The sequence below is a fragment of the Cryptomeria japonica genome, chromosome 9 (genome assembly GCF_030272615.1).
Source record: "Cryptomeria japonica chromosome 9, Sugi_1.0, whole genome shotgun sequence".
In the NCBI taxonomy this organism is placed as follows: Eukaryota; Viridiplantae; Streptophyta; class Pinopsida; order Cupressales; family Cupressaceae; genus Cryptomeria; species Cryptomeria japonica.
The window spans coordinates 358789759-358933937 of NC_081413.1; positions in this window are offsets into that span (position 1 = coordinate 358789759).

Sequence of the window (144179 nt, forward strand, 5' to 3'; positions counted from 1 at the left end):
TCATCAATCATCCTTTTTAACTCAAAATCAACTTTTTATGACTAATCCATCAATTCAGTCATCTCCTTAGTTTATTCGGTTCACTAATCAAACAAATAAGTTTACTAAGCCATCTATTCGATTCACTCTCCAATCAATCTAGTTGACTACTCAATCAAATGAGTTAACAAGCCAATCAGTCCTGTTAACAAATCAATCAACTCTATTTACTAATCAATCAATTTCAGTTGTCTCCCAATCAACACTTGAGTTGTATTTCTCACCCTCTTTGTGTTGAAAATCTATAAATTCAACATCATTTTCTCATTTCAAGTTAGAATCACAGTCTTCAAAACATTTGTATACAAAAAATTGGTGCAATACTTGAGAGCCATCTACCACGCAAATTGGAGAAGAACAATGGAAGCACAAGTGGAGAATAGGGAGTTTTAATAAGTTTAATCTTCTTATTTCTTTCATTTATTTCATTGAATTGTTTTTAGAATCGGTTTAATTAGTTAAGGATTCTTGTGATTCATCCTTTTAGTCTACTTAGCCTCATATTTTTGATGATTTCAAACATGAGTACATATGGTGAACCCGACGTGAAACATGCTAACCTTCATTTTTTGTTTTGAAATATTTTGCAGATCCATACGTGCACAAAAATCTTGGTTTCGCACTTGCATTCACATAAATTCGCAATTGCTCATAAAATTTCACAATTGCTATCAAATCATTTTGCAATTGCTTAGACAATGTATCACAATTGCTTAAACATCTCGTAGTTGCTTTAAAGGGTTGCAAAATTCAAAATTCTTTTGTCATTTCTTTATTATCTAATCTTGCGCACCTAACCCAAAAATTTCATTAAATTATGGAAAATTTCATTTGTGCATATAAGATGTATTTAATCCAATAGCAAGAAAGGTGTCTTTCAGAATTTCAGGTGCAAGAAAGGCAAAACAACATATGAGACAACAAAGGGTCTATCAAATAATCTTAAAGGTAGAAAGGGAGCTCTGTGAGATCGAAGAAAAAGAGGAGATTGCTCAATATCACAGGAACATCCACCATTTCTTAACCAAGTACAAGTTTTTCAATGAAATTGATATGATGGCTTGCGTGGTGTGGGACAATATCATTGTAGAATGTGTAATTAAGATGCACAGGAAAATTATCCATGTGACCATGGAAATATTATGGAGAACTAAACCTAGACCTATGTGCGTTCGTAAAACTAGGGTTTTTCTATTTGTAGAGGCAACACCCCGTTTGTATCATATTTTATTCGTGAAAGTGATTGTTGCATGAATGTTAAATTGAGTTTTGATTATTTGTGTAAATCCAACAAGAGACAAGATTTCATTTATAATTTTGTAAAAAGTATTTTCTTTGTGTCACTTGACACATGTTTTGATTTATGTTTGAGTTTTTAAATTTGTCTCTTGGAGGGGAGTTGTTTAACTATAGCTTTTTCAATTAATTTAATATGATTCCATAAATGCCTTGGGTAGAGAATCTTTGGGATGGTCAACTTAAGTTTGACCCGAAAATTAACTTCGGATGGGTTTAAAAAGGGTTAAATGGACACCTAGGGGTAGTTTAATAGGGTTTCCTAAAGCCCATAAGGTATACCTAAGGGTTAGGAGTAATTTTAGGCATGTACCAACTCTCATGTGATCTTTTAGACACCTTAAAAAGTGACTTTTCTAAGTTATGCGAAAATTGAAATTAGAAGGATCATCTAAGTTGTAAAGTTTCCTTTTGGATGTGAGATCCCTTTCCATTTTTCTCCTACCTTTCCATTTCAGTTTTAGAAACTTGTGAGAATTCTCACTAGGGTCTTCTTAAGCAAGAATGAGAGATTTTGTGGGTAATCACCCACTCTCCATTTTTGGAGACAAGGAATTTTTGAATGAAAAAAAAAGAGATTTTGAATTAAGGATTTGGCTAAGGGTAGAAAGGAAAGACTTGTGGAATTGGGCTGCTCATCCTCAACAAAACTAGCATACCTTTGGGCAGTGGAAGGTTGGTTCTACCTTTCTTGTAATGTTTTCATATTGCATGCTGTATTGAAAGAATTGCTTGTGTAAAAGGCTAGTTTTCTTGCATATTTCCCTTGGAAAAATATTTGGTGGTTATGTTTTACTTTTGTATGGCATTTTATGTGCTTTGGGAGTAATCAAGACCTCCTACTCTTGGGAGAGAGGATGGTCTTGTGGGTGGTAGAAGTGACAGCCCTCGAGTGAGAGACTCTCGTAATGAGAGTGATCACAAGGGATTTTATGTGACCCTTGCTGCATGGCTTGTTTATGCATTGGGGGTCATAAGGAGGGAAATAAGGCATGAATGCCTTGGGGGGCATAAGGAATGTGGGGTTGTTATACTTATGATATATTTGGTTTTCCATGAGGTGGTTATTAGTCTTACCATACTTATAGTCTCTTTAGGGTACTTGGTCCACTACCACCCTTGAAAAGACATCACAATGTGTGTTGCAGTGTAGCCCTGGGTTGTGAATGTGTTTGTGTTTGTTTTTCTCTTGTTTACCATGTTTGCATGTGTGTAATTCTATCTAGGGCTTGGTTCTCCAAGCTCGGGGGTGGCTGCTAGTTAGCCTAGGCTGGGAGGTGAGCACTCCATGGTCATATCTTGATTTAAAATGCAGGTTGTCGGAAGAAAAGAATAGGACAAGGGAAAGATTGTAGGAGTTAATTGTTGCAGAAAATTAATTGTAAATGTAATGAGTATTTGAAAAAAAGTCCTCATTTATTAATAATGAGAGATCTATTTGTAAAACGACAATAGTGTCTTTTAAATGAAATTTAAAGAAATGTAATATTTTAGATACTGCAGTAATGAAATGAATAATTCTGGATTTAGTTCCTAAAGTTTTGAAATTGATATTTGTTGAATTTATAATATATTGAAAAGCAAGAAACTTATTTCATCCCTTTATGCTTATGAAATACATTAGGAAAATAAAGAATTAGTTTAATGATTGCATGCATGTTACTTGAATATATACGTTTCAGTTTAATTCCTAATTGCATGGTTAAATTTAAAGGACTAGTTAAATAAAGTTGCCGTTGGAATTTATTTAAATCGGTCATTTGGTTTATTGCAGAAAATAAAAATAAAAATTTATTATAGTCATTTCTATAGTTTTATTTCCATAATTTCTAGATCTAAATAGTTGCTGTATAAAATTATTTAATTCTTTCATTTACTTCATCTAGAAATTAATATCTAAACTCAAATGACTACCATTATTTTTATGCTGATCGTATAGTTGTTGGAATAGTTTATTTAGTTCTTGCAATAAATTATTGCAGAATTTAAACCTATACTAATTAGTTTATCTCAACCCTAACTAAACAGTATGTAAAAAAAAATATACATAGGTTTAATTCAGAATCCTATAATCATTCTGTTTTATAAGTTAAAAAAAAAATACATTTGTATATGCAATATATTTTTATATAAATATATAATTATATATATACAAATATATATATATATATACACTTATATATATAATATATTTATAATAATTATATTTTATAAAAAAAAAAAGCTATTTAAAACTTTATTTAAAAATAAAAATAAAAATAAATAAATATAGGGGGTTAGGCTCGGGCCGAACCACTGTGCATTGCACATGGGGCGGCCTTGGTCGATGCCACTGTGGGTGTCCACAGTGGATGGCCCAAGGGCTGCCACTGTGGGCGACCACAGTGGATGGCCCAAGGGCCGCCACTGTGGGCGACCACAGTGGGCGCCGCCACTGCGAGCGTCCACAGTGGACGGCTCAAGGGCCTCCACTGTGGGCGACCGCAGTGGTCGCCAACCACTATGGAATCCCATAGTGAGTGGTGCCGCCCGATACCACCGCCCATAGCCTTCCCTTCTCCTCCTTGTGTCGAGTTTGGCCATGGCCACAACCCAATAGTGTTCGGCCCTGCACCAACAAAAAAAAATGAAATAAAACCCTAGCTAGTTAGGGCTAGGGTAATGTGGAAAATAAGATATGAAGAATAAAAAAAAGGGGGGTTATCTCTTTATTAATAAAAAAATAAAAATCCACTAATTTCTTTGACCAAGATGTCTCTTTCCAAGCAAGTTGGTGGTGCTGGGATTCATGACTTATCTAAAAGAAATAGGGCTTTTGGGGGCAAATTAGTTTGGTCTATGTATACTAAGCCCCAATCTTTGTGGTGCCAAATTATGCAGGTTAAGTATTTGGATTCCCAAAACCCTGCTAGGATCTTCACAATTTCTAATCCTCCACAGGGGTCTGCTATTTGGAACTTTATGATCTCATGTAGGGAAGTGGTCTCTAATTTTCTCTCCTGGCATGTCCATTCAGGGGAGAATATTCTTTTTTGGAAAGACTCCTGGAATGGCTTTCCCCCTCTTTCACAACATGATTCTCTTGCTTCTGTTTCAGTTGTTCTTTCTCAATCATGGGGAGTTAGATTGGTTGATTATGTAGATAGTGTTGGTCTGTTTTCTCACAAGGTCTCATGGAAGGATCCCTCTACTCTGCCATTGTCCTTGTAGGAAATTCAAAATTTTAAATCTGTTTTGCAAGACCAAGTGGCTTTCCTTTCTAACATCAAAGATCAACTTATTTGGTGCCCTTCTAAATCAGGAAACTACTCTGTTAAAGAAGGATATTTTGCTGTTCAACAAATGGCCAATCAAAATGCTCCTCATCGTGCCTTTTTATTCTGTTGGAATAACTCAATATTACCTAAAGCTGGTGTTTTTTCCTGGCTCGTGTTGCAAAATAGAATTTTGACTAGTGATCGTTTAGTGAAATTTAATATTGCAACCTCCTTTTCTTGTGTCTTATGTGGTAAAGCTCTTGAAGATGTCAATCATCTTTTTCTTCATTGTGAGTTTGCGAGTAGTTGTTGGCATTTTGTCCTACAAAAGTTATCTCTTTCATTCCCTTTACCTTTATCTTTATGGGACATGTTTCAGTCTTGGCCAGTTTTGTATTCATCTTCTCTATTTGCTTGTTTGTGGTTTATAATTCCCTCTTCAGTCATATGGGCCATTTGGTGGGAAAGAAACAAGCGCATTTTTAGATGTGACTCATCGGATTTATCGGTTGTTCTTGGGATTTTGGAAAGAAGTATTATTGAGCAATTTAATGCTCATGTCTAGAAATATTTTAACATGAATTCAAAGTTCTCTTCTTGGGACAATTTTATGATCTCTTCTTGGAAAAGTATCATTATTCCTATATCACCCGCCTTTCCAAGGATTCGGAAAACACCTGTAGATAGAAATTCCATAAAATGGCATCCTCCTAATGCCCCTTTTTGTAAATTGAATTTTGATGGATCCTCCCGTGGAAACCCTGGTGATTCAGGAATAGGGATAGTTTTTCATGATCATTTGGGTTCTTTATTAGTATTAAAAGCTATGCCAATTTCTCCTGGCACAAATAATATGGCTGAGGCTTGTGCTCTTTTAGAAGGTCTTGCTATGGCTAAGGATTTAAATTTCAAATACCTTCATATTGAAGGTGATTCAGCGATTGTCATTAATGCTTGCAAGGCAAGAAAAGCTGATAATTGGCATTTCCGGTATATTCTTGAACAAATATGGACTCTTCTTGACAAGTTTGAGCACCTCATCATCTCGCATGTTTATCGTGAAGGTAATGCATTGGTTGATTGCCTCACTAGTATGGGTTGTGACAAAATTGTTATTGATTCCATCTCGATTGGGGGGTGATTTGATGAGCTTCCCAAACCTATTAATTATAGCCCGTAGAGAGTTGAGGATTTAATCTTTCTTATTATATGATTGCTTGTTTATACGAGCTAATATTCTCTTCTCTTGGTGAGGTATTTCTTTTCATAATTCCATTTGGTTTTGATTTGAGGTACTTTGCTTTACTTGATCATCACTTGGCATTCATTAATGATGAGTTGGTTGTTATTGATGTTGTTCGTGTGTTTGGTACTCTATTTTGGTGTGAAATATGGAGATATTTATTTTCACATTGGGAATCCGTCCTTCATATGTCATTTAAAGTTTGACGTAGCGTTGTTTTCATGATTATCTCTGTACGCCATTTCTTTTGGTTTGTCAGTTTTGTATGATATATCTCCTCTTTCTTTTCATTTACGACATAAAAATTTTGGGCTTCATTTCTCTCTAGCATTTCTGCATTCACCTCTTCTCCTTTGGCATTTGTCTATAATGGCAGACTGCAAATCTCATGTCGTTGGTGTCAGTCATGTTTTGGAACCTTGTGTTTCTTGTAAATTCTCTGCGTTTTGTAGTATATATATTTTTTGGTTGCAGTTGTTTTTTGGTGCAGGGGCATATCAATTTTGATTGCAGGAGTTCTTTGTTGCAGGGCATTCAAGATATCTAAGGAACTTATTTGGTAAATAAGCTTGAATGCTCCTATTCTGTAAAACAAGCTTGCATGCTTCTATGTGTAAAAGAGCCTACATGCTCCTTTGTTGATCTCTATTTTGTAACTAGCTTTGGCTAGAGGATTGTTCACTACTTCTCTTCTATAATCATGTTGATGAGCAATGACCAGAGTTTTTCTTGCTGGTTCTTTTCTCTGGGAGCTCAGTTTGAACCAATTTTTAAATATATTGTAAAAATTATTTATTATTAATAAAATATATCAAGTGGCATTGCCACCTTGCCAAAAAAATATAAAAAAATAAAGAGATTTACGGTTTGCATGGGTATTGTATAATGGAAAAAAATATATAGCTACATTTAGTTATATAAATATATTTATAAATATAGAGAGATTTAAAATAATATGAGCGATTTGGGGAAATCGTATTAATATTTGTTTAAGGAAAAATATATATAATTTAATTATATATATTAAAGAATTTTTATAATTTATTATATATATTAATGTTTATTTTAATTTATATTTTTAATAATAATGTTGTTTAAGGGCAAATGGTAGATCAAATATTTAATTAGGTGTTCTACACTTTATATATGTTTTTATAAACATATGGGTTATTTTAAAACAATATGTTTAAAACTTAAAAATACTTGAAGTTAATCTTTTAGAAACTTAGCAATAAATAAGATAAGATTATTTTGGTTATGGGAATTATTTTCACTCTATAGGAAAATATATTTTAAATGAATTATTTGACCCTTTAGCCGAATTTGGTTAAAATACGCTTTTATTATTGTTAGTCATTTATAGACTATATGCTAGAATTAAATTAATTAGTTCCTCAAACAATTATTGGTTATGAGAGATTAATTTTATCTTCGTCAATTAATCGTTTTTATTTAGTTAATGACTAAAATCGGCGAATTCATAAATTAATACCTTTAGTATTCCGCATTTGTTTTAAATTATATTTGCTACTCGAGTTAGTGGTTAGAGTTAACTCACACTTAGTTAAGACAAACTTGATAGTACATTTCATAATGGCAATTTAATGTTATTAAGTTGGAATTAAAAAAAAAAAATTTATCCCGTTCTTGCCCTAAATTTTAGGCATGACATTTTGGTATCAGAGCAAGGTTTCCAACACTAGGAACCTTTCTCCATTACGTTTCACTTTAATTATTTAATTAATTGATTTTTTAGGATATTTAAATTTAATTAATTAAATATTTTTCCAAAGAAATTAGTTATTTTATTTATTTAATTTTATTTTTCTCTTAGGATGCCTCCGACTATGCGACAAGCTCACAAGCGCGGAAGGGGTCCTAGGCATGTACGCATAGCATGCAAAGAGGTAGATAGGGAGGAATCAGTTTCGGAAGTGAACCCAGAGGCTCCTCCCAAACAACCAGTTGACCCAAACCGAAACCTCTTAGAAGAAATCCAAAACCTAATTGGTATAGTCCAGGATAGGATTCCAACTGGGGATCATCATGTTGAAAATCAGAACTTAGGGAGTCATAGATTGGCTGATAGGGAATGGAGCAGGAGTCCACCTCCTATTCTTGTAGAGAGTCAGGGTGGGAATGAGCCAGAGTCTATGCACCTACCAGGACCACCTCCAGGGGCAGAGACAGTGTATTATGAGAGAGCTCGTCGGGAGCCAGGGGATCTTATCAAGGAGGTTATGCACCTATCTTTTGGGGGATCTACCGACGGGTTAGAAGCTGAGGCTTGGATTTTGAGCCTTGAGAGGTGCTTTGCATTGCGCTCTTATGAGAGAAATCTAAAGGCACGTGTAGTAGTCCATCTATTGAGAGGAACAACCTCCACATGGTGGAGATAGGAGGAATATAAGTGTGGTTTAGTCCCTGATACTCTCACATGGGAGATATTTACAGAGAGGTTCAGGGAGAGGTACTTGTCAGAACATTACAGACAGCGTTGGATAGACGAGTTCCATGACCTCTAGTAGAAGGGTCTCTCAGTGACCCAGTACGAGAGCAAATTCTTTGAGCTCTTGCCATATGTGGACTATCTAAAGGATGAGAAACTTCTTGTTAACCATTTCATCAGAGGGCTGAATTCGGCATAGTAGGACCAGTGAGGATGTCCACTCCAGGGAGCCTTCGGGTTGCCGTGGAGAAGGCACTGATAGCAAAGGAGATTCAGGTCAGACCATAGGATACTAGGGATCGGTTCCAGAACCAAAACCCTACACCCCAGACCTATGGATTTCAAAAACCACATTGGAAGGGAAATAACAGAAACTCACAGGGGTTCACCAAACCCTCTCCTCTGCAACAATCACAACAGAACTAGAGGCAGAATCCTCCACAGTATCAGCAGGGCGCAAAGCCCAAGCAGTGGTAGTCTTAGGGTTAGAGGCAAGATCAGAGAGCTCAAGTGCCTTACACACCTCCGGCGAGGACTCAGAAGTCCTCCAGGGGTGGGTACAGTGGATCTGGCAGGACATGAGGATAGGCTTTCTATAGGCCTCAGGGTGCCTAGTTTTAGGCACGTGGTGCTTGCTTTACATGTGGAGCCATGGGGCATATGGCGAGGGACTGCCCTTAGGGTCAGATGGCAGGAAATCAAAGGATGGTAGCTTCAGAGCCTACAATTGGTGATATGGGCAGGTCCCATAGAGTATTCGCAATGGTTGACAACCGCCAGGCTGAGCATCAGGCCATGATCATTGAGGCTGCAGGTATGATCAAAGGTAACAGTGTATCTATTTTATTTGATTCAGGAGCCACTGACTCTTTTATATCTCCATTGGTTGTGGAGCATTGCGGGCTAGTGGCAACTAGATAGGGTGTCAGTTGGGAAGTGGAGTTAGCTTTAGGGGCTAGAGTGTTAGTAGAATTAGAGGTTAGGGCATGTCAGCTGCAGATTGGCAAGACCACCACTTTAGTAGACCTTAGAGTGACACCACTTGGATCTTATGGTATCGTACTTGGCATGGATTGGCTTTATGCCCATAGAGAAAAGATGGATTTCCGCTTGAAAAAAATTGAGTGTGAGGATGATCATGGTTCGCCCCATAGTTATTGCAGGCATTCAGAGACCCGTGTCTCTTTGTATTATTTCCGCAATGCAGCTTAAGTGGAGCATGCAGAAGGGATATCAACTTTTTGCCATCACCATCAGTGATAGAGAGGGAGAGGATGAAAAAGAAACATCGATTGACGACCATCCTATCCTTAAGGGATTTTTAGATGTGTTTCCTTCAGAGTTACCTGGTATGCCGCCCCATAGAGAGATTGACTTTCATATAGACCTTGTACCAGGAGCTGAGCCAGTTTCCAGAGCACCTTATAGGATGACCACAAATGAGCTTAATGGGCTCAAGATGTAGCTTTAGGAACTCCTTGAGAAGGGGCACATTCATCCTAGCATGTCCCCATGGGGTGCACCAGTCATCTTCGTAAAGAAGAAGGATGGATCTCTCTGATTATGCATGGATTATCGTCAGTTAAACAAAGTAACTATCAAGAATCGATATGCATTACCTAGAATCGATGATTTATTTGACCAACTTCAAGGTGCCAAAGTATTTTCCAAAATTGATTTGAAGTCAGGATACCATCAGCTGAGAATAGTGGAGAGTGATATCCACAAGACCACATTTCGCACTAGATATGGCCACTATGAGTTCACCGTGGTACCATTCGGTCTTACGAATGCTCTCGCTATTTTCATGAGCTTCATGAATGGGGTATTCCACACATTCCTTGACCATTTTGTGATCGTGTTCCTCGATGATATTTTGATATATTCTCAGAATGAGAAGGAGCATGAGGAGCACCTGAGGCAGGTTTTGCAATGTTTGAGGGACAATCAGTTGTTTGGCAGTTTGTCAAAGTTTGCTTTCTTTCAATCAGAGGTCAAGTACCTTGGGCACGTTATTTCTGGTGATGGGATCTTCATAGACCCATCAAAGATCAGAGCCATTATGGATTGGCCAGTGCCAACTAGTGTGACAGAGTTCAGGAGCTTCATGGGATTAGCAGGTTATTACTGACGCTTTGTTGAGGGATTCTCCAGAGTTGCTCATCCTATTACTTCTCTTTAGCGTAACGGGAAGAAATTTGAGTGGATAGAGAAGTGCGAGAGGGCCTTTCAAGAACTCAAAAAGGCACTTACTAGCGCACCTATCCTTATAGTACCAGATCCCTTAGCTGACTTCATGGTTTGTACAGATGCTTCCCTAAAGGTTTTAGGAGCAATCCTTATGTAGGATGGTAGGGCTATAGTGTTTGAGTCTAGGAAACTAAAAACTCGTGAACTTAATTATCCTACTCATGACCTTGAGCTTGTAGCAGTAGTGCATGCACTTGTGAGGTGGAGACACTTCCTTTTGGGTCACCATTTTGAGCTTCATTCAAACCATTACAGTCTTCAGTACATTTTCACTCAGCCGAAACTTGATGCACGACAGAGGAGATGGATGGAGTTCTTGTGCAAATATGATTTTGACATTCACTACATCAAAGGGAAGGAAAATGTAGTTGCAGATGCTTTGAGTAGGAGACATCATGAGGTATACACCATATCTATGGGCACGGATTTGAGAGATCATATACTGCAGCATTATCCAGAGGATAGATGGTATTCAGAGGTTTGTCAGGTGATATGGTCTCAGGATACTCTAGAAGAGAAATATGTGGATTATTCTTTGGAGTCCGATGGACTATTATGCCATAGAGGGTGCATCTATGTACCTTCTTCTAGGGGATTGCAAGAGTTCATTGTCATGGAGGCTCATAGAGCTCCTTATGTAGCACATCTCGAAGTTAAGAAGATGCATGCTGACTTGAGACAGTTATATCATTGGCTAGGAATGCGGCAGCTCATTGCTGAGTTAGTAGCTCGATGCCTCGAGTGTCAGAGAGTCAAGGCGGAGCACTGCCATCCAAGTGGGTTGCTCTAGTCTCATGCTATACCAGAGTGGAAGTGGGATACTATATCCATGGATTTCATCATTGGTCTTCCTATGTCATCTCATCGCCATGATGCCATCTTGGTGATAGTTGACAAGCTGACCAAAGTGGCCCACTTTTCACCAGTACGGACTACCTTCATAGCACCAACAATAGCACAGGTGTTCTTGCGAGACATTGTCAGACTTCATGGTGTCCCATGCAAGATTATTTCTGACAGGGATTCCCTTTTCACATCTTCCTTTCAGAAGGCATTACAGGCAACTATGGGCACTAAACTCAACTTCAGTACAGCCTATCATCCGAAAATGGATGGTCAGATAGAGAGGGTTAATCAGGTGTTAGAGGATATGCTTCACATGTACGTCGTGGATCATCAGACTAGATGGGAAGAGTACCTTCCCTTAGTGGAGTTTGCCTATAACAATGGGCATCACACGTCTTTGGGGATGCCACCCTATCAGGCATTATACAGTAGGCCTTACAGGACACCGTTGAGTTGGGACCGCATAGAGGACAGAGTTGCTATTGGTCCAGAGATAGTTCGGGATATGGAACAGTAGGTGGATTTGATTAGGTAGCATCTTAGAGAGGATCACGATAGACAAAAGAAAGATGCAGATGCAAAGAGGATAGATCATAGCTACTTGGTTGGAGACAGTCTTTTTGAGAGTGTGACCGCATAAGAGTCTAATCTATTACAGAAAGGGTTCTAAGATTGCACCTCATTTTGTAGGACCATTTGAGATCCTTGAGAGGATAGGACCAATTGCCTACCATTTAGCATTGCCACCTAGCCTGTCATGCATCCACGATGTGTTTCATGTAACAGTTTTGAGGAAATATATCTATGATGAGTCTCGTATTTTAGATTGTGATGCCTTGCAGGTGGAGTCAGACGAGCAACTAGCTTTGGAGCCCATTCGCATTTTGGCACGCCGGATGCTGGCCCTTCGAGGGTGAGAGCTGGACCAGGTTAGGGTCCAGTGGGATTGCTATGATGAGGTTACGACTTCATGGGAGGACGCAACACGTATGAGATCAGAGTACCCCCATCTTTTTGATGAACTCCAGGAGGAAGTTCATGCCTAGAGGGGGAGGGTGTGAGGCCCTACCCCGACTTAGTCTAGCATTTCAGTGATTTTTATGTTGAGACTATTATGGATGCTTTATTTTTATACATTATGGATTTAGAACTTATATGATTCCATGATTTGGATAACATTTACTATATGTTGATGCTTCATTTATATGCTTTATGATATATAACTCTACATGATTTTTGAATAGGATGAATTTGCGATGTATATGTCATTATTGGATTTGTAGGACTTTACTATGATGATAGAAATAGGATGTATGTTTTATGTGTGGATCAAAATTATGAGAATTATGATAATTGCTTATGTGGATTTGTTGGATATAAAGTGTATTGATTTGATTAAGTGTATATTGGTTGTAGAGTGTTTGATGTGTATTCTTATTCATGTGTTTTGTATTATATGAGGTTATTTGAAATTACTAATGTGTAATTAAGATGCACAGGAAAATTATCCATGTGACCATGGAAATATTATGGAGAACTAAACCTAGACCTATGTGCGTTCGTAAAACTAGGGTTTTTCTATTTGTAGAGGCAACACCCCGTTTGTATCATATTTTATTCGTGAAAGTGATTGTTGCATGAATGTTAAATTGAGTTTTGATTATTTGTGTAAATCCAACAAGAGACAAGATTTCATTTATAATTTTGTAAAAAGTATTTTCTTTGTGTCACTTGACACATGTTTTGATTTATGTTTGAGTTTTTAAATTTGTCTCTTGGAGGGGAGTTGTTTAACTATAGCTTTTTCAATTAATTTAATATGATTCCATAAATGCCTTGGGTAGAGAATCTTTGGGATGGTCAACTTAAGTTTGACCCGAAAATTAACTTCGGATGGGTTTAAAAAGGGTTAAATGGACACCTAGGGGTAGTTTAATAGGGTTTCCTAAAGCCCATAAGGTATACCTAAGGGTTAGGAGTAATTTTAGGCATGTACCAACTCTCATGTGACCTTTTAGACACCATAAAAAGTGACTTTTCTAAGTTATGCGAAAATTGAAATTAGAAGGATCATCTAAGTTGTAAAGTTTCCTTTTGGATGTGAGATCCCTTTCCATTTTTCTCCTACCTTTCCGTTTCAGTTTTAGAAACTCGTGAGAACTCTCACTAGGGTCTTCTTAAGCAAGAATGAGAGATTTTGTGGGTAATCACCCACTCTCCATTTTTGGAGACAAGGAATTTTTGAATGAAAAAAAAAGAGATTTTGAATTAAGGATTTGGCTAAGGGTAGAAAGGAAAGACTTGTGGAATTGGGCTGCTCATCCTCAACAAAACTAGCATACCTTTGGGCAGTGGAAGGTTGGTTCTACCTTTCTTGTAATGTTTTCATATTGCATATTGTATTGAAAGATTTGCTTGTGTAAAAGGCTAGTTTTCTTGCATATTTCCCTTGGAAAAATATTTGGTGTTTATGTTTTACTTTTGTATGTCATTTTATGTGCTTTGGGAGTAATCAAGACCTCCTACTCTTGGGAGAGAGGATGGTCTTGTGGGTGGTAGAAGTGACAACCCTCGAGTGAGAGACTCTCGTAATGAGAGTGATCACAAGGGATTTTATCTGACCCTTGCTGCATGGCTTGTTTATGCATTGGGGGTCATAAGGAGGGAAATAAAGCATGAATTCCTTGGGGGGCATAAGGAATTTGGGGTTGTTATACTTATGATGTATTTGGTTTGCCATGAGGTGGCTATTAGTCTTACCATACTTGCAGTCTCCTCAGGGTACTTGGTCCACTACCACCCTTGAAAAGACATCACAATGTGTGGTGTAGTGTAGCCCTAGATTGGCAATGTGTTTGTGTTTGTTTTTCTCTTGTTTACTATGTTTGCATGTGTGTAATCCTATCTAGGGCTTGGGTCTCCAAGCTCGGGGGTGGCTACTAGTTAGCCTAGGCTGGGAGGTGAGCACTCCATGGTCATATCTTGATTTAAAATGTAGGTTGTCGGAAGAAAAGAATAGGACAAGGGAAAGATTGCAGGAGTTAATTATTGTAGAAAATTAATTGTAAATGTAATGAGTATTTGGGAAAAAGTCCTCATTTATTAATAATGAGAGACCTATTTGTAAAATGACAATAGTGTCTTTTAAATGAAATTTAAAGAAATGTAATATTTTAGATATTGCGGCAATGAAATGAATAATTCTGGATTTAATTCCTAAAGTTTTGAAATTGATATTTGTTGAATTTATAATATATTGAAAAGAAAGAAACTTATTTCATCCCTTTATGCTTATGAAATACATTAGGAAAATAAAGAATTAGTTTAATGATTGCATGCATGTTACTTGAATATATACGTTTCAGTTTAATTCCTAAGTGCATGGTTAAATATAAAGGATTCTAGTTAAATAAAGTTGCTGTTGGAATTTATTTAAATCGGTCATCTGGTTTATTGCAGAAAATAAAAATAAAAATTTATTATAGTCATTTCTATAGTTTTATTTCAATAATTTCTAGATTTAAATAGTTGTTGTATAAAATTATTTAATTCTGTCATTTACTTCATCCAGAAATTAATATCTAAAGTTAAATGACTACCTTTATTTTTATCCTGATCGTATAGTTGCTGGAATAGTTTATTTAATTCTCGCAATAAATTATTGCAGAATTTAGACCTATACTAATTAGTTTATCTCAACCCTAACTAAACAGTATGTAAAAAAAAATATACATGGGTTTAATTTAGAATCGTGTAATCATTCTGTTTTATAAGTTCAAAAAAAAAATACATTTGTATATGCAATATATTTTTATATAAAAATATATATAAATATATAATTATATATATACAAATATATATATATATATACATTTATATATATATATATAAATATATATATATATATATATATATATATATAAATATATATATATATATATATGTAATAATTATATTTTATAAAAAAAAAATTTATCCAAAAAAATGCTATTTAAAACTTTATTTAAAATAAATAAATATAGGGGGTTCGGCTTGGGCCGAACCACTGTGCATTGCACAGGGGGCGACCTTGGTCGACGCCACTGTGGGCATCCACAGTGGACGGCCCAAGGGCCGCCACTATGGGAGACCACAATGGGGGCCGCCACTGCGAGCGTCCACAGTGGACGGCCCGAGGGCCGCCACTATGGGTGACCGCAGTGGTCGCCGACCATTGTGGAATCCCACAGTGAGCGGCGCCGCCCGGTACCACCGCCCGTAGCCTTCCCTTCTCCTCCCTGCACCGAGTTTGGCCATGGCCGCAGCCCAGCAGTGTTTGACCCAGCACCAACAAAAAAAAAAATGAAATAAAATCCTAGCCGGTTAGGGCTAGGGTAATGTGGAAAATAAGATATGAAGAATAAAAAAAAGGGGGGTTATCTCTTTATTAATAAAGAGATTTAGGGTTTGCATGGGTATTGTATAATGGAAAAAAATATATATCTACATTTAGTTATATAAATATATTTATATATATAAATATATTTATAAATATAGAGAGATTTAAAATAATATGAGCGATTTGGGGAAATCGTATTAATATTTGTTTAAGGAAAAATATATATAATTTAATTATATATATTAAAGAATTTTTATAATTTATTATATATATTAATGTTTATTTTAATTTAGATTTTTAATAATAATGTTGTTTAAGGGCAAATGGTAGATCAAATATTTAATTAGGTGTTCTACACTTTATATATGTTTTTATAAACATATGGGTTATTTTAAAACAATATGTTTAAAATTTAAAAAATACTTGAAGTCAATCTTTTAGAAACTTAGCAATAAATAGGATAAGATTATTTTGGTTATGGGAATTATTTTCACTCTATAGGAAAATATATTTTAAATGAATTATTTGACCCTTTAGCCAAATTTGGTTAAAATACGCTTTTATTATTGTTAGTCATTTATAGACTATATGCTATAATTAAATTGATTAGTTCCTCAAACAATTATTGGTTATGGGAGATTAATTTTATCTTCATCAATTAATCATTTTTATTTAGTTAATGACTAAAATCAGTGAATTCATAAATTAATACCTTTAGTATTCCACATTTGTTTTAAATTATATTTGCTACTCGAGTTAGTGGTTAGAGTTAACTCACACTTAGTTAAGACAAACTTGATAGTACATTTCATAATGGCAATTTAATGTTATTAAGTTGGAATTAAATTTTTTTTTTTTATCCCATTCTTGCCCTAAATTTTGGGCATGACAATTACATCTAAGGGTGAGTTCATTTCAATTTTGAGTACTGCATTTGCATATTTCTTTACTGCATTGCATATCTCCATTTCAGAGTGCATCATAGTTGCTTGCATATCACCATTGGACAACATATAGTTGCATATCATTATTGCTTTCTCATATAGTTGCATCAATAAAACATGATGATTGTCCAAGTTATTCACCTGTCTGCACTGAAAGGAGCGAAGGTTGTCTCATTTCCTAGATACTTGATCATGAAGTCTTTAGGATGCCTTTAGTCATTCATCTTCAATGTCACATTGTGATTAAGCTTTATCCTTGGTTGGGTAGAGGTTTCACTATCAATTTTTGTTACCCAAAATCTATCAATTGTTATATCTCACACATTAATCAAAAGCTCTAAGTCATTATGGATACCTAGTTGGTCATGTGGCTAGTGAAAAATCCAATCTTCTGCTTCAGCGCCGATGTAATTGTCATACCCAAGTAGGTTTCATTACTTACAAATCAAGGCAAGAAAATAAAAGAAAAAAGTGTTATGTCAATCTCAAGGCAAAACAAAAAAAATGACTGAAATATCACGCATACAAGTGCGACAAAAAAAAAGCTTGACTATGTGAACATGCAAGTAACTCCATCAGGGATATGGACGCCTACTGGCAATGGAGAAATGTTTGAGAGATTATAGTGCATAACCTCGTTGGAGCCCTAAAAGCTTGCTGGTAGTGAGGCTCTATCCAAGTTGCTTTTGAAGTCAGAATAACTCATGTAGCTAGCCACATAGGATTCTAAGGGTCTTTGATGGTTACAAGAGTCAGAATAAACTCAATTGCACACACATGGGCAAAAGAAGATCATAGTTTCAAGAATTGATGGAGAAGTTTTCCGCACCTCCATTCATAAATATTGGTTATATTATGTGTTAGGTTGGATGGTCAAAGTCTTTTTGAGAATGGATTGAACTCCTATCTCTGAAATGTTTCTCACCTTTAATCCAATTAGTGCATTTCATAATGAAAGACACACACACTCATCCTTGTTCAAATAGAAACTAAATTCTGGTCATACATCCTGCAAAAATTCATATTGAAAATTCCTTGTCCCCACATACAATGTTGCTTATCATTTTCACAGGTCTGCACTTGGGGGCATAACTGAAAAATCTTTAAAAATCAGATAAGATCCTGAAAAAATCCTAAAAAATCAAATAACGATCCTAAAAAAATCCTAAAAAATCAAATAATGATCCTGAAAGAATCCTAAAAATCAGATAAGGATCTTGAAAAAAATCCAAAAAATCAGATAATGATCCTAAAAAAATCCAAAAAAATCCAAAAAAATTAGATAACAATCTTGAAAAAATCCTAAAAAATCAAATACGATCCTGAAAAAAATCCTAAACATCAGATAAATGTCCTGAAAAAATCCTAAAAATCAGATAAAGTCTTGAAAAAATCCCAAAAATCATATAGAGTCCTGAGAAAATACCCAAAACATCAAAAAATTCAAAATCAATCAAAAACATTCAAAAAGAGTCTTGAAAAAATTCAAAAACATTCAGAAAAAGTCCTGAAAAAACAAACCAAACACATTCAAATATCAATTTAAAACCTTGCAATAAATCGTCTCGCAAGAATCGAACACCCCAACAGATATCCAACAAGCACTTCATACAAAGTTAAACAAAGGATACAACTATCTTGTCAAAATGTCTACAATCAAACTGATCACCTGCCTAATCTATCGAATTATCAAACTATCAACGTGATCAACATCTTGTCTTAAGCAGAATCGGTACACTCAAAACCAGACAGACCGGTCTTATATGAGGTCCAAAACTTCTGAAACCAGGCATTATCAAAATCACATCAAACATATCAAAGCAAAGGCATAGTCAGTTTAACTACTGAGCATTATCTATTTTTGGTTAACTCTTTTTATCAAATTAGCGAAGATCATTGCTTTTAGCTACTCTAGAATGTCCAAAAGTGACTAGAGAAGCCGTGATGGGCATGATTCTTTTCTTTATTTGTTGTTTGTGGTTTGAACCAGTGAAGTTTTGGGGAAATTTATTGAGTGGGTGTCTGTGATAAGAGCATTCAGCTTGTGAATACCACACATACCTCGACCCCTAGGGTAATTCCCAGAATGGAGGGTTCATTCCTTGTCTGTTACGTGTTTGTTTGTTTGCAATGAGATATCTATACATCTTGGTTCCTTATCCCTAGTTTACAAAGCTTCATTGTTACACAATAAGGCTCAATGACGAAAATGTATTGCACTATGAATAAAGACAAGAAGACTATTCATCATCAATCATATCATTTTATTTTTCTAATCTCATCATGTTGATTGTCTCTTCATATCATTCTCTCATCAAGCATTTTTCTACTTGATCATTCTTTCCAATCATTCTTTCATCTAACATGATCTCTCTCATCACTTAATTTCAATCTTTTCATCTATAATTCTATCATTTTCTCATATCAACTATTCTATCTATCTTTCAATTATTCCTCACCTTCATCTATAATTGGCTTTTAGCTACTCAAGGATTTTTATCTATCTTCATCTTATACAGGATGTCTCCTTCCTAAAACCAAAATTTTTTGATCTATCATTTGTCTTATATAGGATGTATCCTTCCTAAAACCAGATAGATCAGTCTTATACAGGATGTATCCTTCCTGAAACTAGACGTTTTGATCATTTTTGTCTTATACAGGATGTGTCCTTCCCAAAACCAGACTTTATCTTTATCTTTATCAAATCAATCCTATCAATCTTATCTACAAATCATTCTAACCATTTCTTTTCTCCAATAAAACTCATTCATGTCATAAATTAATCATTCTTCATCGCCCATCTAACATTCTTCTTCTTTTGAGAGATCATTCATGCCTTCAATGCATAAACAATCTCTCGCGGGGGTATTATACCCCAGCGTTACTGGAGCATACTGGGGCAGAATTTTTTTTATTTTCTTTGAAACAACGCCGTTTCGACATTGTCTCAAAGAGGGGAAAATGTAGACACCTAAAAATGTTTCATTAATTCTACACTAATTATTCGTCTATTTAATTAAGTAATTCTTTAATTATTTGATTAAATTAACTATTTCTTCTAATCATCGCCCTTCAACACTTCTAATTATTCTATTTCTATTCTCAAATCATTTTAATCAGCTAACCATATCTCAAATATTAATTAAATATCAATTATTTAATTAATTATGATTTATTCCTTAGTTAAATAATCTTTATTTTTTAATTAATTCTATCTCCTAAGTTTAAATAATTTCATTTAAATTAATTAAATTCCTCCAATTCCCTAGATTATAATTCCATTTAATTCCATCTAATTCGAATTTGGGAGAAAATGAAATGAAATTAGATGGAATTAAATTCCTCTAATTCAAATTTGGGAGAAAATGAAATTAGATGGAATTAAATTCCTCTAATTCCTCTAATTTCATTTCATTTCATATCATCAAATTCACATTTTTCCCAAATTTGAATTTCAGTTAATTTCATGTGCATTTTAGCATTCGAATGACCAAATTCAAATCCAAATTGAAAATGAAAATCAAATTCAATTTCAAATCCTACAACACATGCTAAAATCAGAGTTGATTGATCAAATCAGTTGTCTAATCAGTTAACTCATCAATCATCCTTTTTAACTCAAAAGCAGCTTTTTATGACTAATCCATCAATTCAATCATCTCCCTAGTCTATTCAGTTCACTAATCAATCAAATGAGTTTACTAATCCATCTATTCATTTCACTCTCCAATCAATCTAGTTGACTACTCAATCAAATGAGTTAACAAGCCAATCAATCATGTTAACAAATCAATCAACTCTATTTACTGATCAATCAATTTCAGTTATCTCCCAATCAACACTTGAGTTCTATTTCTCACCCCCTTTGTGTTGAAAATCTATAAATTCAACATCATTTTCTCAATTCAAGTTAGTATCATAGTCTTCAAGACATTTGTATGCAAGAAATTGGTGCAATACTTGAGAGCCATCAACCACGCAAATTGGAGAAGAACAATGGAAGCACAAGTGGAGAATAGGGAGTTTTAATAAGCTTAATCTTCTTATTTCTTTCATTTATTTCATTGAATTGTGTTTAGAATCGGTTTAATAAGTTAAGGATTCTTGTGATTCGTCCTTTTAGTCTACTTATCCTCAGATTTCTGATGATTTCAAACATGAGTACAATATCTACCCATACTACAAGCTTAAAATTAAAATCTCATACCTATTATTTGAACCAAAAATTCTTTTAATAACTTTCATCAAATTTTAATTACTTGATTCAACCTATTCATTCCCTTATGAATATAGAGGTGGGATATTGTTATTCCATATTTAGAACAAAACTTAATAAAGTTGGTGACTTGAAACAGATCACACTATCTACAAAATCTTATTGTGAACACCAAATCTGGTCATAATATAATCTAATATAAATTAATCACCACCTTACTAGTAACTCTTCTAGTAAGGATAGTATCACTAACAATAGAATAACTTATTTCTACTAGAATTAATCTATATTTTGCATTAGATTTTGTATGATCTCTTCAATAAAATTTATTCTCAGTTTTGAAGTAGAGCTTCTACCATCATAGACCTTAAAGGTAATACACTTGACCTCTTTAGGTTTAAAAAATTGATGTAGATCATATTTTCTCACTAATTTGTGTACATTAGTAAATAGGGTTGGTCACCCATGTCCAACTCAAATAATTTCAAGAATTGTAGTCATTGCTATATAATTACCACCACATACACCAAATTGCATCTCTAGAAACACTCTATCAACTTCCTCTTCTTTCAGGCACCTCAAGAGTACTCCATTATTTTTCCACATCAAATATTTGTGAAATAATACATGCCTTAAAGAATGTAACTTTGACATCTTTTTTAGTCTTAATTCATTCAAATAAGATAATTCATATAAATCGAGTAATATATAATATCTTTATACCAAATAATTTTTTCTAGATCGCATCCTTTTTCACCAACCTTCCTCAATTTGATTTATTATTATTGCCTCGATGGTTGATTTTTCTATTAACTTAGCCAACCCCTTCCCTCTAACAAACTTTGTGATATTGCATTTCAATTTTCAATTTATTTATTCTTGCAACCTCCATAATTGATTCTTCCATCTACACTTTATGCATGTTACTGTTGAACCCAAGGTAGGACTAAGAGGGGGCGGGGGAGGGGGGGGTGGGGTGTGAATCAATCCAATCAACCAATTACAATAGAATATAAATAATTAATGAACAAAACATATCCAAGACATGAACACCAAGATTTATACATGGAAAAACCAAATAGGGAAAAACCACGGTGAGCACCTACTCATAAGAGTATATTCACTATGTACAAAATGATTACAAAGATAGAGATAACTGCTCTAGACTTGTACACCAAGGCTAATTGCTCATGGGACAAGTTACAAAGAGGACTTGCAAAACCTAAAGCTAGCTGCACTCAGGGCAAGATACAAAAAAATGATTAGAAAAAGAAGGATCTCCTGATCATGAAGCCGTTCTTCAACTCTACATCAACACACACAACTTTGATCTCACTTGTTAACACTCTGTCTCAACTCTTCATCATAGTCACAACACAACTTGCATATCATTAAAACAAAAATCTTCTTCACTGCTCACACTTCCTCTGATCGTCACACTTCACCACATCATCTACTCTCTCTCTCTCTCTCTCTCACACACACACACACACACATACACACACACACACATTCTGATTCTGTAACTCAAACATTTAAATGCCTTATGTACAAGATAGATCATCAAAGCTTAAAACAAGTCAAATTGAATCAAAATATACTTCCTGAACAAAAAACGCACACGCTAATCCACTCCAAGAGAAAGAGAGGACCAAAACATATCTTCCAATGATTAATTCATTGATTCGCAATCATCGGAACCTAACTAATAACATATCCACACACTACATAACCATATAAGCAATTAGCTATCAAAACATACTCTCCAAAGCAAATAACTCAATTCCGGATCTCCACACACTATGGTGAGACCCATAAACCATCAAATATGCTTCAACAAATCATATCTGAACCTAAGGATAGGTAAGATATAGAATCTCACAACCAGCAACAAACAAGACCACGACACCTAGAGAACACAAAGATGTTTTTGGACCTCAAAACCAACATAACCATGATACCAAAACTATATCCAATGAAGATAACAATAATATTGAACACCAATAACAGATTCTGGACCCAAGCACTTCTGGAACAACCAACACAACAACTGCACCAACACATAGCAAGATAACTTTGCACCATAGACATTCTTGACCAAACCAAAATAAGAAGTTTGACATCAATGATAACCATAACAACACATCAACTCATATTTTCAACAATCTCCCCCTTTTTCATTGATGGAAACACTTGATAAAACCTGTACTTCAACCAAAACTCAAAGAAGAATAATATTGCTCAATATCTCTCAAACTCTTCCAAAACTGACACAATCTCTCCCAAACTAACAACTTAATCTCTCTCAATCTCTCCCAATTTCTCCTCCTTTGCCATCAAGGACAAAGGTCACAACAACACTGCATACCACTACACACCACTACTCATCATTGCTCTTCTTGAGAGAAGCAACAACATCGATCTAGGAAAAGAAATAGGCATGAAAGCTCCCCCTAGAAAGATGCATCCCCATTATGCACCTAGCTAGAAGAAGGAGAGGCAATGACCCCAAGATTTTCCCAAAGAAACTCAAATGAATCCTTTACCAATGTCTTAGTGAAAATATCTGCAACCTATTCTTTGTAGAAATGTATTCCAACTGAACTTCCTTCTCAACATCTTTCTCCCTTAAATAATGTTATCTAATTGAAATATGCTTTATTCTTTAATGCATAATAGGATTCTTCAAAATGTTTATTGCACTTTTATTGTCACATAGAATAGGGGTTGCTTCATCATATGTTACCTTGATATCCTTAAGATTTTGTCTCATCCACATCACTTGAGTATATCAAGATACCTTTACAATATACTCTGCTTCAATAATAGATAAGGAAACTGAATCTCATTTCTTACTAAAGCGGGAAACCAATCCGCCTCCTAAAAAGAATGCACCACTACTAGTACTCTTCTGGTCATAAATACTTATGGACCAATCTGCATTAGTATAGGCTTTCAACATGAGAACTCCAACTTTCTTGTACCAAAGTCCAAAGTCCACTATTCCTTTCAAGTATCTGAAAATTATTTTCATTGCTTGCTCATTTGTCACCTTCGGATTTGCGTAAAATTCAGCTACCAAACAAACAACCTGCATGATATCTGGTATTAACGTAGTCAAATACAACAATCCTCCAATCATCGACCACATACTTTCTCTGAGAAATAAAGATTCTATTATCTGATTGACTAACTTGCAACCCAAGAAAGAAAGACAACTCACCAATCATTGACATTTCAAATTCATTTTGCATCTCCTTAGAAAGTTCTTTACATAGATCAATATTTCTTCCAAATATAATATCATCAACATAAACTATAACAATCAACAACTAATCTCCATCAATCTTGAAATAAACATTATTGTTCATTGTACCTTTCCTAAAATTTTGTTGAAGTAAATACTTGTCCAATCTTGTATATTAGGTTTTAGGTGTCTATTTAAGTCCATACAAATATTTCTTCAGTTTGCACACCATATCCAAATCCTCTATCAGTCTAAATCCATTTGGTTGCTCAATGTAAACTTCTTCTTCTATATCTCCATTCAAAAATGTTGATTTGACATCAATCTAATAAACCTTAAAGTTCTTGTCAGCAAAAAGTGCAAGAAACACGCGTTTAACTTCCATCCTTGCTATAGAAGCAGAAGCTTCCTCAAAGTCTATACCTTCTACTTGATAATATCCTTTACATATTGGTCTTGCTTTATTCCTTGTAACGTGTCCTTTCTCATTCAATTTATTTCTGAATACACACTTAGTTCCAATTACATTCTTGCCCATTGGTCTAGGTACCGACTCCCAAGTCACGTTCTTCTAAATCTGATTTAGTTATTCTTCCATTGCCTTTACCCAACTTTCATATTTGCTTGCTTCCTCATAAGTCTTTGGCTCAATTACTAATAAAAAATAGTAATTATCTTGATCTTGAGCTTCTATAATATTCCTTCTTGTTTGAACACCTTTTTCTTTATCTCCAATTATCTGATTGTTTGAATGATGTTTCTGAACATACTTAGCAAGAAATTTCACTGAATCTTCTTCTTCTTCTTCTTCTTTCCATTTAATTCCTTCTCTTTGTTTTCTTCTAGATCACTTTTCTTCTCTGGAACAACAGGAGCAGTCTCAATCTTCTGTGCTAGACAACATTTATTCTCCTCTTTATCCTTAATGTAGTAAACATTTCCACCTATTCTAACTCTTATTGCAACTCTTGTACCCTTATTCCCCTTTCTAATCACACGTTGAGTACTGCTAAATAAAATGTCATACCCTTTTCTACACATTTGACTAACACTTAATAAACCATGTCTTAATCCTTCAACATAATAAACATCATCAATCTTATGCTTATCATCTTTTCCCACAAACTTCATAGATCCTCCATCATATTTCTTCATATTAATAAACCTGTCTTTGTCATTGTCACAACCCGATCTAGGCTACTTTTACTTAATAGATAATGATATTGTTGATATTACTATGCTAATAAATGTGCGTAATGACATTATTTTAAATTTTGAAGTGATCAATGATGTTAGATGATATTTATGATATTTAATGTTATTAATGATGTTTTAGTTATTTAAATGTGATGATGAATATAATGAGCTTTTATCGTGATCTGACGTCCTTTTGTTGAGTGTAAGGTGATTGTACAATTGATTGTCAAAGGCAAACATATGACCGAGGAGGGGTCTTCTAGCTTGCCGATGGTGACTTATGGAATGGGACCCTGTGCAATTATAAATTAAATAGTAAATTAAAATAAACTTAGGGAATTAAAATAAATAAATAAAATGTAATAATTAATTTATTTGAAAGTTGGATTATTAAAAAAAAACAATCAATTTAAGGTAATAATTCATAAATTATAATACTTAAATTATAAAATTGGCAACGGATTTAGATATTAAAATAATAATAATAATAATAATAATAAATGATTAAAGGATAAAGTATTAAAATTTGTAATTAATGATATTGAAATATAAAACAACGTGCAAAGGTATAAATAATAATAGAATAAAATATAAAATTAAAATATAATCATGCAAAAAGACTAAAATTTAATTAAATTTCAAAAACTAAAAGCATTAATGCATAAGTCATGCATTCAAAAATAATTACTACAACCAGTTAAGTTCTCTATTATCTAAAATTTTAATTAGTAAATTCATTATTATCTAATTTTATACATTCATGCATCTTACATGCATTAAAGCAATCTTAGCCTTATCATTTATAAATATGGGGTCCACTATTCTATTTTACACATCCAATTCTCTTTGTTTCTTCATTCTTTTGTGATTGCTCTTGGCCTACAAGATAGCCTGAAGAGAATCATCTACAAGTCAAACTTGGGAGAGGCTTGCTTCTCTTCCTCACAACTAGGTCATCTTAAAATTCAATTTACTTCTTATTTATGTCAGGTCGAATTGATAGGATTAGAAAATTTTTATTGCTAATGTTTTTCTTCTTGAAGTTGTTGGGTTATCTCCGCAGAAAATTTGATCTTCTTTGGGAGATTTGGGTGCCTCCTCTCCTCTTGTTTTACAATGACATGCATGTAACTCTAGCAAGGTAATAATGATTCGGTTCTGCAAGAACTCTCCCTCCCCTTCTAATTGTTGCCTCTCCAGATCCAAATCGGTTGTATAAAGGAAGAAAGTCTATGATTTGCTAATGAATGGTGCCACCTAGCTCTTAAAATTTCCTTCCATACCAAATAGATTTGTTGGAAATAGTGTCGCTTCCTTATTTTTGTTTGGTTTCTACCAAATTCAATCTGTCAAACACCCTCCCCCAAGATGGAAATTGATTCCCTTTCGAATTGATGAGATTAATAACTTCAGCCCAGTCTTCTGTATCGATCACATTAGAGGAGTTAGGAGTTGGGTTGCATGGAATTACAAAAAACCACCCCCTCTCATATACCACGCCTTCTACCTTCTTCCACACCTTACTCCCTCAGCCTGCATAAAAGAATGGTTGAAAAAGGCGATAGGAGTTGGGTCTGGTAAGATCTTCTCCCTTATCTTATCTTCCATGTGTTCTTTAACCTACCACGCCTCCCTTGGGCTTTCCATAACTGAAATTTAACCAGGCAATAGGTAGTTCTTTTTTGGGGAATTTGGCTGACTTATATCTGCAAACAAAATTGCCTTCTTCCCCTTTCCCGTGTTAGTGATTTGGAATGATGATTGGTTGCATACTTGGCTGAGTTTTGTTGACAACGAGAACCAAAGACATTTAACTTTGTAGTTTAGCCAAATCATACAACCTGAGATTGAGGATAGGAGGTGTGAATTTAACAATGGTTGACATACAGTAAGTTGTTTGGTTTGTTATGAATTGCAAAGGTACGGTTACCGATTTTCCTTAATTTCAATTAAATCTACAATTAGATTTCTTAACCATGTCTTTGATTAACTTTAGGCTTTGATTACATTTATATATAATAAAAGAGAAATTGATTATTTACTGGAATATAGGATCGATTATGAAATAAGTAAATATGATAATAATTATTATAAATGATATTAATCAGGGAGGGGTTAATTAAATTTATTTGTCTGTGATGGATGACTAGAAAAGTGTGCTTGATTATGGGTTAACCATGGAAGGGTGATTTTTCTTCACCTACCCCAATAAGGTAATAATGACCATTAAATTATTAATATTTATCCTTGCCATAACACGTGTAGTTAGTTCAATAGATGGGTTGTTAGTTCTACATGCATGCATAGGTTCCATTCCAGCCAGTTGGTTTTGATTTGCTAGGAAACTCCATTGTGAGGGACGAAAGCTTATCATGAGCATTCGAGAAGCGTAAGCTTTGTTTGGTTGGGCGGATAAAACATTTGGGTCATATGTCTGTCGATGGAAGTTTGTCCAATGGCATTAGAGATGACACATCCAGAGACAGAGAATCAGAGAATTCAGATAAATTATATGTAATAATAATCAGATGTATATTGTATCTTTATTGTAAATTGACCAGTAGGGTCTCATATAAATCTATGTAAAAGACCTATGAGGTCCCATGATCTAATGCGACAGAAAGTTGCCATGCAATGTAACTAACAAAAAGAAGAGAAAACTCACTAACCTACTAACCCACTAACATGCGTCTTCCTTTGCATGATTTACTTTCATTTGATTAATTTTCTTCCATGAATGCATGTATGTTCGCATTTAATTTTCAGTTAGTTAACTTGATCGTCATGCAATAATTATGCATTTTGCATGTTAATTTAATTTTGTAATAATTCATGCAAACATTACTTCTGCTTTTCTTTCATGAATGCATGCACGCACTTTGTTCTGAATTGTTGATTTAATTACAACATAATAATTATAGATTATGCATGTTATGCTACCGTCATGCACTTTTTACATATACTTCACTTTTACCATGATACTTGTTAAGTTTTGCATGTTAGACATGATTCACATGAATGCTAAGTTCACTTATTTATTGTATGTTAGTTATTGTAAATATCACATGTATATTAATGGAAATTTTATTTACTTGTAATTTTGAATTATTATTATGGGGGCTAAATTAGGGTTAGGATAAGTGGGTCCTTACAGTCATCGGTCATATGATTTGAACATCCAAAGTCTATAATCCATGTATTTGGTTCTATCTTAGCATGAAATGAAGTCTTAATAGTCTTCTCATCTTCTAGTTTCCCCAAAGCACTCTTTGTATCCTCAATTGCTAAAAACAAAGTTTTTCATTTGAGTCATCATCAACTTCATCTTCAGATGTATGTTCTTCAATAGAGCACAATCCTTTCTTCTCCTTTCTGTTGAAATTGTATCTTCTAAACTTGTTCTTCTTCTCATCACTGTTGGCATTATGTGAACCAGTATGAGGACATAATGACATTGTGTGTTGTCATTGATGTCAATATGATGAAGAGAAGTGAACCGGTATAACACTATGAACCGAAATTTGTGCCAAAGTGAAGCGGTGTGTTTGTTCTAGGTGAATCAGCATATGGTTATGGGAACCGACACATGGAAGCGTTGTATGACTACCGGTTGGTAGTCTCAACTTCAGGGTTTCCGGTTGAAGTGCTTCAAGCCTATGTGGCTCAACCATTGACTTTATGTGATGAGTTAGCATGATAACGAAGAACAGATCATGTTGCCACGTAAGCCTTGTGTGCGTGAAGGACATTGCATGAAGGAGATTGTTCCTATCTACCTCGGGAATGTGCAAAGTCTGTAAATGGTGATAACGTGTGATGGGTTATCAACCACCATGAAATCGGTGGAAAATGAACGATGGAGAATGTCTTGAGATTGGATCAAGACTATCGCATTTAATGTAGTGTGCTCAACGGTCAAGATTGAACCATTTGAATTCCTTAACCTAACAGGTTTAGGGTTTAGGTTTTATGCTACCGACCTATCTGTTTTCCTATAAGGTCGATGTTGTGTCTCTTTCTGAGGTTGTTGGCAAAAGTTGTGTGTGTATCCAAGAGAAGAGAAGTGATACCTGCAGAGTGTAAGTGCAGAAGGTGAAGAGGAGTTTAAGCAGATCTGCATTGGCATTGAGTGCTATTACGAGATCATTGTAATACCTGTTGATCTCTAACCACCTCAACAGTTGGAAAATCCCTTAACAGGGTAGCTTTAACCGGCTTGCTATAAATCCTTTAACAGGGTGACTCAAAACCATTGAGTTCTTGAAATACTCTAACAAGGTAACCTTTAACAGGGTTTAACCCTTAACCGGGTGATCCCCAATAGGATTGGTTCCTAACAGAACCTATTGTATTAGTCTTTAACTGGACAGGACTCCTAATAGAGTGGACTTCTAAAGAGTTCAAAAACAAGCTTGTGGGTATTCATTCCCACCATGGTTTTTCCTAGTTGGGTTTCCATGTGAAAAATATGTGTTTCATGTGTGATGTCTTCTTCATATGATGCTATGTTATTTTCTGTCAAGCGGTGAATCATGTCGATCTACTTGTTTATATGTATATATTTGATGGTAGATTACTTGCTCATGCATTAGGGTGAAATAGAAATGAAGTGTTAGATTGTATGAGAAGATAAGTGTCAACTGGTTTATGCTTGTCTTAGTTATTCTGGGTTTTTCCAGTTGTACTCTGTTTAAGGACCGATGTTACTGTTTGTCTGTCAATGCACAGTGTCTATTGACAAACTAGTTTAAGTGTGTTTTTGTTTGTACTGATTCACCCCCTCCTCTCAGTACCGGTTTGGTACTATTCATTCATCATTGAGTTATCAATTGGTATCAAAGCGTCCTCCAGGTCCTCTGTGTTATAAGCTTAACCGCTTGAGGTAAAGATCCCAGTCTAATGATGAAGATGGAAGGTCCAAAGTTTAACAGAGAAAATTTTAGTATATGGAAAGACAGAATGAAGATATACATTAGAAGCATGGGTGCTCAAAACTGGAGCTATGTTGAGAATGCCTATGTTGCCCCTACCGGTACTCTCACCGATGACCAAAAGAGAGAAGTGTGGGAGAATGGGCAAGTCATGGAAGCCCTAATTAGTAGTTTATCTGACATTGAGTTTATTGATGTCCAAGATAGGGTAAATCCCAAAGAGGTATGGGATACTCTTGAAAATATCTATGGCAGTGATGAGCATGTAAAACAAGCTAAGGAAGAAAACCTTAGAGGGAAGTTTGAAGATATGAAGATGGTTGAAGGTGAGACCATTCAACAGTATGGAATAAGAATCAAAACTGTTGTCGGAGATATCAAGAGTGTAGGTGGTAAAATAAAAGACTCCACTGTGGTAAGCAAAGTCCTGAGATCCCTATTGCCGGTCTATGCAATAAGGGTTGCTGCTATTCAGGAGCTGAGATCAATAGAAAAGACTAAGGTATCCCTAGACTCCATCATTGCAAAGTTGACAACCTATGAGCTAAATAGTTTTGATGGCAGTATTCAAAAGATTGAATCAGCTTTTAAAGCTTCTGCTGTACCATCCAAAAAAGGAAAAGAAGCTAGCACTAGTGGTGAACCAAGACAGAGTAGAGAAATGGACGATGAGGAGATTCTGATGGCATTTGAAGCTCTTCTTGCCAGGAAACTCCCTAAAGGAACCGACAAATACAGAGGTAAGCTCCCTTTGAAATGCTTTTCTTGCAACCGGATAGGACATATTTCTATAAACTGTCCTAATGGTGACAACAAGGACAAACCGGAAAGGTTCAAGAAATTCAAAGGAGGAAACCGGAGAAACTGTTTTGTGGCAGTTGATGAAGGTGTCACAGATGAGGAATCAGAAGATGAAGAAAATGAAGATACTGTGTTTGTTGATGTCAAGGAAGAGGTGTCAGATAAGAAGGCTCTTGTCTCCCGGTTTGATAATTCCAATGAGTGGATCATTGACAGTGGTTGTTCTCACCATATGATTCGTGATCGGAGCAAGTTTCTATCCTTGGAAGAATATGATGGTGGTGTGGTTTGCTTTGGTAATGATGCACCATGTATGGTCAAAGGTAGAGGGTCCATCTCTCTAAATGAAAAAAGTAGTGCTGACAATGTGTATTGGGTTGATGGTCTCAGACACAACCTTCTGAGTGTTGCCCAGCTGAATGATAGTGGTCTCACTCTGGAATTCAAGAATGGAGTGTGCAGAATCAAAGGAAAGAATGGTGAATCGGTGGCCACCAGCATGTAGACCAAAGGTAACCTATTTCAGCTGAATGCAAATATAAGTACATGTCTTATGGCTAAATTTGATGATAGCTGGATATGGCATAGGAGACTCTACCATGTAAACTTTGATAACATTGTGAAGGCTAGTAAGATCAAGGCAGTTAAAGGGTTGCCGGTGCTAAGCAAACCGGATAATACCTTGTGCCGAGAGTGTCAATTGGGGAAAATGTCTACCTCAACCTTTAAAGGTAAATCTTTTACTATTGACAATTTGCTTGATCTTGTGCATATTGATTTGTGTGGTCCTATGAAAACTAGGAGTGTGCAGGGTGATAGGTACTTCATGATTCTCACTGATGACTACTCAAGAATGATGTGGGTCACATTCTTGAAAGATAAGTCTGAAGCTTTTGTAAAGTTCAAAGCTTTCAGAGTATTAGTGGAGAAGGAAAGCAGTAAAAGAATCAAGTTCCTTTGAACTGATCAAGGAGGGGAATTCACTTCCGGTGAATTCAACAAGTACTATGAAGAACATGGCATCAAGAGGCAACTGTCTGCCCCCTGGACTCCACAATAGAATGGCCTAGCAGAGAGGAATAACTGGACTGTGGTTGAAGCAGCCAGAACTATGTTGATTCAAGGAAAGGTAGCTCACACCTTTTGGAGAGAAGCAGTGAGCACTGCAGTCTACACAATGAATCAGGTACTCATCAAGAAAGGTAAGGATAAAACTCCTTATGAGTATTGTACTGGTAAGACACCTGTGGTTAGCTAATTTAGAGTGTTTGGTAGCAAATGTTACATCAAGAGGAACGAACACTAGAGCAAATTTGATGCGAAATGTGACGAGGGAATATTCCTAGGGTATTCCACCAAGAGAAAATCTCTCAAGTGTTTCAATAATAGGACTCAGAATTATGGAAAGCATCAATGTAAGAGTTGATGAAACCTCTGAGAAAACTAAGGAAACCGGTAGTGAGCTAGCGGTAAATGAACTGGTTGTAACCTTCTGGGAACCGGTTGTCAGTCAACCGAGTACCAGTAATAGTGTTCCTACACCGGTAGATGTAGATGCTGATACTGATGAAGATGAGGATGAAGAAGAAAAGAAAGAGGAATCTATCAAGACCATTCCTCGGTATGTCAAGCTGATTCATGATCCTAAGTAGATCATAGGAGATAAGGATACAAGAATCCTTACAAGAAGAAAGGTCAGAGAAAACTCATGTATGATCTCTGAATTTGAGCCTAAATCATTCAAAGAGGCACATAAAGATGAAGACTAGATCAAGGTAATGGAAGAGGAACTTGACTAGATAGAGAAAAATGGTACATTGTCTTTGGTACCCAAATCGGAGCATAAAAATGTCATTAGTACTAAATGAGTTTTCAAAAATAAGCTAAATGAGGATGGCACGATGAATAGAAATAAAGCCAGATTGGTGTGCAAAGGATATGCCCAAGAAGAAGGAGAAGACTATGGAGAAACCTTTGCTCCTGTAGCCAGATTGGAAGGAGTTCATATGCTTCTTGCATATGCAGCTTTTAAAGGTTTCAAAGTATATCAAATGGATGTAAAATCTGCATTCCTAAATGGTGTACTTGAAGAGGAGGTGTATATAGAGCAACCAGATGGGTTTGCCCTATCTGAAGATAGTGACATGGTATGTAGGATACATAAAGCCTTATATGGTCTAAAGCAGGCACCTAGAGCTTGGTATGAATGTCTGCATTCTCATCTTGTGAAGATTGGATTTGAGAGAACAAGTGAAGATAGAAATATCTACTTGAAGTCTGAAGGAGATCAGATCCTGATCTGTGAGGTATTTGTTGATGACATTATCTTCGGTGGAGATGACAAGATGAGTCATGAGTTTGCAGATGAGATGAAGAAAGAGATTGAGATGTCACTCATAGGGGAGATTAAGTTCTTCATTGGACTGCAGATCCAGCAGATGAAATATGGAATCTTTATCACTCAGTCCAAGTATGTCAAAGAGGTGTTGAAGACCTTTAGCATGGAAGATAGCAAACCAGTTGGTACACCAATGGTGACCAGTTGTAAACTATCCAAAGAGGATGACTCGGCATTGGTTGATGAGAAGGAATACCGATCAATGATTGGTAAGTTGCATTATGTAGTGCATAGCAGACCAAAAATTGCACATGTAGTTGGCATTACTGTAAGGTTCCAGAAAAGCCCAAGAGAATCCCACTTGGTTGCAGTCAAGCGGATTCTTAGGTATCTGAAGGGAATTGTTGATTATGGATTGTGGTATCCATATAGCAATGATTTCAACTTGAAAGTATACATAGATGCTGATTGGGTAGGTAATGTAGATGACCGGAAAATCACAACCGGTGGTTCATTCTTTCTCGGTGGTAGACTGGTCTCATGGATGAGTAAGAAGCAGAGTTGTATCTCTCAGTCTATAGTGGAAGCAGAGTATGTTGCAACTTTCATGAATTGCACTCAGACAATTTGGATGAAGCATGTGTTAAATGGCTTCAAAGTTCCTATTTCTGAACCGGTAAGTATATTTTGTGACAATACTAGTGCAATTAACATCTCCAAGAATCTAGTTTTACATTCTAGAACCAAGCACTTTGAGCTTAAGTATCATTTTTTGAGGGAAAAGGTTCAGAATAAAGAGATTGCACTGGAACATGTTTCCAGTAAGGAGCAGTTAGCAGACATATTCACCAAGCCTCTCCCAAAGGCTAAATTTATGTACTTAAGAGGTGAATTAGGGGCATTACCCCTTCACAAGGTAAACTAAAAGCATATGCTCCACATCAATTAGGTATTGCATAGTCAATTTTTTTTTGGATTGATGTGTTGAAGGATGCTACTCCTCAGGGAGAGAAACATAATGGAACAGGGAAGCTTGTGCCTCCACTTTGGTATTGTTGTCAAAGGGGGAGAAGATGTGAAGCGGAGAGATATCTTTGTATATTGCCATCAATGCCCAAGGGGGAGATTGTTGGCATTATGTGAACTGGTATGAGGACATAATGACATTGTGTGTTGTCATTGATGTCAATATGATGAAGAGAAGTGAACCGGTATAACACCATGAACAGGCATTTGTGCCAAAGTGAAGCGGTGTGTTTGTTCCAAGTGAACCGGCATATGGTTATGGGAACCGGCACATGGTTATGGGAACTGGCACATGGAAGCATTGTATGACTACCGGTTGGTAGTCTCAACTTTAGGGTTTCTGGTTGAAGTGCTTCAAGCCTGTGTGGCTCAACCGGTGACTTTGTGTGATGACTTAGCATGATAACGAAGAACAGATCATGTTGTCACGTAAGCCTTGTGTGTGTGAAGGATCTTGCATGAAGGAGATTGTTTCTATCTACCTCAAGATTGTGCGAAGTCTATAAACAGTGATAACATGTGATGGGTTATCAGCCACCATGAAATTGATGGAAAAAAAATGATGGAGAATGTCTTGAGATTGGATCAAGACTGTTGAATTTAATGCAGTGTGCTCAATGGTCAGGATTGAACCGTTTTGGTGCAGGAGCACCTGAATGCTCAAATCCTAGCAGGTATAACATTTTATTGAAAATTAGGCATGTGTGTTTATTGTATGCTTCTAGTAGGTTTAATAGGTTTCTTTTGTGGTGTAATAAGGTTTGGAACTCATTTTGTGAGTTTCCAAGATTTTTTTGGTTTTTTGCTCGGTAGGCTAAAAATTGTCAATTTTGGGTCCAAATGAGCATTTTTGAATTTTTGATGTTGTAAAGCCTTGAAAGGCATTGGAGCATGTTTATTTAGTGTTTCTAAATGATGTTGAGTCATTGGTTTGAGTGCCAAGTCACCGGAAGTCAAAATGCAATTTTTGAGCAACAAAAAGTTGTCAAAAGTTGTCAAAAAAGTGGTTTTTGGTGGTTTTGGTTAGTTCCAGCCTGTACCTGTCCATACAAGGGCTTCAATAAGTTGGCACATGTATAAAAACCATGTTCCAATCATTTTATGGGTTGTTCATTTTGGAAAATCAAGAAAAATACTTGTTTTGCTCTTGTTTTCTGTGAGTTTTTAACTAGTTTTCTGCACTTTTTAGAGTACAGTCTGTACCATGGCTCCATGAGTCCGTACTGAACCTATTTTTTATTGATGTGATCTCCTTTCATGTTTTATTAGCGATCTCTGATCTTTTCTTGGGGTTTGGAACAAGTTTTGTTTGAAGTGCTTTTGAGAAAGGCATTGTTTTGTGGTTCCAATGGAAGACCATTCATGATCCAACTAATTTCTTCAAAGACTCTTCATCCATGGCTTTGAGGGAATTTTTTGGATCTGTACATACTTTATCATACATCCATTTTCCTTTTCTAGCAATGCACAAGTGTTTGTAAGCCCATGGCAAGTGTGTGAAGTGAGCAACTTGGCTTGGGTATTCTCAAATTTGTTTGAATGGTACTTTGCTGTTCATAGCACTGTACCTTGAAATGTTGAAGAAGAATCAAGTTGGCAAGAGTCAAATTTGTACTTTACCATCCTTTTCTCTCTCATGACTTGGTTGGATGCAAGAGGCAAAGGTGAAAAACGGACTGCAAAACAGTGAGTCACTGTTTCATTGTTAGATCCTCATTGCCAACCTCTCTAAATAGATAGTATGGAATGATGTATTCCTCTTTCTTGCATCATGAAAATGTATTTGCAAGTGGTTTCAATGTTGAGATGACAAGTTACACAAGTTGATTGTAAAGGACCTAAATAAGGATCCTAAACAGTGTGCTCTTTGTCACAGTCATATAATGTTGTCATACTTTGTGGCACCCTTTTGAATGTTCAAACTTACAAGCCTTTGGAGAGGTTATGTGCATTATTATACCATGCCATTAACACCTGTTTGCAGGACAGAGACAGAGTGAAGGAGTAATAAAAACCAAGAAAGACAGTTGTATCAGTTTAATGCAGTCAAAGTGCAGTGTAGGCGGATGAAGGAATAACAGTCACAATAAAACTCTTTTCCTAATTGTATTGCAGGGTGTTACAACTTCTAACAAGGAATTTTTGCTTCTATATTTGTTAAACCTTCATTGTATTTGCTTAACCAATGTTTGAAATGCATGTAAAACTTGGAAAATCTGCTGTCCCAATCATCTAGATTGTTATTTCTGTGTAAGGGCAGCAGTATGACACTTGTTTGATATAATGACAGTAGTCTAAGATAAGTTTTGAATCTTTGGAAGAGTTTGGCATATGTTAAAGCAAGGTGTGAACATTTAACTTGGGTCTAACATCATGGAGGAAACCTTTAATTTGCAAACCCTCACCGAAACTCTTAAAAACCCTTGAAAAGTGCCTATTTTGTGGGACAGCACTCAAACAGTCCGTACAGTACTTGCCATAGCAAAAATCCTTGAGATTTCAACATCAAATGACCACATCTCCAAGGGTTTGTCATGAAGTTTAGCAGGTTGAGCAGGGTGAACAAATTTCATTAAAAATTAGGGCTAATTCTAGTAGCCTTTTTGGAGCAAATTTGACCAATTCATGAAATCGGTAAGGAAGGGGAAGCAATTGGTTGTTTCAAATCATCAAAATTGATGAGTAGAGACCTGAGACACCCTACTACAATATCCAAAGCATTGTATTGAGCCATTTGATCAAATTGACCTTTTGCACCTAGAAAGTTGCTTTGAGTAACCCTACGTTCTTTGCATCCAATTGAGAAATTTCCATTCTTGAGAAGTGAAGGACAGTCATCATACCTTGCAGACCTATCCATATGCTCAATCAGTAGATTAATATGATTGAAATCCTTAAAGGAGCAAATAAGATTAGGTAAACCATGGTTCTCCAACAGTTGCCCATTCCGGGAAGATAGGAGATTCAGCCAGTTGGACAACCAAACTTGTTCATTTTTGGTGACACTCAAGAGGACCTCATTTCAGACTTGAATGCCTTAGCATGGAAGGTAAGGAGGAGTGATGTCCAATACAATAGGGTGCAAGTAGTGTTGAATAGAGAGGAGGAGATAGGAGAAAGGTTTAGAAGAATCCCATTTGTGCCTAGGGATTGATTTGGGAAGAACATTGAGAACAAAAGCCCACCAACCTCAAAGAAGACTAACCTTCTATCATCCCTCCTCATCATAGTGGTATCAGAGCCAATTCAGATTTGGGTTGAGAGATTAGCATATGTCTAGTAGTGAGTCAGTGGGGGACAACATCGACAACATGGTGACCAATGCAGAGTTAGCAAAGAGGATGGAGGATCAGGGTGAAGAAAATAGGCTCCTTAGGGAAAGATTACAACAACTTGAAAGAAAGTTAAACCAAGTAGAAGTCTAGACCGAAGAAGTCAGTGAGAGAGTAGAAAGTGCTGAAGATAAGAAGGAAACCTTAGAGGAAGAAATCCCAGAACCAGATCCAATCTTGGATAAAGAACAAGAAACCTTTTTACAAGCTTTGAAAGCTTTGACTGTAAAGGCCCTAGATGGAGTGTCGCTTTTTAGTGGCAAGATGGAACCAGAAGCACTAATGGAGTGGATAGAGGGTTTAGAGAATCACTTTGAATGTGATGGCATTACTGAAGCACAGAAAGTGAAGGTAGCCAAATCCAGAATGAGAGGGGCAGCCTTAACTTGGTGGAAATTCATCCAAGAGGAAAGGGTGAAAGAGGGAAAGAAACCCATAACCACCTGGAAGACAATGGTAACTAAAATCAAAGACACCTACATGCCTGAAGATTATGAAATCCAGTTGCATAGGAAGAGACAAAACTTGAGACAGAAAGACCTAGATGTCAGTAGTTACACTGAAGAATTCCAAAAACTAAGCCTTAGATCTAAGGTACAAGAAGATGAAAATGTCAGAGTAGCTAGGTATCTCAATGGGTTAAGATGGAATATTCAGGAAGAGTTAAGCCTATGGTGTCCCAACACATTACAGAAGTGTTATCAATTAGCATTGAAGGTAGAAGCAAGAAACAAGAAGAAACAAGAACATAATGGTAGAGGCAAAGGCAAAGGAAACAAAGGCAGTCATAGAGGCAGTTTTGGGGGAAGATACACAGATCATAGGTCCCAGGGAGAGTCTAAGCTTATTGAGGAAAGCAAGGATTCTCAGAGCAGACCCAACTATAGGGGTAGGGGATCAGGCAACCTAGGAAGGGGTAGATCTAATGGACCTGGAAGAGGTTCATACTTCTCCACAATGAAGTGTTACAACTGTCAGAAACTAGGCCATCCGACATATAGATGCCCAGAAAAGCCAAGCTCATCTCAAGGAGGTGATAAGAGAGTCCATTTTGTGCAAGAGGAAACCACACCAAATCAAAGGTGTCTACCATCAGAAGAAGGGGAAAACCTCATGATCAGGAGGATCCTCATGAAAGAGCCATCTCAGAAAGATAGGTCTCAAAGGAAAGCTCTTTTCAGGATCAAATGTAAGATCCAAGGAAAGGTGTGAAAAGTTATCATTGACTCAGGATCAACTGATAACATCATATCAGAAGAAGCTGCTACAAAACTTCATCTACCTAGAATACAACACAATGAGCCCTACAAGGTCACATGGTTGGAAAAAGGGAAGCATGTATTGGTGAGTGAACAAACATGGGTAGAGTTTAACATAGGTGAGTACCAAGATAAGATTTTGTGCGATATACTACCTATGGATGCTTGTCATTTGCTTTTAGGAAGACCTTGGCAATTTGATAGGAAAGCACAATATGATGGAGAAAAGAACTCATACTCATTTTTCAAGAATGGTATCAACTATAAAATTCAGTCCCTTAATGAAGAGAGTGAGGGCAGCAAACCAAAAGTTCCCAACATTTTGTTAGTTGGTGAAAAGGAGTTCATTCATACCCTAAAAGAAGGTGATGGCATAGGTTTTGCATTAGTAACTAAACCAGTTGATGAAAAGAAAGAAAAGAAGATAGAAATCCCAAATGAGGTGCAGCAACTTCTAGATCAGTTTAAGTCAATTGTTAATGATGGTCAACCAACCTCTCTACCTCCTCAGAGAGCCATTAGCCACCAGATAGATTTCATCCCAGGTGCATCCTTACCAAACAAAGCTGCTTACAAAATGACACCTGAACAAAATCAGGAAGTGGCAAGACAAATCCAAGAGCTATTAGACCAAGGAATGATTAGAAAAAGTATTAGTCCATGTGCAGTACCCACAGTGTTAGCACCTAAGAAAGGTGGGGCTTGGAGACTTTGTACAGATTCAAGAGCAATAAACAGGATCACAATCAGGTATAGATTCCCCATCCCTAGGATAGAAGATCTTATGGATTGTTTAGGGGGAGCAAAATATTTTAGTAAGATAGACCTAAAAAGTGGTTATCATCAAATCCACATCAAAGAGGAAGATGAATGGAAAACAACTTTCAAGACAAATGAGGGGTTGTATGAATGGCTAGTCATGCCATTTGGGTTAACAAATGCACCCAGTACATTCATGAGATTGATGAATGAGGTGTTACATGACTTCATAGGCAGGTTTGTAGTTGTGTACCTTGATGACATCTTAATTTTAGTCAAACCAAGGAAGAACACCTCCAACATTTGTAGATTGTCTTACAAAGATTGAATGATGAACAACTTACTATCAACCTAGAAAAATGTGATTTCCTTAAGCAAGAGCTGGTCTATTTGGGTTTTTTTGTTTCAGGGGGTGATTTGAAGATGGATCCAGATAAGGTAGAAGCCATAGTTAATTGGCTAGCCCCTAAGAATGCTAGTGATGTCAGGAGTTTTCATGGACTTGCTCAATTTTATAGGAAATTCATTAGAGGTTTCAGTGAAATATGTGCACCTATGTTAGAAACCATTAAGGGTGGTGTGAAAGTGAAATTTCAGTGGACAGAAGCAGCCAACAGAGGATTTGAATTGTTGAAACTCAGAGTTGCTACCCAACCAGTGTTGATTCTACCTAGTTTTGACAAATTGTTTACCTTAGAGTGTGATGCAAGTAATATTGCTATTGGTGTTGTTTTGAGTCAGGATAATAGACCTGTTGCATTTTTCAGTGAAAAGCTTAATGATGCTAAGAAGAAATATTCTTCATATGATCTTGAAATGTATGCTTTGGTTCAGGCACTTAGGAAATGGAGGCATTACCTTCTTCCTAAAGAATTTGTGGTTTACACTGACAACCAGGCACTTAGTTTTCTCAATTCACAGGATAAGCTTAGTCACAGACATGTTAAATGGGTAGAGTCTTTGCAAGCATATACCTTTACCTTGAAGCATAAGAAAGGACAGTGCAATAAAGTAGCTGATGCATTGAGTAGAAGGTTACTTACTATTCAAGAAATTCAGATTAGAAGTATTGGTATAGAATGTTTTAAGGATTTATATCCACATGATTCTAATTTTGCTGATATTTACAAGGTGTGTCAAGATTTTCAGAATACTTTTCATAGTGAGTATGCTGACTATACTTTGCAGAATGGATTATTGTTCAGGGGTGGACAGTTGTGTGTGCCAAAAGGTTCAATGAGGGAGAATCTAATACAGGAAAAGCACAATGGTTGCTTGAGTGGTCACTTTGGTCTTAATAAGACTTTGGAATTGGTTCAGAGGCACTATTTTTGGCCTAAGATGTAGGCAGATGTTAGGAAATATGTTGAGCAATGCATGGTATGTCAGAAAGCCAAGGGTACTAGCACGAATGCTAGTTTGTATCAGCCTCTTCCCATACCTTCTAGGCCTTGGGAATGCATCAGTATGGATTTTGTGGTAGGTTTGCCCAAAACAAAAATAGGATGTGATAGTATTTTTGTGGTTGTTGACAGATTCAGTAAAATGGCACATTTCATACCTTGCAAAACTTCTAATGATGCTAGTCACATTGCTTTTCTTTTCTTTAAGGAAGTTGTAAGAATTCATGGTTTGCCATCCAGCATTGTATCTGATAGAGATGCTAAGTTTTTGGGTCATTTTTGGAAAACTTTATTGAAGAAATTGGGTACTAACTTGTCTTTTGGATCAGCTTACCATCCATAGACAGATGGCCAAACAGAAGTGGTGAACAGAACATTGGGTAATCTATTCAGATGTCTTACCAAAGAATATGGGCAAAGTTGGGATCAACTCATCCATCAGGCAGAGTTTGCATACAATGACAGTGTAAACAGATCCACTGGTAAGAGCCCATTTCAGATTGTTTATGGAATGCATCCTAGAGGTGTTTTTGAGTTAAATGATGTAACTAATTTGCATCAAGTGAGTGGTACAGCAGAAGATATGGCACAGTCTATGAAAGAAATTCATGAGCAGGTACAGAAGTCCTTATAGGAAACTACTCAAAAAGTTAAGGAGAGAGTTGATGCTTCCAAAAGAGATGTCCAGTTTTCAGTGGGTGATTATGTGATGGTCCATCTCAACAAGTCATGGTTACAGAAAGGAGTGCCTACTAAGTTGCAAATGAGAAGAGTAGGACCATGCAAAATCTTGGCTAAATATGGCCATAATGCTTACAAAGTTGATTTGCCTAATGAAGTTTCTATGTCTCCTATTTTCAATGTTGTAGATTTGGTGCCATTCAAAGGGGAGCTACCATTAGATTCACAAAGAGTTTCAGATCTTTCTCATTCCCTTTCTGATCTTTCTCTCCCCTCTTCTTCTACTCCCATTCCTCGGCAGGTACTAGATTCAAGAATCATAAAAAAGACAAGACACCATACCTACTTGGAGCATCTCATCAAGTGGAAGGATAAACCAGCTTCTGAAGCCACATGGGTACTTGAAAGTGACTTTCTCAAAGCTGAAATTCCTCTTTCTTTACTGCCCAAAGGAGTCACATGACTTCTTTGTCCTTAAGGGAGTATGGTGCAGGAGCACCTGAGCACCTGAATGCTCAAATCCTAGCAGGTATAACATTTTATTGCAAACTAGGTATGTGTGTTTATTGTATGCTTATAGTAGGTTTAATAGGTTTCTTTTGTGGTGTAATAAGGTTTGGAACTCATTTTGTGAGTTTCCAAGATTTTTTTGGTTTTTTGCTCGTTAGGCTAAAAATTGTCAATTTTGGGTCCAAATGAGCATTTTTGAATTTTTGATGTTGTAAAGCATTGAAAGGAATTGGAGCATGTTTATTTAGTGTCTCTAAATGATGTTTAGTCATTGGTTTGAGTGCCAAGTCACCGGAAGTCAAAATGCAATTTTTGAGCAACAAAAAGTTGTCAAAAAGTTGTCAAAAGTTGTCAAAAAAGTGGTTTTTGGTGGTTTTGGTTAGTTCCAGCCTGTACCTGTCCATACAAGGGCTTCAATAAGTTGGCACATGTATAAAAACCATGTTCCAATCATTGTATGGGTTGTTCATTTTGGAAAATCAAGAAAAATACTTGTTTTGCTCTTGTTTTCTGTGAGTTTCTAACTAGTTTTCTGCACTTTTTAGAGTACAATCCGTACCATGGCTCCATGAGTCCGTACTGAACCTGTTTCTGATTGATGTGATCTCCTTTTATGTTTTAGTAGTGATCTTTGATCTTTTCTTGGGGTTTGGAACAAGTTTTGTTTGAAGTGCTTTTGAGAAAGGCATTGTTTTGTGGTTCCAATGGAAGACCATTCATGATCCAACTAATTTCTTCAAAGACTCTTCATCCATGGCTTTGAGGGAATTTTTTGGATCTATACATACTGTACCATACATCCATTTTCCTTTTCTAGCAATGCACAAGTGTTTGTAAGCCCATGACAAGTGTGTGAAGTGAGCAACTTGGCTTGGGTATTCTCAAATTTGTTTGAATGGTACTTTGCTGTTCATAGCACTGTACCTTGAAATGTTGAAGAAGAATAAAGTTGGAAAGAGTCAGCTTTTTAATTTACCATCCTTGTCTCTCTCATGACTTGGTTGGATGCAAGAGGCAAAGGTGAAAAACGGACTGCAAAACAGTGAGTCACTGTTTCATTGTTAGATCCTCATTGCCAACCTCTCTAAATAGATAGTATGGAATGATGTATTCCTCTTTCTTGCATCATGAAAATTTATTTGCAAGTGGTTTCAATGTTGAGATGACAAGTTACACAAGTTGATTGTAAAGGACCTAAATAAGGATCCTAAACAATGTGCTCTTTGTCACAGTCATATAATGTTGTCATACTTTGTGGCACCCTTTTGAATGTTCAAACTTACAAGCCTTTGGAGAGGTTATGTGCATTATTATATCATGCCATTAACACCTATTTGTAGGCCAGATACAGAGTGAAGGAGTAATAAAAACCAAGAAAGACAGTTGTATCAGTTTAATGCAGTCAAAGTGCAGTGTAGGCGGATGAAGGAATAATAGTCACAATAAAACTCTTTTCCTAATTGTATTGCAGGGTGTTACAACTTCTAAAAAGGAATTTTTGCTTCTATATTTGTTAAACCTTCATTGTATTTGCTTAACCAATGTTTGAAATGCATGTAAAACCTGGAAAAGCTGCTGTCCCAGTCATCTAGACTGTTATTTCTGTGTAAGGGCAGCAGTATGACACTTGTTTGATATAATGATAGTAGTCTAAGATAAGTTTTGAATATTTGGAAGAGTTTGGCATATGTTAAAGCAAGGTGTGAACATTTAACTTGGGTCTAACATCATGGAGGAAACCTTTAATTTGCAAACCCTCACCAAAACTCTTAAAAACCCTTGAAAAGTGCCTATTTTGTGGGACAACACTCAAACAGTCCGTATAGTACTTGCCATAGCAAAAATCCTTGAGATTTCAACATCAAATGACCACATCTCCAAGGGTTTGTCATGAAGTTTAGCAGGTTGAGTAGGGTGAACAAATTTCATTAAAAATTAGGGCTAATTCTAGTAGCCTTTTTGGAGCAAATTTGACCAATTCATGAAATCGGTAAGGAAGGGGAAGCAATTGGTTGTTTCAAATCATCAAAATTGATGAGTAGAGACCTAAGACACCCTACTACAATATCCAAAGCATTGTATTGAGCCATTTGATCAAATTGACCTTTTGCACCTAGAAAGTTGCTTTGAGTAACCCTACGTTCTTTGCATCCAATTGAGAAATTTCCATTCTTGAGAAGTGAAGGATAGTCATCATACCTTGCAAACCTGTCCAGATGCTCAATCAATAGATTAATATGATTGAAATCCTTAAAGGAGCAAATAAGATTAGGTAAACCATGGTTCTCCAACAGTTGCCCATTCCGGGAAGAGAGGAGATTCAGCCAGTTGGACAACCAAACTTGTTCATTTTTGGTGACACTCAAGAGGACCTCATTTCAGACTTGAATGCCTTAGCATGGAAGGTAAGGAGGAGTGATGTCCAATACAATAGGGTGCAAGCAGTGTTGAATAGAGAGGAGGAGATAGGAGAAAGGTTTAGAAGAATCCCATTTGTGCCTAGGGATTGATTTGGGAAAAACATTGAGAACAAAAGCCCACTAACCTCAAAGAAGACTAAACTTCTATCATCCCTCCTCATCATGTTTGAATTCCTTAACCTAACAGGTTTAGGATTTAGGGTTTATGCTACTGACCTATCTGTTTTCCAATAAGGTCGATGTTGTGTCTCTTTCTAAGGTTGTTGGCAAAAGTTGTGTGTCTATCCAAGAGAAGAGATACATGATTCTTGCCAGACTAGAGAAGAGAAGTGATACCTACATAGTGTAAGTGCAGAAGGTGAAGAGGAGCTTAAGCAGATCTGCATTGGCATTGAGTGCTATTACCAGATCATTGTAATACTTTTTGATCTCTAACTACTTCAACAGTTGGAAAATCCCTTAACAGGGTAGCGTTAACCGGCTTGTTTTAAATCCTTTAACAGGGTGACTCAAAACCATTGAGTTCTTGAAATCCTCTAGCAAGGTAACCTTTAACAGGGTTTAACCCTTAACCGGGTATTCTAGCCATCCCTTAACTGGGTGATCCCTAATAGGATCGGTTCCTAATAGAACCTATTGTGTCAGTGTTTAATCGGACATGGCTCCTAATAGAGCGGACTTCTAAAGAGTTCAAAAACAAGCTTGTGGGTATTCATCCCCACCATGGTTTTTCCCAGTTGAGTTTCCACGTGAAAAATATGTGTGTCATGTGTGATGTCTTCTTCATGTGATGCTATGTTGTTTTCTGTCAAGTGGTGAATCATGTTGATCTAGTTGTTTATATGTATATCTTTGATGGTAGATTACTTGTTCATGCATTAGGGTGAAATGGAAATGAAGTGTTGGATTGTATGAGAAGATAAGTGTCAACCAGTTTATGCTTGTCTCAGTTATTCTGGGTTTTTCCGGTTGTACTCTGTTTAAGGACCAGTGTTACTATTTGTCCGTCAATGCATAGTGTCTACTGACAAACCGGTTTAAGTGTGTGTTTTTGTCTGCACTGATTCACCGCCCCCTCTCAGTACCGGTTTGGTACTATTCATTCATCATTGAGTTATCAATCACCACCTGATCTCTTATAATCTTCTCTATACTTGCAATTAGAAGTATAATGTCCAATTCTACCACAAGAAAAGCATTTTAGAGGTAACTTACCTTTATATTTACCATTGCCTCATGCAATCATCTCACAAAATTTTCTTTCGCTTCATCTAGGTCTCCATTGCATTTTGGATCATCAAACCTTGAAACATTAAATGTTGTTTCTCTGTTTTTTCTTTTCTCTTCCTCCATTTTTGAATCTCATAGGCTGCTAAGGTACCAATAAGCTAATCAATAGTATATTTGCTCAAATCATTACTCTCCTATATAGAATATCTTTGTGGCTTGTAGGATTTAGGAAAATTCAACAAGATCTTATGCACAACATCACATTTGTAATGCCCATCAAAATGCCCTAGAGAAATAATCCAAAATCTACTAACAAATAGAGATATATTTTTTTAAAAATAATTCAATACTTCTATGTTATCACTAACATACATTAATGCAACATTAACTATTTACAAGATCATATTAAACCAACATGAACATAACCATAGATCCATATTACATAAGAAAAATAATTCAATTAACTCATCAACACATCTCCAAGTAAAATCTTACAAACATAACCATTCCCTAGGGTATCTCAACATCACTACTTGACATCATTCTAACATATCACTCATTCATCTAGAACATCATATTATATCATTCAACTAATCATTTACTTTTCATGCAACTAGGATAAACATAATACATATGCATAAATCTTCCACATTATATTTCTAGGGTTCATTTTGAAACATTAACCAAACGTTCCTAATATTCCTACTCCCATTTATCAAAAAACATCATAGATATATTTAAACATCTCATCTAGATAACTCCTATTTACCTAGATAAGATTCAAGACAACCATTACTATCCTTTCTATCTTTCATTCCATAGGATTACACATCATAATTCCATTTCACGAATTCAAATGCAAAACAAATACATATAAGCTAGCTCATTTCTTTTTCCACATAGAACTCATCAAACTCATATTACAAGATGAATATCTAATACATGAAAGATTGATCAATGAACACTTATCCTAATCCACTACATCATGTCCTATTTAAATTTCATTTACAATTACATGAAGATACATAATTAAAAGATACATAATCTCTTTGAAATATATAAATCATCATGATACAATGCTTCCTCATTCCAAGTACATAGAAATCAGCTCCAAGAGAATATCCACATAATGAAGAATCCAAGAATCCAATCCATGCACACTGGCATCCAAGAAGAACATCCTAGTGGAAGAAGGCATTCAACCACCCAACCATGTGGAACCAAATAGGAACCACACCCCCCATGCTAGGAGATGACATGGGGTTCCAAATCACACTCGAGACCTAGGCTGACACCTAATAGCCAAGGGACTCAACATGACAACCACAATAATGAATCACATCACAACACAAAGCTAAGGATAATCCAATCATAAACATTAGACCTCCAGAGGGTTCACAACAAATCAACCCTTAAGGAACTAGGACTTACATGTAGGGAAGAGTGTCATCACATGTTATCAAAGGATATCTTAGAACTCAGTCCCGACATCTATGATACACATGCGGAACCATCTCAACCTTTGAGGAAATCAAGGGAGTTCGGTCTATCCAGTTACCAGATTTGCCACCTCACTTTGGCTACACTAGAAATCCAACCATGAGATGGAAAACACATCCATAATTCTTATCTTATTAAGATGAGTTACTACTACCCAACCCACCTATGATTAATTTATTATGTTGTCACTTGATCATTATAAATAACCTCCAATGAGCTATCCATATGGTCTAGACCCGAGCTCCACAACACAAGGAATCTTAGCAGTCCATTCTGTCATGCCCAAACTTTTGGGCAAAAAACACAACAACAATATTTTTTTTGAACACTTAATTACTTGCAACATATGCTTAATTAGATGTGACAACTTAACATGTTATTCCAAATGAAATCTTAATTGATATTAAAATGGGATTCTAAAGTGAGCGATGAATTAAAATTTAACTAGAAGTCTTAGGCTACCATTTTAACTCCTAAGTGACAGGATTAGATTTTTTGCTTACGTAATCATTATGATAACTCCTATTATCGAAACATAATAAATTAATTTTATAAGGGCAATATCCTTTTTGATATTAAATAAATTCACTCATATGCCCCTTCAATTTTAGTTACATTTTATAATATTTAAATAGCCTGATTTCTACTAAATTGACATTAATACAATTTCTTGAATCAATATCAATTATTTATCTAATATCAAGTTTCTCCAAACATTGATATTATAATCTCTTCATTTATAACTTAATTAATTCTTAAATCTATTAATTCAATATTAACATGGTTTCATTGTATCAATATTAAATAACTGAGCAAATAAAATTAAAGCGCCAAACGTTATTATAATAATTAAATTATTTAATAAAAGGTTCCACTTGGGTTAAATAAGTACCAAGCCCATAATTTATTTTAGAAAAGTATATTATTCCACTACCACACCCTCTCACTAAATCAATAATAATCATTCGAAAACCTTCATTAAATTATTCCAACTAATGTATCCCATTAGAATTCCCAAAATGTATTTATATAACTTAAATAAACCTAGGATCCATTAAATCAATATTATTTCAAACTCAGTGTATTAACATTAATTAATAGAGTGAATAAAAATAAATCTTTTGAATTTGACTAATAAAGTTAACAAAAATAAAAAAAATATTTACCTATTAAATTCATTTCATGTTATAGTCAAATTTAATCCCCCTTTAGATATTAGATTTCAACCTTTTAATATTAGGCCAATATTAACCTTATAGGTTAAAATAAACATTTTATTTTTTATTTTATTTTATAGATTCCAATATTAAAATTGACAAAAGAAATTTAACTTAAACGTTAATATATATATGTGTATATATGATCATTGGCATATGAATGTATATATATACACATCAATGTATTTACCTATAATATAGGTTTTATTTTAAAATAGTATCCCAACAATAATTGGAGAAATAATCTTTCTAACATTTAGCATTTCAAAATTTGAAATGGTATTCCCCCTCTTTTTATTTATGATATTATTATATTCTTTTTACAACCCTATCTAGGGTTTGTTTTTGATATTAAAGAGTAGCCAAAATGCAAGGGGGCTGACCCATAGGAACATTAAGAAGATCAATGGCAAGACCACTGACCGCATATAAACAGCAGAGTTACAACCTTTTGCCTCTATCAAAAACAACTATCATTCTACGAGAGTTTATCAGAATTAAAGTAGTAATAAGCAGAGTTTTAGATATTTGCCACGCAGGGTAATAAACATGAAAACTTAAACAAAAGCATAGGCTAAACCTATCTGCCCATAGGCTACTAACCAAAACAAAAAATAGAGTTTTAGATATTTGCCACGCAGGGCAATAAACATGGAAACTTAAACAAAAGCATAGGCTAAACCTATCCACCCATAGGGTTTGTTTTATTCTTATAACTTAACCCTTATTTTCATTCTTTTCAACAACTAACCCTAACCCAAAATTGGGTTAGGGCTTCTTTTCTTCTAACATAATTTTCTTTTGTTTGCAATGTGTGTGTGTGCAGGTGTGGATGGTGGTGGAGGAGGCCAAAGGTAGTTGAGGGGGCGGCCATGGATGAACACAAAGGGCCAAAGGGATAGACGCAGAGGGGCCGAAGTATATATTAACAACGACTGAGTTATTTGTCGTGGGAGAGCTGAGGTTGGGCGGCCGCGGCGCCCACCAATGGGACGCCCCACTAGGTGGGTCACGACCCACACAGCGGCCTTGGCCATTATGTGGGTCGTGGCCCACTGTGGGGGTCGTAGACCACCCAGTGGCCGCAGCCCGTGGGGCTTCCAAACCTCCAATACTGCCCCCAAATTTTTTTTCTCAAGCAAATTTTTTTTGCTATTTTTTTATTTATTTACATTTTTAAAATATAGAACTTAAATGTATACATATTTGAATATATATGTATATACTCTGTTAAAAGGATTTCTTTTCGATATGCATAAAAATATGTTTTAATATATATATGCACGAGTTTTTTTTTTAACAACAAACTGTTCTCAGGATTAAACATGACATGATCAGAATACTTAAAATAAATAAACATTTCCTTTATTTCTAGATTTCTCATAGTTTATTAAATTTATGCATTTTAACTTTAATGCAGAAAATGTGTTATTTATTTTGTTTTAGAATAAATACAACAGTTTAGAGGTAGGTTTTAAAACATTAGGCATATTCAATACAATATATATATATATATATATATATATATATATATTCTTGCTTTAAATCTATTTCTTTTCATATCTTAAAAAAAAAAATAGAATATAATAGATTTTGTTTTCTTTTAAAAACATATAGTTCCCTTTTTTCTTTAAATTAACTATAACTAGATTTACCATATTTCCTACTTTTTCTCTACACATGCATTTTTAGAATAGGAAAAAATATGACAGTGATATTTTTATTAACAGCTGCAACTAACTATTTAAAAAAAAATCTATTTAATCCATAAATAATAAGATGTGATGCAATATTAATATTCACTCTAAATATCTATTTATTTTTCCTTTGTGTATTGAACTTAAGCAAATATCCCTCTTTGAAAACTTTGTGGCAGCTCTCTCTTCCTCACATCCTGTGGGGGATTTGGAAAGAAAGGAACAACCACATCTTTAGGGATACTTCTCTCCCCCAGGCTGTTGTTTTTCAAAAAATTAAAAGGGATATAGTGGAGAACCTCAAGCTCATTGGAGAACCTTACACTCCCGTCAATTGCCTGGAAGCTCACATCCTCAACTCCTGGAACCTGAAGAGTGCTATTAGGATTGATACTAAACAAAGTAAGAGACTTGAAGCTAAATGGTACTCTCCCCCTCTTGGATGGTTCAAAATCAATTTTGATGGTGTTGCTAAAGGCAATCCTAGACCAGTGGGATGTGGTGCAATTATCAAAGATGAAAATGGCATTTGTAAGGAAATTGTTGTTGTTCCTATAGTTTGCCAAACTAACCACATGGCGGAAGCTATGGCTGCTCTCCAAGGCATCCTTCTAGCTAAAAGGTGGAACTGTCCTTACCTTTGGATCAAGGGGGACTCTAATAATATCATTAACTACCTTAAAGGAATTACTAGGCCCTCATAGACTATCAACAATATCATTAAGGCTACTAGGGATCTTATTAAAAGCTTTAATTGTTTTATCTCTCACATTTATTGGGAACCAAATGGCCCTACTGATTGGGTAGCTAACATGGCGGTCACTCATGACAACATGATACCTGGAAGGGTGAAGAGGATCTTCTTAATGATGCCAAATCGATCATTTTCATGGATCGATATAACTGCACCTCAAAGATTTTAAATGGATTATATAATGATTAATAACATGACTTGGAGGGCTAATATTAATTATTATTGTGTCAGTACCAATAATGATAAGACAAATGCCACCTTGTCCCACACTTTCTGGGTTTTTGGGGTTGCTTCTAGAGATTTCTTTCCATTAGCTATCTGCAACTCTTGATTTTCTAGTTTGAGCTGTGAAACCATGGGATGTAACAGGCGTCACTATGAGCCCAGTAGTTGTAAGGAATGGAAATAAAAGGAGGAAATATGGAGTATCTTGTAGAAGGTGGGCTAACGAAGTACATGGAAAGACTCCATGGGAGGGAAGCTAAATCACTAATTTTTTCACCAAAAACTGGAGGAAGGGCACCCTAAAAATGGGAGATCAAGCTATCACCATTGATGAAGACCTCATTGCTCAAGTGACAGGTCTCTAGAGGGAGGGAAGTAATTTCTACAGGGACAGAAATCTTAACAAGGAGGCCATCGAGCGATACCCTGAAACTACTAAGGAGAAGAAGCGCCTGGTTAAGCTTAGTAAGACCTACTACCCTCCCAGGGATTTTGCTAAGCCTTGGAGGGAGGTTCTATTTGCAATCATGCACTACATCACTCTGGATGGCAGATTTACCAAAGTCTATTGCTACCATTTCATGCTGCTCAACCACTTCAGATATGAAGACAAAGTTAACATATCCTATTTCCTGATTTTCCCAATGAATGCTACTATCAAAGCCCACAGAGAGAACCCTAAGGGAGACACTGCTATGCACCAAGGTCTAATGGTTCTAATCTATGATCAAATTAAAGGTAATCAAATCGCTCGCCCCCAGCTTTCTGTCTCTGATTTTGAGGAGGAAGGGTCGGACTTTGATTTTTTGGTGGGTGAGGATTTTGCCGGTGATTCGAAAAGTGAGACTGAGGATAGTTTGGAGGACTCCAAGGTTGAATTGGGTAAGAAAAGAAAATAGGAGAGTAGTAAGCCTTCCTCTTCTAAGGGCAAGAAAAAAAGAAAAGAAAAGGTCTTCTAGATTCACTCTTCCTCCTCTTGGGAGGTCTCTAAGGACTTTGAAAAGGATGACTCTCTGTCCCCTTGGAAGAAGAAACCTAAATCTTCTTTTCAGAAAAGGAAAAAGAAGAAAAGGTAGGGCAATTCTGAGCCAGAGATGGAGGACAAAGAGTAGATCAAGGATTCTGATGCAGACCAAAAAGTTGAGGAGGAGATTAGGGGGATGGTTTCAACCAGACTGTTTGTGGTGATGCCAAACAGATTACGGGTGGAGAAGACCCCAAAATTGATCAGGCCCAAGGTTGGTGAAAAAATCCCCCCTTCTAACCCTTCTATTGAGGGTTTGAAGGGGTTTGTGGACACCGTTGACTGGCTCATAAACAGTCACAAGAAATCTATGGAGGAAAACAAGAAACTAAGTCATAGGATTCAAATTCTGGAGACTATTAGAATCAGTGAAGGTAAATCGATGGCTGAATATGTTGAGGATTTGGGAAAGACAATTGCCAAAGCTGAAGAGATTAGGGACGTCTTCAATCCAAGGTTTGAGCAAGTGGAGAAGTCCCTGGAGGAAATTAAAAAACAATGATGTTAGAGACCAGAGAATGGTGGATGCTAAAAACAGACTCAACAAAATTGATACCTATCTCAGAAGCATTGCTGAACAAAGTTATCATTCTTAAGGCCTCGACTAAAAACATCAAAATCCTGATCAGTAAGATGGAGAATGAGAAGGGATCCCTGGAGTAGGAACCTGACATGGAGGGCATGGAAGGTGTACAAGGACCAAGAACGAGGACCAAAGGCAAGAAGAGGGAGAAAACGTCAAACAAGGAAATCGAAGAGCTCAAAGTTGCTTCGGTGAATTATGACCTATTGGTCATCAAGGTTGTTGAACTTTAAAAGTCTCTGTAGGTGTTGCAAGCTGTCTAGGTCTTTATTTCTACTTTTTTCTGCTTTGTTGTTCCTTGTTTTTTGCTGTCTGTTCGGGTTGCTGGCTTTCTTGCCAGACTTTTGTATATTGTCTTTATGCTGGTCTAGTTGATCTTTGCTGATCTATCTTTTGATATTTTTGTAAAAGGTTTTGGGTCCTTAAAACCTATTTTTCTAATTAATCAGAACTTAAGCAAATATATCCTTTTTATTACAAGTGACTACTCTACTAACATTTAGATTTGCTTTCCTTTTTCATTAGCAATAAGAACAAACTATAAATTTCATGCTTAATTTTTTTCTAGAAACATATCATTAAAGAAATACTTCAACAATGCATTCTTCACTTTGCAAGGATATATACTTCAAATAAAAAAAAAATCTTTATTACACGGTAAACTAATCCAATAGTTAAACATTTAAAACACCATAGTTTCTTTTACTAAAAATAGGGAATAACTAAATCAAGCCTCTCATTTCTACTAAATGAGGGCTTATCAAATACATCTTTTTTCTTTTCTACAACGAAATACAATATGGACTAGGATCGTTCCAAGCTTCCTTTCCAATCTCATCCCAAGCAAACTTGCAAATAAAAGTTGTAGGTGGTGACCATGGAGGCTCACCTCCCAACCTAGGCTTACAAGAAGCCACCCCTGAGCTAGGAGAACCAAGGCTAAATGGGAGACACACAATCAATACACATACAAGAAAGAGAACTCACAACATTAACACTCCCAACCCAAGTATAAATAACATCACTTATGTGACTTTTCAAGTGGGGTGAAGGTGGACCAAACACCTAGAGGAGAATCTGCAAAAATAAAAGAACATAATTCCATTGCAAGGCTACCAAGAAGCACATCCACAAGTTCCAAACTTGTCCCAACAATTCCTTATGTCCCCCAAGGCATACAAGCCAACAAACTCCCCTTATGACCCCCATTGCATAAAAGAATACTATGCAACAAGGGTCCCATAATCTCTTGTGATTCACTCTCTTCCAAAGAGAGCCTCAACACTCATAGGTTGTCAAACAATCCTTCACCCCAAGGTCATTCTACCCTCCCAAGGGTGAGTTTGGCCTTGACAACTCCCAAAACAATAACTTAAAACCTCAATAACACAAACACATAGGGAAGAACTCGACATCTTCTTAAACATGCTAAGAAATCAACAATGGAAAACAACTACAACAAACAATCTTTTCAAATACAAAGCAACATACATGAGATAGTAAACCAACCCACCTTAAATCTACCAAAAGGATGAATAGAAGTTGTAGGAGAGCTGGCCAATCCACTAACTTTTCCTTCACAATACTTGGCTAAAAACTTCCCAATCCAAGACCAACTTCTCAAGAAAATCTATGTCTCCAGAAATGGAGAGTGGGTGATCAAACTTCTCTCTCCCAAATCATTCCCTAAGAAGACACTCCTCACTCTTTCCAATCCTCTTGGGAAGGGCGAGGGATGTTCATAGGTTGGTCTTCCCAACACATTACAAGCTCTCTAGCCAAGGCACCTCAAAAAGGTAAAAGGAATGGGGAAGAGCAATGCCACTCGTGAGGAGGGTTGTCTAACCTAGGTAGGATCCTCAAAAGTTGAAATTTGGCCAACTTGGAAAACTCAACTTTTGGGGTGACTAAATAGTCCCTAGGGAGTGGACACATGGCTATATTTGGCCTTCATCCATAGGTACATCATATGGTCCACTAAAAATACCCCTAACTTGACCCTAGGAGTTAGTTTAACCCTCTAAAAACTCACCCAAAGTTTACCTATGAGTCAACCTTGACTTGACCTTTCTAATGGCTCCCTATCCAAGACTTTCTTGGGACCATACTAGGATAACCGAAAAAATGCATTGGTAAAAAAAATTCCTTCCAAGGGACATGTCATTTCCAACTCACTTTACAACACGTGTCAAGTGACACCACAAAAATTACACATCACTAAAATACACATATCAATGTCCCTTTTTTTTGGAATTAATAAATTAAACAATTTTCAAATTAATCACACATCCAAGCATAAACATTTACAAACGAGGTGTTGTCTCTCCAAATAGACAACCCTAGGATTCACAAACACACATAGGTTTAGGCTTGATTCTCCGAATAGTTTCCATGGTCACATGGATTAGTTTTCCTACACATCTCACTTTGCACATTAGTAACCCCAAATAATCACATTTAATATCAACATATGAAAAGAATACAATTCAGACACTTTGCATAGAATTTCAATCATAACGATCAATTTATCATTTATCCAATAAAATCCACATAAATCAATTTAATCAAAAGGCATCCTCATAATCCTCATGAAACTCAATCATTAATACGACACACATCCATGTTTTTCTAATATCATAATGAAGTACTACAAATTTTGAGATAGCTGACATACATCATATCCAGATTATCAAATCAGTGGATCATATAGGATCTAAATCCATAACACATCAAAATTTGCACCGCAAGGTAAAATGATTCCATAACCTGGTTCAATTATTTTTCCCACTAATCTATAGGTATAACATAGCCCATCCTATTGAATTATAGCATGTATTAATATGGTCAACCATGGTCAACTAAGTTAACTAGAGCCTGATCGAGGAGGGGCTCTACACATTCCTCATGACCTCAGTAGACTCATGGAATCCCACTCTCCCTAACCATGCTCCTAGGCTTTAGGGTAAAACATACATCCAAATAACATAATACAACATCATGAAGGCTTACAAATGATATAGAAACAATCATAACCATAATAAAGCACATTTGGCCATACACATGGAAGAGAACCTTCACCAAATGAACACACAAGAGAAAGCCAATCATGAATGCAATCCAAAAGTGAGACCAAATCCATATCAAATCCTCTATAGTGAGGCATAACACATCCTACTGGAGTCATACAATGAATCCCTCAATATTGAGGTATTCTCCCTCTCGCCGAAGCAACACATCGAATATGAAACACCTCAATGGTAAGGCATGAATCCTCTTACTAGAGCACAATAAAAATCATGAATGATCAAAATAAATCAAAGAAAAATCTGAAAATGTCATCACAATTTGCACATACCTCTGGAGAAATCACAAACCCAAAAAGACATTAAATGGGGCTCGAAACTGACTTTTTAGGAACTCGAGAGCAGTCTAGAGCTCTTAGAATGCAGTTCAACACCCCTGAAATGTAGTGCAATGTTTTTGGTATGTGCAATGGCATATTTGGTATGTACCACAATGTTCTGGGACCATATGATAGCATTTTGGGTGCATTTGGCAAAGTTTTGGGTGGTTTACTCAATTTCTCAGTTTCAGGACTTCAGCTCTCTTGGCACATTCTCCAACACCCTTGGGATGCATAATGGAATTCTTGGGTCATATGGTAGCTCCCCTAGTCCATATGGTGGCACCCTTGGTAGTTCCTATAGCATTTTAGGGAAAGAAGCCAAAAATCATGCAAACAAGACTCATCTGGTTAGGGCACTTGTCCGGATCTACAAAGGGGTCAAAAAATACCCTCAAAAGCAACTTAGTAGGTCTAGATATTTCAAAACAAATAAATAGGGAGTACAAAATTACAAGGTTGCAAAATTAGGCAAAGAAACTACATAAAGAACCTTCTCCCATAGTGCCTAAACTAACACCTAGAAAGCATAACCAAAAGGGAGAGATAGGATATCACTGCAATCAACATAAAGACACCATTTCAAGGCTCACAAGATCCCATTACAACCTTTACATTCCCTTATAAGGGTCAGCACTTCAAAATGTGTAGTCACAATGAATTTTGAGAACTCCTGACAATAACAGGGAGAAAAGATCACCAATTCTGACTCTAGAACAAAGGAGATTCAAGAATACAACTCAAGGATAAATCCATAAGCCAAAAAACAACACAAAAGTTCAAGGAAATGGAATTGTAGACATTCAGAGAAAACAAAGAACATATTTCTGGCAAGCTTAATAAATCTACAAATTCCCTTTCCCAAATTCTTTTTCAAAATCAATCAATTTTCTCAATTCCCAAATCCAGTTTTCCAAAATGAATCCAAATAAAATCCAACAAGCATTTTTGCAGTCACAGAGAATATACTGCATTTCGAGAAATCAAAATTCAAAGGCAGGATAAACCAATTTGCAATTGCAATCCAATGAAGGTTGAAAATCTGAAGAAGAGTAATCCACAACAAATCCAAATCTCCAATCGAATCCTCAATCCAAATCCAAATCGAAAACCAATTTCCAGAAATCTGTCGGATAATTAACCCGACAACATTTGTAGAATGCAATTTAAATAAGAATTAAAGTCAAACTATAGTGCAAAACCAACCAATCAGAAAATTCCAAAGAATAATATATTTTACCTAACTTGTATAGTTTCGAGAAATACATATTTTCCAATATTATTCATTATACAATTTAAAATCAACCAATCACACACAAGTGTAGGTAAACTATACAATATATTTGATTACCGATAAATAATAGTTGTATAAACACATTAAATAATAATCCATTATCCAATAAAAATAAAATAAAGGAAATTAAATGAATAAAACCATATAAATAGGATTTCACAATAAAACATAAAATCAAATCATTAATAACCATTAAATAAATTAATAGAATCAATAAATCAACTCAATTAATAAATTATGAAATAAAATAGAGCGACAATAACTAATTAAATAAATCATTCAACAATAAATCAACATAAATTAAAAATAAATCAATAATACATAAATCATTAAATAAATATTAAATAAATCATTAAACAATATATTAAAATAAATCAATAATAAATCAATTCAATTCAATTCAATTCAATTGATTAAATACAATTTTCACAATAAATAATCATCCATTAATAAAATAATCAAATAAATAACCAATAATAGCATAAAGAGATTTGCCAGGAAGCCATCGATTACTTCACTAATCTCTTATCAGTTGATGACCCTCTTAATGCTTTGGCCCAAGATGAGATCTTGCAGGAAGTTCTGAACATTGTCTCTTAGGATATGAACATGGAGCTAACCAGAATCCCCACTCACAATGAAGTTCGCAATGCGGTCTTCTCCTTTGAAGGTAACAAAGTCCCTGGCCCTGATGGCTTCCCTCTGTTCTTCTTTCAAAACTTTTGGTAGATCTTAGGCTCTGATGTGGTCATCATTGCGCAAGAGTTTTTTGGGTCCCTCTCTCTTCTGAAGGAGCTGAATGCCACCTTCTTTGTCCTCATTCCCAAGAAACTTGATGCTCGTTCTTTTCAGGATTTTAGACCTATTAGTCTATGCAATTATATCTATAAAATTTTCACCAAGATCCTGGTGCTCAGGATTAAGAAATACCCCCCCTCTTTAATTTCAAAACACTAGAATGGGTTTGTTCCTGGGAGGCAGATTTTGGATTCTGTAATTGTGGTGCATGAGAACATTCACTCCTTATCTCTCAATAAAAAACCTTCTTTTTTTTTTTTTTTCCTGAAATCAGATCTGTTGAAAGCTTTTGATAGAGTCAATTAGAGTTTTCTTCTCAGAATCCTTAGGGTGTTTGAATTTGGAGATAACTTCATCTATATTATTGAACAATGTGTGTCCACTCCCAAATTTTGAGTCTTGATCAATGGTGCTGCCTCTATTTTCTTCTTTGTGTCTAGGGCATTAGACAAGGGGATCCTTTATCTCCTTTCCTTTTCATTCTGATGAGTGAAGCTCTCAATAAAATTATCCAAAGGGAAGTTAGAAAAGGTAATATTTTGGGCTTACAACCCTCTTCTCAGGCCTCTACCTGTTCACACCAACAATTCATGGATGATACTTTGTTGATGGGGGAAAGTTCGGTTAAAGAAACTACAAATTTAAAAAAGACTCTAGATACTTATGAGCAAGGCACTGGGCAAAAAAATATCCTGGCTAAAAGTTCCCATTTTTTCTTTAACACCCCGGAGCACAGGAAAATATAGATTGCCATGATTCTGGGGTGTAAAGCTGGGGTTTTGTCCGACTCTTATTTAGGTCTTCCCCTCTGCCATGGTTTGGCCCCAGATTCCTTTTGGGCAAATCTTATTGATAGATTCCAAAATAAGATGGTTGGGTGGAAAGGTGCTTTTTAAAGCCAGGCTGGTAAGATCCAACTACTCAAAGCTACACTATAGAGCCTCCTGGTGTATGTTATGAGTTTATTCAAAATTCCCATCAAAATTGTTGATAGACTGGAAAAAGTTCAAAAAACAAATTTGTGGACAAGGACTGAAGTTAAGAATATGTTGCATCTTGTGGCTTGGAAACAAGTTTGCCTTCCCAAGTCCATGGGGGGCCTGGACATTAGAAATCTAAGAGATTTCAATAAATCCTTGATGGCCAAGCGAGTTTGGAGATGTCTTAAAGGGAATAATGAATGGATTGACATTTTCAAACATAAATACCACATCCATGGTATCCAAAACACGCTAGAATCTTATGACCTTCCCAACTCTGTCTTTGATTTATGGAGCAATTTCTCTAGTTCCACCAATATTATCTTGCATGGTTGTAGATGGGTGCTGGGGAAAGGAACTAAAATCAGATTTTGGGATGACTGGTGGATTTGTGATGGCCCCCTTTCGGATTTTGTTTGGGCTCCTCCTTTCAAAGAATTATGTCTAAGAAAAATTGGCTCATGGGTGGCTGATTATATTAGAGATGGAGCCTGGTTAGATCTCAAATATGTGGATGATGCTTTGTTACCTTTGCAACCCTCGTTAAACTGTATTCATATCCCTCGCTCTCATGTGGAGGATGAAGTGTTCTGGAATTTCTCATCTTTAGCGAAATTCAAGGTTGTTGATGCCTACAAGTTCATCTCCAGAAATTTCTCTCCTTCCCCCTTCTGGGTTGGTATCTGGAATAAGCTTTTAACTCGGAAAATTAACATCTTTTTTTGGCTTTTCATGCAAGGTAATATTTCTACCATTGACAACCTTTGCAAAAGAGGTCTTCCTATTACTAATAGATGCTTCCTATGCAAAGAAGCGGATGAAAATGTTGGTCATCTGTTGCTGCACTACTCTTTTTCCATGGATATTTGGAATTTCTTCTTTGATATCTGAAATACTAATTGGGTCTTCCCTGATTTTGTTCAAAGGCTATGGTTTGAATGGAAGTGCCCCTTCGACAATTAGGCTTTGGGAGTCCTCTGGAATATGTCTCTTCCCCATATTGCTTGGGGTATTTGGAAAGAAAGAAACAATAGAGTTTTTAGAGATTTGGAATCTCCTGCGCTTGTTGTGGCTATTAGAATTACAAATTCCATAAAGGAGAATTTTCTTCACTCCTGCCCTAGTAGAAGGAATGACCATCCCCTCCCTACTCTCCAGGAGGAGTGGGATACTATCAAATGGTGGAAAATTGGTTGGAATATCTCCATTCCTGTGCACAAAATTAAACAATGCAAACATAATGTTCTATGACATTCCCCCTTATGGGATGGATCAAAATCAATGTGGATGAGGTGGCTAAAGGAAATCTTGGGCCGACTGGGTGTGAGGGAGTGGCTAGGAATCATATGGGTCTGCTAGTTTCTGCAGTGGTACTCCCTTTGGGCACCTAGTCCAACCATTTTGTGGAGGCCATCGCTGCCCATTTAGGGTTACACATGGCTAAAAGGGAAGGATTTAGAAAGGTCTGGCTAGAATCTGACTCACTTAACATTATCAATTGTTTGATGGGTGTATAGATCCTAGCTGGACTATTTCCAACTTGATCAAAGATTGTTGTGATATGATTAAAGAGTTGGATGAATTCAAAATCTCTCACATTTTTTGAGAAGGCAATAAAGTGGCAGATTTATTGGCCAATATGGCGGTGGGCTACGTGGAGGCAAAATGGTGGAGCAATCGGGACTCTTTCCCAAAAGACTTGTGTGACCTGGCATATGATGATACCATCCACTTGTGGTAATTAATGAAGAACAATGATTTGATTAAGTTGTTGGGGAAATGGTTTCCTTTCAATTTCCCTATTCAAAGATCTAGAAACTTCCCTTGTGCCTAGATTTTTTATCTTCTTGTGTGGCCCATGTCCTGCTTCTATTTGGACACTTGTCTGGTGTGGCCCATTTCTTGCTTCTGTTTGGTGACCCAAACCATTATGGGTGTGGACAAGAATAGGCAAGAACAAAACCCACTTTTGATAAATGGAAGAAAAATAAGGAGGTGTGGCAGGAAATCGTTGATGGGGGGATGGTTCCCGTCTTGAATAGACTCTATGGCCCTTCTCCTCTTCTCATGGAAACATTTATCAATGGGTGGAAGAAAGGGGTTTTGAGGGCTTATGGTGCTGAATTTTAGGTGGATGAAACCCTGGTAGCTATGGTTACAGGTTTGGTTATGAATGGCAGAAGGTTTTACAGAGACAAAAAAACAAGGGAGGAAGACATGGTGAATTTTTTTGATAAAGATAAGGAGCGTTCAAGAGTTAATAAAATGGTTGATGGTGGTTACAATAAAAATGATCTAATGGCTCCCTGGGTGGATATGGCCGAATTCATCATGAGGTACATTACGCTTGATGGCAGATATGCAAGTATCTTTTTTTATCATTTTACCATATTGAATCACTTTAGGCATGGCAAAGCTATTTCGATTCCATTCTATCTAGTTTCTTCTTTGGAAAATAGTCTTGAAAAACATGCTGAGAATCCGAATAATTGGGTCCTCCACGAATGGCTTAATTTGCTCATTATGGAGTATGCCAAAGCCCATGAAGTTGTGCCCTCTCACTCTGAGAAAGGCCAAATCCCTAATATTGATGTTCAAGATGTCTTTGATACGGATATGGAGATGGAGGATAGTGGGAGTGCCAAACCTCTTGTTGACCCTGATTATAAGCCAGTTGAAGAGGGTGAGATTTTGGTCATTCATGGAACCCATAGCAGCAAGAACCCCCCCAGATGGGTTGCAAGTAAATATAAATCTACTAGCAAGATGGTTTCTAAAACTGAGCCTTATTCCAAAAAGAAGAAGTTGGTTGCTAAAGACTATGGTCCCAAGACCTTGGACCAGGAAATCAAATTGGACATTACTCTTCATTTCATGAAGGAGAACCATGGGACTCTGCCTAAAGATGTGGATAGTGGATTACAGAAGGAAAGTACTCTAATGAATCTGGTGATGGAAGCGACTAGAAGCTAGGAGAACTATTAGAAGTGGGTGGGGAAGGAGATTGATACCCTCAAAGAGGGGATTAAGGAGATAATTGATATCTTCACTTATTTGCCTAAGCCTAACAAAATAGAGAAGCTCATGATCATGACCTAGAAGCTTTCCCATGATGGGGAGGTTATGAAATGTAATCATGAGCAAATAATTGAGAAGGTTGAGCAGTCTATGGAGGAGATCAAGAATAACCTTAAGAATCTGGTTGACATAAGCAAGGAGGCCATGAGAAATAGTATGGAGGGGTTGGAAAAGATCAATGCCATGATGACAAAGTATAGATCCAATCCTATTGATAGTGATTTTCTTGATGATAGTAACAAAAAGAAAGATCTAGGCAGTGAAGACTCTATTGTGGGTGGCAATAAAACTACGGTCCCTAGTTCTAGGACCAGAAGCAGAAGCGACAATAATGGTACCTCCAAGTTCATTATGGAGGACTTGGAGGAAATCAACAAGGTTATCATCCAGAAGAACAAGGAGCTAGTGCACTCGCTTAATTGAGTGTTTGTCTGTGCTTTGGTTTGTTGCATGTTGTTTCTTTTTGCTTTTGTGTTTGGTCTGGGGTGTTCCCCTTCTTTGTTGTTGGTTTCTATTTGGTTGGTTGATGGCCAGTTTCTGTAATACTCTTTGTTTCAGTTCTATGTAAAACTCATTTATCTTTACCAAAAACACTATAGGATAAATTAATCCAAACCTTAATTAATAGAAATCATATGCTCACACACTCAAGGGATTCTCAACAAAGAGAAACATTGACGCAATACTCTACTACCGACTTGCACCATGGCGCAAACTGATGAGGTGAACATACTAAGCCTAGAGTGAGTGAAAGAAACCCATGCCATCTCCAACAACTTTCCATTGCGATAGGACACACTCAGACGTGTGAAGCTAGGTGGAGTCAATGTTTGGTACCTGCAATCTTGCAACCACAATGTGATACATATACAACATATATCCATCATATTAAAAAGGCAAGTGAAAAGATAATCACAACACCTTATAATGCTCATAATGAGTGGTAAGGGATCATCCCTTCAGGAAGACAATCACATAACAACCACATCAACACATCAAATAAAACCATACCAAATAGGAGTTAGAACCATCATAACTCATATAGTCCAAATATTAATATCAATGCATGTAATCCATCCAATAGAGTAATCAAGAAAGTATCATCATCCACATAAAATCATAATGACAAGTGCACACACAATGTAGAACACAAGAAGCCACTGAGAGGGGGGTGAATTAGTGGTATTCAATATTTTAACCTTTTAATCCTAAATGTGTGTACTAGTTAGTTGTGCAAACACTAAGTGAATATACTGGTGAGATAGGGGAAGACCAAAATGCAAGCACACACAAAAGGCGCATCACATAACACTGGATATACGAGGAAAACCTCAATGAGAAATGTTGCTGGAGTCTACTGCTCCAATCCAACTTGACAATAAACACTTGTATTACAACTTTTAAGGCACCAAACTAAGGAGCACCAACCTTTGTTGATTTGAGGAACCAACCCAAGGAGCACCAACCCCTACTGATTTAGGCCACCAACCCAAGGAGCACCAACCCCTGTTGATTTAGGGAACCAACCCAAGGATCACCAACCCTTGCACCGAGCACCAACTCAATGATTACAATGTCTGTAAACAATACAAAAGTAATACCCAGGTTACAAATGAGTTATGTAACCTCTGCAATTAAGTCTCTCTTCCAGTTCAGCTCTTCTCTTCCGATTCAACCCTACTCTATTCTCTACCTATTTTTCTCTCACACTTTCTTTATGATTCCCCTCTTTCTCTTCTTTTGTCTTGTTGGTTATCCTCTCTCTCACACTATCTCTTTACCGGTTTCACTCTTCTCAATCTTGTTGCTTCTATTCTTTGTCGGTTATCTGATCACTCTGACCCACTGCTACTTATCACCACCGATACTTTGTTCAGCTTTTCTCACTGTTGTTGCCTTCTTACCAGTTCAACCACTGCAAGTTCACTTGACTGTCAACTCTGAGACAATACACTGGTTACTCTGTTCCTTATGGATTAAACCCCTCTTACAAGTTCTCCTTCCAACACTTAGTCACTATGATCTTTGATGAACTCTCTAACTGGTTAACTCTCTGATGCACTCTCACAGTTTGATCTTCAATATCCAACACCATAGAATCTAGTAGCATCAATCCACTTAGGTATTTGATTTGCATATTTATACATGACCTTTCCCACCAAAATAGAATCCAATCTTCAGACATCTAGGGTTTCTTCATCGACCATGAGGCATACCAAATCCAATCAGATCTTTTTCCTAGGATTGACCACCTGCAACAGATCACTCAACACACCATTTGTCTTCCTTCTAGTACACATTTTCTATACTTTACAACCTATAAATTGATCACCAACCCTACATTTGTCAATCACATTAAATTATCTTGTAGTCCCTTTCTCCAGATTAGATCACAACCTAATGTCCTACTTCGATCATTGCATCACTTAGATCGTCAGTCTACATCTAGCCGCAAACCCTAGCAACTCACCCATGATTTTCACAATCTGCATTAACTGTCAACCCAGTCACCAACTACCTTGTTCACCGACCTTTGTATGTTAGGTTTTCTACTTTTCCACCTGAAAGCTACGTGTCTTCTTTGTTGGCATCCACCTCTGCTCAGTTCACTGTGTCAATTCAGACTTAGTCACCAACCACAACACACAACTGATGCATAATTTATACTACCAGTCTTCTTTCCTTATCAATGATGCACTAACTAGTTAACCTTTGAACCATGCAGTCACCTATTCTACCAAAGGGATACATTAGCCCGGTCACCAAACTTGTCAATCCTTGGCATTCATTTAGAGTGACCTACAAATGCACATTTCCATCTGATGAGAGCTTTCCACTTTGCCTCTTTTCTCACTTATCCATTGACATACTTACGAGTTGTTGATGCTAACACTGATACCAATCTGATATCACATGAATATTCTCCCCCTGAACCACAGATCTCAAGTCTTCATTTCCTATCAGGTCCTAAACTGGGACTCCAATCTGCACCTTATACTGGTAGAGATGAGCATACATGATCTATAAATGATTTTTTAGCTCCATGATATCCATCACAACTTATGACATGATCTTATATGACCACAATGCCAAAACACATCACTATCATGTCAATTATCAAATTGGTTAAATCATAATGATGTATGCATATGAGATTAGCTACCAGACCAACACATTGTCACTCAGGACTTCTCCAATATTACTTGAGACATAATCTCCTTAGTCCAAGCCACGAGAGTCATTGCAATGATCCCAGAATTCATTGACTTACATAATCTGCAGTTCTAGTCAATATCCATACTGGTAACATATTATACATATTGGTTTACTATATTAGACTAATATCTCCACCAGAACACTTTTATCCACTAAACTCTTCTTCTTGTGTCACATGCCACTGCTACCATTTACCAGTTTGGACCATCCAATTACACATGCAACAATAATTCATCACACCTATGTGGGTGTGTAGCCAAGGTAGTAATTACACACACTGTATCATTTCATCTTCTCCCTTATACCGGTGGTAGCCTATCCTTTCAATTTTCCTTTTTAAATTTGGGGGTGAATAATGCGATAAATATGTAACTCCCCCTAAGGTCCCACATCTCCTTTAAGCCTTAGGAGATATCACTTGTGCATTGAATGCATAGTGTAGGTCCATGGTTCTACTCTCTTTCTTCTTCCTCCATACCTGCTTGATCTCCCTTTTCTCATTTGCAGTATTTGGAGTAGTCTTAATTTGCCTCTGATGATTGGTCCTTTCTCTACAAAATTTTGTAGCATGACCAAAAACATTGTTGTAGAAATATACCATGTTCATTCCAACCTGATGATCATGGGATCTTCTATTAATCTGACCTGCCCCTCTTCTCCTGACCATGTTGTTGTAGCCAACTACCAATTTCAATAGACTCCCTGATCTTGCAAGAACATTGTTCCTTTGGTTCCATGCAGGTCTTTGACTCCTATACATTCTGTCATCTCTTCCATGCTAATCATAATTGATATATCTTGCAATTTTTTTGGATATGAAGGTGGAAGGGCTGCCATATGCCTGAAACTTCTTCTTCTTAAACTCATGACTTTTATGGCCAAGTCCATTACATTTATAACATATAACATTCTCATTTCTTGGAATAGCTAATGAACTCTTGTTAGCGTAACCAGAAGAGAGCATATGTAGGTTTCTACATTTTGAGGTCTTATGCCCATATACATTGCATCTATGACAAGCTACATTCCTATTCTTATAGAATGCATCTTGACCACTTTCAAACCTTTTCCTACATTCATTTACTCTATGGTCATATCCATTGCATGAAAGATAGTAACCGAAGAAAGAGGGCTTGCAACTTACAAATTTGTTTTGCCAAACATGAGGTGATCTTACCAGTTTAGCTTCTCCATTTGTATTTATTTGGGGACTTGTCTTGAGTTTTCTGGTCATTGTAGTCCTTTCATCTGATCCCTTCTTTTCCCACACTTGATTTGTCTTGTGTGCAGCAACATTTTTCTGTCTTCTACCGCCAGGAGGTCTTCTAGGTTTTTTTCTCATGTTCTTGTTTCTAATGAAGCCATCTTCTATCAGCTTTCCTTTCCCTTTAGGATCAATAATATTTCTCCTTGTAGAACTGGTCTTCATCCTCATATGTTCACTGGTTGTAGTTAGATCAACCTTCTTCCTAGGAGCATTTCTGACTATGAAGGTTTGTCCCTTGTTCTCTCCACTTGAGGAGACAAACTAAATTTGTTTGTTGGAGACAACCTTGCTTGCGGAGCACTCACCAGCATCATATCCAACTCCTCCGGTGTCCTTGGAGTGTTTTTGCTTGTTTAACATTTTATCCAATGCTTCACTACTACCATCATACCGGATCCTCACCTTGAGCTCATTCTAACACTTCTCAAGGTCTTTCCAAAGATTCTCCATTTCACCTTTTTTCTTCTGACACTCTTTATCTTTTGTCTCCAGCTTTGATGCTAAATCTTTACACCTACATTTCTTGGTGTCCAAATCTAATTTTGAATATACATTCATCCTTTTAGCATCATTCACTTGTGCTTTCAAATTGGCAATGATTCACTTTGACTCTTGAAGAATTTTAATCAACCAGTTTTGTTCCACAATAGCAACATTCTTTAACAATTGTATTATTTTCTTACCCTGCTAAGCTCCTTGAGTGCACTTACAAGTTCTCCTTCAACATCAACTTCATCTTCATCTTCATCTTATTCATCACTACCAAACACATCTTGGCGGTTGGATTGATCTGTATTATCCCTTTTTTATGTGTGCATCTCACTTTTTGTCTCTTGAGCCATAAAGAGATGGGTTTCTTCTAAATCATTTTTGTAGTAGTTGACTGATCTACCTTTATCATCTACACATGTGTTTGTTTCATTGATCTTCTTGTTTTCACAAATTGGTTCAACACTGCTAGGTTCATTACCATAGAGATTCTTCAATATGTCCCATAGCCTTTTGGTAGACTTGCACCTATCCACCTTTGAAGAAGCATCACCGGAAATCCCACTAAGTATATCTTTCATGGCTTCATCATTGCACATATATCTTCTTTCAACTTCAAGACTAGTGGGAGGACTAGAGGGACTAGAATAGCCATTTACAACCGACATCTAGACATCATAGCCTAATGAGGACAGGTAGACTTCCATTCTACAACTCCAAATGGAATAGTTTGACCCATCAAACACCAAAGTAGGGGTTGACACAAAACTAACCATTGTGTTTACAAACCAAAATCAATCCAAGTTAGAGAAATATTTTCTAACTAGGAACCTAGGCTCTGATACCAGTTGTAGAACACAAGATGCCACTGAGAGGGGGGTGAATCAATGGTATTCAATATTTAAACCTTTTAATCCTAAATGTGTGTATCGGTTAGCTATTCAGACACTGATTGAATGTACTGGTGAGATAGGGGAAGACCAAAATGCAAGGACACGCAAAAGGCACATCACATAACACCAGATATACGAGGAAAACCCAATATGGGAAAAACCTCAGTGAGAAATGTTGTTGGAGTCTATTGCTCCAATTCAGTCACACAATAAACACTTGTATTACAACATTTAAGGAACTAACCCAAGGAGTACCAACCCTTTCTAGTTTAGGGCACCAACCCAAGGAGCACCAACCCCTGCACCTAGCACCAATCAATGATTACAATGTTTGTAAACAATACAAAAGAATACCTCGGTTACAAATGAGTTATTTAACCTCTGCAATTAATTCTCTCTTTCGGTTCAACTCTTCTCTTCTGATTCAACCCTACTCTATTTTCTATCGGTAATCTACTCACACTTTCTTTCTGATTCCCCTCCTACTCTTCTTTTGCCTTGCTGGTTATCGTCTTGCTCACACTATCTCTTTACCAGTTTCACTCTTCTCAATCTTGCTGCTTCTATTCTCTATTGGTTCTCTAATCACTCTGACCCACTACTACTTGTCACCATTGGTACTCTGTTCACCTTTTCTCACTATTATTTCCTTCTTACCATTTCAACCACTATAGGCTCACTTGATTGTCAACTCTCAGACAGTTCACCGGTTACTCTATTCCTTACCAGTTAAACCCCTCTTACCGGTTCTCCTTCCAATGCTCAGTCAGTATGATCTTCGATAAACTCTATGACTCATTAACTCTCTGATGCACTCTCACACTCTAATCTTCAATATCCAACACCACAACATCTAGAAACATCAATCCACTTAGGTCTTTAATCTCCATGTTTATACATGACCTTTCTCGCCAAAACAAAATCCAATCTTCACACATCTAGGGTTTCTTCATCGACCAAGAGATGTACCAAATCCAATCTGATCTCATTCCTAGGATTGGCTGCCTGCAATAGATCACTCAACACGTCATTTGTCTTCCTTCCAGTACACATTTTCTATACTTACCAGCCTACAAACTGATCACCAATCTGCATCAAGCAACCTAATGTCCTGCTTCAGTCATTGCATCACTTAGATCATCAATCTGCATTAAGCCACAAACCCCTGCAACTCACTCATAATTTTTGCAGTCTCCATTAAATGTCGACCTAGTCACCAACTACCTCATTTGCCGACCTTTCTATGTTAGGTTTTCTACTTTTCCACCTAGAAGCTATGTGTCTTCTTTGTCGGCATCCACCTCTACTCAGTCTACTGTGTCGGTTCAGACTTAGCCACCAACCATAGCACACAATCGATGAATACTTTATACTACTGGTCTTCTTGCCTTACCGATGATGCACTAACCAGTTAACCTTTGAACCATGCAGTCACCTATTCTGTCGAAGGGATACATTAGCCCTATCACCATACTTGTCAATCCTCAACATACATTCAGAGTGAGCCACAAATGCACATTTCTATCCGATGAGAGCTTTCCACTTTGCCTCTTTGCTCACTTATCGGTTGACATAAACATGTCAACAATCTCCAATGCACACATTCTATCACACCGGTGGCATGACAACACAGACATCAACATCAATAGGGATCTTTGTTGATATTAGCATTCTGGTAACTCCAAGTCTATAATAGATAAACCTTACCTTCATCTTTATTTGACCGGTTCTCCTCTTAATTGGTTTGTCAAAGTGACAAACTCATCACTCCTCACTCTTCCTCTTCCTGTCTCGGTAGCCTTTCTGATCTGGTGCACATCTCTGATTTCACATGCTAGAGGCTTCTGATGTTTCACTTTGGTCATCCGGTATGTGTCTTCAACCACCTTCCTTTAACTTCTCTAATTCTCTTATCCTGGAGGGTCATAATGCATTCTATGCATGTTGGGAGATAAGCTAATTATTACCACTTACCAAAGGTATCAGTGTCAACAAATGGTATCAACCACAGATCTCAGGACTTCATTGCCTATCAGGTCCTGAACTGGGACTCCAATCTGCACCTTATACTGGTAGAGCTGAGCATACATGATCTATAGATGATTTTTCAGCTCCATTATATCCAACACAACTTATGACATGATCTTATATGACCACAAAACCAAATCACATCACTATCATGTCAATTATCAGACAGGTTAAATCATAATGATGTATGCATATGAGATTAGCTACTAGACTAACACATTGTCACTTTGGACTTCTGCAATATTACCTGAGACATAATCTCCTCAGTACAAGCCACATGAGTCACTGCAATGATCCCAGAATTCATTGACTTACATAATCTGTAGTTTTGATCAATATCCATACCGGTAACATATTATACATACCGAACCGATATCTCCACTAACCTCTTCTTCCTGTGTCACATGCCAATACTACCATTTAGTAGTTTGGACCATCCAATTACACATGCAAGACTAATTCATCACACCTATGTGGATGTGTAGCTAAGGCAGTCACTACACACACACTGTGTCATCTCATCTTCTCCCTTATACTGGTGGTAATTTGTCCTTTCAATTTTCCTTTTCAAATCTGGGGGTGAATAATGCAATCAATATGTAACTCCCCCTAAGGTCCTCCATCTCCTTTAAGCCTTAGGAGATATCACTCATGCATTGAATGCACAATGCAGGTCCATGGTTATACTCTCTTTCTTCTTCCTCCATACCTACTTGATCTAACTTTTCTCATTTGCAGTCTTTTGAGCAGTGCTAATTTGCCTCTACTAATTGGTCCTTTCTCTACAAAAATTTGCATCATGACTGGAAGCATTGATGTAGAAACATATTGTATTCATGCCAACTTTATGATCATGGGATCTTCTATTAATCTAACCTGCTCCTCTTCTCGTGACCATATTGTTGTAGCCAACTATCAGTTTCAATAGACTCGCTGATCTTCCAGGAATGTTTCTCCTTTGGTTCCATGCAGGTCTTTGACTCCTATAAATTTTGTCATCTATTCCATGCTGACCATAGTTGCTATATCTTGCAATTTTGTTGGAAGAGAAGGTGGAAGGGTTGCCATATGCCTAAAACTTCTTCTTCCTACACTCATGAATTTTATGGCCAAGTCCATTACAATTATAACATATAACATTCTCATTTCTTGGAATAGCTAATGAACTCTTGTTAGCATAACTGCGAGAGAGCATATGCAAGTTTCTACATTTTGAGGTCTTATGCCCATATGCATTGCATCTATGACAAGATACATTCCTATTCCTATAGAATGCATCTTGACCACTTTCAGACCTTTTCCTACATTCATTTTCTCTATGGCCATATCCATTTCATGAAAGACAGTAATCGAAGAAAGAGGGCTTGCAACTTACAATTTTTTTTTGCCAAACATGTGGTGATCTTACCGGTTTGGCTTCTCCATTTGTACTTCTCTGGGGACTTGTCTTGAGTTGTCTAGTCACTGTAGTCCTTTCATCTGATCCCTTCTTTTCCCACACTTTCTTTGTCTTGTGGGAAGCAACATTTCTTTCTCTTCTATCGATAGGAGGTCTTCTAGGTTGTTTTCTCATTTCTTGTTTTTGATGATGCCATCTTCTATCAACTTTCCTTTCCCTTTAGGATCATAAATATTTCTCCTTGCAGCACTGGTTTTCAACCTCATATCTTCACCACCTGTAGTTAGATCAACCTTCTTCTTAGGAGAATTTTTTGACTATGAAGGTTTGTCCCTTGTTCTCTCCACTTGAGGAGACAAACCAAATTTATTTGTTGGAGACAACCTTGCTTGCGGAGCACTCACCAGCATCATATCTAACTCCTTCGGTGTCCTTGGAGTGTAATTGCTTGTTCAACATTTTATCCAAGAATTCACTGCTGCCATCATACCGCACCCTCACCTTGAGCCCACTTTGGCACATCTCAAGGTCTTTCCGGAGATTCTCCATTTCACCTTTTGCTTCTGACACTCTTTATCTTTTGTCTCCAACTCTGATACTAAATCTTTACACCTCTATTTCTTGATGTCCAAATCTAATTTTGAATCTGCATTCATCCTTTTATCACCATTCAATTGTGCTTTCATATTGGAAATGGTTCACTCTAACTCTTAAAGACTTTCAATCAACCGGTTTTGTTCCACAATAGCAACATTCTTGAACAACTTATATTCTTTTCTTACTCTTCTAAGCTCCTCGAGTGCACTTACAATTTCTCCTTCAAGATCAACTTCAACTTCATCTTCTTCTTCATCTTCTTCATCACTACCAAATACATCTTTCCAATTGGATTGATCTGCATTATCCCTTTTTAATGTGTGCATCTCACTTTCTGTCTCTTGAGCCACGAAGAGGTGGGTTTCTTCTTCATCATTATTGAAGCAGTTGACTGATCTACCTTTATCATTTGCACATGTGTTTGTTTCATTGATCTTCTTGTTTTCTAAAAATCGGTTTTGTAGTGCTATGTTCATTACCATAGAGCTTCTTCAATATGGCCCATAGGCTTTTTGTAGACTTGCACTTGTCCACCTTTGAAGAAGCATCACCGGAAAGCCCACTAAGTATAGCTTCCATGGCTTTGGCATTGCACATAGATCTTATTTTTGCTTCAAGACTGGTGGGAGGACTAGCAAGACTAGAATAGCCATTTACAACCGACATCCAGACATCATAGCCTAATGAGGATAGGTAGACTTCCATTCTACAACTCCAAATGAAATAGTTTGACCCATCAAACACCAAAGTAGGGGTTGACACAAAACTGACCATTGTGTTTACAAACCAAAATCAATCCAAGTTAGAGAAATATTTTCTAACTAGGAACCTAGGCTCTGATACCAGTTGTAGAACACAAGATGCCACTGAGAGGGGGGTGAATCAGTGGTATTCAATATTTAAACCTTTTAATCCTAGATGTGTGTATCGGTTAGCTATTCAAACACTGAGTGAATGTACTGGTGAGATAGGGGAAGACCAAAATGAAAGCACACACAAAAGACACATCACATAACATCAAATATACTAGGAAACCCCAATATGGGAAAAACCTTGGTGAGAAATGATGCTGGAGTCTACTGCTCCAATCCAGCCTCACAATAAACACTTGTATTACAAAGTTTAGGGCGCCAACCCCTACTGATTTAGGGCACCAACCCTTGCACCGAGCACCAAGTCAATGATTACAATGTCTGTAAACAATACTAAAGTTATACCTCGGTTACAAATGAGTTATGTACCCTCTTCAATTAATTCTCTCTTTCAGTTCACCTCTTCTCTTTTGATTCAATCCTGCTTTGTTCTCTGTCGGTTTTCTGCTCACACTTTCTTTCTGATTCCCTTCCTGCTCTTCTTTTTCCTTTCCGATTATCCTCTTGCTCACACTATATCTTTACCACTCTTCTCAATCTTGATGCTTCTATTATTTGTTGGTTCTCTGATCACTTTGATACACTGCTACTTGTCACCACCAGTACTACGTTCACCTTTGGTAACTAATGCTACCTTCTTACTGGTTCAACCACTGCCGGTTCACTTGATTGTCAACTCTGAGACAATTCACTGGTTACTATGTTCCTTACCAATTAAAACCCTCTTTCTGGTTCTCCTTCCAACACTCAATCACTATGATATTCGATGAACCCTCTGACTGGTTAACTCTCTGATGCACTCTCATACTCTAATCTTCAATATCTAGTACCACAACATCTAGAAGCATCAATCCACTTTGTTCTTTGATCTGTATACTTATACACAACCTTTTCCCACCAAAACAAAATTCAATCTTCACACATCTAGGGTTTCTTCATCATCCATGAGGTGTACCGAATCCAATCTAATCTTGTTCTTGGGATTGACCGCCTACAACAGATCACTCAACATGCCATTTGTCTTCCTTCCAATACATGTTTTTTATACTTAGCAACCTGCAAGCTGATCACCAACCCTACATCTATCAATCACATTAAATGATCTCGCAGTCCCTTTCTCCAGATTAGATCACAATCTGATAACCTTCTTCAATCATGGCATCACTTAGATCGTCAACCTGCATCAAGCTGCAAACCCCTGCAACTCACCCGTGATTTTTACAGTCTGCATTAACTATTAACCTAGTCACCAACTACCTCATTCATCGACTTTTGTATGTTAGGTTTTCTACTTTGCCAACTGGAAGCTATGTGTCTTCTTTGTCGGCATCCACCTCTCCTCAGTACATTGTGTTGACTTAGACTTAATCACCAACCACAACACACAACCGGTGCATACTTTATACTACAGGTCTTCTTGCCTTACCAGTGATGCACTAACTGGTTAACCTTTGAACCATGCAGTCACCTATTCTATCAGAGGGATACATTAGCCTAGTCACCAAACTTGTCAATCCTCCACATATATTCAGAGTGACCCACAAATGCACATTTCCATCTGATGAGAGCTTTCCACTTTACCTCTTTTCTCACTTACCGGTTGACATACTTACCAATTGACACAAACATGTCAATAATCTCCAATATACACATTCTATCACACCGGTGGCATGACAACACATACATCATTCATCAACAGGGATCTATGTTGATATCACCATTCTGGTAACTCCATGTTTGCAACTGCTAAACCTTACCTTCATCTTCATTTGATCGGTTCTCCTCTTAACTGGTTTCTCAAAGTGACAAACTCATCACTCCTCAATCTTCCTCTTCCTGTCCTGGTAGCCCATCATACTTTACCTTGATGATCCTGTGCACATCTCTGATTTCACATGCTAGAGGCTTCTGATGTTTCACTTTGGTCATCTGATATGTGTCTTCAACCACCTGCCTTTAAATTCTCTAATTGTCTTATCCTGGAGGGTTATAATGCATTCTCTGCATGTTGGGAGATAAGCTAAGTATTACCACTTACTAATGGGAGTAGATAAACAGTTGCACTCAATTTTCCAATATCCAGTGGGAGTGGATCTTGGTTTATCATTCTACTTCCGACTTTGCACTAGCATGACTTTACTGAGATTGAGCAAACATATCTTCAAATAGACATATGACCCAATAACCCCTTCCCATATGTCTTCCTTGCTATCTTGAGGCAGCACAATTTCTGCCAATCTTCTCTTCATCTAGTGACAACATATTCATCTGGTGGGAGTCCTGTAGAATGTCATTAATCAAACTACATAGCGGTTGCCTACACTTTCTCTAGTAGCTCAACCTTGCTTTCTTGCTGGTCACAAGCTTACTAGTTGGCAACAATAGACTGCCAACACATCACTCACCTATTGACATACCATACCAGTCTCCAATACTTACTCACCGGTCAATATTCCAACAATCCATATTTACCCATGACAAGCTATACCAGTAACACCAATGACACCATTACCGGTTCACATCAATGACACATAATATGTCTATCATCCATAATGAAGCATCCAAATCATGAGTAAAGTCATAAACATTTGTCTAGAACACAACAAGATAGTTTATACTATATTAAAATAGTCTGTGAATGCACAAAAAGGAAAGGTACATCAGGGAGGGGCACTACGTTCTAGCTTAGTCTACTTTATGACGATTTGATGGTATAAAGTTATGTACTAACCCTATTTCATGATTGTATTGGATATGATGATGGATCTATATTTGATTATTATTCATGATGGATCATATTTCTTATGAGATTTTGATGACATTATGATTATGCTAACCCCACTCTATGATTATGATGACTGAGTTGATGCTATGATATTTGTGATTGTCTTCTAGTGTCTTCGTGATTAGAGACGATGTCATACCACTCAATGCGAGCATGATATGACGTTGTGATTCTCTATCACTTGCTTGATCATTTATGTTGTATATTTGTTGAATTTTGTTTGGTGGTGGATGCAGGATTGTAGGTACTAGACATCGACTCCACCTAGTCTCACAGGTCTGAGTGTGTCTTTATCCCAATGGCAAGTTGTTGAAGTTGGCATGTGTTTCCCTCGCATACTCTAGGCTTAAGTTGATACCCTTGTCAATTACTGTCTTGGCTTGAGTCATTGGTCTACATCATGTGGTATGTTGTTCAACCTTATGGCAGGTTGCCTTGCGAGTTTGTGATTATTTATTAATTAATAATTAATCGATTTATATAGTTTATAAATATTAAATTAAATCAACAGATGACATTAATTTTTAATATTAATGTGTGATTATTATTATTATTGCAAAATTATTACTCATTAATGTTTATTTTATGGATTTATATTTTATTGGTTATTTGGAATTGTGGAAATTAATTAATCAATTACTACATATAGCCATTGGCGTAAATTATTAAATAATGGTTAGTACGAACACAATATATTTATACATATTTATTTACTTAGAGTTTATAATTAATTAATAATTAATTGGTGAAATTATATTAGTTGAGTATTTATGCTTATTAGTACATCCATTTATTTATTTATTAGTTATTTGATTATTTTATATGTACGTGGGAGATATTTATAATATTGAGTTTAATTTGCATTGGCTAGAGCATTTATATGTATCTGTACATTTAATTATTTATTTATTGTTTAATTAGTGGATGGGTATTTATGTATGTCTATACATTTATTTATTTATTTGCTATTATTCATGTACCTACCCCTTGTTATGATTGGCCCTCTTGGGAGTTGTGATTGTGAGGATAATATTATTTAATTATTTATTTATATTATTTGTGGTTTTATATTTAATTGGAGCATTTATTTATATTGCCTTTGATGTATTTGATTGGGTTTTAATTTATTATTATATTATTATTATTACATTCTCTTGTTACTAATTGAGTAATTAAATATTATGTTTATACCTACCCTATTATTTTATTGGTTGAGACTTGAGGGTAAGTAAATAATATTATTTTATATTCTTACCTTAATTTTTGGAAGGGGGGTTTGGTATAGAATATATTTTATTGGAATATTTTGATTGGTGGATATTCTTCTATAGTTTTGAATGAGATTCTATTTATGGGCTTTGTGAGCATTTTTGTGGGTGTGCTTCTAGATATCTTTCTGCAACTTTTGGATTTTAGAATTGCATGGAGGGAGAATTAATTGGTTGGGTTGAATTTTGGAAAGCTTGCTGGTTTGGAATTTTTCTTCTACGCTTGCATTGCCATCACTCTACTTCCAAGTTGGAGATGTTTTTCCATTCTTGCATTTTGATTTTTGAAAAGAGTTGTTTTCTTCGTGAGTGCTAAAAGATTGTTTGGGAAGATTTCGGAATGAGTGATTATTCTATTATCAATAATCGGGAGTAATATTTTGGGAAAAAAAATTATATATGATTTTATGAATCTTTGTGTTGTATTGTCAGAAAAGGGCATTTGTGTATGTTGATATGTTGATTATAAGTTCCTTGTGAATGCATTGCGGTAACGGTTGGTTTTGTGAGGTTTATTTGTTGTTGCATACCATGTCTTGTGTCTATTTGGTTTGATTGGATTTGGAGTGGCTATGTTTGTAATTTTTTCTATGCAAGTTATTGTTGGTATAAGTTAGAATTATTGGATGTGTTGTATTGTTGGCCTTAACAAGGCTTTGTTTCAGTTTCTTATTGGCTTTTAGTGACTTTTGGGTCGTATTTATGCCATTGTAAGGCCCGTGCTTGAATCTGGGAAAATTTGAGTATCTATGTATCCCATTTTCAGTAAGTTGGTCCCTTGTTACAATAGCTCTACTCTGGGTTGTAATAGCACCAAAGTAGTGTCAGCAAATTTTTGGGTTGGTTTTTGAGTCCCTCAGTTGATTTCTCTGCTTGGTATTCATCCAGAGGCTTGTTTTATTATGTTTGATAGTTTTGGAGCACTGTACCATTCATTTGTGATATGTGTGAATCCATTTGTGCTCCGACAAGTAGTTTTGTGCTTGTTCATGGAGGTTTTGATATGTTTCTCCAACAAGTTGAGTGGTTCCTTGTTGTTAAGGATGGTTAATTATAGCTCCAGTGAAAAGTTATGTTGTACCTTGATGTGGAGGATCATTCTATGTTATTAGATTCATGTATTGCCCCTATTTATGTGTACTTGAAATTCTTGAGGCTCTCTTTATTGTTGCATTTTGGCACTATGAGCTTATGGCTTGATCCTTGTTAAGTGGCTCTTGGTTGTATGTTGATGGCTATCTTTGTGATTCAGTTGTATCAGTTTGGTAATGACTTTTGGATGCTTTCCATGTTGAGCTTCATGTTCTTATTGTTTTATATTTTGTTGTGTTTTACCCTATGGTTATGGTCCATGGTTGGGAGAGTGGGCTCTTGCATGTGTGGACCAAGGTCTTAAGCATTAGGCCTCTAGGAGGGGGTCTAGACTTGATGGAACCGCATGAAGAGTTTATGGTTTAATTTTGAAGTGATAACATTATTAGTAATTGATTAGTGGGTTGGGTAATTAGTAATTCACCTAATCAAGATAAATAATATGTTGTTGTATGCCCCAATTGGATAGACCCAGGGAGGTGGTTTTTGGGATCCTAGATTGGGAAGACCGTTGGAGCGATATACCCGATTTCCCTTGAGTGAATCCAAGGTGGAGACAACTTCCACATGAGGTTATCATGTGATGACACTCTACCATGTTCATTATCCATAATCCTTATTGTTGATTGTGCGTTTGGAGGTTGATTGCTTTGATTTAGCCATGTGATGTATTTTGATGTTATATTCTTATGTTGGAGTCTTCTAGTGGCATGTTGTATCCTATGGTTGTTAGGTGTCATCTTAGGTCTTGAGTGTGAGTTGGGACCTTATGTCATCTCCTAGAATGGGGTGGTTTCCTATTTGGTTCCACATGGCTGGGTGGTTTGATGCCTTCTACCATTGGGATATTCTTCCTGGATGTTAGCTTGCATGGATTTGGATCTATAGTATCTCATCATAAGCTTGGATTCTTGGAGCGTATTTATGTAATCAAAATTGATATCATGTTTAATGAAAGATTGAAATGTAAAGAAGACTATATAATCAACATATTGAGAACACGTATTATAGAAAATGTAGTAGGATGATTTCTGAACGAAATGCATTGAATAAGATTGTTGTAAATGGATATTCTATTATAGATGTTGTCCTTGATTAGAAAGGAATTAAATGATTTAGAGATATGTATGCTATATCTTGAGTATATTTTTGTGGATAGTATTGATTATGTTAGCTATCATATATGCCTTTATTTAAATGATGTTAATCACCAATGTTAGATATCTTGAGATATGGAAGTTAAGGGATTAGTTGTGGTTTGTATGGAAAATATGACTCTTTATTATGCGGTTGTCCTATGATGTTGGTTTCTATGTATTAGAGATGTTAAAATATTACGATGTCTTGTAAATGAGGAATACGAATATGTGTCTATGTAACTTGTATTATTAAGCACTAGGATAGGATGTAGCAAAGAGACTATGTGCTTGCTCCATGTGCTCTTATGTAAATGATCTTAATATAGAAGAACTATGCTATTGTTGTAAGATTATGTATGGTTATGTGGTTCATGTTATAGATATGTTTATAATGTTGAGAATAAAATCCTATGTTGAAATTGGGGATTGAAATATTAGATTGTATTTATTCTTGTAGAATCATATGACTCTCGAACCTGTTTAGTAGATTGGAATCCTATTTGGATGTAGATAAGTACTTGTTGTTATGATCTTGCATATGGCTATGGATAGTACTCTTGATGAGTTGTGCTTAAGGAAATAATTGAATACCATTACTAAAAGAAGGATAAATGCATTTAGTTTCATGATGTGTTAACTGTTCAAATGAGTAAAGAAGGGTACTAGAAACATTCAATTGGTACTTAAAAATGAACCTAAAGAATATGAAAGGGGATAGAGTTATGCATATGTGTTAATGATTTATCATAGTTGCATAGGAAGTAAATGTTTAGTTGGATGATAGTATATGGTGTTCTAGATGGATATGTGATGTGTTAGTTTAATGTCAAGTAGTGACATTGAGATACCCTAGGGAATGGAGATGCATTATATGGTTTTATTATGTAGTTATATTAATGATTAAATAGATGTTCCACTTGTGTAATGTGATTCATGGTTATGTTCATGTTGATTCATGTGATCATGTATATAATTTATGATGCATTATTGGTAGTAATGATGCAAACTAGAAGTTAGTATCAGTGTTGTAGTGAAGATTAATATAAAAGAAAAAAAATTATCTCCAATTGTTGGTAGATTTTGGTTTAATTCTCTTGGGTATTTTGGCAGGCATTAAATGGTCTGCACTTCAAAATGTGCAGTCACAATGAGTTATGAGAACTCCTAACAACAATAGAGGGACAAGATCACCAATTCTGACTCTAGAACAAAGGAGATTCAAGAATGCGACTCAAGGAAAACTCCATAAGCCAAACAAAAACACAAAATCTTAAGGAAATGATATTGCGGACATTCAGAGAAAACAAAGAACACATTTCCAACAAGCTTAACAAATCTGCAAATTCCCTTTCCCAAATTATTTTTCAAAATCAATCAATTCCTCAATTCCCAAATCCATAACAAATCCAAATCTTCAATCCAATCCTCAATCCAAATCCAAATCGAAAACCAATTTTTAGAAATATGTCAGATGATTAACCCAACAATATTTTCAGAATGCAATTTAACTAAGAATTAAACTCAAACTATAGTGCCAAACCAACCAATCAAAAAATTCCAAAGAACAATATATTTTATCTATCTTGTATAGTTTCAAGAAATACATAGTTTCCAATATTATTTACCTACCAATTTAAAATCAACCAATCACACACAAGGGTGGGTAAACTATATATATATATATATATATATATATATTCAATTACCGATCAATAATAGTTGTATAAACACATTAAATAATAATCTATTATCTATAAAAATCAAATAAAGGAAATTAAACGAATAAAGCCATATAAATAGGATTTCACAATAAAACATAAAATCAAATCATTAATAACTAATAAATAGATTAATAGAATCAATAAATGAAAACTCAATTAATCAACATAAATTAATAATAAATTAATAATAAATTAATCATTAAACAAATACTAAATAAATCATTAAACAATATATAAAAAAACAATTAAAATAATTTCAATTGATTAAATGCAATTCTCACAATAAATAATCATCCATTAATAAAATAATCAAATAAATAACCAATAATAACACTATAGGATAAATTAATCCAAAACTGTCCAAGGGGTTGAGCTTAGTTGGTTAAAGCATTGAGTTCTCAATGTGGAGACCCAAGTTCAACTCCCATGAGGGACACCTTTGTGGATTTCTAAGTTGTGACCCTTGGTCTTCCAATTGTTGTTTCTAGTTTGGTGCTCGAAAGGAGATAATATTTGTAATAAGTTTGCTCGAAAGGAGTTGGTATTTGTAATCTCGAATGAGCAAAAAAATGAGCTTTGTGATTTTATGATACTTAATACAAAAAAAAATCCAAAACATTGATTCGACAAAGAGAAACATCGACGCAAGACTCAAGCGATTCGACAAAGAGAAACATCGACGCAAGACTCTACTACTGACTTGCATCGTGGCGCAAACTAATGAGGTGACATACTAAGCCTAGAGTGAGTCAAAAAAACTCATGCCATCTCCAACAACTTGCCATCGAGATAGGACATGCTCAAACCTGTGAAGCCAGGTAAAGTCGATGTTCGGTACTTGTAATCCTACAACCACAATGTGATGCATATACAACATATAAAATCACAATGACAAGTGCACACACAATATGTCTATCATCCATAATCAAGCATCCAAATCATGAGTAAATCCATAAACATTTGTCTAGAACACCACAAGATAGTCTACACTATATCAAAATAGTCTATCGATGCACAAAAAGGAAAGGTAAATCACGGAGGGGCACTACAACATTCCTCCAAATATCCTCTGGCAGCTCTATTTCCATCAGCAAGATTAGTCACAAGCTATGAATATAGTTCTCATCTCCTTCATCTTCAAGCATTTTCAGGTACTCATACTTTTGCTTCAAATTCATTAGCTTAGTCTGCTTTGTCTTTACATCACCTTCATAAGCCAAACATAGCTTGTTCCATACAACTTTAGCTTCCTTCAATCCTTTTACTCTTCCAAACACTAAATCACTTATGCAGCTCATAATTGTAGCTCTTTCTTTTGTATTAGCTTCCTTCAACTTTATCTCATCCGAAGTCCTAGCACCCTACAGCTCTGTATATCCAATCTAAATGATATCCCAAATTTCTTTCTGCAAAGTCTCCAAATGTGACTCCATTCTCTCCTTCCAATATGAAAAATGTGTACCATCAAAGATAGGAACTTTGTAATGAGCATCATGTGCCATACTGGATTTACCTCAAGCAGTTAAGCTTACTCAAGAGGAAGCACACTCTAATACCAATTGTTTAACCCAAGGAAGGACTGAGAGGGGGGTGAATCAGTCTAAACAAACAATTACAATAGCATATAAACAATTAATGAATAACACATATCCAACAGATGAATACCAAGATTTATACGTGGAAATCCCAAACATTGAAAGCAATAGTGAGCACCTACCCACAAGAATATATCCACTATATATGAAATGATTACAAAGATAGAGCTAACTGCTATGAACTTGTACACCAAGGCTAACTGCTCATGGGACAAGATACAAAGAGGACTTGCAAAACTTGAAGCTAACTACACTCAGAGCAAGATACAGAAACATGATTTGAAAAGAAGGATCTCCTAATCATGAAGTTGTCCTTGAACTCTGCATCAAATGACCAAAATCAACACACACAACTCTAATCTCAACTGCTAACACTTTGTCTCAACTCTCTATCACAGTCACAACACAACTCTTTTTCACTGCTCACACTTCCTCTAATCCATTCACTTCACCAAATCATCTACACACACTCTCTCTCTATCTCTCTCATTCTGATTCTCTAACTCAAACATTTAAATGTCTTATATACAAGATAGATCATCAAATCTTAAACCAAGTTATCATGAATCAAAATATACTTTTCAAACCAAAAACACATATGTTGATCCACTCCAGGAGAAAGAGAGGACCAAAATATATCTTCCAATGATTGAATCATTGATCCACAATCACTAGAACCTAACCAACAACATATCCACTTTCTAGACAACCATATAAGCAACTACCAATTAAAACATACTCTCCAAAGCAAATAACTCAAATCTAGATCTCCACACTCTATGTTGAGACCCATAACCCATCAAATACGCTTCCACTAATCATATTTGGACCTAATAATAGATCAAACATATAATCTCACAACAAGCAATGAATAATACCACAACACCTGGAGAACAAGAAAGATGTTTTCGGACCTCAAGACCCACATAACTACAATACCGAAATAATATCCAATGAAGATAACAATAATATTCACCACCAACAATAAATTTTGGACCCAAGCACTTCCAGAACAACCAACACAACAAGATAGCTTTGCACCATAGATATTTTGGATCCATGCACTTCCGAAACAACCAACACAACAACTACACCAACAACAAATCAGAACAAGTTTGACATCAATGACAACCACAACAACACATCAACTCATATTTCCAATAGTTACTTGATGTTGTCTAAAATGTCCTTAACAACTACATGTAGTATATAAGCAATAATTTTAGTAACTATCAAATATGGTATAAAATTATTCATGGCTTGCTAAAGCATAATTCTTTATTAATCATATTATATTATATTCAACATGTTGAAGAAATTTATTGGAAAATGAAATAGATTGATCATATCCATCATAATTCTTTTGTAATAATACAATTGCAAATATATGATATGAAACAAAAGAAAACAATTAAAAAGGTGTGAAAAAATCAGGTGAATCCAATACTAGAGTCTACATATTGCTTCCTTGTTCTCTCAAAACTATTGAATTGATCCATTTTCCCATTCTATGCTTTTTCATAATTTCAACATAGTAGAGATATAGATTTTGTTTTCTCAGCAAAATTATCAACAATTCTTCTAACAAAATTAATTTTCCCAAAGAAAAATTGAATAACTTTGACTATTTTGGATACAGGAATTTTATGAATTGTAAGTAACTCTTTATGGAAAAATTTTAATCTCGTCCTTTGATATTATATGCTCTAATAATTTTTCTTTTGTAACCACAAACATGTATTTATTAGGATTTAGGGATATACCATATTTTAGACACTTCTTGAATTTTTCTCCAAATGACTAAAATACTTATCTTCTTTCTTCAGATAAGTAGTTAGATCATCATAATACACAACCTTTATATTATTTATTAAATATATAAAGGTCACATTCATTATCTTTTGTGAGTTCAAATAAAGTTCTAACATACACGTATGTACTCAAAGGAGTTGTAAAAATAATTTAGATTATTTTCAATACATGGTCTTGACTTGATTATACCCAAAGAAAAGTCAACCATAATGGATAATAATTCACATTCAATTACTCTTTTAAACAATGTCTCCATCTTTGACAATGGGTAATTATCTTTTAGAAAGAAATATTATATACATAACTTATGCATTCATTTTTCTTCCTAACAAGAACCAAATTTGACGATCAAGAGAATTCCTAATACACTTAACAATAAATATCTTGATAAAATAAATATTCTTAATATGATTTCAAATCATTATAAGACTATACAAAAATCCTATTGTACTTGGACTTAGAAATGTAATCACTAGTTTCTAATTTTAAGATTCATTTTTTTTTTGGTAGACACACATCTAGCCGATGAGTATGTACCTATATTAATATCATCTAAACATTTACTTTCATAGTATTAGGCTTAACTCGATTTCTATCTATTCAATCAAATTCTCTTTGTAGATCTAGCAATCTTTTGGGAATGTTAATATCATCTAAAGCATTTACTTTCATAGTATTTGGCTTAACTCAATTTCTATCTGTTCAATCAAATACTCTTTGTAGATCTAGCAATCCTTTGGGAATGGTATTAGTTTATGATTGAATTATTTCATTTTCAAACAAATTTTATTTTCCATTTATACTTTATTAAATGCCAAAATTCAATTTATTGATTATCATATTCATTAAGGCAACTTAAAAAATTAAAAAATTAATTGTCATTATTGAATACCTACTATTGTCAAAAATTGAAGATCTCGCTACTAGCTTGACTTCTGTAATGTCTATCAAAGATATATCTTTTAATTTAATGGTTGTAGCTACTAGTAAATCAACAAATACATTTTTCCCTCTCTACCAAATCAATAAAAAATGCATCAAATATTTATTTAGAGAGGCTTTCCTATACAATCTCAACAAATCCATGAAAGAAAAAATAAATGGTTGGTATTACAATCACATAGTATATTGATTTTAAAATTTGTGAAATTGGAATGTTATAGCTCATGTATTCATGAAATGTGAATCATGGTGGAAGACCAACGGTTTCTTCTAGGCTATCATCTCCTTAAAACTATGTTCCATGAAGTTTCGGGGACGAGGACAGTAGGAGATGTCAGGACGTGTTTCCGGTACAGGGGTACTTTTGGGTCATTTTCGAGGGGACATTAGGGGATGTTTGTTAAAAAATTAGGGGGGCTTTTACAAATATAGAGAAAATTCAAGTATGTATATCATAACAATGGTAAACCATTCATCATAGACATTAATACATTCCATTAGACTTGAATTGAGATTTCACAAGATAATTGACAAACATTTTACCAAAATTCAAATGCTTTTATCAATCATTGACAACAAACATATGTCATAAACATCCTTAACTATGAGATGACATTAACCATAAATAGAAAAGTTAAAACATAGAAGTCCATAATCATTTGTATACCATGATGTCAAGACTCAGGATAAACTAAGAAAATATATGGTTGTCCATAATCAGCACATGGTAGGTCTAAGACTAAGAGTCTAAATCAAGATCAGAGCTAGAGTCTCTACCTGAGTCACTATCAATGTGAGGGGTTGCCTCCTCAACCAATGGAGCCCCAAGCAATCCTGGAGGTGTCTCATCCTCCTCAACTTGCATAGCATCTTCAGGATTGACATCCAAACATAAGGCTAGAGTCTGATGATGCTCAGGAGTTTGGTGATCTTGTAGTCACAATGCACTGTGAACAACCACTAACTTCTCTTATCATCTAGAGGTACAGTAGTTCCTCTTGACTAATTGGATGAAGCTATATGTGGACCGATTCCTCTCTACAACAGAGGAACTAGACCAATTCCTCTTTCACATGTTGTTCACTCCTTAACCAGTTGCTTCTTCTCTTCTTGTTGATCTTTTCCTATTTTGCAAATGTCAAAATGAATATCTTTTTCTTCCTTTTGTTTGTTTTATGCATTAGATTAGGGTTTGTTATATTTTAATATTTATTGGATTTGGCTAGTTGTCTCGGGATAATCAGGGGATGCCTAGGTGTCCCCTGGTTGTCTCAGGGACAGTTGGTCATCCCCTGACATCTCCTGTTTCCCCTACTGCCCAACAATCATCCCCAAAATGTCTCCTATGTTTTTGCCAAAAAGGGGACACTTAGGAAACAAAAAAATTTCGTCCCCGTTTCATCCCCAGTATAGGTATGAGGGAAAAAGGGCAAGGGATGCATCCCCATGGAACATAACCTTAAAACGAATTATGGCAGTTTGTTGCATGAACAAATTAGCAATGTTCTTTTCATGGATCAATTTACTAAAAGTGCAAAATTTATAATATGTCTACAGACATGTTGAGTTTTCCCCACTTGCATCTGAATCTGGTCAACAAAGCACAGATGCTATCTGAATAAAGCACCTTTCATTTCTTCATTAAAAGAGTACCTTTAATGGCATTAAAAAGGGAGCACAAATTTAATCTGTATCTGTCATTCAATTCAGGTGATACACATTTTTGCTACCAATGCCTAACAAGCTACTTTTGCAGACAACATGAAATCCACATTTCATTTATTCAAAGCTTCTCCCATATGTGTTGTTCACCAAAATTGGTTAACCCAAGTTCACCTGCAATTGATTCTATGAAATAGCTAGTTTCAAACAATGGAATACTTCAGGACTTGGACAACATAACATAGGACCCTAATTGATCCTCCTGCACTTCAGGTTCTACTCAACCTAAGGGGGGACACCCTTTTGTGCATAGAATTAACCCATTACACACTTATGACAACATCAATAGAAAGCAGATAGATCTCACTAGGGCTCAACAACAAGTAAGTTACTGCAGATGGGCTAGATCTACACATACAACTCAGCTATGTTTGAGCATGAGATAGGTGGAACATTTCAACATGACATAAAATAAAGATATTCTGATTTGATTTTATATTGTTTGAGAATCCCCTTAATTGCAAGATCAGTGCCTTATCCAAGGACAATAGAGTCGTACATCAAACTATAGATGAAAACTTCTACTACAAATCCATCTTCATCATTAAATATTCCTGCATTAATGCCTTACATAAATGCATCACTCAGCTCATTCACAGAAAATGTCAAATCCAGAACATGAACCCTATTTTATTAATATTTGTTCACAAAGTTTAAAATCTTCCTTGAAAGATTACCTACAAGTAAACATTACACTCACACACACAGCTGCTCATGACAAACTTGATCCTCCTTAAGGATTTGATTTGAATAAAATGAAAGTACACTTCAAAGACAAATTCTTTGTGAATTTATGCATGCCTTACATACATAAAAACCTGCAATTAGGAACACCTATAGCAAGAATCATACTCTATTCTCTGGAAAAGGACATTGCCCTGTACAATCTTGAAGAAAACTCGGAACTGGAAACCATGAAAATCTGGAGCATTTCTCCAAAATTCTGGAACCCTTACAAAAGACAAGAAATGAGAATATGAAGGAGGGGGGAAAGACCAGAATGCATCAGATGTCACCATGTGTCCTTTTTCCAAAACTGAAAAAATTCCCTTCTCCTTCCCATGGAAACTGCTCTCAAAATATTTGATTTTTGTTGAAACTAACTACATGATTGGATTCTTCGTCCCGAGAGCTTTCCAAAGGTATACAATATGTCTATGTTTGGGAAACAAATACCCCTCAGGTGAATTAATCTCTCAATGTGGACCCATCATTAAAAAAAAAAAATTTTACCTATAGTCTGGACTATGTTATTAAATTTGATATTTTGCCTGATTCTTGACCTACGCCCTGCCACATGGCAGCCTATGATTCGCTCATGGCACCACCTAGGATGACACCTCATTGTTACCTCACCTACCTTGCGACATGGCAGCCACCTCACCTGCCTCACGAACTACCACCTCAGCTCCATCTCATCGGGACCCGCCAGCTGGACCGCCACCCGGATCTGCCAGCTCATCAGTCACTATTTCGCGAAGGGTAACTTTCGTGCACCTTCGCATAGCGACACAACGACCACTGTCCGATCATCTCAAACTTGCTCGATCTTTAATTTGCCCTTTTCTGCACGTGCCTTGTCGTTGATCCATGATGGGTAATGGTCGAGAACCTTCGCATAGTGACATAGCGATGGTCATTCGATCATCTGTAACCTGCATGCTCGTTAACTTGCCTTTTTGCTACAAAATTTGGGCACCTTAGGAATCGTGCACATGCATGGGGTCCACTTGGCTCGCTAAGCTAGCTCCTTGTGTCAAAAGCCTCAAGGCTTTGACACTATAGGTATGTGTGTATTTGCTTTTAAATACTAAAACCTCCCAACACACAACCAATGTGGGATATATAGCTTAGGCCTGGCACTGCATTTTTTGAAACTTTCTTTGTCTTCAACAATCACGCAGAGGACTGTGGGCATATGTTGTGGAATTTGGCTTACACCTACAAATCACATTTGCTGGAAGAATTTTCAATGCTTCCTCATACACCATCGCATAGGAGGAGAATTTTACACCTACAGAGCACTTGCTGAAGTTTATAATGGATCATTTGTTTGCCACACAGAGGAGAGGATGGCAGCTCTTACACCTACAAATTGCATTTGCTAGAGTTCTAAATCCCTTTCTATTCCATGTGCCACGTAGAGGGAGGAGAAGACTGTGAATCTGCTAAATTGCATTTTCTTGAAATTTAATATAGTCTTTACAAAACCCACACGTGAAGGATGTTGGCAATTTACACCTGCCAATGACATTTGCTAGAGCCTTAATGCCTTTTCCCATCACGCCACAGGCAATGCAATTGTTTCAAGGTTTCTAAATGCCTTCATTAACACCACTCCACTCACAACTCATGGCAGGAGAAGACTGGCAAAGGATGTGGAATTTGGCTTAACGCCTGCCAATTGCATTTACTTGAGAATTTCGTCTGGCCCTTTAAAACCCCAATCTAGAGCCCAAGTAAAAATAAATGCATTAAACAGGATAATTGCATTTGTTTGGAAGTTTCCATGGCCTTAGACATTCTTTTCACCTTTTTGTACTTGATGACATGACTTAGCAGCGCTTCAGATATATATCCATTGGTCAATATGTAACAAGTCAAATGAAGTCACCTCTCACTAAACCAAATTGCCAAAGTGCATTCGAGCTGATATTGATATACATTTCCATGAATTAAGACCATTTTCGCCATAAAACCAACACTGCAAGGGAATGAGCCAGGTCGGGCCCCAAAGTAGGTTCGGCTAAAATAAAATTTCGTTTTCATGCAACCGACCTTTGAAATGCCTCAGGCACCTTGAACATGCCTCTGGAGTTGATCAGTACAATTTTCTTATCACTGAACTGAGTTTGCAACTTTTAGGCACTTGTGCCCAAAACACTAAAATGGCCTCAAGAACTGGCTCTGAAAACTGATTAAAACATCTTTCTGTATCTCCCCATCTGAAGGAGAAGTAGTCCGATATATTGACTATCATCCTGAAAAACCACTCCTCATGAAGAATCCCAAGTGGTAAGATATTAATGCACAAAGTTGATTTAATTGCTCTGCCAGCATTTGAACCTGTTAAAATCAGTGTGCAGGGACCTCAAAATGCCCTTACTAAAAATATCAAATGATCTCCGCAGATCCCCAAATCTAGGGCATAGATACCTTGAAGTACAAAGAAGACCATAGAATGTTTAATTCAACCAAAAGGTTGGCTGGGTGCAAATGGTGAGCTCATGAAAATGGCAACTTAAAAAGATGCAACAGCGAAAGTGCAAAAAACTCAATAAAGTGGCTCAAGAAACCCTCTTGGCAAACTGATCAAACGGATTGGCTATGACTTGAAAATTGGCATGTGGACTCACCTATATGCATAGAAATCAATGTATTTTGAATTTCAACATGACAATCAACTGGTCAAAAGTTATAGGCACTCAAAGTAAGCCACTTGGTAGAATCTGCAATTGCACCTATGATGGACTTTCACCTCACCCCTTGAAATGGGTACATGATAAACTGATCCAAACTGAAATTTGAAAGTTGCAAAATACTTCATAGGCTAAATGAAAGGTACAGGACACATTTACCAAGCCTTACCCTTTGATAATTAACTGGCTCCATTTTATCCCTTTTCAAACTAAACCACTATGGTTGATTCACTAGGTGGTCATTTGAAAGCGTAGATGCAAAAATTTGAAATGGGCCTCTCAAATTCACCAAATTGTATAATTCCCAATAGTGGCTCTGACTGGGGATGGTTGATTGCAAGATCAACACAAGAATCTAGAATATTTGGTAAAGCAGACCACCCAAAAAACAAATCACTTCTGTTCTTCTCAAAAACAAAGGGATCCTTATTCTACCTAAGCAGCAAGGCACTTTATTGAAAACCACACAACTGAAGCAAAGCAACTATACAATATAGATACAATTTATTTACATATGGCTCCTAGCCACCAAAGTTGAAACCAACTCTTTCCCTTATCAAAAATATGATTCTCATCACTTAATAATGTAAACAATCTGAAGCAAACACTAATCATCAGATAAATGTTTCTATTATGACACACATCTTTCAACATGCTTTTCCAATCAGCATTATATGCATACTCATCATGAGCATAATTTTGAACCTTACTTTCATGATCAACACTGAAACATATCCATTCTTTTCATCATCTACTAAGTGCAATAAATCAACATCTTTAATATCCCATTCTTGAAAAATAACCATACCTCTGGCTCAAGCATATAATCTGAAATAAAATTTGAACGTTCACTCATCTTCGCATGAAAAACTTCAAGATGGGGTTCAAACACACTGTAAGCAACCCATTATAAAAAACTTCATCCTGACACATGTCACTGCTGCATGGAACGGTATCAACATCATGGATTGGTTCATCATTTACAACATCTGGCTGATCAATTATTTCTTCATACAAAGGGTTAGAAACCAAATGAAGAATCCCCTTATGAATATTGTGACAACGAAGTGGTTGGTCCATATCTATATCAACATTGAATAAAATATTAAAAAATTTACTAAAGATACCATCCATCCTATCATCATAATCATCTTCATCAAACAAAGAAGAAATTGAAAGTGGGTTGGAACTATCTTCAGCATTTCATGTTTCACAATCACAAAATTTCATCCTATGACCATCATTCTTAGAATCAAGATAGTCATACTTATCTTTCCATAATTGATCTTCTTTACCAATAGAACACTCATCATCAGTTAAAGAATAAAGATGAATATCACTACCATTTACTTCATCTGATGAGTATCCAACATGTTCACTTAAATTTTCTGTCACAAAACTATCTGTTAGATCAACATGTTGTTCATCAAGTGTACAAGCATTCAATTCATAGTCTTTTTCTGAAAAATCATCTTCACCATATTGCAAAAGGTCTTCATTAATAACTCTAAGGCTCTCCAACATTTGTACTTTCTTGTCCACAACTTCAAGAGCTTTTCTAAGTTCTGCAATCCTCTGCAATTGCGTTGCACTTTGTTGTTCAATGTGACATTCTTTAAAAATCTTTTCATCAATGTGGGTTGTATTTTCATTGAAATCATGTGTACCATTAAAAAAATTTGAATTAATTTTGTGCACAACTTTCATATTAGAAAGATCATCAAAATGATTATAAGAAGTGAAATTTGAAAATACTCTTACTTCATCTTCAACACAATTGACATTATCAATATCTATATGAGGATCAACCATTGTTTGCACCAAACAACTCTGATTTTCATTGGGAATTAAATTATCATGGTTGCCAACACAAGTATGAACACCAAAACTCTAAACATTACTTCTCACTTCACACTTAGTTGCAGCATTACAAACACTATGACAACAGACACCGACAGATACAAGTCTTTTAGGAATGCCATATTTTAAATTTTTCTCAATATCCATGGTTGTCACAAATGCCTGATGCAATGCCTTTCGCTCTTTCTCCCTCAACATGTAACTCATCTTACTTCCAAGGCATCCAAATAAATCACTAAAGACACTTCGTCATTCAGTTTATACCCTCGTGGGATCTTAGCTAGTGCTTTGGAAAATTTGACATTGAAGGCTAGCACTAATTCACCTTCCTCAACTCTATTCTCCATCAACTTCCTCAACACATCATTAAAGTTTATTCTCTCAACAAATTGCTCAAGAATAGATGCAACTAATTCTTCCCATGAGGGAATAGAAGCTTCCTGCAAAAATGAGAACCAAATCATGGCATCCCCTTTCAAGCTCTACACAAACAACTTCATGCAAATATCCTCATGACAGATATCATAGTCATTCATTAAATCAGCAAAGTTTTGCACATGCATTCTTGGTGATTGTAATTGGTATCCATTAAACAATGGTAAGTGCTTCCTAATGTCACTTGGAATCTAATTCGGGTAACCAGGTATGCCATCAAAACAGAATGGCACATAACTTTTAATAGAGAAATTTCTACATCAATCCATTACTAACTGCAACCTTGCTTGAATACATTCACTATTTTCAACCAATAAAAAATATTGCAGCTAGAGTCTACCTTCTCTATTATTCAAAATACTTCACACATGCTTTTAAGATGACAGGAGCATGCAACCTAACTTATTCATTTTCCTTCTTAGTGCTGAAACTCACTTGGTAAGGAACAAAATTTCTTACAATTTTTTAATGCCAATTTTGGCAAATACTTGGATATTGCAGCTGCTGCTCTGATATTTGGTGAGATGTTTCTTAGATCTTCTAACATTTTACACTGATCTTCATATAGAGTCACCACCTCCTTCACGGAGCAAAATATCTTCAATAAATTTTTGGGATCTTCAATCAACTCCAAGCATCTGCTAAATCTTTGCTGCAAGTTCGCCAAATCTTTTAAAACTTTTACAATAATGCACACTAGTGCAGAGATCTTTCAGAGTTGCCACTCACTGCTGTGAGAATTTATAAATCATTTATAAAACAAGAATAGATTTAGACTTACACAAACATAAAAGGATAATAGATTTACAACCCTTTTATGACTCTTTCCTCAAATGGACATGACTGGACAAATTGGCTTTAATTTGGCAAAAAATTTACATCCTTCTCCCCAGCAGAGTTGTCATTTTTGTTGTTCACCAAAATTGGTTAACCCAAGTTCACCTCCAATTGATTCTATGAAAGAGTCAGTTTCAAACAATGAAATACTTTAGGACTTGGACAACATAACATAGGACCCTAAATGATCCTCCTGCCCTTCAGGTTCTGCTAGACCTAGGGGGGGCACCCTTTTGATGCATAGAAATAACCCATTAAACACTTATGATAGCATCAATAGAAAGTAGATAGATCTCACCAGGGCTCAACAAAAAGTAAGTTACTGCAGATGGGCTAGATCTACACATACAACTCAACTATGTTTGAGCATGAGATAGGTGGAACATTTCAACATGACATAAAATAAAGATATTCTGATTTGATTTTATATTGTTTGAGAATCCTCTTAATTGTAAGATCAGTGCCTTATCCAAAGACAATAGAGTCATACATCAAACTATAGATGAAAACTTCTACTGCAAATCCATCTTCATTATTAAATACTCCTGCATTAATGCCTTACATAAATCCATTACTCGGCTCATTCACAAAAAATGTCAAATCCAGGACATGAACCCTATTTTATTAATATTTGTTCACAGAGTTTAAAATCTTCCTTGAAAGATTACCTACAAGTAAACATTACACTCACAGACACAGTTGCTCATGAGAAACTTGATCCTCCTTAAGGATCTGATTTGAATAAAATAAAAGTACACTTCAGAGACAAATTCTTTATGAATTTATGCATGCCTTACATACATAAAAACTTGCAATTAGGAACACCTATAACATGAATCATACTCTATTATCTGGAAAAGGACATTGCCCTGTACAATCTTGAAGAAAACTCAGAACTGGAAACCATAAAAATCTGGAGCATTACTCCAAAATTCTGGAACCCTTACAAAAGAGAAGAAATGAGAATATGAAGGAGGGGGAAAAGACCAGAATGCATTAGATGTCGCCATGTGTCCTTTTTCCCAACTGAAAAAAATTTCCCTTCTCCTTCCGGTGGAAACTTCTCTCAAAATATCTAATTTTTGTTGAAACTAACTACATGATTGGATTCTTCATCCCGAGAGCTTTCCAACGGTATATAGTATATATATGTTTGGGCAAAAAATACCCCTTAGGAGAATTAATCTCTCAATATGGACCCATCATTAAAATTTTTGATTTTTACCTATAGTCTGGACTATGTTATTAACTTTGATTTTTCGCCTGATTCTTGACTTGCGCCCTGCCATGTGGTAGCTTGTTATTCGCTTGTGGCACCACCTGGGATGACACCTCATCATTACATCACCTGCCTTGCAACATGGCAGCCACCTCACCTGCCTCGCGGACTGTCACCTGCTTGCCACTGGACTGCCACCTCGGCTCCATCTCACCGGAACCCACCATATGGACTGCCACCCGGACCTGCCAGCTCATCAGTCGCTATTTTGTGAAGGGTAACTTTCGTTCACCTTCGTATAGCGACACAACGTCCACCATCTGATCATCTCAAACTTGCTCGATCTTTAATTTTCCCTTTTTTGCACGTGCCTTGTCATTGATCCGCGATGGGTAATGTTCGAGCACCTTTGCATAGCGATGACCGTCCGATCATCTGCAACCTGCATGCTCATTAACTTGCCTTTTTGCTGCAAAATTTGGGTGCCTTGAGAAACGTTCACGCGTGCGGGGTCCACTTGGATCGCCAAGCTAGTTCCTTGTGTCAAAAGCCTCAAGGCTTTGACACTATAGATATATGTGTCTTTTCTTTTAAATACTAAAACCTCCCAACACGTAGCCAATGTGGGAATATAGTTTAGGCCTGGCACTGCATTTTTTGAAACTTTCTTTATGTCTGCAATAGTCACGCAGAGGACTGCGGGCATATGTTGTGAAATTTGGCTTACACCTGCAAATCGTATTTGTTGGAAGAATTTTCAATGCTTCCTCATACACCATCGCACAGGAGGAGAGTTTTACACCTGCAGTGCACTTGCTGAGGTTTATAATGGATCGTTTGTTTGCCATGCAGAGGAGAGGATGGTAGGTTTTACACCTACGAATTGCATTTGCTAGAGTTCTAAATCCCTTTTTGTTCCATGTGCCACGCAGAGGGAGGAGAAGACTATGAATCTACTAAATTGAATTTGCTTGAAATTTAATGTAGTCTTTACAAAACCCACACGTGAAGGATGTTGGCAATTTACACCTGCCAATGGCATTTGCTAGAGTCTTAATGCCTTTTCCCATCACACCACAAGAAATGCAATTGTTTGAAGGTTTCTAAATGCCTTAATTAACACCACACCACTCACAACTCATGGCAAGAAAAGACTGGCAAAGGGTGTGGAATTTGGCTTAACGCCTGCCAATTGCGTTTACTTGAGAATTTCTTCTGGCCCTTTAAAACCCCAATTTGGAGCCCAAGTAAAAATAAATTCATTACACAGGATAAATGCATTTGTTTGGAAGTTTCCATGGCCTTAGACATGCTTTTCACCTTTTTGTACTTGATGACATGCATCAAGAATTTTAAATCTTCACTCTAAAAATGACTTAGCAGCGCTTCAGATATATGTCCATTGGTCAATATGTAACAAGTCAAATGAAGTCACCTCTCACTAAACCAAATTTCCAAAGTGAATTCGAGCTGATATTGATATACATTGCCATGAATTAAGACCATTTTCGCCATAAAACCAAAACTGCAAGGGCATGAGCCAGGTCAGGCCCCAAAGTGGGTCCGGCTAAAAAAAAATTCGTTTTCATGCAACCGACCTTTGAAATGCCTCAGGCACCTTGAACATGCCTCTGGAGTTGATCAACACAATTTTCTTATCACTGAACTGAGTTTACAACTTCCAGGCACTTGTGCCCAAAACACTAAAATGGCCTCAGGAACTGGCTCTGAAAATTGATTAAAACATGTTTATGTATCCCGCCATTTGAAGGAGAAGTAGTCTAATATACTAACTATCACCTTGCAAAACCACTCCTCATGACGAATCCCGAGTGGTAAGATATTAATGCACAAAGTTGATTAAATTGCTCTGCCAGCATTTGAACTTGTTAAAATCAATGTGCAAGGATCTCAAAATGCCCTTACTAAAAATATCAAATGATCTCTGTAGATCACCAAATCTAGGGCATAGATACCTTAAAGTACAAAGAAGATCATAGAATGTTTAATTAAACCAAAAGGATGACTGGGTGCAAATGGTGAGCTCATGAAAATGGCAGCTTAAAAAGATGCAACAACGAAAGTGCAGAAAACTCAATAAAGTGGCTCAAGAAACCCTCTTGGCAAACTGATCAAACAAATTAGCTATGACTTGAAACTTGGCATGTGGTCTCACCTACATGTATAGAAATTAATGCATTTTTAATTTTAACATACGATCAACTGGTCAAAATTTATAGGAGCTCAAAGTAAGCCACTTCGTAGAATCTGCATTTGCACCTATGATGGACTTTCTGCTCACCCCTTGAAATGGGTACCTGATAAACCAATCCAAACATAAATCTAAAAATCTCAAAACACTTCATAGGCCAAATGAAAGGTATATGACACATTTCCCAAGCCTTACCCTTTGATAATTAACTGGCTCCATTTTATCCCTTTTCAAACTAAACCACTCCGGTTGATTCACTAGGTGGTCATTTGAAAGCGCAGATGCAAAAATTTGAAATGGGCCTCTCAAATTCACCAAATTGTATGAGTCCCAACAATATGCATCAATTTTATTCTATTATCTAACCAAATATGCTTGAATTACTCTTTTTGAACCAAAGGACCGCTCTCAATATAACTACTAGTTGTGTTTACAATAGACTCAAAAAGAAAAAATCGAGAGTCGTTTCACGTTATTCATAACTAAGAAACAGAGAAATGTTGGTGATCTCTTTCAACCATAATGTACAGAAAAAAAAAAAGGAAGAAGAACTAATGTGCCTTTGCATTCTCATGATCTCTAACTGAGAAAAGCAAAAAAAAATGTCCATTTTTACACAAATTTGTGTGGGGTTTTCTACTTTAGTATTATGGTTTTGTATAACTAAAGACTTTTACATTCTCTAACTTTGGTGTTTGTTTATTGATCAAATTATGAGATGTCCAACTTAAGTAGGCAAATCTCATTAGAATAATGGACAGGCCATTTGGTTAGAATATGCAGCTAACAATAAAAAAATTACTCCTTGTCAACCATTGAAGTAGTGGAGGGTGAATTGTTAGATTTCAAATACACGTGTCTTTCTTTTTCATTTCCTTTTTAAAGAATCAATTTTATTTTTGTGCAATGATGATTTTGAAAATCATATTTTATCAAACAAATCTCAAGAAGGTGAGAAAACAAAGAGAATAGAAAAGAAAAGGAAGAGTAAAATTTGAAAGAGGGTATGCACTGTAGAACACAAGATATCACTAAGAGGGTGGGGGGGGGGGGGTGAATCAATAATTATAAACAATTTCAAACAATGTATGCAACCAGTAGGATAATGAAAACACTAACAAGCAACCACACACAAGAGCACATCACATAACACCATATATACAAGGAAAACACAATGTGGGAAAAACCTCGGTGAGATATGTTGCTGGAGATCTATTGCTCCAATCTAGCCTCACAATGAAATAACAGTTTTACAATGTTTTAGGGCACCAACCCAAGGGGCATCAACCCCTAACAATTTATGGGCACCTACCCAAAGGAGCACCAAACCGTGATCTATTTTGAGAACCAACTCAAGGAGCACCAACCCCTACACTGAGCACCCACTTAGTGAAATACAATGAGATATAAAAACAATACAATGATAAACACTTTATTACAAATGCATTTTGTAACCTTTGCAACCTATTCACTCTATCGGTTGAACTATTTTCTGTCACACTGCTTCTTCTCTACCGGATCTCAGTTCTCTCTATCTGAATCCTCTTCAACTCTGTAATGTCCGCCAAAATACCCCAAAGAGTTAAAGCCAAACTACTCTAAAGAGGGCTTTTTTTTTTGCTCAAGCATAATTCTCATAATGATACCACATCTATTTCCCTAGGGTACATTAACGTCATTACTTAATCTCAGCAATGACATCTACTTACTAACCTTCATTAACCCTCATTAACTATCAATATCCATTACTAACTATCATTGGCTATCCTTATATATCATGAGCTATCACTACCTATCCTTTGATACCATGCACATACATAGACACAATCTAGCTATATGTCCCATCATGACATGTGACTACATGAACGTGGATGCAATCTATTAATTTCATATGCAAGATTATCCTCTTTAGTCTAATGTCCATTTGAGCACCAAATCCAAATACTCCTAATCCCTTAACCATCTCTTACCTATGTGAAACATTATGCATCTATCATTATTAACCGTCTCCTAATGCATGATCATTAATTCCATTAACCTCTAACCCTATTTTTCATAAATCTAAATTTGCTTAGCATGATCATTTACTATCATGAACCTTACATGTACAATGTAATATGTAAATACTTCCCTTGTTTCCTTACATAATGCATAATATGAAATGTATACATTTCCCTATCATTACATGCTTCATATGAGATTTCTACTCCTATTATGATAATTTCTTTCATGCAGCCCACCTACATAATGCAATGGTTTATATGCCTTTCCTATGTATTATTACTATGAGATGCATGCTTACTAACTTGGAAATGCAACTAAAAGAATGTTAACATTACCTACACTTGATATGAGTCATTGAAACCATCTTAATTATGCAACCAAGGGATTATTACATTCATTACTAATAATATGATTTCAGCCATACATCTTATTTATTTTTTATAGTGTTAATCTTAAGGTTCATTGCCACATAATGTTTTAGTGCAACTACACATGATTTCAGATATGTTTCTATTCTAGTTTTCATTCCACTCTTCTAAGATTCTTGCATAATGTTTCTAACCACTAGTTTGATTTCCACTACCTAACAATGCTACTAACACATTATCATGGTTCTAAGTTTACTTCCAACATCAACGTAGAATAATAGAATCAACTTAAGAATCAATGCCTCATTCCAACAAGAACATAAACAATACATTATATACATTGCATATTAAAGTCATTTAATGATTACATTGCTTGTCCAAGACTAACATGACCATGAGTATGCTATGATTACAACTCGTCACATAGTTCTTCAACATGACCATAGCTCACCAAATGTAAATACAAATGATCAACTCCAACTATTACAAATGTTTACATCACATTTACTTGATCATCAATTACTTCAAGAGTTTCATCCTTTCAAGTCTAGGATTACTAATACATATATCTGCTGCCATAAAGATCCTAAGCCATCAAGGTGAAGATCCAATCCACACATGGGGAGAAGAAAACCAGCCAAGAAGGGAAAACCCCAATGGTAAAAAGCACCAACCACCCGACCAATGTGGAACCTACAAGGAACCATCCCCCATGCTAGGAGATGACGTAAGGTCCCAACACACACTCTACATCTAGGTTGACGCTCAAATCCAAAGGACAAGACTACCACAAGACACTCATTCATGAAGCAAACACAACCAAGTACAATAAGAAAATCCCAGAGGCAATCAACAATAAGGAATTGATGCAATGCAAAACAACAGGGGATCACATGTAGGAGTGGAGTATCATCATATGTCATACATAAAACACACAACATAGGCACTAGCCTGATGGACATGTGGAGCCATCTCAACCTATGAGAGACTAAGGGAGATTAGCTTACGGTCTTCACAACCTTCTCATGCTTATCCTAAAACATCCTCCCTAGGAATAAGTCACGACGCACAAATCAATTTGTTATCTTATTAATAAACCTATCTACCCATCCCATGTTAATTTTTAGGTTATCGTTTGTTTATAATGCAAGGTAAACCCCCTTGTGCCCTGACCATCTAGACTTCATTCATCCTTACAAGGAGCCTCATGATAGTCCATCTCTCATGACCCCGGTCATCATAAGGAAGCCCACTCCCCTAAACATGGACTAGTACAAAAAGGAAAATATGCCCAAGAGGTCCTAAAACAAGTATTCAAATCTTGAAATGAAACTCATAGCATGCAGCCCACAAACTCACACATGAACATAAACATGAACAATGCCACAACAACAAAGAAAACAAGAAGAGGAACCTCTTAGAATGAAATCATAAATAAAAAGGCCACACACAAGGCCATCATAATCTACTGCCAAACATAGAAACAACATCACAACAAGGCCATTCACTTGCTGGAAACAAAACATCAAGGTGAAACCTTCTCTCATGGCAATCTCAATATGAAAGAAACCAATAAAACCACAACATGAAGATCAGAAGTTCATAAATTATCATAAAACCTCAAACATGAATAAACATGAAGATCAGATGTTCATAAATCATCATAAAACCTCAAATATGAATAAGAGAATTTTTGGAAGACAATAACATATAATAACACTTAGAAACAAACCCAAATGAAATAGACCAAGTGTGGTGAAGGTTAACATCCAACAAATATCAATCCTGACAAACCATGAACAACCAACAATTCTCACAGAGTGTAAATTCCAACAATAACGATTTCAGCACTCTCACACAATAATACCAAACACTCCCAAAAGAAAGACACCAATCAAGGAAGCCCAAAACTATAACCATGGTTGCACAGGAAGGAAAAGGCATTTCCACTGTCATGAATGGTGCCCACGGGAAAAATATACAATATCAAACCATACAATATGCATAATCAAATAAAACTCCTTAATCCCATAATTCTCCACTACAAATGATATTCTATGTAAAGAAATGTTCAATACTACCCCATATCCTTCAAGCAAACACAGGTACGAAGAAGACACGGGTAACTTCACAAATCTGAATAAAAATAAAACAAAGGACAAGAAGTTGACCTCAACCCTGTGTGATGGAAGGCAATAGATTGATGAAGAGTTTTCCCCAAGTCCTCCAGCGATCCAGAAAAGCAAAGCCAAGACCAAGCTCCAAAAATCAATCCAAGAAGTTGCTGACCCAAAAAAAATTTCAGAGAGGAAGAAGAAGAGGCCCCAAAAATATTACGGCAACAACATAAAAAGTAAAGAAAATTAAACCAAAACCCTAGCCTCTCTTCTAGCTAATGAGATTATTTCATTTGAAATATATCTCATCCCAGATCTTAGGGTTAGATAATATAGTTTTCCCATTGACTTTTTCAATAAAATTTAAAAACAAAGAAGATAATAATATAATATTTTAACACATTATTATTATGAATGGGGAGGTATTTTATATTAATTTAGCCTATAGTTTTATTTCCCCCTTATATAATATTAAAGCAACTATATATAAATGAAAATGTAAATTAATTAAATAAATCAAGGAGGGGTTATGAATAAATAACCAAGTCCCCCAAAACTATATTAAATGAGATTAATTTAAACACTAAATAAAATTAACTATAAACAACAAATAAATAAATAAATTGAATACAAACATTAAATATCAAATGAACCCCAAGGCAATATAAAGTTATAAACATTAAACATTAATTTAATTAAAACACTAAATGAATATGGTAAGTTATAAACAATAAATCAACTCCTATAAATAAAATATTAATTTTCAGATAAATGATCCAAAATCTCAAATATCAAATAAACAATAGATATTAAATAAAGCATTAAGAAACCTTAATATCCAAAAACCATTGAGTCTAATACGTCAAAATACACATAATAACCATATAATCACAAATTGATATTAAGGTAATTAATTTAACATTATTGATCACATAAATGACCACCAACTCATTCCACATACTCACATACCAAGGCGACCAAGCTGACATGGTGATTCACGCTCACGCCAACGACACACACAAGTGACAACATAGACCTAGAGTGTGTAAGGGGAAACAACTTCATCTCCGAAACCACATATTACCATTGGGAAAGGACACACTCACACCTATAAGGCCAGGGGATCTCACACCTAGGAATCCAGAAGGAATAGATGTCTGATGCCTGCAAATCCCGCAACTGCAACAATGATACATACACACACACACACACACACACACACACCCATATATATATATATATATATATATATATATATATATATATATATATATATATATATATATATATATATATATATATATATATATATATATATATATATATATATATATATAATAGGCAAGTGGTAGAATTTCGCAATGGCACATCCCGCTCAGAATGAGTGATGTGACGTTGATTCTCCATGAAAACAGTCAAACAATATACAAACAATAGTCTATATCTCATGACATCATCTTATCATATGTACTTAGGAATGGGGTTAGTACATCCATAATATCACTAAATGTATAACCAGGCTAATCTACAACATAGCTAAGCATGTATAATCCATCAAACACATGAATGCACATAAAAACCATCAATATGTAAACCCAACAATCCACATAGATAGTACGAAAATATTCTCATCCATAGAATCATCAGAGCAACATACACCCACCTAATGTTAATCATTGAAATGAGTAACTGAAACATATGGAGTCCTAAACTTAACTTGAGACATCAAATAGGAATATAAACAAATCTATTAAGAGAAACACACAGGATGGGTTGAAGAAGGGCACTACATCCTCCCCCCCTTGAATTTGACTTACTCTTGGAAGTCGCAAGGGTTAAGGTAACAACAAGCATTATTCAACCAAAACAATTTATGCAGGCATGGACAAATTGTTAGTGTCTTTTACATATAATTACCAAAAGTATGCTTGTTTCATTATTTAACGTCTCATCAATCCATTCATATTATTTTTTTAAACATTTCCTAACTCAAGGTAAGATTTCAACACCCGAATTTTCATTCTTTTAACTTATTTGTTTGGGATAATGCATTTGACAAGAGACAACAAGTTACAAACCTCCTACTACTTACCATATGTATGCTAAATTGCTAAGATATTACCAAGGAAACTTCATTTAACCTAATTTGCATACACAAAACTCATAATTTCTATCATCGAGTAGGCAAAAATCAAAATAATTCATACTATTTAAGCATGCCAACACTCTTTTAGTATCTATTTGTACAGACATAAGAAAATAATTATACATTTGTACAATATTTTCCATATAAAGAAATCCCTAAATCACTGAAGAGGTCATAAAATAGGTCTAAATGAAAGATAAATTTCTCAGAAGCATACCTTTTCAGGTCAATTTATCCAAGACAACCCAAAATATTTAAAATTAGGTGATCTATTTATTTACAAAAGTGTTATTCTTGACACATAGAGAATATATATTTTCTACCATACTTTCGCTATGCTACTCTGATTCAATCATCCTTATTTATTAACCATACATTAAATATTCACATAAGTTTTGAAGACATAAGATCAATGACTGGTTTTTGATTAACTATTTGTGCATCATAAGCTACTCAATCCCAAGCACTTATATATTTATTAGATTCGTAAATTTGCCAATATGTTTGCTTTACTAACATATTTTATCTATTTAACTAATATTGTCATTGTCTAATTAAATGTTTAGTCTAGTGTAATTCTCTGTAGTGTTCTCCCTTGCACATACTATCAGAGGTCCAATAAGAACATGATAGAAACAATACTTAACACACAACGAGGGTCCATAAGACATTCACATTTGGAATGGTCACCATTAATAGTAAAAGAGAAACTAGAAAGAAAAATACTAAAATCCAAAATCATGAAAAGAAGAAAATTTGCTGGTGAAATCCAATCAAGAACAAAGTGTGACAAGTGCCACTTAAAGGTAAATTAAAATAACAGAAGCAAGAAATTGGTGACTAGTCCAAGGTAAGGAAAATCCAAAACCACATTAACTCTATCAATACCACTCACAAATCATAGAAAAAAACAAAACCAAATAAACAATTCATTCAATCCACATCATGAGGTGACTAGTGTTAGTCACACCATATGGAGTAAGTGTTGCACAACACCCAAGGGTATGATTCCCTTGAATGAGTAGAGAGTGTATGCCATGCATTTAAGACCTTTACTTAAATTCTATATTTTCCTAATTTCCTTTAATGCAATGCACCCATTTTAACGAAGTTCTATATGAGTATCTTATAGGAAAGTGACAATTTCAAGGGAGGGATGGAGTAACTACTACACCCAAACTTATTATTAACATAAATCTCTTTTGCATGTATCTCTACTACGGTTTTCACAATCCTATTCATAGAACTTACTTTTCCTTGTCATGCCATTCAATGTGTACACTCATTACCCTATTTGGACTCACTTCCTAACATTACTTTAAATGCAAGCATTTATGGAACAAGTATTTTCAGCCTTTCCAAGATACTATTTGTGTCGACTTGAATTTCATCCTCAGAATGCTACCTGCAACAAGTTAGTTTCACAAAATACCAATGGAAATGCTACAGGAATCCAAACTCAAACAATGAAACTACATGAAATACATATGAAATAAAAATACTAATATTACCTTCATGGTTTATGTCTCATTGTGTCCTAACTCCACTATTCCTGGTTGCAGATGGTGTGCTCTTAGACAAGCACTGATAGCTTCCAAGATGACATATGAAGAATGGACTGATAACTAATAGTTAACAAATGCTATGATATGCAATACTGCATGGTTATGCTAAAATGATTATGCTTAAATGCTAATTGTTATTTTCTTCAAGATTAAAACTCATGGATGCATAAGTTTTCACAAATGATTAGCTTGAAAACTCACTTGAAGACTAACTCTCTCTCAACTGGAGCTCTTGATTTAATAGACCTTGAGAGGATGAGATGATGTGTCTTAGATCAATAGTCATGATCAAATCTATAGATTTGGATGGCTGTGAGCAAAGGTGAAGGTTGAGAGAAAGGGGGAAGGAGAAGACAAGTGTCACTCATCTCACCTTGACTGGGTTGCTGACTGAGGGAATCTAGGGATGGTTGGAGAAAATTTAGGCATGAGAGGACAAGTGGACTCAAGTCCTTCCTAAGATGTAGGGGGTGTTGGAGAGAATATAGAAGATGGTTATGAAATATGTGTACGTACACAATATTTCATTAATTTCGAAGGTTGAAGATAAGTGACTAATAAATAATTTATTTATTTAAATTTTGTTGAATTAATTTAGCCACATGATGGATGGGTTGGCAAAGGGGAGATGAAGTGGAGATGGAAGGTGAGTTGGATAAGAGGGATTAAATAATTTAGCAAATCATTTAATATTTGAGACTATAGGATAGGAAAATAACTATTAAATATTAGATATTTAATTGATTGAAGGAGATAATTAAATATTAGATATTTAATTAATTAGAGGAATAATTAAATATTAGATATTTAATTATTTTAGAGGAATAGGATAGATGAATTAATTAATATAATATTAATTAATAGAAAGACACGAAATGAATTAAATAAATTAATCTTTTCAAATTAACTATTTAATAGAAGAATAATTATTAAATAAATATATAATATTTATTTAATCGCTCAGCCATTTTTATGTGTATACATTTTGCCCCTCTTTGAAATAATGTCAAGACAAGATTATTTCAAAGATTAAATCAAGTCTCGATAGTGCGCCTGGCGAAGATTAAAAATCCTGATTGTGTTCCCCCTCAGGAGATTGATCGTGAAATTATTGAAAACTTTGGTTTGAATGATTGATCTCATGATAATTGATAAAAGGTTCTGTCAATTAAATTCATTTGTAAATAACAAATTAAATTACCCCATTGAATAGCATTAATTACTCTTTCAAATAGTAAATATTAAATTAACCAAGGTTAATTTTAATTTCATTTTATCCTTGTCAACTTGTGAAGAAAATTGTTTAGGTGAGGTGGCGAAATGGTGATTCCTGTGGAGAACCATCGATTTGAGCATGTTCGACGATATCAGTGACCTCCTAAGTATGGGTATCCGGTATGTATCTTATCCCAAGCTTTTTTTTCAACTTGTCATACAACTTTTCATTTTTTTAGGCGCGTTTTTGAATTTTGAATTTATTCTTTTTGTGATTTTCGGCATTTGGTTAGCGCTTTTCCATTTAGATTTAGTGAATATGCAATTAGGTTTAGTGCATTTTCTCATGATAGCACGTATGCTCATTAGGATAGTGCATATGTTAAGGATGTTAGCGCATATGCATCGATTAGCACTTAGGTGTCATTTGTTATCGCATATGCATTGTTTGATAGTGCTTTTGCACGTTTCACGCATTTGTGCATAGGGTTAGCGCATTTGTTGAAAAATTTAATGCATATGTCGAAGACTAACAGAAGGAGCACCACCAGCACAGGAGACTAAAGTAGCGTCAGTGGGCACAGAGGCACAAGGGCGAGTCAAAACCGCATCAACCAAGGCAACTATAGGACCACCACCACACCCAAACAGAGCAACAACATTCAATGGTCAAGGTGTAGAGGTGCCACACCCAGACGAAGCAACAACATTCAACGGTTGAGTCACAGAGATCAAACATCTCGATGAAAATGTGGGCCTGAAAAAGTGGAATCGTAGAAACGGGTTGCAACCTGTTTGACAAAATGCCTCATATAAATTTGGTATTGTGAAATGTTTGATAGAAATCCTGAATCAAATATGAGCTCATGGAACTTATGTCAGCGTATGTCGAGATATGAAGTGATGGATAAGCGAAGGGAACAAACTGTTTAACAAAATGTATTGAAGCAAATTGTGGTCACATGACACAGCAGATGGTTCAAGGCTCGCCAGGGAGGACGAGCAAAAACCACAACAACATCATCAAAAATGCCACAACAATAGCAAAAAGCCACGGCAGTAGCATAACGCAACCACAGTAACAAAAGAAACCCGACACCAGTGACAAAGGGTAAAAAAAATTTATCGTGAGAGGAAGTTGAGCATTGAGTAACTTAGAGTGATGCAGCAAAACATGCAACCAGGGTTACTAGGACTTGGACCTGTGGGAGTTAGGTGGGTTACGTGGCAACTACAAGATGATATATCAAAGAATAGATGCTCTTTTAATGGAGTCCAGTGGTTTCCAGGCAGGCATCGGGATAAGGGGAGAGAAAGAAGATTCATGTGACATTGGTTTGCATGCTGACTAGATTGAACACCACAACCCTCGTTTGACATTTGTGAGGGGACACCAATGTTCTCACATTGTTCTTTATCTGAATCGCAGGCTAATCCTGCTAATCTCCCATCATATGTGACTTGGCCAAACAATACCCAGTTGATAAACCCCAAATTCCTTTCAACCCCAAACAATCTCCCAATAAACAACTTGCATCAAGGAGCACCCTTCAAACCAAAATAGATTACATAGAGCCGGAGAAAGAAAACCCCTTCCACATTACTTCCCGATCCACAAGAACTTAACTTAGATGCAGAAGGTAATGGGAAAAGTCTAAATGAAACAGCTAAAGAGGGTAGTCGGGCTCCAGTCTTGCCAAAGAACAAGATTGCTGCTAACACTAGAAAATCAGGCAAATCTGAAGGTGTGTATAAGATCGTTTTGTCAGACCACCTTATTCAGCCTCAAATAGATCTGCTACATGCCACAACCCTCATTGGTAAACTTCATTCTACTATTTCCTTTATGCAACTTTCATTTTGGGCTAAACAGAATTGGTTGGGCTTGAAGGATATTTTTTGATGGATAAGCAGTCTCTCTTTTTTATTGCCATTTTTTATTCTAAAGAATATAGAAATTGTGTTCATAGATTTAAGGGATGGTTCTGTAAGGGTATTGGTATTATCACTTTGGTGTGGGTTCCAAATTTTTGCATGGAGTCAGTTCCCCCTCTTTTCATGCCTTTTTGGATTACTCTCTCGGGGCTCCCTCTTGAATATCGTGATCCAGATATTGTGGAAATTTTGGCTAACCAAATGGGTATTTTTATCAAGCACGATCTTATCCCATATGAACTAGCCCATTTGATCGTCAGAGTATGCTTACTGCTAAACCTCACAAAACCACTTCCCAAGTCCATTATAATGACTTCCTCCATAGGGAAATGGAATCAAGACATTTGCATACAGGGTACTAGAGATATTGATGACCGTATAGATAAATTGGGTCATTTTAATTCACAGTGTCAAGGTTCGGGCATTGATGTTGTTAGGGTCTGCAAGGACTTTGTGATTGATTACCATAAATGCTCCTTTTATCAATCTGCTCCATCTCCTCCTTCTACAAAAAATGGGACAACAAGTGTAATTAACTCAACAGAGAGCTTCGTACCTCTAAACAATGTTGATAATATTGCAAGACCTTTCCAGGGTGCTCAGTTGTTTCAAGATGTTTCTCCTCTCTCTCTGATCCTCTCTCAATCCTTGTTGGGCTCTATGACTGACGCTTTACTTCCAGCAGAAAAAAGAACAAATCCCTCCAATTTGAAGAAATCTCCTCACTATCAGATTGCTATTTCTAGTTTAAGTTCTCTGCAAAAAATTGGGGGGAGATACAAGAAAGTATCTTTTAAGATCCATTGCTCTTCAATCTTGGCTGATTGGTTGTACAAGAAAATGTTTGCTTCCTCTCTCTTTAGGCAGCCCACTTCTTCTTTTTTGAGTTTAACTTCTATGGGAAACTCAGATACTCAACTCCAGGAACTCTATATATCATAGAATGAAAAGGTCAACCTAATTCACAACTTGATGTTTAATTGTCAACATTTCCATGTGATTCAATGTAGTCCTCCCATTCTTGGATCCTCATCGGATTCTCCAAATATTGAATTAATGACACATGATATCCTTATCTTTGTTGCATCAAACTTGATAGATGAAATTGCTCTTGAGGAATTTCCAGAAATTCAGGGTGTCCCTGTTGTTGATGCTACACCTCTTGCTCTCAATACTTCACCACCCATTCCCTCATCCTTGTTAGAATCTAATCATGTTGAACACCTTGTGGCTGAAGATAATTCATATCAGCCCTTTCAACCTTCCACACAGCTTGACTTTGATTTTTCTCAACATCTCTCTCTTGTTCAAATGATTTCTTCATCTCCTCTATTATATAAAACACCTAAAAAAAGAGGTCGGAAGCCAAAGATTCTTAAAACCCAAGAAGAGATTGCAGCAGGTATCCAGACCACAATTGTAGATAAGTTTTCACCCCACACAAGACCAAGAAGAACATGTTGTTCTTCTCAGATGCAATGAGGATCTTATCTTGGAATGTCAGAGGTTTGAATGCCTCTGACAAGAGGGGGTGGATCAAGCAGCATCTGGATTCCTCCTAAGCAGACATCATTTTACTACAAGAAACAAAGCTTTCAGATGAAGCCACTCAAAAGATTTTTAAAAAATGAACTTTATGGGATTTCATACATATTCCTGCAGTAGGGGCTTCGGGTGGTATTCTGACCTTGTGGAATACAAGGACAATCAAAGCAAAAACTTTGAGTCAAGGGACAAATTGGCATCTTATTCTTATTGAAAATTTTGATTTATCCTTTGTTCTCTTTAATATCTATAGTATAATAGCTCCTCAAGAGAAACATGCTCTTTGGAATACTATAACTTGTCAGATCCAACAACAGGGAGTTCAGAAAATCATCTTAGGAGGTGATTTTAATGCCATCTTGTCTCAAAATGAGAAATAGGGAGGCAATCCTACAACACCTAAGGTGATTGAAGATTTTAGATCTTTTGTGTCTGATAACGCCCTTTCTGACATTTCACCTTCTAATGGTCAATTTACATGGACAAACCAGAGAACTTCCCTTCAAATTGCAAGTAGATTGGATGAATGGATCCTTTTGAAATATACTTTCAACTCTAAAATTCTATCGTTCTCTAGGTCTGACCATTTTCCTATCGCATTATGTCTAGATAAACATGAAAATTCTCATCATAGATCTTCTTTTAAGTTTGAAAGAATGTGGTTTCGACACCCACATTTTCATGCTCTACTTCGTAAATGGTGGGTGAGTGCCTCCTTCTGCAGGGGGAACAAAATGTTTCAACTTTATATGAAAATGCAGTTTGTAAAAGCAAATATCAAAGTCTGGAATAGGAAAGTATTCAAAAATATCTTTGCAGAAAAAACAAAGGTAGAGAAGGAATTAAAGGACGTCAATGAACTTATCTTTTCTACTGGGATTAATCTAGAAATATTCTTAAAGAAGAAGTATTTACAAAGCTACTAGGAAGAATTGTGCTCTAGAGAGGAGGAATTCTGGAGACAAAAATCAAGGGAATTATGGCTAAAAGGAGATAAAAATACTAAATTCTTCCAGGCTTCTGCAAAGATTAAGCAAGCTACATCTACTATCTTTTCTATAAATGCCTCTTCTTCAGGGGAAAAATTAACTAATGAACAAGAAATTAGGGAAGAGGGTGAACTTTTCTATAAAAATCTTCTTGCTCCCTCCCCTCCTCTTGTTTCTAAGGAGTCCAGTGTTGACATATTGTTAGACTCCATTCCTTGTCTGATTTCACAACGTGATAATGATTATTTGATGCAACCTTTCTCTCTTGTTGAACTACAAGAGGTGGTATTTTTTATGGCTCCTGACAAGTCTCTAGGCCCTAATTGTTTCACCATACTATTCTTTCAAAAGTGTTGGGACGTTTTAGGCTTTGATCTTTTAATGGCTTTGGAGGAGTCAAGACAAAAAGCTTTTATTCTCAAGAACTTCAATTTAACCCATCTGGCTCTTATCCCCAAATCCAATAACCCTCAATCTTTTGCAGATTTTAGGCCTATCTCCTTATGTAATTCAGTGTACAATATTTTCACAAAAGCTATCTATCTCCAGTTAAAATCCTTGATACCTAAAGTAATATCTCTTCAACAAGGAGGTTTTGTTCCTGGCAGGGAAACATCGGAAGGTGGGCTTGTGGCCCATGAAGTTCTGCACTCAATTAGCTCTTCACAGTCCCCCGCTTTTATAGCTAAATTAGACATGTTGAAAGCATATGATAAAGTATGTTGGTCCTTTCTTTTGAGAGTGCTTAAAAAGTTTGGCTTTTTGGATAAGTGGTGCAAATGGAACAAAAATTGCCTCTCTGGGGCACATTTTTCAGTTATTGTTAATGGTAATCCTTCTGGTTTTTTCGAGCCACCCAAGGGGTTCAAAAAGGTGACCCACTATCACCTTTTCTATTCATTATCATGGCAGAAGCTTTTAGTAGATTGGTCAATAAGTAGTTGAGTCTGGGTTTCTGGAAGGGGGTATTCATCCCTAATACCTCAATTTCTATCACCCACACTTTATTTGTAGATGATACACTTTTATTCGGTTGTTCCAATATACAAGAAGCAAGGCATATTAAGAAAATATTGAATATATATACTTCTGGATCTGGACAAAAAATCAGTGCGCAAAAATCTAAACTATTCATATTCAATACTTCTGAAATGGTGTCTAACAGCATTATCCAGACATTGGGCTTTCCAATGGATTCTCTTCCATCATCATACTTGGGTATCCCTTTCTTTATGGGAGTAAGGAAACCTTCTTTTTGGAATTTTGTGATTGACAGATTAAAAAGAAAAATTTCTGTATGGAAAGCTAGATGGTTATCTCTCTCAAGTAGAATCCTTCTGGTCAAAACTGTTTTGGCTACAATTCCAAACTACTACATTTTAGTCCTTCAAGCCTAAAAATCTATTGTCTCTCATATCGAGAAAATTATTCAAAATTTTATTTGGAAAGGTAATCTTTCAGAGGAGAAAAGGATCCCACTTGTGTCTCTCAACAAAATGACTCCAAGCAAATCTATGGGCGGGGTGGGTCTGCACGATCTGTCAAAAAGGAATAAGGCCTTTGGGGGAAAGCTAGTTTGGAATATGTATGAAAAATCACATGCTTTATGGTGTCAAATTATGCAAGCAAAGTATTTAGATACTCCTACCCCTTCACGTATATTTACTATCCTTGATCCTCCATCAGGATCTGCAATTTGGAACTTCATGATGGACTCTAGGAATGTGATTACTAGATACTTATCGTGGCAAGTACATAATGGCAAAGAAGTCAACTTTTGGCATGATTCATGGAGTGGTCTCCCCCCTCTTAATCTGGAGGAGTCCCTAGTAGATGTGATCCCTATATTTACTGCTCATTAGGGTTCACACCTTTATGATTACATAGATGATCTTGAGAAGCCTTCAAATTGTGTCATTTGGAAGAAGCCAGCTCTACTTCCAATCTCCTCGGGTCAAAAGGTAAAATTTTCTTTGATTCTCAAGAACTGCATTATCTTTATCTCTAATGGTTTGGACAAATTGATATGGTGCCCTGCAAAGAATGGAAAGTACTCTATCAAGGAAGGGTATAAGGCAATTCATCAAATGTCTGTTTAATCCTATTCACAAAGAGCCTACAATTTCTATTGGAATAATAGTGTTCTTCCCAAGGCAGGGATGTTTGCTTGGCTTGCTCTACATAAGAGAATACTCACCAGTGAGAGACTTGTTAAATTGAATATTGCGCATCCATTTGCTTGTGTACTTTGTGGTGAACACAGTGAAATGTTAGATCATCTCCTCCTCCAATGTGATTTTGCTCACTATTGTTGGATGTTCGTGCTTGATAAGCTTTTCTTTAGTACACCTCTTCCAGATAATGTATGGGATTTGTTCCAGTCATGGCCAGTCTTATACTCATCCTCTCTTTTTGCATGTATTTGGAAAGTGATCCTATCCATAGTAGTATGGTCACTTTGGTGGGAAAGAAATAAGCGTATTTTTAGAAAGCAAACATCTCCTCTTTCTGAAGTTTTCAATTATATTGAAAAATCAGTATCAGAACTGGTCAATGCTCAAGTTTCAAATCATTTCAATTCAAATAGGGAATTTACTTCTTGGGATGGTCAAGTTATTAACTGCTAGAAGGGCATCTCTATTCCTGTATCACCTTGTCTTCTGAGAGTGAGAACTAGTAAAATTGATAGAAATAAAGTGAAATGGTGTCCTCTGGATTCAATGCATTTCAAACTAAATTTTGATGGCTCCTCTAAAGGAAACCCAGATGATGCAGGGATAGGAGTATGCATAAGGGATCACATAGGATGTGTTTTAGCTTTGAAAGCTACTTTTATTCCGCTTGGTACTAACAACTTTGCAGAGGCATATGCTTTACTTGAAGGTATTCTACTAGTAAAAAAATTGAACATCTCATATATACACATTGAAGGCGATTCATCTATTATTATCAACACTTGCATAAAGAGAAATATTGATAATTGGCAGATAAGATATTTACTTGAACAAGCATGGACACTAATTGATACATTTACAAATTTCACCATTTCACATGTGTATAGAGAAGGGAACTTGGTTGCAGATCATTTGGCAAATATGGGAAGTTCCAAGGAGGAACTTAATATGATGGGTCCGAATTGTGATTTTGATTCTTATCCAATTCTTAAGGCAAAATTTTTGGAAGATATGGGTATAGGATAATATTACATATAGCTATACAGTGGTCTTTTTCATAACGATATAAATTGGTATGTGTGATATTATAAGTGCAGGGTCCTATGGTTTTGCTGCATCTGTATATTGTGAAGGGATATTGATTTGAGAAGTGTGCTAGATTGTAAGTTCGATAAATTCATAAGTGAGATAGATTGTGGACTGCTATGTAAATGTGCACAGCTCTCTTGATGTTTTGGTTTAGAATGCATCTTGTTCAATACATTCCAGAAAATATTTGATACTGGGGGATGTTTTATGGCACTCAGTATTCTAGACACTATAAGATATTGTGTTTCTTGGCATATTTGAGATTTAAATCTCACAACCTTTCTATGTATTGTAGAGCAAGGATCGAAGTTTTTCTAACTAGTTCTTTTCTTCGGGAGCTCTTTGAATCAGCTTTATATAATAAAATATATTAAGTGGCACTGCCACCTTATTTTGAAAAAAAAGAAGCTAAAATCACGTTGATGATTAGATTTAGCGTGTTTGATGCACGTGTATGATGAATAGGGACTTGATTGATTGATTGATGTTGTTGGATAGATCGATTTGATTTGTTTTGATAGATTAGATCTAAGAAACCGATTTAGTTTCTGATGTAAGAGCTTAGCAGAGTTTTGATTTAACTCAATGATTGATAGAAAACCATGAATGATAGGTTTTAAAATGATTTGATAGCTTAAGTTTCTTCAGTTTGATTTGATAGATAGATAGCGTAAGTTGCTTGAGTTTGATTTGATAGATAGATAGATGATGATTGATCTAATTCTCTTGGTAAAATAGGAGAAACTTGATGTTCTCCAGTGTCGGGAGAAATTCCCAGTAGTATGACATTTAGTGCCAAAGCTGACACAGGCAGAGGTGAGATATATAGATGCCCGTGGTTTACGCCATTTGTTGTATATGCTTGAGATTACGCATAATAGAGGATTGTTGACAGTGTTAGTTGAGAGATGGCACAGTGAGCATAACACTTTCCACCTACCCACAGGTGAAATTAGTGTGATGCTCGAGGATGTTTATAGGATTCTGCACATCCCAGTGACTGGCGAGTTAGTACAGTATGATTTTCTGGATCACATTGGGACAGAGGCTTGCAGAGTCATTTTTGTTGATGAGAGCATCTCTAGAGGAGAGATCCGATGGGAGGATATGGTGATGTAGTACGAGACTCTCCCTATGATTCTTGCTGGTTTGATTGGAGGATTTATTTGTCTTGATAGGCGATCGTGAGGTTTCGTTATTGGATGGGGTGAGATTCTTCAGAGTATGATGCAACATCAGACTCGATATGATTGGGGTGTTTGTATGCTGGCTCATTTATATCATGATCTTCATTAGGTGGTGTATGATGAAAGTGCTAGTTTGTCTACAGGATGCACATTATTGCAGATCTGGTGTTGGGAGTGCATTGCTATTACTTGGCCTATCCATCACAGATTTCATGGAGAGAGGCAGCCATATGTGTATTTTTATGCAGGTATCCTTACTCAGCATAAGCTGGGTAAGATGGAGTATTGGCGTTGGGTGCTTGATTCACTGGATAGTATTACTTGGAGACCATATCTTGATTGTGAGCCATGGATGGATGATGCATGGACATTACCATTATTTTTGCAGAGTAGATATCTCATTGGTCAGACTCCTTACATTATTGAGCAACAGTTGATTAGTCACATTCTTAGATGGTTTGGTATCATCCAGTCTATGCCTATTGGTGTGACGATATATGCTCGACGGTATAGAGATAGGCGAGATTGGGGACCTTCATTGTCATTTGAGATTGCTCGCACAGAGTTTCTTGCTACTCTAAGAGTGGCTTATGATATGAGATTGCACATTCTTGATCTTGGGGTTACTACAGAGTATGCTCAGTACATACTAGCACATCCATGTCCTTGTATTACCAATCCAGCAGATCCTCCTCCCAGTTCAGGAGATGAGGATGACGATTCAGATGATCTAGTTTTTAAGAGATGGAGATGAGAGCTTAGAGCTACTTAGGAGGCTGAGGGAGATGGAGATGAGGGTGGGGATGATGGTGATGGTGGTAGGAGACCTAGATGGAGGGGAGGTCGATTGAGAGTCCGTGGAGGACCATTTGGACTAGTTGGTAGGATTGGGAGACCGCGTCCTATGGGTGGGAGAGATGTTGGCTGGATTGGGAGGGATACTGATAGGGCAAAGATGAGATCACCGAGAGGGTTTCCATTGACAGGAGGAGGAAGGATGATTGGACTGGATGGGGGTTGCGGGAGAGGCATTGATTTTGGTCAGATTCAGCCAGGCCCTAGAGTTATTGTAGCTCATGGTGGAGATGATGAGGATCTAGAGGATCATGTTCCACTTATTAGACGATGGGTTCTGAGAGCTACTCAGACTGAGATGCTAGCAGGTGGATAGGGAGGTGGTGAGGAGGGGATTGGGGTCCATGGACCATAATAGGATTTCCCAGAGCAGGTTGCACCAGAGCATGATATGCCAGAGCAAGAGACTATTGATAGTCTTAGAGCACAAATTGATCAGCTTCGAGCATAGATACATACTTTCATGGTTGAGAGGGATAGAGTTGTTAGGAGACAATAGGATACTCAGGGCTTTCTTGATCATATTCAATAGGTTGGATCGGGTATTCTCTTAGTTGACACTATTAGAGCACTAGTTCGGGCCGGGAAGGAGACTTCCCATTGGCGATGACTATATGAGGAGGTAGTCGTAGAGAGTAGGTAGTTATCATACCACCGTGTTGATAGATACTAGCAGTGGTGGAGTCATGGGACCTCCTGAGAGGAGTGATGATAATGGGAGACAGGCATCTAGAGGATCTTTGCGCCCATAGCCACAGAGACGGACAAAGTCAGGTGGTAGTGGTACAGGACATTCATGACTTGATTTGGAGGCACTTGTATTGTTTATCTAATATCATTGTATACTTAGACTTTTTATTGTTTTATGATGATCTATATGCAGACATGGACTCTATATGATGATTATCTCTATTATGCATGTTGCTCTATTTTATGATGATGATCTATATGCATTGATTACATGGATGATGTTATGATATTTTCTTTTCATTATGATTATGCTTTATATGATGATGTGATGATAAATGTTTTTGATTTTTGATTTTGAGGACCTTTGATGCAAATGAAAATGATTACTTAACTTAAATGATGCAAATGCAATGATCTATATGGGAATGCAATGAATGATTATGCTAATATGCTAGTTAAATGTTTTTTATTTTTTATGCAATTTAAAAATGATGTGAAAATGCAAATGCAATGATTTATTGTTTATATGATTATGAGTCTAAGTGTAAAGATGCAATTAAATGAGATGAAATGATAATGCAAATAATAATGATAATACACTACATGATTAATAAAATGTACTTAATTAAATGCAAACTAATGCAATTGAAGAAATACAACTAAATGATTTGAAATGATTCTAAGGATGAATGCATCTAAAATGAGCAAATACAAAATTGTTTTTGTTTGTCCAAGTATACTCAATCATTATTTATGACCATTGATCTTTAATGAAATGATATGCTTATAATGCAACTAACAATGAATTCTTATAATTCAGATGAATAATGAACTAATCTAAAATGATCTAACTAAAAATGATACTGCCATTCTTCATACGATATCTTGTAACAGTGCTTGATTTCATCATTGAGCTTTAAAATGTTGTAAAAAAATACAAGCAACTTGATATAATGGATCAAGTTGACCTGTGTATTGCTTGCAGAACAGACAAGGATTATCTCCTTTCATGCATGACTTGGAACGTCCTCCTTGATCTTTTGCCAATCATATCCTGAGACAAGTACATATCGTAGTAAGAGATAAACCACAGACAACAATCAAAGAAAAATAATCATGCCCCATCATAACTTCTCTAGTCATGGACATCCTTGAGTCGCATAGAGTACATGACTAGTAATAAAATTGAGATATAAACACTGAATCTTGCATGTCATTCACATGTTCTAATGGTCATTAACTGATATAATTATCTTGATGAATGATCTTTGATAATCCTTTATTACTTGCTGATTAATTCTTGATTTCTTGAGTTTCATGATTCAGTTATTGATGAAATGCCTTGATCTTTGTTGCTTTGTTGCTCGTTATCTGTTTCAAAACCCTAGATGTTTTTGGTTTTTCTTAGAATGTTTTGGATTTTCAAAGATTCAAAAGATCACCTTAGCAAAAGGAATTAGGATTTTTCCCCCAATGGAAACAAAAATTTATTATGGATGTATGAATTGATCAAGATCCAAATCATGGAGGGATACAAATGCAGATTGATTGATTTTGATAAAATCTAAGATAGTGACTACGACAAGTGTGTCAAAGATTGATAATTGTTGGTAAGCTGCATATTTCTTGCTAAATGGTTCAGAGCAATGGATGTGAAAGATGGAATGGATAAGCTAGGATATGATGGAAGCGATAGATTGGATATGATGAAATGGATAGGTGTGCAAAGCGATCTCATAGATGGAAGAACTCACTTTTTAGATAGCGCATGTTTACCAGGTTTTCACCATCTAAATTTATTGCACTTTTCTCTCTCTTTTTCTCTTTGTTTATTTTATTTTATGCTTTTTAGGGATTTTCTACTTTTTGGATGTTTACTGATTTTTTTAGGACTTTATATGCTTTTTATTGATTTTTTTTTTCAAGACTTTATATCTCAAGCATAGAATTTCTTGAGATGAATAGAATTGATTTCATCAAACCAATCACCTTCAGGGGTAGATAACATGTATGCTCCTGATGCATATGCTGCTACTATGACAAAAGGTCCTAGCCAATTTGTTTCAAATTTTCCCTTCTTGTTTCGGTCTTGCTGATTTCTTGGATTCTCCCTTAGAACTATATCTCCAATCTGAAAAATGTGCGGCTTGACCCTGTGGTTATAAATTCTTGCCATTATTTGTTGGTATACTTTTAAATGATCTATTGCATTTTGGCAACATTCCTGAATCAGTTCAAGTTCCTGCAGTCGAGAGACTTGTTGTTCTTCTTCTAGTATAAGACCTTTCAAGGATACTTACAGAGAAGGTATCTCTACTTCTATAGGTAATATGTCTTCTGATCCATAGACCAAACAATATGGAGTTTCCCCTATTGGAGTGCAGATGCTAGTTTGATATGCCCAAAGAGCAGATTCAACTGAATGTGCTAGTCTTTTCCAGCTTCAATGACTGTTTTCTTCAATATTTTCAAGATAATTTTGTTTGATGCCTCAGCTTGACCATTTCCCTCTAGATAATATAGAGTAGAAAAACTATGTGTTGACTCTAAATTTTTCTTTCGGGATGAACAACCTTATGGAAAATTTAGTGTTGGGGAACCAAATTGCGCAAGGAAACACTGAATGATGTCTGGGATTTGAGACGCCGGCTCTTCCTTGGGGTTTTGAGGAAAGGGAAAGGAAACAAATACCTTTTTCTTTTAAAAAAGAGATGCTAAAATACTTAGGTGATATGCCTGATCATTAAGAGACAATGAACTTACAGAAATTAAGAAACATACATAACTTCTGTAAGTCCATCCGATAATCCACAAATCCGGATCGAGAACATAATCAAAAGCTACAACCAAATTTACTTGAAAACATAAGGGAAACATTCATCACGCATTCACACGATAACAAGTATAGAAACATAGTTTAATCAGTGAAGTCTTGGATAGATATATTCCCAAAGTTTATCAGAATTTTCAACAACAATAGCACAGAAAACACTATTAATAGTAGGCCAAAAGAGACATCATAAAGGTCGTAGGCACAATCTGAATAATCTTCTTATAGAAAGACCAAAATATTTTTTTAAGGCTGGAAACAAAAGAAAACTCCTACTTAGCAAACTGGACTATACTTTTCTTTTCTGTGTTCTCCAAAAACTTCTCTCTTTTTTTTCTTTCTTTTTTGGTGAAGAAAAACACCGCATTTAAATAGGCCACCGCTCCTAAAAATAGCTTCCCTAAAAGCCAAAAATGGCACAACCCTCTTTGAACAGAAAAACACGGCGTGTCACTACGGAGGCCGCACCCAGCAAAACAAACCCTGCAACTCGACTTTACACCCGCAATGGACTGGAGATTACCAAGAACTAAAAAGATTCTGCCAAAAGAGAAAGGACTACGGAAAAGGGCACAGCCGCAAGAAACTGCTCGCATATTGTGCTAACGAGTGGGCCCGCCTAGAAGAACAGTCAGCAAGCATTGTCATTTGTCACTTACGTGCTACTTCAAAAACTAGACGCCAAAGACGTAACGAGGGAGCAACACCGAGCCACCAAGTATCCTACGCGCTCTGCCCTGGTGGCTAAAAAAAATGATCACAACCGGGCCCACCAAAAAAACTTACATCGGGGGAAAATAAAGGTGAACGTTTCCTGGTGACTATCAGGGGCGATTTTGCCTGCAGAATAGAAGAACCCAAAATTACTAGTTTCACAGACTAGACCTCAAGCCACAAGAGGATGGAAAAAATCAAAAGCTTGCTGCAAAGGCAGCCACTCGTCTTTAGAGAGCGTAACTTGCACTTCCAAATCTTGGAAATATTGCTCCAGGAAAATTACTTCATTCAGGGGCAGAGGTACCAGCTCTTCTTGGACCTGGTTCAGGAGGGCGAAAAGTTGGGCTAGAGGATGCAAAAGGCATTCTACCTCATTTACTGAAATAGGGCTTCCCAGCCGTGATAGGAAAATTCTATCCTATTGCACATTCTCGATCTGCTGCAATACTTGCTCAATCTGTAGTACAGAACCATCCGTAGGGAAAGGAGAAGGTAAGCCTAGAGAAACAAATTTCTCAACACGTTGTTTAATGTCTGGTACTAAAAATTGCAAAGGTGCCAAAGCAGCTGACACCTGCATAATTATCCTGTGGCGGTTTAAGAAGACATTAGTTTTTTTTATTAATTGTCGGTGATCTGCAATCCCTTTCTCGCTAAGCTCCTACTCTTGAATGGAATAAAGCAACTGAATAAGATTCTGGGCTATTGGGAACTTTGGACCGATGATAAGCATAGAATTATTAATAAGGTGCTCAGCCTCAACACAGAGGGACTGCGCATCACTGAGAAATATTAACACCGGCTGCAAAGATGGGCAGTATTTCTTTACTTTTTCCCAATGGGAAACATACAACTCTATCAGCATGGTGGAGAAGTCTGGAGCAATCGGCTACGAGGGTGGGAGATCCATCAATCGAGATATCTCATTATCTTTCTCAATCATCTTCTACTACTGGAGTTGTTGGATTTTGCTTTTCTCAATAGCCACTTGATTTTATAAGGCTAAGATTTTTGCCTCCCCAGTCCTGACGGTCTGTTGCAACTGCAATGTATGATTCTGCTCCTACTGCAGAAGAGTCTCCAATTCTGAAATGCGTTTGTCGGATTGTTCGAGACTAGTTTCTCTCGCTTTCAGTTGGGCTTTGAAATTTATCTTCTCGTCCGATCGTGATACCTAGGCTTCACTCAGTTGATGGGCATAACCTTATTTGAGAAGGATTTCTTCGAGCAATTGCATCTGAACCTGGGCGACATCCCTGGAAGCATCGTTCAATTGTTGTATCTCAAAGTCTTTATCTTGTAATTCCTTCAGGGTTACATTTCTTGTCACTTGTTGACCTTTTAGCTGGGAACCTACACTATTAAGGGCCGACTGTAACTTTCCTTTCTCTAAATTAGCTTAAGTTAGCAGGCTCTGCAGATAATTGATCTCTGATACCCGAGCCTTATCTTTCTTCCTTTGCTAGGAAAGGGAATCACGGAGGCTAACATTTTCTACTTGGAGCTTTTTTAAATGATGACTCTTCTTAATAAAGTCTATGGACACTGCTTTAGAAGTTTCTTCCATCATTCCAACCTTGTCGGATGCCATGGCGCTTTGGAGACTAACGCCCATTGCCTGTAGCTCATAATCATCGGGCCTCATTTGAGATTCCGGCTTGTCAACCTTGGGAACTAGATTTTCAAAGTAAAGGCAATCTCTTTGCTCATTGAAATGGGTCTACAGGCGAGGGCGAGCACGACAAGCACCTTCCTTCTCCTTCTGCTTATTTGCTCTATTCAAACTAATGACTCTATCATAAACAACCTGTTGCTGGAAACTATCCAGATGATCGATGGCTTGACCTACAAAAAATTGCACCAGGAGGGATAGCGAAAGGGAAATGTGAAAAAGGGGCAGTGAAAGAGGATTAGATCGGATGAGTCACTGCCAGCGGGGAAAATAACAAGACAAAAAGGGAGTCCACTAACGCGAAGGAACTGGCGGACACCGCAGCCATACTCTGGAGGGAAAACTCCTCAAAACCTAGTCTACGCGACACAAGGACTACTTCTGGTGTGGGCGACTAAAAAGTTGTAGATATGGGGATCACGCTCGAGAAAGGAATGGAAGCCTGTGTGAGTACATCTTGGGGATTAACTATCATACCCACTGGGGCCAAAGTAAGAGTGGTAGGGACTGAGGTTTGCATGATGGGTGCGAGGGTAGCTACAAGAACATCTGGAGAATGGGAAGAGGGGAAAAAAGGGCGTACCTGATCGGCCGAAGGCTGCAACGGCTGAAAATCTATAGATGTTGTCATTGATGTATTAGGTACAACCCCTTCTGACCCACTAAGATATGGCTTCTTCCTCAGGGGGCCCTTAGAAGACTACTTCTCAGACCACCTCTTACTAGACTATGAACGAGGTCTGTGAGTTGCACTGTCTAAAGAAAGGGGGAATTCTGGGTCTGGCTCCTACCCTTTGATATTTATAATCCCAACTTCTTGTTGAGAAGCTATCTTGGGAGATGAGTCCCCGCATGAGGAACTGTCACCTGTCTCATCATCAAATTTATTTACCTTACTCCATTCCTGCTCGAAACACTCATCCAGGGGTACATTTCCAAGGCTAGCTCTAAGCTGATTTACTTCCTGATGATAGACCCAAAAAATTTCCCTTTTCTTTTTGGGCCAAGATAAAGTTTTCATGCCCTCCAACAACGCCCGAGGAATAGGCTTCATGGGGTTGAACCTTTGTACTGGGGTATAAAATTTTAACGATGAGGGGTGATCCAAAATAGGAAAATCGTCAGGACCTACATATTTGCTTCGATTATCAACCCAGGGGTTGGTACGTTCCACCCATGAGTCTCAAGGCTCATGCCTCATAGTGTTTTTCCTTTTGCTTAAGCAGCCATCTAGGTCGTAACTCCAAGAGTCATCAATTACCACGAAACCCAGTTGCACCATCTTTTAAGTCAGGGTTTCCTCAGCTACTTTTCTTCTTACTAGGGTAATTGGGCCAATGGCCTTGTTATCCTCTATAATGGAGGTATCGTGTTTTCCAGCGCCAATCGCTTGCTCAACTCTTGTCAGTTGTCTTTCCATTTCCAGGGCTAGGGTTTTGTCAGTCACATAAGTAGGTAGCCAGAATGGATCTTCACAGAAACCATGTACGCGGATGAAAAAGAAATCAGGGCCCACGAACCAGTCGCAAGGAGGGCGTTCATTCTGCATCCCGTTCATTTGAACCTATGAGAAATGGGTGAGAGGTTTATTGGGAATCACTCCAAAATCCTTGAGCATGGGAGCCAAGAACAAATCTAAAAACTGGTAGGAGTCATAAGAGGCTAGCAACAGAGGTGTCCAACAAGACACCGACATTACATTTCCTGCCTCATCGAAAGTGGCCAAGCGCATGAATTGTGCAAAGAAAGCTTCATTCTGATGCAGAAGCAGATGCACCAATACTGAAGAGAACCTAAAATGTTGCAACTGTTGAAACTCGGATAACTGCTTGACCATGGCCTTAGTGATAGTCGTGGAGAAGTTGAAGTGGAAAGGTTCCCTTTGCTTCCTGCATTTAAAAAGAAAGCACATCATAGAAGCTGCGATATCCTGGTCATTATCATAACCACACAGCCATGCCAGGGTCGACGAGATATCTCTGAGGTCATCTTGTTTCAGATCATTGTAAGAAAAAAGGGAACTTTGGAAGCCCTGCTAACAAACTCCAGTTGAGGGCGTTTTGGCAGAAAGTTAACACATCTCTCCTGGTGCTCCAAAATTCCTCCATGGATTTTTCTGAGAAGACTTTAGTATTTTCCAAGATTGCAGAGCATAGCATTTCCCTAATGGCCTCCAGAGATATGATCAGTTTCAGGTGTGAACCGCTAACAGAAAATGAGGTGGGATCAAAAACCTCCACACAGGTAGGCACGAGTTCAGGACAGTAGGGAACTACGGGGACCAAAGATTGGGGAGCACCACTCTTCCAAAAATGCACCGCGATGGAATGAGGATCATTTCTATGATGCAACATCCTCAAACAAGCGGCCTCTCTAAGGTTTTTGGGTTGCTTTCAGACCTCAGGCTCATAGATGTTTTCTAAGGAATCCAGAATAATCGACGAGTTTTGGGTCGCCATTTTCTTTTTGGCCTTTGTCTTATAATCCTTGTTTGGTGGAATGGCATGAGAGGAGTAAGATAGTTCCTTGAAAATATCAACCCAAAAACCTCTAGGAGTAGCTTTTGCGGACGAAGCCTCAGAATCCATCAAGGCAGACAATCGTCCTTTCCTATTTTGCTATCAAACTGGAGATAAAGAATGGAAACCTGCACGTCTTCCTCTAGCCTCACTCCCTGGCAACAAAATGAACAGATTGATGACCAGGAGAACCTTTGAACTTTTAAATGCATGACATGCCTTATTTTTCGCAAAAGCTAAGGCTCGGCTTACACGCATGCCAACTCAAAATGCTGCTACGATCAACCTCCATGAATGAGGGGAGTCGTCATTCCCACTTTCCTAAAAAACTACTTGGTTGATTTGGTGTTCCTCAGGAAAAGTTCCTTAGGCAAAATCTTTCTTTAATCGAGAGGATTAGATAGGAATAATGGCCGCGTGAGCTGAAACAAGCTGGCAGAGCTTTCACATTTAAGGGTGACGTACCTGAAAGTATGTATGGCTCTTTGTTCCCATCCTTTTTTCTTTTCGAAGTGACTGACGAGATGCCGATATCTTGAAAATAATCCCATTCGCATGACGTGAATTAATAGAGGTGTGACAGAGACATTAAAATGGGACAAGGGTAAGCTCAAGTTGTTGATTTCTTGCCTGCCAATATTTTTCCTATAAATATGTCTTTTCAGACATTCTTCCATCACAACGTGAGCTATAACGATGGAGTTTCTGAAGAAATGGATACTCCAGTTTGGCTCGTCAGCAGAAGGGTGCAAGTCTCTTTCCTAGGGAATATATTAGACCAGAGGCTATAAGGGATGACGAGAAGGAAAAATCCATTAATAATTTCTGCCATCAAATGGATACTTGGGGAATATTTCATTGGCAATCCAGACTGATACCGGGTGAATACGGATATTTGCTCGCGCTTCGTGGCTTCTTTGCTGGATTGCGGCCAATCTGGGCTACTAGCAATGCAACTGACTCAAGCACTCTTTCCTTTAGACTATCTGGGAGGCCTTGAAGATGTAGTCACGTATCATGTACCTTTCCTTGGACTCCCTGTGGTGTCTGACTTAGAGCACTTCATCTTACAGAATGAAGAAGTGAGGTAGCATCCACTTATCAATGGCTTGAAAACCATGTCATTGTCTTCCCATAGGTACCGCATCGAGCTAGCTGCAGAGTTTCTCCTGTGAGTACATATGATGGTCCCCATTCCAAAAGGCATGGAATGGTATACTGGCTTCAGGGACTATATCTTCCCAAGAGTTCTAATGCTGGATCAGCCTCCTAACCTGGTGGTTATATTCATGCATGGGGAGCCTGAGAGTTCTTCTGATTTGGAATGGCTAGGGGAAGAAAGGGAATCTGATATTGAGGAGGAAGATACTGAAGCTAGCCTCTGAGAAGAATGGCAAAGCATGACTTGCACTTGAAACTGTAAGATGTAAACAAGAGAGAGGCCGAGGGCCCACACATTTTGTAACAATATATGAAAAAGACTTAATATAATGATTTTACTTTTCTCTTTATCTAGTCTCTCTTTCTTGATACTTGCTGAGCTGGAAATAATTAAAATAAATACACACCACACATATGCACATAGTATACATTATTTACATGGAAAAGGGGAAGGGGCCCTTAATAATAAGGCTTAAGATGAAAATCGTTAACCGAGATGGAGAGGGAGTCTCCATTCATGTCCTCTAACTCAAAAGCATTGATACCCTTACATCTTATGATGTGGAAAGGACCCTCCCATAGGTAGTCGAACTTGGTGTGCTAACTTGGCTTTGCCATCCTTTCATTGTACTTCAAAACAAGGTCTCCAAGACCGAATATAACATCAGAACTCTTTTTACTATCGAACCACCTTTTTACGACTTCTTGCCTGTCCTGGAGAGCTGTGAAGGTGGCTTCCCTTGCTTCCTCTAACTCCATAATCTCCACTAGCCTTACAGAAATTGGGCCATTTTCGGTGATATCCATAGATTTTAGCAACTATAACGTCGGAATTTCTAGTGACAGAGGAAAAAATGCATCTTTCCTATATACCAGCTTATACGGGGAAGTTTTGAGAATCTGCTTGGGTGTTATGCGATCGGCCCATAATGCACTCCTTAGGTGATGGTGCCACTCCCTCTTATATTCCGTACCTATCCTCTTGATAAGTCAGTTCTTCTAGGAAAGATAGCACTTCATTTTCAGATGAATTCTGCAGGGGAACGACTTCAGACCATCTGGTGAAATAGTCAGTGGCGGTCAGGATCCATTTATGTCTGACTGAACTTGGAGGATTGATCATCCCAACAAAATCGAGGCCCCATTGAGCAAAGGGCTCTTCTACTGACATAGGCCTGAGCGTCATGGCTGCTTTCTTACCCCTCCCCGTGTAATATTGGCATTCTTTACATCCTCTTACTAGAGCGTGTACATCTTTGAACATGGACGGCCAAAAGTATCTGGCTTGAGTAATTTTGATCATGGTTGTAGGTGCAGAGAAATGGCTTCCTGAGAGGCCGTAGTGAAATTCTTGGAGAATTTTATCAGCTTGGCCTCGGTCCACACATCGGAGTAGAACTCCATTGAAATTTCTTTTAAAAAGAATTTCATTTATGAGGCAAAAACTGTTGTTTTGGAGTCGATAGAATCTCCTCTTGGCCGGGGGAAGATTTTCGAGAAAGGTCCCTATCTTCATGAAATTTTTTCTTTTGTCAATCCAACTTTCACTAGGGGTGTCGGGAATAAACATAACCATCTCTTCTGAGATGACTTCAAAACCACGGGATTCACTGTTCTGCACTATATACTCACATAAACCTCTCTCATGGACCATCTTTGTGGGCTTGATGTCGACATCATATTCTAGGATCTTGGTGATCCAATTCGCTCTTTTTTCTATGATGTCACCCTCCATGATGTACTCTCTTACTGTGGGATGAGCTACATACACTGTGGTCTTGTTGCAGGCAATGAAATGCCTGAATTTCTTCAGTCCTTTTACGGCAGCTAAGGCTTGCTTTTCCACAAAGTTATAGTAGAGCTCATAATCTTTGAGATTTTTTGAATGGAAAGTGATAGGGTGCTCTCCTCCCTTTTGGGTGTCCTTTTGAGTTAGCACCATTGTGATACTATGCTAACTAGAATAGACATACATTATGAAATCCTTCGACATGTCTGGATTAGATAATAATAGAGTTGAACAGATGGCATGCTTTATTTGGTCAAAGGCATTTTTGGCTTCAGCAGTCCATTTAAAATGTATATCTTTCTTAAGCATGAGGGTGATAGGTCTTATTATCCCAACGAAGTCGGAAATGAAACGACTGACAAAATTAACCTTTCCCAAGAATGATTGCACTCCCTTTTTGTTGACCGGAAGGGGAAGCTCTTTAATAGCCTTGACCCGATCAGGGTCGATAGAGATGTCTTCTTTAGAAACTATATGCCCCAGCAACTTCCCTTGAGGAACCCCAAAAATACACTTTTTTGGGTTCAAGGAGATCTCAAATTCAAGACATTTTTGCAAGACTAACTCAAGATGATCAAAATGATCCTCCCAGTGTTTAGAAAACACAGTTAGGTTATCTAAATATATCAAGATAATCTTATTTATTAGCTCTTTGAAAGCCAAATCCATGGCCCTTTGGAAAGTGGCCCCAGCGTTTGACAAGCCGAAGGGCATCTTTTGATACGCAAACATTCCCCACTTGGTGGTGAAAGTGGTCTTGTGTTGATCCTCCATTTTGACACTTACCTGATTATATCCTGAGAAACCATCGAGCATAGAGAATATTTCTGATCCAGCTACAGTGCTTAATAATTGCTTCATTGATGGCAAGGGATAATGATCTTTGAGCGATGCTCAATTCAGGTCCCGGAAGTCCACACAGAGTTGAATATCTCCATTCTTTTTCCTCACAGGGACCAGATTTGACACCCATGTACTGTGTTTTATAGGGTACATAATCCTTGACTTGATCAGTTTCTTCAACTCTTGAGCCATGAGGGATTCAATCTTGGGATTAACAGGTCTCTATTTTTGTCGGACTGGCTTAGCTTCATTTATGATCTCGATGGTGTGCTAAATGATGCTAGGATCGTAACCTTTTAAATCATCATAAGACCAAGCCATGACACCTTCATACTCATCACAATATTGAGCCAATTTCTCCCTGTCTTTAGAGGAAACACCTTTGCCCACCTTGAGGATTCTTCCGCTTCCAACTGACATTTCAATGTAGTCTCCTTTGTTTGATGTGAGCTTCCGCTTCCAATTGACATTTCAGTGTAATCTCCTTTTTCTGCTGTGAGCTTCTGCTTATCCTTCTTAACATCTTCATGATCAAACAAATTCTCCAAGGTGATCAAACCATTAGGAATCTTGTTGGATTTTAGCTGGATAATCTGGTTTTTGTAAACCTCTTTAACCCTGGGTTGCAGGTGGTCGGAAAATTCTCTCAAGCTTTGAATAAACAGAGTAATCTGCTCATCACTTTCAAAAACCTGCCAATATGTATCATTATCAGGAACAGCCGGACGGGCCACCATGTTGACTATTGAGTGGCCGACCAAGAGGTCTACAGCTGGATCAAAATGAGCTCCTATGGTTTCCATGTGATCTGCTTTAGTATTTAGTGTCCAGGGCATGCTTGTGATATTGAAAGCATCAAAACTTTCTATTAAATCCCAGACTCTGGAGTGGTAGGATCTCATACGGACATGCTTGGCACTAGATATTCCTTGAACTTGGTGTACTACTAATTTAGAATCACCAAAGACTTTAAGCTTCTTGATGCCCATTTTTTCTGCCATGTTCAGACCTTGAATTAGCCCTTTGTACTCTACTTCATTATTCGAACACGCAAACTGCAATTGAAAAGATCTTTGTATTTGATCGCCCGTGGGAGGGGTGAGACAAACTCCAGCTCTGGAGCCCATTTTGCATTTGGCGCCATCAAAGTGTAGGGTCCATAGTGTCGAAGACAGCTGATCTTTGGAGAATGGATCCTTGGTGAATTTTGGGATCAGTTGATCCTCTTAAAAAATGCAATAAGTTCCTAAGCCGGTGGCATGGTAATTAGAGAAAGGATCAGAGTCTATGAACTCATTTAGGAAAGCTTCTTGTTCGGGTGGGATTTCCTCGGTTACTTCTTCATCTTCTAAAAGTTCTACCACCTTTTGCTCATCATGGGTCATAGAGGTGTGAGTAGGCTCAAAATTGATCAAGGCTTGGTCAATTATATGCTCAGCGTGAAGGGGTTCTGAAAGGATCTTCATCTTAGCGTTGTGTCAGGTACGGAGAATCAGGTGGGACCAATCTAGGGACATATATCCTCCTATCTTCGCGGTGAAGTCTCGGGACAGACAGAGCCCAAAGATGGGATGGATGTTGATGACCACTACTTCTTGGGATACTGTTATACTTGGACATGCAAATAAATTCAAAGGGAGGCTTTTGATGAGACCTATTGTCTGGACTTTATTCCCATCGAGCTGCATTACCCCCTTACTTAAAGGGTCATACTTAATGTTTAATACTTCAGTAATTTGCTTAGGCATGACCATGGTACTAGCACCAGAATCTATCATGGAGTTATGTAAAAGTTTATTTCCAACAATCAGGGTAAGGTAAAAAGGATTCGGCTTAGGTTTACCTTCTCCTTGTGCAGTGGAGGGTGAGCCTTCATTCGTCAAAGCAGCAGGGAGATGTGCCTTGATAACTGTTGGATGGCGATCCATTCCATTCGTCTGAGAGAGCGACGGAGCTACCACACCTGTATCCTTTTGATCATGGGACAATGCCTCCCTTAGCCGGCTTTTCTGTTCTAGTATACTCAGGAGGTCCCAGAGAGAGACATAAGTTGGAGCTTTCTTCAACTGATCTACTACATCCAGCACTGGGGGCATGAAAACTTTAGGCTCTTTTGGTTTTTAAGGGATGAACTCCTTCCTGGGATAGGCGGAAATAATGACTGGTGGTTTCGGGGGCCTATTCACAGGTATTGACCTTATATTGCTGGCATCCTCCCTAGTTAAACGCCTTTTAGAGTGAAGGTTGTAGTCTAAATGCACCATAGGGGCTCCATCTTTCAGAGTTCCTCCATCAATAGTTAGCACTGTATCGTCATCCTCCATCCATGAAAAAAGTGCGTGATCAGGGGCGATTTTTGCTTCTTGTTGTAATGACATTCCTTGCATCTGAGCAACAAAAGCCGTATTATCCATGCCCGGGGATGTATACGCAGATTCATCTGATATTATACCTGAGTTCCTTTGTTCTATGATCTTTTGTTGCAAATTCCCCCTTGGGCAATTCCTCAGGGTATGAGCATTGTTGCATGGAAAACACCAAGAATTGGTATCATCTACCAAATTTTTCTGACCTATAGTCAGTTCTCTACCACCATTTGGGTGGATGGCATGTAATAGATTAGGGATGGGGACTATTTGGCCATTCGACGGGGTATTTTTCTCAGCCTAATAATTAAGATGTTGATAGGGAGGTTGATTTCCTTGGAAGTTTTGCTGAAAAGGAGGCTTGGTAGGAGAGACTTGGGCCCTTTTTAGGTTGACAATTTCATTAGAGAAGGATCTTAAGAGATTTTTTATATCATTGACCTCAGCAGCCAAAGAGGCAGTTTGGGGAGTAGCTTGAGGAGTGGGGAATGAATACATAGACTATGGAGCAGAGGTTCTCAGGGCAATTTCCTCCATTACTTGGGTAGATATTTTGGGGAACACTGACATTGTAGGGTGAGGTGCGAGCTTTCCAGCATCAATAAGGTTATTTTTAGCCTAAACTACTAAGTCAAAAGCTTGCTGAAGAGTGCTACCCCCTAAGGATTGAATCATTACTGATATGTCAGAATTGAAAGCTTTTAGATAAAATACAAAGGCCATATCTGTCAAGGGCGAGCGAACAATGGTACCCTTTGCCAGGTTCACTGGAATCTCAGGTTGAAGTCAGTTAATGCCTGTATAGGAGTTCTTTTGATCATAATGAGGTGGTGCATTAGGGATGATCTATCAGCTTTGTCTGAGAATCTCTGAAAGAAGTGGTCTCCCAACTGATCTCAGTCCCCTATGGTACTAGGGCCTAGAGATCTAAACCAGTCCAAAGCTTTTGCTTTGAAAGACGCTACGAGCAACCGCAAAGTCATGTTCTTCTTAGTGATGCCATGTATAGTACAAATAGTAGCTACAACCTGCAGATGTTCTCTAGGGGTTTTATTACACTCTTCCATAAATTTGGGAATGGCCTTTAGCGCGACTGCCGAAATGGCTCCCCAAACTACGAGTGGAATTGGAGGAATGAGAGGGTTACCATTGTCCCATGTCACAAAATTTTGGGGAGGGACTTGGGCCATTGCAGTGTATATGCTAGTGGGGAGACCCTGTGGAGGTGAAACTGAGGCGGAATGGACAGTCAACAATGGAGGAAAAAGAAGATGAGGATGTAGGGCCGTTTGACTCCTGGTGATGGGCCTATGACTCATAAACTAGCTGGGATGTGCTTTTTAAAAAAAATAATGGTCCCACCAGGCGTGCCAGAAAAAGAACTGTTGACTCTAAATTTTGCTTTGGGGATGAACAGCCTTATGGGAAATTCTATGTTGGGGAACCAAATTGCACAAGGAGACACTGAATGACCTCCAGGATTTGAGAAGTCGGCTCTTCCTTGGGGTTTTGAGGAAAGGGAAAGGAGACAAATACCTTTTTCTTTTAAAAAAGAGATGCTAAAATACTTAGGCGATACGCCAGATCGTTAAGAGATAATGAACTAACAGAAATTAAGAAACATACATAACTTCTGTAAGTCCATCTGATAATCCACAAATCCAGATCGAGAACATAATCAAAATTTGCAACCAAATTTACTTGAAAACATAAGGGAAACATTCATCACACATTCACAAGATAACAAGTATAGAAACATAGTTTAATTAGTGAAGTCTTGGATAGATATATTCCCAAAGTTTATCATAATTTTCAACAACAATAGCACAAAAAACACTATTAATAGTAGGCCAAAAGAGACATCATAAAGGCCGCAGGCACAATCTGAATAATATTCTTATAGCAAGACCAAAATAGTTTTTTAAGGCTGCAAACAAAAGAAAACTCCTACTTAGCAGACTGGACTGTACTTTTCTTTTATGTGTTCTCTAAAAACTTCTCTCTTTTTTTTCTTTCTTTTTTGGCAAAAAAGAACACCGCATTTAAATAGGCCACTGCTCCTAAAAATAGCTTCCCTAAAAGCCAAAAATGGCACAACCCTCTTTGAACAGAAAAAAATGGCGTGTCACTATGGAGGCCGCACCGAGCAAAACAAACCCTGCAACTTGACTTTACACCCACAACAAGCTGGAGGTTACCAAGAACTGAAAAGATTTTGCCAGAAGAGAAAGGACTGCGGAAAAGGGCACAGCCACAAGAAACCACTTGCATATTGTGCTAACGAGTGGGCCCGCCCAGAAGAACAGTCAGCAAGCATTTCCATTTGTCACTCCCGCGCTGCTTCAAAAACTGGACGCCAAAGACGTAATGAGGGAGCAACGTCAGGCCACCAAGTGTCCCGCGCGCTCTACCCTACTGGCTAAAAAAAATGATCACAACCGAGCCCACCAAAAAAACTTACATCGGGGGAAAATAAGGGTGAACACTATGTTGGATATGAAATTGTTCACATAGTTCCTTCACATCTTGATTTTTTAATGGTCTTCCATTATCAGTGATAATGGTCATAGGAACTCCATAGCGACAGATTATATAATTCAAAATAAATGATGATATTTGTTTTCCTGTCACTGTTGTTAAAGGCACTGCTTCAATCCATTTAGTAAAATATTCAGTAGCACTCAGAATAAACTTATGTCCATTAGAAGATGAGGGATTTATATTTCCTACCAAATCAAGGCCCCATTAAGAAAATGGCCATGATCTTGTCATAGGATATAACTCTTGTGTCGGTGCATGAATGAGATTCCCATGGATCTGACATTGTTTACATTTTCTAGCATATGTGAATGAATCTCTCTCCATAGTAGGCCAATAGTAACCCATATGAAGAAGTTTCTTGGCCAATGTTAAACCACTTGAGTGTGTGCCACAAATACTTGCATGAACGTGTTGGCATATGCACACTCCAATGAGACATTGTAGGTGATTGAAGGTTTTGTCATTGATGGCAACCTTGCAATCCTATGGCACCGGCAAGGCACTATACCGGCAAGGCATTACACCGACAAGTTAGTGCACCGACATCAGCAAATCACACTCTACATTGGCACTCAGGACACCGGCACCGACACAAAGAAAGGAAGTATACTGGTATAGAGGCCGACAGGATTTTGTTATGTTATATTTTGTTTATTATTGGAAAACTTTGTAAGCCGACTTGGCATGTTGTAAAATGACTCATATATAAAAGAGATCATTGTAGACATTTTGTAAGTAAGGAAGTAAGTGAAGAAAGTGATGTATGCAAAATATTAAGGCAGACCTATTATGCAAAATATAGGTTGAAGGGTTTATGTAAGAAGCAGAGCAGCAACCGGTATTGGATCAGGCATTATAGATGCTATTGTAAAGCAGTACAAGATATTGGATTTGTATAAATCCACATTGTAAGTCAATGAGACTTTCCATTGAGCAGTGAGCTCTAGGCAGTTGGCCTTCCTACATGTGCAGGCCCCTATTGTAAGTAATATTCTCTTATTGACCAGTGAGTGAATATTGTGGGTCACAAATCCCACCAAGGTTTTTCCCACACCGGGTTTCCTCGTTAAATCCTTGTGTTATGGTGTGCTTTTCATGTGGATGTTCTTAATTCTATTTATTACATTATTTCTTGCATATGGGTACACTGTTATAATATGTTCTGCATGTTTTAAGATAAGAAATTCTAATTACCGGTTAGATACTGATTCACCCCCCCTCTCAGTATCTATGGGATTCCTAACAATTGGTATCAGAGTTGTCTTCAACATGTCATTTTCATAGCTAAGTCTTGTGTTTTCATTTGATGCATCACTTAGTCTTCTGGTCAATTCTTCTTCATTCTTCTTCCTATCCTCAATCTCTTTACAAAATCTCATAGTCATACCCTGCATCTCATTCTTTGTTGTCATGTTCTCTTGTTTCAGCTTGCTTATCTGATCATTAAGTGATTCCTTTTCATCATTCTCATTTTGCAACTTTTCACAAAGTTCTCTTCTCTTATTTCTTGCAACAGTAAGATTCTCTTGAAGTGCCTGAATGATATCCTGAGCTTCCCTTAAATCATCTTCTAGTTTGATATTTTTCAATTTCTCTGCATCATAGTCTGAAAGAGCTCCTTCAAATTGCTTCATCAGATTTTCCATCTTTACTAGTGTCAAGATCTTCCTCAAGCTATTAGGCTTCTGAAAATAGAGGACCAGGCTCTGATACCAATTGTTAGGAATCCCATAGATACTGAGAGGGGGGGGGTTCCTCATTAAATCCTTGTGTTATGGTGTGCTTTTCATGTGGATGTTCTTAATTTTGTTTATTACATTATTTCTTGCATACCAGTACACTTATAATATGTTCTACGTGTTTTAAGATAAGAAATTCTAATTACCGGTTAGATATCGATTCACCCCCCCCCCCTCTCAGTATTTGTGGGATTCCTAATAGAATGTCATTAAGAACTTTCATAGATTCTTCTTGTTCAAGACATCTCAACAAAGTACCATCTAGACCATGCCTATATAGGATATCAGCAATAATAGTATAGCGAGAGGACTGATGGATAAAATTCCTTCTCTGATTGCGGGATAAGTCAAGGGGAAGGATAGTTTCTTTTAAATACCGATAAGTTTGACCGTATAAGGATTGACTGGTTCTTGATATATGGCAAATTCAATAGGTATGCTGGGATTGAATGGTAGGGGTTAAGATATCTTCCATGAGAAATTTTTAACGATGTTGATTCTCCTTGTTTTGCAAGAGAGATGCTATTGTAGCCATTGCATCTGCTGCTTTATTCTCATTTCTTGGAATATGGGTGAATGATATTTCTTAAAAGTGTTCTTTAAACTCCTCTTCCAGTTGTTTGTATGGAATGAGCTTATCATCTTTAGTTTGATATTCATCATTTATTTGGTTGATGATAAGTTGTGAATCACCATAGACATGTAGTTCTTTGACGTTCCATTCAATGGCCATTTTAAGCCCAATAGCCAATGCTTCATACTCTGTAGTATTATTGGTGCATGGAAACCGCAGTCTATATGATTTCGAAATTGTGTGTCCCTGAGGTGTGATGAAAAATATTCCTGCACCTAATCCATATTGTCTATAAGAACCATCAAAGTACAATTCCCAAAAGTTTGTACTTACTGTCAAGATATCTACATTTAGGAAATTTGATGTGCAAAGGCATGTTGTTTTGTAAAGGTGCATCAACCAATTGATCAATGATAACCTATCCCTTGATAGATTTTCTGTCAAAATACTCTATATCAAATTCACTCAGTATCATAACCCATTTGGCTAGTCTCCCTGACAAGGTTGACTTGCTCAACAAATATTTGAGGGGATCTATCTTTGATATTAGTTTCATAGAATGAATCAACATATAATGTCGCAGCTTCTGAGTTGCAAATACAATTGCTAGACATGTCTTTTCTAATGAGGAATAATTTAATTAATAACCAACAAGTGTTCTACTGATATAATATACTGCTCTTGCTTTTCCTTCTTCATCATGTTGAGCTAGAAGAGCTCCTAATGATACATTTGTTGCTGAGATATAGAGCAACAATGGTTTCCCTTTGGTTGGTGATACCAGTACTGGAGGACTCATAAGATATTCTTTTATTTGCAAAAAAGCTTCTTCACATTTTAGATCCCATTTGAATGGAATATTTTTTTGTAGAAGATGGGTAAATGGAATAAATTGATCTGCTAACTAAGAGACAAATCTCCTGATTGATTGCAATCTTCCTTGTAAAGATCACAATTGACTTATGTTCTTAGGTGACTCCATCTCCATGATGGCTTTGACCTTTTCAGGATCTACTTCAATTCCACGAGCTGATATATAATGTACCCAAGGAGTTTTCCATAGGTTACCCCAAATGCACATTTCTTTAGATTTAATCTCAATTGATATCTTTACAGCCTATCAAAAATCTTGCTTAAGATGTTTAAATGTTCTTGTCTTGTATGAGATTTTGCAGGTATGTCATCGACATAATCTTTCATAAATGTATGCATCATATCATGGAAAATTGTCGTCATAGCCCTTTGATAAGTTGCTCCTGCATTCTTAAGCCCAAATGGCATAACATTCCAGCAATATGTTCCCCATGCACAAGTGAAAGATGTCTTTTCTTGATCTTCAGGGGTGATTCTTATTTGATTATATCCTAAGAAGCCATCCATTAATGAAAACATCTCATGCCCTGCTGACAAGTCCACTATTATATCAATGTTTGGTAGCGGGAAATCATCTTTTGGACATGCTTTATTTAGATCTCTGAAATCTGTATAGACTCTTATGCTTTTATCTAGTTTTGACACTAATACAATACTTGAAACCCATTCTAGATAAGCAACAAGTCTTATAAAACCTACTTCTAATAGTTTTTTTAGCTCAGTTTTTCCAATAAGAGAAATGTGTGGATGCATCTTTCTTAGCTTTTATTTAACTAGTTTTGCTTTTAAATCCGCATTAAGATGATGCATGATAAGATCTGGATTAAGTCCTGGCATATCTGCATAGGACCAAGCAAAATTTATTTGTCTTTGCTTAAAGAATTTCATGTATTCTTTCCTCTCTTCTTCTGATAATGAGGAAGCATAATGAAGTATTTTAGGATCCTTTGATGTACCAATGTTTACTACTTCTGTTGGTTCTATCAGGATAGCAGATCTCTCCTAAAAATATGCAGGAAGAATGTCAAACTTTCCATCTTCTGGCGCCTCAAAGAGGTTCTCACCATCAGATACATCCTTTATTTTTCCTTTTGATTGATCTAGTGTTGCCATGAAATGGTTTTCAACAATAGGTCTCTTTCCTTGTTTTATTTCGCTTTTGCGACTGGAAAGTTTGCAATTCTCCTAAATATGAGAAACATTACTTGATTTTGCAATGGAAGATATCTTAGGTGTGATGGGTTTGACAACATTAAGATACACAGCTAAGTCATGATCATTGAAAAGACATTCAGTTCAGGGTTGTCTAAATTATTCCAATCAATTAGTTCAGGATGAAGAAGGGGTAAATCATAATCACTATCATCATTAGGTGCTTCGACATTCATGACATAATGATCATAATTTGGCATAGAATAGGTATTTTCATAGATTAAATGTTTTTGAGAATTGTCTTTCCCAAGTGTCTCCCAATTGGTTTCAACAAAATCAGTATTAGTATTTTGTAGTTCACACTCAAGTGGTTCTTCAACTGACATGTGTCCCTTAAACAAATGGATTATATCAACACACACATCTTTAATACTAAAAATTCCTTCTTGATTGACCTTATTTGCATTTTGGAGTTGACATACTTGTGTACATGATAAAGAGGATTCTTCTGCTAGAGTTTCTCTCCTTTCAAACTCAACTTCTTCTAGACTAATAGTCAATCCAAATTGACTATCTCTTAATTCTTCTTTGGTTCTACCTCGTCTGGATACATCCTGTTCCTCTTTTGATGAAAATCTTATATTTCTAGATGCTTGATCTATCCTTGTTTGTACTTCTTGCGGCATTACTTCTTTGTCTTTGTCATTCCCTTTCCTTTTTGCATACACCTCTTTTCTCTAAATTCTGAATTTTTCTTGCCTTCTTTCTAACTCCATCTTTTGTTTTGTAATAGACAAGTCTTCTTTCGTGAGAGCTACATGGCTTCATTGTGTTCCTTACTTGATGTAGTAGATAAGACATCTGGACCCCATTCATACTCATTTGAATCTATCTATGAATCATGATCTAGGACTACTCCACTATACCATATAGGAATATTGTATGGTGTAAAGAGTTCCTTGATTTCTACCATCTCTATTTTTGCTGCTTCTAGAATATCTTGTTTAGATTTTGCATTTTTTTGTATTTCAAGAATTTGTTGACAAGATTTTTCTTTACCCTTGATGGTAATCTCCTTGTCTTGCTTTTCATGTTCTTCTTGCTCCTTTTGTTTATTGGTTACTATTTCTGCCCCTTGATGTAACTTTTCTTGCCAATTTTCTTCTTTAGAGACTGATTTATTTTTCCACTTTTGTTGTTGATGATTATGTTGCTTTTGATTGGATTTTAGATATCCAAGCCTAGATTTATCGTCTTTGGATTGTGAGTGCGGACAAATAGGTTCTGAAATACCTTGATATCACTTACCAATTTGTCCTTTTCCTTCATATCCCATTTTTTGCATGATTTCATAACCTTTTCCATATTGTTTTATGGAAATATTGACTTATGTTGCTATTGCTATAGTCTTATCTTCATCCTTGTACAACCAACCAAGAATGTCTTTGTCTTCATTTTCTTCTTCAAGAGTTCCAACACTAACAAATGTTCCTTTAAACATATGTTTTGATGTCTTTGATTGAATATCTACAGGATTTCCATATGACTTAGGGGAAAGTGGAAAATTATGCAAAGAATATTTTCCCATTCCTTCATCATTTAATTTGAAGTTTTCCTCAAAAGTTTCCCATAATTTTTCTTGAATTTCTTTAGTAGGATATACTAATTCTCTATTATGTGGAACTCTTGTATCTTGTGTTGGCTTTAAATTATTGCAATTATGACTAGAATCTGCAATTATAGTGATCTCTTGTCCTTCATGAGGAAATTTTACACATTGATGATATGTAAAAGGAACTGATTGCATCTTGTGAATCCATGGTCTTCCTAGAAGAATGTTGTAAGAGAGGTTCAAATCTAAAACCTGACACAATGTATTTCTTTCCACATGTCCTATCTTTATTGGTAGCACAACAGTTCCTTTAGAAGAACGTTCTGCTTCATCATAAGCCTTGATGGTTATTTTCTTTTTCGGGTCCATTGCATTTTTTGAATATCCCAAAGCTTTTATCAAACTTAATGCACAAATGTTTAAGCTGGCTCCTCCATCTATGAGTACACATTTGACATGAGTTTTATTGATGGTGATTTCAACATGTAATGGAGCATTGTGAGGATGTTGCAAGGATGTGTCATCATTTTCAGAAAATGATAAGCAATGAGGACCTATAAGGTGTCCTACCATGTTTTGGAATTGATCTATATCCAAATCTTTTGAAACTATTGTTTCCACTAAAGCTTTCTCCAAAATTTCCTTATCATAGGTGAAACCTTGAGAAGTTCCAAAATTGATATTTGAGCAGGTATTCTTTGTAATTTCTCTACTAAATTGTATTGTTGTGAAATGGATGTCGGGTCTTTTGTTGTACCTGGAAAGGTAACCTTTTCTTTGCTTCTCGTAATAATATTGATTGGATCTGAAGATGGATTATCTTTAACAATGATAACATTTACCACATCTATGTATAAGTGTAATTCACTTTGGTTTTTCATTTGTCATAATTCGGAAGTGGAGTTTTGAAAGCTAGGTGTGTTTCATTTGTCTTATGGCTATCCACTATGATGGTTCCATTATCGATTAGATCTTGGATAAGGTGTTTCAATCTCTGACAATCATGTGTTTGATGTCCTTTATTCCGATGGTAATTGCAAATATGATTGTCATTCCACCAATTTGGCTTGACTAGTGGTTCATAACTTCTTGCTTCTGGTAAAATAATCAGTTTGTTGGCAAGAAGAGTTTTTAGAGCTGATTCCAAAGGTTCTCCAATGTTTGTGAATTTCCTCTGAGGATTGGAGAAGAATGACTTGGCTTTATTGTTTTCTGGATTGCTATTGCTTGGGATTTGACTTGATAGATTAAAGATTGGTTGTTGTTGTTGTTTTGTAGCACTATTATCATCATTATCTCCATTGCTGACATTCCTATTCTTTGACCAGAACTTGGGTTTGTCATTGTTGTTGTTGTTGTAGGAATTATTGTAAATTTTTAGCTCTCCTTTCTTTACCATCGAGTTCTCTATTTTCAGACCATTCTCGATCATTTTGGCAAAAGAGGGAGGACATTGCATTCTTAGTTGATAACTCATTTCACTGATAAGATTATCGATGAATATGTCCATTTTTTCTTGATCAAGTACATCTTGAGGATACCTATTAAACATACATTTCCATCGTTGTAACAAAATCATAAAAGATTCACCATTCTTTTGTTTAACATTGCATAGATTCAGTATTGTTATCTCATTCCTTATATTGTAGGAGTATTGTGAAATAAATCTATTGATAAGTTCTTCAAAAGATTTGATTCCAAATGGTAATCTTGAAAACCACTCCATTGATTGACCATTTAAACTCCTAGGAAAAAGATGCATAAGGTAAGTTTCATCGTGAGCAAATTCCATGCTCATAGTACAAAACTCCCTAATGTGATCCTGAGGATCGGATTTTCCATCGTATTTGTCATATTTAGGAATCTCGCAATGTCGCGGAAATGGTAGAATATTCAAATTCTTATCGAAAGGATACGGACATATATCTTCTAATGAATACTTCTTAGAGATTGTTCCATTTTGCATGTTATGTATCTGTTGTTGTAGAGTTTACATTTGTTGAGTAAGGTTTAATAATGGATTATCCACATAGTTTCTCCTTGTTTCTTCATGAGTTCTTTTATCACTACACTCTTTTCTTGTGTCATCCCTTTCTTTCCTTGTTTCTTCATGACTTTCTTTATTCAAATCTTCATTGTTTGGATCATCTGTGTTTTGGGTGTTACTTGCCTCCACATCTTGTTTCAAGCTTTCTATGTTAAAGTCTTGTGGTAGTTTAGCTCCAGATTTTGCCAACATCAAGAGATATTTCTCTTTTTGCTTTGCTAACAATTTTTCCATTAGCCTATCAAATTTGAAATCTTGCTCAAGGTCTCTAATGGTTCTATTGACTGCTTCTTCATCAACTACGGTAAACCCAAAAGTTTGGAATGTAGGATTATCTTCTTCCTCCATTTGTTGTTCTCTCAGTTGTTCGTATTGAGCTATAGTTCAAACTGGCATGTGATTATTTCAAGATTTTTGAAATTTCCAAAAGACAAAGTCAATAGGTGATTATTGGTTTAGGTAGATATGCTTTGTTGATTTTACCGCTATTATTTGTTCATTGTGATAAAGCATCTCTTTGTTGAAAAGCATGTCCTTGTAAAATTTCTTCGTCAAACTCTGTACTGCAGCCATGTAAGTAGTAAAGAAAACGGTGTAGGAATGTCATATGTTTTAATAAGATCTTGCAATTGATATACAATAATCTTATTCTTTTCTAAGTAGCTTTATAACTGGGTTTTCTTTTCTTAAGGTAATACTTAAAAGTCATATAAGCATCTAACAATTTACAAGTTTGTTTGATTCCAATGTTGGTGCGATTCTGATTTTGATATAACCTAGGTTCAAAATAGGAAAGATATATCCAAGATTATGAACCTAGTATAGATTGATCAAGCTTCATGATAGAGGATTTGATTATCCTGATGAGAGACTTGACAACGACGTTGATTTTTTTGCACTTAAGATGTTTGAATCAATAACTTGTTGAATGTTTATGCTTATAGAAACCTTTCGGGAATAACATGTTGGATTAGTGACCCAGTTGTTGAGCTAGTTTGAAAATACGTGATGGTTTAGAGACAAATCTACTTCAAGAATTATTTCGATGCTGATGTTTTAATACTTTAGTTTGATCTGGTGTTTCAAATGTTGAAAATCTTTCCAGCAATTTGTTGGATTTTTGCTCAATCATAGATGATAATTTCTTTCAATTTTTTTGACCATTTGAACATTTTACAGACATAGAAGACACAATGTTTAATAAAAAAAATGCACAAGCAAGTACAAATCTTATGGCAGGCTGAGACAATAGTTGTTGAATCTCACATGGGGTTTCCCTCGAGGCTACTCTATTCAAAGCGGATATCTAGATGCTTGACCCCACTGGCTCCACCCTCGACACTCACTTCTCTGGGGCATCCAAGCACCAGTTTCCATGAAAACTCCTCGTGGAAAACTTTATATCTCTACTAAGAACTGTATGTGTGTGAGCAGCTTCAGAGGTCTAACCTCCTGCGCCAACAACTAGAAGGATTTTGGCAACTAGTACTAGTGGTTTTTAGTAAAGGCTTTCAGTCATGTGGCCATACATGCGACACTTTCAGCTCTGTAAATACAGAAGGTTCCCATCCTATAGAGGTTATGCTCCATAGGATTTATGGGGAAACATAGTGTCAGTATGAACTTATCAGCACATGTTGTTTGGGACTTTTGTCACAAACACAATTTATTTAGAGTGGATTGGAAGGACTTGGCATTAGCCCATTTCCACTTTAGGTCATTCCCATCTCATTGGCCCCCTCAAGGCAGCTCAGGAAGGCAGGCCCTCTAAATGATTTAATTACTTGAAAATAAAGAAAGCATAAAAGAGTGGGTTTGGTTTTTTGATCACCCAATTAAGGGGAGAGCATATACCTACCACTTTCAAGACACAAAATATAAGTGTTCTTTTTAACTTTCCATAGCAATGTGATCTATCCTCTATTTGGAGATGTTGCTCCAACAAGCATGGTGTTTATTTTAGCCTTTTTAAAAGTCTACATGCAACTATTTTAGAGAAGTTACTGAAAATGCAAGTTGCATGCTGTCAATTTATCCTCTTAGTTAGACTAAATGACAAAGACATGATATATTACTTCCCAAAATAAGGCTTTTAATTAACTAGGTGAGGAAATGCATAAAATTTGCCTTAAACACCATCCTGCATATGCATGTTAGTAGTTCGAAAAATTTAATCTCTTGGACATTCGAACCTACAAGAAAATTTTGTTAGTTTCAAACAAAAGCGCTATTCTAACATATGCACTATCTTTCACCTCAAAAGCGCTAATCTACAGAGAAAAAGCGCTATTCTGCACTACAAAAGTGCTGCTCTAAGGACTCAAAAGCGTGATTTCTTCAATAAATGCACTAACCTAGCGGACAAAAGCATTAACTTGTAATGTAATTGTGCAGATTTTGAGACAAAAGTGCTAACCTGAATGGTATATGCATTAACC